Raw genomic sequence first — 144,179 nt, forward strand, 5'->3', positions numbered from 1 at the left:
AGTGTAGTCACTTGTAATGTAGGAAACATGGCAGCCAATTTGCACACAGCAAGCTCCCCCATAAAGCAACAATTTGGTAAGGATCAGATAATTTGTTTTTAGTGATCTTGATTGAACAATAGGCAAAAGCAAAATCTTGCATTTATAAAGCACCTTTCATAACCACTGGAGATTCCAAAGTGCTTTACAACCAATGAGGTGCTTTGTTTTTAGGAAGTGTAGTTCATTTTCCTGAGCAGAGAATGATGTGGAGTCAACAGTGTAACATAACAGAAAGCTCCTACTAACAGTAATGTCAGCCCAAGCCTGGATATTGTCCAGGTCTTGCTGCAATTGTACATGGGCTGCTTCAGTGTCTGAGGAGTTGTGCATGATTCTGAACATCTCCACTTCTGACCTTAAGATGGAAGGAAGGTCATTGATGCAGCTGAATATAGTTGGGCTTAGGACACTACTCTGAGGAACTCCTGCAGTGATGTCCTGGAACTGAGATGATCGATCTCCAACAACCACAACCATCTTCCTCTGTGCTAGGTGTGACTCCAGCCAGTGGAGAATTTTCCCCCTGATTCCCATTGACTCCAGTTTTGCTACAGCTCCTTGATGCCACACTCAGTCAAATGCTGCCTTGATGTCAAGGGCAGTCACTCTCACCTCACCCTGGGAGTTCAGCTCTTTTGTCCATGTTTGAACCAAGGTTATAATGAGGTCAGCAGCTGATTGGCCCTAACGGAACCCAAACTGAGCGTCAGTGAGCAGGTTATTGCTAAGCAAGCGCCGCTTGATAGCACTGATGACCCTATTTCATCACTTTACTGATGATGGAGTGTAGACTAATGGGGTGGTAGTTGGCTGGGTTGGATTTATCCTGTTTTTTGTGCACACGACATACTTGGGCAATTTTCCACATTGCCGGGTAGATGCCAGTATTGTAGCTGTACTGGAACAGCTTGGCTAGAGCCAAGCTGAGCTGCTTCTAAGTCGTGAGAGTAGCAGTAATTGGAAGGGAAGGTGGTGTCATTAATCAGGGTACGGGGAGGCAGGGGATTGGAAGGGTCAATGTCACAATCAGAAGGGGGCACAGGGGGTGCCTGACAGTGCACCACAGTTTTAATGTGGGGATAGCTCCTCCCTGTTCCATACTCAGGTAGGTATTTTTAACTAAATTACCTTTTTCAGGCAGCTGCAATGGTCCTTTTAAGCCATGGGTTTCCTGAATATCTGGGTAACTGTTATCGCAGAGGGTGCCTCAAGCAGACGTTAAGCTCATTAGTTGCTTCTGCGAAAGGTCCAATGCCCATCTTAGGAGTTCAGGGCACAAATGAGTGTGCTTCCTGTTGCCATATTGGAGGCTTGAATGTGCATTTAGTGCCCCAGAAATGATAGCAGAACAATTGAATATCTAGACCAGCAGCAGTTAAACTGGTGTCCTTCACCAACCATAAGTAGGTCAGACAGACAAAAACAGTATCTATCAGAGAAATATGTTTTGTTGGCTGTTGTTGATACTTCAATTGGTGAACTGACACTGAAGTGACAAGTAAATGAAGTATATTAAAATAGAACTGTATCAGAATGTAGCCCACTATTAGTCTCTGGACACTGATCTTAAAGCACAGAACCACTCATCAGACATTTCAAATCAGGGCTAATGCTACTAAATCATCTGGAAGAACTATTGGCTAAAAGATTTGTTTAACTATGAAGTGGGGAGGATTGTTCAGCTTCAGAGGGTCATAAATTTGTGCCTTTCAGTGTACCCCTGTGGCAGGAGTTAGTCAGAAAGACTGGGAATGCGGTCAGGACTCGGACGTAATGGGATCTGGCCTAACATCAGGCCACTGAAAGGATGGGGATTCTACCCTTGACAAGACCAGCAGTTTAAGAGGGGCTGAGATGTGAAGGTGGCAACTCCCATGTTCCCAATTCTTAGGTCCTGACATGGGTTCAGTGTAAAAGCTTGTGAGATCACGCATACTCAGCAGCCAAACAGTGGAAATGTTTCTGACCAGGAGATCTGGGCCTTGGATTGAGCACTAGACCTCCTGACCTTTAGCGGTGACACATGGGTTCTCTCAGGGTTACATGGCACATCCCAGGTCTTCGGCATGTCTGCTGGGACAGCTGCTGACAAATTCACTTGTAAAGCATTGGATCTTCCCCAATATCAGAAACCTTGGTTGGTGGTGCAATCAATAACAGAAAACAGAGGCAGGTTTGTCTCAACAATTACACCAACAATTACATCAACCTGACACACAGAGCTACAGAGCCTCGAGGCTACAGGGCACTGAAGGATTGCTGCCTCTTTGACACAGGGAGTGAGGTGATTGGTAATGAACAAACCCATGTATAAGATTGTCATCGGTTCATTCATTCAGCTTCTGTCACTTTGATAATGTTGTATTCACAAAATCTTTCACAGGCTATATACAGAGCAGAAGGGAGCTATACGGCCCATCAAGACTGCATGGCTCTCTGAAAGAGCATTCTACCTAGTCCCACTCCCCTGCCTTATCCCTGTAACCTTGCACTCTTTTCAGAACAATCCAATTTCCTTTTGAATACCTCGATCAAACTCGCCTCCACCCCCTACTCAACACGTTTGTTCCAGACTCCAACCACACTCTTGGATGGAAAAACAGTTTTCTTAAAAAAAAAATATTTACTCCTTTTGCCAATTATTTTGAATCTATGCACTCTTGAGTGGGAACAGTTTCTCACTATTTACCCTCAGGATTTTGAACAACTCTATCAAGTCTCCTCTCAGCGTTCTTTTCTCCAAGGAAAACAATCCCACCTCCCCAATCTGTCCTCATAGCTACAGCTCTTCATCCCTGGAATCATTCGTGTGAATTTCTTGTGAATTTCTTCTGCACTCTCTCATATGCCTTCACATCTTCAAGTATGGCACCCAGGACTAGACGCAGTACTCCAGATGAGGCCTAACTAGTGTCTTATACAAATTCAACATGGCCTCCTTACTCCTGTACTCAATGCCCCTATTAATAAAACCTAAGTTACTATATGCTCTATTAACTGCTCTCACAACATGCCCTGCCATCTTCAATGACTTGTGTACCAGTTACCTCCTCTCACCTCAGCCTGGATAGCATTTCCTTCTTTTGTAAAGACAGATGCAAAGTACTCATTTAATACCTCTGCTATTTCTCCTGCCTCCACGTGCAAGTCCCCTTTTTTAACCGAAATACCTGGAAAAACTCAGCAGGTCTGGCAGCATCGGTGGAGAAGAGCAAAGTTGACATTTTGAGTCCTCATGACCCTTCAACAGAACTAAGTAGAACTAAGTAGTTTTGTGCTTAGTTCTGTTGAAGGGTCATGAGGACTCAAAACATCAACTTTGCTCTTCTTTGCCGATGCTGCCAGACCTGCTGAGTTTTTCAGGTATTTCTGTTTTTGTTTTGGATTTCCAGCATCCGCAGTTTTTTGTTTTTACCCCTTTTTTAACCCTCTGTTCCTGCACCTCTTTAGAGTTTCTCCCTTTATTTTATACTGTCTCACCATATTCTTCCTGCTAAAATGAATCACCTCACACTTTTCTGCATTGAATTTCATTTGCCACTTGTCTGCCCAATCCACCAACATGTCCTTTTGAATCTCAAGACTAACCTCATCACAGTTGGCAATGTTTCCAGTCTTTGTATCATCTGCAAACTTTGAAATCATGACCTGAACACCAGTCTAGATCATTAATATAAATCAGGAAGAGCAAGCTGGGAACCTCCACTACAAACCTTCCCCCAATCTGATAAGAACCATTTATCACTATTGTTTCCTGACACTCAGTCAATTTCTTATCCAAAAGCCTACTTTCCCTTTTAATCCATGATCTAGAATTTTGCTCAAGTTTATGTGGCACTGTATCAAATGTTATTGAAAATCCATGTCACTACATCAACAGCATTGCCTTTATCAACCTTCTCTGTTACCACCTCAAAGCTCCAGCACGTTAGTTTTTTTACTTGTTCGTTTGATGTGCGTGTCACTGGCTAAGCCAGCATTTATTGCCCATCGCTAATTGTGTAACAACCACAATTCTCTAGTCCTCTGGCACTTCTCCTGTGTCTAAGGAAGATTATCACTAGTGCTTCTGCAATTTCCACTCTCTCTTCCTCAGTACCCTTGATGCATCTCATCTGCTCCTGGTACCTTCTCTATTTTAAGTAAAGATAGCCTTTTTTGACACCTCCTCCTTCTGAATTATAAATTCTTCTAGTGTAGCAGTTGCCACATCTCTCACTGCAGCCTGGGTAGCATATTTTTCCTTTGTAAAGATAAATGCAAAGTACTCATTTAATACCTCTGCTATTTCTCCTTCCTCCACGTGCAAGTACCCTTTTTTTTTATCCCTAATCGTCCCTGCTTTTTCTTTTACCATCCTTTTATAGAAGACCTTGGGATTCCCTTTTATGTTAGCTGCCAGTCTCTTTTCATGCTCTCTCCTTGCTTTTCTTATTAGTTTTTTTCACTTCCCCTCTAGTCCTTCTGTATTCAGCCTGATTCTCCATTGTATTTTCTGCATGACATCTGTCGTACACGCACTTCTTCCTTTTCATCTCCACCTCTATCTCTCTCTTCATCCAGGGCACTTGGATTTATTTGTCCTACCTTTCCCCTACAAGGGACTATACCTTGACATTGCCTGCAATACTGTTTCTTTGAAGGTGGCTCATTGTTCAGCCACCATCTTTTTTGCCAATATTTGATTCCAGCACATTCGACTCAGATGCGTTCTCATCCCATCGAAGTTGAACACGTTCCAGGAACTCTTGCCACCCTTGTCCCTTTGCACTATTCCTATCCCAGTCTATATTTAGATAATTGAAGCCCCCCCCATTATAATTGCTCCATAATTCTTGCACCTCTGTAATTTCTTTGCAAATTTGTTTCTCCACATCCCTTCCACTGGATGGTGGTCTAAATTCTACAACGATCAAAGTTATTGCACCTTTTTCATTCCTTACCTCTACCCTCTGGAACATGCTCTCCAGTACTGTTTTTTTAAAAAATTTGTTCATGGGATGTGGGCATCACTGGCTAGGCCTGCATTTATTGCCCATTTCGGAGTCAACCATATTGCTATGGGTCTGGAGTCACATGTAGGCCAGACAGGTAAGGACAGCAGATTTCCTTCCCTAAAGGACATCAATGGACTAGGTGGGTTTTTACAACAATCGACAATGGTTTCATGGTCATCATTGGACTTTTTTTTATTCAGTTCAAATTCTACCATCTACCGTGATGGGATTTGAACCCAGGGCATTACCCTGGGTCTCTGATTTAACAGTCCATGATAATACCACTACACCATTGCCATCTTTAATCAATACTGCCACTACCCCATCCCCCCACGCCTTTTCTTCCTTTCCTGTGTCTCCTCAACACCTTGTATTCAGGAATACTTAAGACCCAGTCCTGCCCTTCTTTGAGCAATAATATCATCCTTCCATTTGTCAACCCGTGCCTGTAGCTCACCAATCTTTTAAACCACGCTCTGTGCATTCACATGCACGCACAGTAACCCTGATTTAGGCCTTTTCATTTTCTCCCTTACTCTGACCCCATCTAATGACTTACTATTGCCTACTCTAATTCCATCAAACTCTCCAGGTATTCTATTTACCTTGATGCCTCTATCTGATATATCCTTCTTATCAGTTAATATTTCTCTACTTCCCCCTGCCAGTTTTTCTCCTCTCCACTCTGAATTGCTCCTCAGGTTCCCATCCCCCACAGCACTAGCAAACCTCTCCGCAAGGACTTTAGTCCCAGTCCTGTTAAGGTGTGACCCATCCTTGTATGGGTCCCATCTGCCCCAGAATCGGTCCCAATGCCTCAGAAATCTAAAGCCCTCCCTCTTACTCCATTTCTCCAGCCATGTGTTGAACTGCTCAATCTTCCTACTCTTATGCTCATTAGCAAGTGGCATTGGGATTAATCCTGAGATTACTGCTCTTGAGGTCCTGCTTTTTAATTCCCTTCCTATCTTCCTAAAACCTGCTTTCAGGGCCTCATCCCTTTTCCTACCTATGTCATTGGTCCCAATGTAGACCATGACATCTGGATGTTCACCCTCCCACAAAAGTATGTCCTGCAGCCGATCTAAGGTATCCTTGAACCTGGCACCAGGGAGGCAACATATCATCCTGGAGTCACATTTACAAAAGCAGAAATGCTCCCCCTGTTATAGAATCCCCTACCACTATAGCTCTTCCACTCTTCCTCCTCCCCTCCTGTGCAGCTGGGCCACCTGTGACTCACTTGGCTCTTGCTATAGTCCTCTGAGGAACCATCTCACTCACCAGTATCCGAAATGGAAAAGCGGTTAGAGACCGAGAGAGCTTCAGGGGATTCCTGCGCTACCTGCCTGTTTCTCTTCGATACCCTGGCGGCCACCCATTCCCTCTGCCTGTGTACTTCTTAGCTGTGGTGCAACCATTTGTCTAAATGTGCTATCCACATAATCCTCAGCCGTGCAGATGCACCATGGTGACCCCAGCTGCTGCTCAAGTTCCACATCCCAGAGCTCAAGTTCCTGCAGCTGTTGACACTTCCTGTAGATGGAGTCATTGAGGGTGCTTTGTGCCAGCATGACTTCCCGCATCCTGAAGGATGCATATTCCACATGGCTGAGTATTTAGAATGAGCTTTCTCCAGAATACCATAACTGCAACAGCTAGGCCTCTGAGAGTCTATTCTGATTCAAATATTTTGATGAATGTCTATTTTATTTCTAAAAATACTTTCTTGGGGGTGGAGTAACAATCAGTTTTGTCTGAGTTTTCTGTTTAAAGACATCCCTTTCCAAATCGATGAGCCACTGGGAAAGGAGAAGGTAATGGATTCAGAATTAGCACCATGTTCCCAAATGCTTAAATCTGACAGGGAGAAGAAGGCCACAGTCAGTTACTAGGGGGCTAAGTCGACTAACTCTTGAAAATGGGTGCAGGGATCACAATGAATTAGCTGCGCTCGTTCAATATATTGCGGGCAGCATTAAGCTGTCTGCTCAGTTGAATGATTGATGTGTGCAGCCACTGCTAACCATGCTGTTAATTGGCTGCAAGCAACAGCAGAGGGGCCAGAATTGTAACTTGCTAACACCATGTAGAGATAACCTGCACTGGAGGTTTTGGTGGTAGTGGTAGAAAGTATGAGAGTTGTCCTATATCCATGGGGCCCAGGGGGTCTTCCAGACACAAGCTCAGAAGATAGTGAGAACAGACACTATCTGAGAATTTGGGTGCAGTGCTGCAAGAAATTCAATGATCTCACATGAGTGGTCAAGGTCTGTGAATGCACCTTCAAATGTCACACCCAACCAACAGCACCATAATCCTCAAATCACCACACTCTCATCATTCACTTACCAACAATCTTTATTAAGCACAATGCACAGCAAATATTTATATTCTCTATTGCACCCTTGCACATTTAGCTCCGCTGAAAGCCTTGCAGCCACACCTCACAGCTTGCACATAACTGCCAGCTATTCAACTGACAGCCACATCCCCCAAACAGACGGCATGAAACTCACCGACACCACTCTTTCTTGCAGGACAATGTGGCACACCATTCGAAGCAACAGGAGTTAGCTGGAGAGGAAGACTCATCATTCCATATCCAGACTCCCAATAGGGGGAGTGGTGGGGGTGCTGGATAGTGCTGGCTATTAGTGGAAAGCCCGTTGCTTAGGCCATGGTCAGCGGTGGGTCTGAAACCATTTAAGATGACAGTATTTTCATACCTCACCCGCCTCTCCTCATTCCACCCTGTCTTCTGATTTACAAGTTGTAGATGATGTAAGGATGCACCTCCTACTTTCCCTCCTGTCTCCCTTCACCATCACCTTACCCTTGTGACTTTCTTAGGACATGATACCTGGCCGGGCAGTGGAGGAACTCGAAGAAGAATGATGATGAAGACACTGCACAGTCACTGGATTTCACACCAGCCCAGGTACTGACAGTGCAAGGATCTTAGAGGATAGCATAGAGGTGGAACCTGCATGTGTTCAGACAACAGGGCATGAGTTGGCTACAGCCAAGGTAGAAGGTAAGGATAGTGCAGGCCAACTTGCCAGAGGATGAGGTTGCACACAAGTTCTGAGGACTCGGGTGAGCACTTCAATGGGGCTGCCTTGGTAGAACGCTGATGGGCGTGAACGCTGATGGGTGTGCACAATGAATTGCTTGGAAAGCCTGCCAGAAAGTCTGGTCAATGTCAAAGAGCATGGAGCAGCCCAGCACTAACTGATACAGGGCTTTGTGCAGACCTTGGAGCCCATCACATTTTGTGTGGCACCATGGCTTTCATTTTACACCTGAGCATACACAAAGGTTGCGCACCAGTGACATTAGCGATATCATCAGTGTATAGCCCTTGTGGGCCAGTAGCCACCCTTTGATTTGTGGAGTGCCACAGAATGAAGCATTGTGGCTGCTTTCAGGACACCTGGTGTACGTGATTCACTGCCTCTGGTCACACAACTGATGGATGTTGAGGGGCTGATATCTCTTCCAGCTTCAGTACATGGCAGAGTTGACATGCAACATCCCACAAAGTGATGTGCATGCAGTCAATGCTATACTGTACCTTGGGGAACCCTGTGATCATGCTGAATCTGTGTGCTCTCCCCTTCCTGCTGCTGTCTGGCAAGAGAGCATTAAATGTAGCCAGCTTTCCTTGAATAGAGTCTTAGTGACCTTGCAACAGTTGACAGAAAACTTGGAAATTTCTTCAGTTTTAGAAGGATCCAAACAAGAAAAAGTTCATGGCCACAGTCACCCTTACAGTCACTGGCAATGCCTTTCTTCCCCTGCACTGTTGTCAGTTGTAACTGTAGCATGCGGCAGATTTCAGTGAGGACATCCTTACTGACACACGGACAATTTGCACATAGACAAGGGTGCGAGTGCTAATGAAACCATAGTCTCACATTGACCAGTTTCAGGTAGGAGAATTGCTTCCTGAACACCTTGGGTTGGATGAGGCCTCTTGCTGCAAGTACTACTCCTCCTTCCTCTTCCAGCAGCTTGTGCTGTTCTGTGTGACCTCTGTTCATTCTCCCAGTTATGTTGTATTCCAAGGGAAATGTCTACTTATGCAACTTTGTCTGGGAACAAATGGTTTGTGCAGAAGTTTTGAAGTCAGCAAAAACTCCTTCAGTACCTGCCACACCACACTTGCAATTTGAATGGACTATAGAAAGCACCAAACTCTTGTAGAATTGTAACAACAGTCAAAATGAAGCAACCAGCAACTAACTTGTAAGTAGTTGATGATCCCTTTAATAGTGCTGGTGCTGCTGACTGAGGAGGGTTGGTGGAGGCGCGTTCCTCCCAGCTGAAAAACACATCTTCAGCTGCTCAAGGTTAAGAGAGGGCCTTAGCTGGAATGTTTCATTCAAAGATTGCACTGTTTGTATCAAATTAGCATTGCATGCTAATTAATGCTCTGACCAGCCTGTTCTGCATACATCCAGTAGACATTCACTGCACTTTAACATCCTCACCAATATGGCATCTGGCACGATTTGTCTCGAGTCAGTGTGTGCACATGTACAATGCAGATGCCATTTTGGAGCTCTATGGTCATACATAGTGCCCAAAGAATAGGTGCTACTGAGCCCAGTTTAGATGTTTATATATATTTTAAATATAAAACTCAGTTCTTCCACCTCAATCGGTTAATTTTGCAATGAGCTGCTTTTCTGTTTAAGAGCAAAGGTGTCTGAAATTTGCCCTCAGCAAAACAAACTACTTTATTGGCTAACAATATAAACAACTTGTGCATTAATTTAAGCAGCAATTTGCTTCATTAAATGAATTTTTGTCTAAGATTTCTTATGAATTATTTGAATTATCTTTTCACATTCTATTATCCCAAGACAGATATATACCATTTTGTTCTACTTTAAAGGTTGTTTTAGTCATAACTTATTCTCCACTGGCCAGTGATAGGCTATGGTTCTATGACCACCAGCAGCCTTCCAGTAGCTTGTCTATGTGGCTATTTTTTTCATGTATGGAACTAAAAATATACAACAGTGGGTTTCCAAAGCAGGAATATAGGAAGAGAAGGTGTTCAGCCCCTCATAGCTGTTCTACATTCAATTCAATCATAGCTAATCTTTATGTTTAAAGTCTACTTGTAAAGGTTTAATGGTCATGTTATTTAGACAATGTTAATGATGATGTAAGCATGACATCAGGGTTAGATGATCAAGATACTCCAAGGGAGCAGGACACAGAATAGTCTGTGTCCAGAAAACAATGTCTTTCCCTCCTGGTCTTGGATGTAAATAGTTCTAAATAAATAGTTTTGAGAAACTAAATACTGACTATCTCTAAGTCACTCAGAGTAAGTGAAACCTTATGGAGCCAAAGGGCAATGAGCCGAAACATGGTGGCAGCACTGGAGGCCACAGTTTAAGAAAGCTGAGAATACAGGTTGGTAACCCATGGGTGAAGGCCTAGGAATAGTTTGACTTCGCAAATAAGAAGAACATAAAATAAAGCTTACCTTGGTAGGGTACAGTGAACAAACAACTCTCAAGATGTTGGTAGCCATTGAACAGCCATTACCCCTTCCACAGCCCTTCAAATACATTGAGGGCCCACAGCAAGGACAACAATGGGAGTCCTGAAGATGACGATTTGAAAGGTAATGAACAGCTTTGGGTGCCCAAGAAGAGGCACAAATTCTAGGTTAATGCCCTTTTATATGTGATTGGGGCCATTGCTGATGCTCTAGTGAGTCAAGGAGACTTTAGCTTCCTACAAGGAGGTTTTGAGGGCCTTTGATAATTATTTCAGCCTTAAAAAGAATCTGGCCATTGATGAGGTGAGATTCAACCAAAGGCTGCATCAATTCATTTACTAACGACTTATTAATTTGCATGACTGCATTGTAGTTGGCATGTTCGATCAGGCACTTATGGACTCCCTGCAAACCAAGGAGGATTAAATGTTAGAGAAGGCCAAGCAGTTTTCAAGGCAGGCAGAGCTATGACAGCAAAATTGGTGTGTACTTTGGGGCGATGTCGGGGCTTGGGAGGGGTCAATCCAGCATGTGAGCCAAAGTCAGGAGTTCCAGTCACCAAAAATCCCACAAAAGTGAAAACTCATCGAGCCAAAAGACCGAACAAGTAAAGGGTAACAAGTCAAACCTTGGTGGCAGCCCAAAACACTACTGACCCCCTTGTCTAACAAAGGTCTATTAATCTGTGTTGAAATTGTCAGTTGACCTACAGTCAACATCTTTTTGGGATAGTTCTAGATTTCCAATAGCCTTTGTGTAAAGAAGTGCTTTCTGGCAATACCCCTGAACAGCCTAGCTCTAAATTTAAGGTTATGTCCCTTTGATCTGTAGCACACCACCATCCCACTACCCACTTCAGAGGAAATAGTTTCTTCCTGAGCTTTCAACTCATTCAATCATCTTAAACAGCTCAATTAAAATGGTTTAAGCTACATAACAATCAATAGCAGAAATGCAAAAATAAAAAAAAAGATGTCCCTTTCCTTCACTGGAGGCAATGGGATACTCCATCTTTTCCCTGGTTGAGATTTGTCTACTCACCACACATGAGGGATCAGACCCGCCACCTTCCAGATATGCCGGCTCAGCTCCACATTGGGCAGAGCACTTACCAACTCTGGGAGCCAACATGTTGGCCTTTTGGAACAAGTCTTGTGCCTTCCATGTTTAGAAAACTTGTGCCTTGGCATTCATACTCAAACCTTAATGTAACCCTCTGAACGCACAGAAACGTTCTCTTGTCAGATAGTTTACACTGTAAATCATCAATTAAAATTTCATCTGCCCTTCCCGCGGACAGTTTCTATAAATATTCAGGTGCAGCAATTCGTGTGAAGAAATCCAGCATGCTATTGCATATACAAAGCAGAACTAGTAGACTCTTTGCTAGAACTGATGAAGACACCTACCTGAATATTCAATGGAACTTCTTGTTTATAAAATGGCCCCAAATTCTTGGGACCAAATATAATTAAACTGCGTGATTATAGATTGCAGGGATGCTAAAATGTTAGGAAACAAGGAGTCATAGTTAATCTGTTTGCGTTAGTGTGCAGGGTTACGAAATCCTGGAATGAAAAACTGTCAAACACTTGGAAGTGCTCTGTAACATAATTAATGACAGGCCATTTATTAGCCTCAAAAGGATTAAGGAGAAATGCACACAAATCGGAAAAAATCATCTTTGCAATGTGGAAACCCATAGCAAATTCCCAGAATTTAAGAGGAAGGATTTTGTTGCATGAATTCCAGTTTATCTTTGGTAAACCATCAAAATGCAGTATTTCAAATCATTATGCTGCTCACTGCTGGCAACAAAGGATGGCGAGTCCGTAGGCCAGAGCTTAAGAACTATTAAAGCACAAATAATTCAAGGACAATGGAAAGGAATGCGGGATTTGGGAATTTAACCTCAGTAGAGATAATGCACACCAGAGAAATAGTAACACCCATTTGCTTCCTGCCTTAATGGCACAATTCCATTTGTTGCATTTTGCCCTGATATTCCATTTAAACTAAACTTAACCCTCTCTTTCTAACATAAATAGAAAGCTAGTGGAGGTAAAAGTTAACACAAGCTTGTAAAGAGTCATTATTGTCATCAGCTGTCCCTTGATTCGAAGATGACGTCTACTCAGGGTTGCAAGTTTCTGCCATGGATCCTAGTGTGACCGAGCAGGTCCATTCTCGACACGCAGATCTTTGGCACATGGGCCAGTGTGTCCTGTGATCCTAGTGGGATCCAGAGTGCATGACTTGCTTCCTTTTCTTTCCGTCTCTGCTGCTCTGCCTCATCATTAAGACGTGGGACTCAAAGCATGATGCACCTTGATGGACAAGTTGTCGCCATTCTGAAGTTTGGTAGCACACTCCGAGGACAACGCTGTCGCCTTTCAAGGATGCCTTCAGAGTGTCTTTAAAGCATTTTCTTTGATCTCTCCTGGAATGTTGGTCCTTTGAGAGTTGAGGGGAAAGGATCTAGTGAGATGGCTTTTAGCCATCCAGACATGGTGTCCAATCCATCAAAGTTTTGCAGGAGTTTTGCCTGCATGCTTGTGGACTTGGCTTCAAGTAGCATTTGTTTGATGGTCCACCCATTGAATGCGGAGGAGGCACTGCTGATGGACTTTCTCTAGTGCTGATATACACCCAGTCTCACTGCAGGACACGAGTGTAGTGATGCCATCTGCTCTGTACATTAGGACTTCTGAGTTGCAGAGGTCTTTGTTGGCCAACACTCACTGTTATAGCTTATGGAAGACTGAACTGGCACCGCTGATCCAGTGTTGGACTGCTTTGTCAATGGTGGCATTTTGAGAGAGGTGTCTGCCAAGGAATGGAAGCACTTGGGAGGTAGAACATTTGGCTAACCAGGTGTGGGCTGAAATGAGTTTTCTTCTGACATCCAAGTACAGGCCAAGTTTCTTGTATGCAAAATTGAAGATATCGAGGGTATCTTACAACTCCCGTGCAGAGTGCAGTCATCCGCGAACTGTAGATCATGTATATCTTTGGATGTTTAGTTTTGGCACGGAGGTGACTTGAGGTAAAAGTTTTCCATCTAGTTGGCATTTAGTACTGACACCAGTGGGCAGTTATTCTTTGGAGAGGTGAATAGCCAATGTCAGATTGTAAATAATTTTGGGGCTTTTGTTCAATCTTGCTTGACTCCAGTCTGGATTTCGAAGGCATCTGTTTTGGATCTCCCACTCAAGACAGTTGCAGTCATATCATGAAGCAATTTCAGGATTTTGAAGTTTCTTGGACATCCAAATCTTTGAAACACAATCCACAGAGCCTCGCAATTTACTGAGTTAAATGCTTTGGTCAGGTTGATGAATGGTCAGGTTGATGAATGCATTGAAGAATCCCTGATCTTGTTAACATTTTCCTTGGATTTTTTCTGACAACAAGGACCATGTCAGAGGTTCCTCTGGAAGGTCTAAAGTCACACCGAGTCTCTGGAAAGATTTCCTCAGTCACAGGAAGTAGGTGATTCAGGATACATGTCAGGATTTTGCCTGCTGTGGTCGAGGGAAAACTTCTGTTAGAATACCATCTGGGCCCAGGCTTTGTTTTTCACCCAATTGATTCCTTATTGCAGGTATCCATCAACCTTCGTGCATCTGTCGGCTGTGTCAATTCTTTACTAGGGATTCCTGGCAGCCCTGTCCCCGGATCCAATTCTCTTTTGCCACGACTTGAGAAGTGGACCTTAGTAGAAGCCTGCATGTGACTTTGTTTAACATGGGGAGTATGGGGCAGTGTCATTGTCCACACAATCTTGACAGGTTGGTGGTCAGCTTTTGGTGATGCATCAAACCAGGAATACCCGGACCACCTTGCCGCTGCAGCCATCTTCCATCTTCCTCATAGCCAGTGAGGAGCATACTCTTCCTTCATCTGTCCTGTTGTTGACTGCATTTTGTCTGGCGCCTTGCCACCATGGGTGTCCTTACCAGGAGCAAGGATCTCCCGACAGTCTCACCCAAACACACAATCCTCTCCACCACATCAAGGTGGTGTTCCACAGAGCAGTTTGTAAAGAATAAAGAACCAAAGGCTGACATAATGCATTATCAGTCCAAAATTTTCTGTAACCTGTCACCTGGAAGATTAAAGAAGATTAAGAGCTCCAGAATTGTAAGGCCCAGGTAAACAGTGCAAAGAATCTTGATTTCAATAAAGTTGAATAGCATCAAACAAAAATGAAAATGCTGGAAAAACTCCATGTCTAGCAAACATTTGTGGGGAGAGGAACAGAGTTAATGTTTCAAGTCCTTGTGACCCTTCAGAGCTGAAAAGAAGTGGAAATGTGGTGAAATTTATACAGTTTAAGGGGGGATGTGGGGCAGGTGGAGCTGGAAAGAAGGCCAGCGATAGGTGGGGACAAAGGAGGGATTGACAAAGATAACATGAACTAAAGGACAAAGGGAGTGTTGATGGCTGTGGTTAGTGCTTAAAAGGTGCTAATAGTGGCATAAAGGTAAGAAAGCAGAATGTGATTATAGCAGAACAAGGGTGGCATTGTGTGAAAGAACTACATAGAACAATGGGGGGGGAAGGGATAGAAAATGGGATTAAAAAAGGGGTGAGGGGGAGATGTGTTATGTGGTGGCATCATGCTGGAGACGGCAGAGGATGATCCTTTGAATGCAGAGGCTGGTGGAGTGACAAGTGAGGACAAGGGGGTCCTATCATGGTTCTGGGAGGGAGGGGAAGGTGTGAGGGCAGAGGTGCGGGAGATGGGTCAGACATGGTTGAGGGCCCTGTCGACCACAGTGGGTGGGAAACCTCCTTTAAGGAAGAAGAAAGACATGTCAGAAGCGCCATTTTGGAAAGTGGCATCATCGGAACAGATGCGACAGAGGCGAAGGAACTGAGAATGGGATGGAGTCCTTACAGGAAGCGGGGCGTGAGGAGCTGTAGTCAAGGTAGCTGTGGAAGTCAGTGGGCTTGTAATGAATATTGGTGGAGAGTCTATCACCAGAAATTGAGACCAAGGTCAAGGAAGGGAAGGGAAGTGTCAGAGATGGACCATGTGAAAGTGATGGAGGGGTGGAGATTGGAAGCAAAATTGATAAATTTTTCCAGGTCCAGACGAGAGCATGAAGTGGCACTGAAACAGTCATCGGTGTACCGAGAAAAGAATTGTGGGAGGGGGCCTAAGTAGGACTGGAACAAGGAATGTTCCACATACCCCATAAAGAGACAGGCATAACTGGGGCCCATGCGGGTACCCATAGCCACATCTTTTATTTGAAGAAAGTGAGACAAGTTTAAGGAGAAATTATTCAGTGAGAACAAGTTCAGCCAGGCGGAGGAGAGTGGTGGTGGATGGGGATTGTTCAGGCCTCTGTTCAAGGAAGAAGTGGAGAGCCCTCAGTCCATCCTGGTTGGAGATGGAGGTGTAGGGGGATTGGACGTTCATGGTGAAAAGGCAGTTAGGGCCAGGGAACTGGAAATTGTTGATATGATGTAGGGCATCGGAGGAATTGTCGATGTAGGTGGGAAGAGACTAGACAAGGGGAGTGCGAATGGAGTCAAGATAGGAAGAAATGAGTTCCGTGGGGCAGGAACAGGCTGACACGATCGGTCTACCACGACAGCCTGTTTGTGGATTTTGGGAAGGAGGTAGAAGTGGGCTGTCCTGGGTTGGAAGCTGTGGAGGGAAGTTCTCCAGAGGAGATGAGGTCAGTGACAGTACTGGAAACAATGGCTTGATGTTTGGTGGTGGTGTCATGGTCCGGGGGAGGTAGGAGGAAGTGTTTGAGAGTTTGCGCTCAGCCTCTGCGAGGTAGAGGTCAGTACATCAGACAACAACAGCAACGAACAATGTCGGAAGGCTTGATAACAAAGTCAGGGTTGGACCTATGGGACCGGGGTGCAGCAAGTTCAGAAGGAGACAGGTTAGAATGGGTGAGAGGGGCAGAGAAATTGGGACGGCCAATGTCACGCCAATAGTTCTCAATGAAGAAATCGAGAGCAGGTAAGAGGTCAGAGGGAGGGGCCAGAGTGGAGGGACAATACTGGAGGCAGGTGAAAGGATCCATGCAACAGGGGCAGGACTCCTGCCCAAAGAAGTGAGCACAGAGACGAAGGCAGTGGAAGAAGAGTTCAGCATCATGCCGAGCCCAAAATTCACTGAAATTAGGGCATAAGGGTATGAAACTAACTCCTTTGAGTACTAAGCGTTCAGCATCAGGGGGGAAGGTCAGAGGGTGAATACATGGCAAGGGCTGGGGTTAGAATATGGGATGGGAAGGAGTGGAGGGTCCTGGATGGGCGTTGGTATTGACGTTGACGTTTGCGTTCCTTAGCACCTGAAAGAAAGAGACACAGTTTCTAGATAAGCTGTCTGGTGAGACAAAGAATAAATGAAACTGAGGACAAGGACAGCTTTGAGATAGGATGAGTTGTTGCTGCTGGGGGGAGAGAGAGTGTGTTAATATGGTGGCGCATGGCACTGAGTGCGGATCTCAGGATGCGGCGAGACCAGCAGTCCGAGGAGCATTGTATGTCCCGGAGTTACCTGTAACCCTGGGTGGATTCGAAATATGAGGGCAGGGCCTTCAGTTGGAATCCACACGGGGTAAGTCGGAGACGGAGACAGTCGCTGAGGAAGGCAATATGACTGTGAAAGTGAGTTTTGGTAAACACCTTATCAAACACCAGGAGGGAAATGGAAAGCAATGAAGGTGACCAGGGCAGAAGAGACACCGAAATCCTGTCAGAGAGAAGAGCAGTACTTCTTCAAGGTAGGCATTCCTGGAAGAGAGTGGCAGTGAATTACACACTAAGATAAAAGCGAAATACTGCGGATGCTGGAAATCTGAAGCAAAAACAGAAAATGCTGGAAAAACTCAGCAAGTCTAGCAGCGTCTGGGAGAACGAAACAATTAACGTTTTGAGTCTGTGTGACAAACATGTCATGAACAAAGCGAGTGTTGATGGTTATGGTTAGTGCTAAAGGTGCTAATAGTGGCATAAAGGTAAGGAAGCAGAATGTGATTATAGCAGAACAAGGGTAGCATTGTGTGAAAGAACAACATAGAACAAATAACAGATGACCCTGGAGGAGATGGGGGTGAGGGGGAAAGGGGATAAAACCACAGATAAATAAAAATAGGTGGATAAAAAATAAAAATGAATGTAGAACAAAGGGAATAAAAAGGGGGGTGAGGATGGAGGAGAGAGCTCATAGCGTATTTGGTGCTATATAAGTGCTAAAAAAGAGATACTTGCATTTATATAGCACCTTTCAGCACCATGAGACATCTCAAAGCATGTTACAGCCAATGATGTACTTTTGAAGTGTAGTCTCTGTTGCAATGTAAGTAGCCAATTTGCACACAGCAAGATTCCACAAACATCAATGGCTAATGACCACATGATCTGTTTTTGGGATCTCTATTGAGGGACAAACATTGGCCAGGGTATCACAGAGAACTCTCCTGCAAGATCATATACATCCTCCTGAAAGAGTAAACAGAGTCTCCGTTTAACATCTCATTTGAAAGACAGCACTTACAACAGTGCAACCCTCCCTCAGTGCAGCACGAGAGTGTCAGCCTTGATTTTTTTTTGCGCTCAAGCCCTGGAGTGGGACTTAGAACTCACAAACTTCTGGCTCAGAGGGAAGAATGCTACAACAGAGCCACAGCTGAGAGAGATGTTCAAGGGAACACTGACCATTACAGTATGGAGAAAAAATTGGGAATTATTGATGTAATTCACATAACTATAAGGAAACAGTCGCAAAGTATCTTTTGCCATGACATTGATGTGTAAAGAAAGAGTTCACATCATATAGCACCTTCCGTAACTAATCACCATCAGAGCCAATGAAGTACCTTTTAAATTATAATTACTGTTGTGATCCTGTGGAAAAATAGCACCAATTTGCACACAGCAAGGTCCTATAAACAGTAATGAGGTAAATACCAGAATCTCTTCTAGTGATGTTAGTTTGGGGAATAAATATTAGCTGGAGATGGGGGAAGATCCCATGTAGGGAGAAATCCATGCTTTAATGGTTGTTTGGTTAGACAACTTTGTAAAGGGAATGTGTTATAAGCAAAAGTACCAAGTATTTTAAGATCGTATCTGTAACAAAGTATGACATCTGGATAAGTTGGTCATGTTATTAACATTTAACTAAATAGATAGACAGGTAGGTTAGTAGATAAATAAGATCTATAGATCGACAGAAAATAAATTGTATTCTTTGCCAGAAAAATATAATAGAAGAATATTTCATTGTAAATCTCATACACTTATAGTCTATTTTCTCTCCCACTCTTTTGACTACACCTCCATTTCCCAACTGAAAGGACAAGTGGCCAACCTACTGTGCGGCAACTGCTGATGCTCTCCGTAATTGCCTGCCACAAGAGAGGCCTGATGCCTTGCCCTCCAATTTACTCCCTGCCAGACAATGCCTGTTATTTGCTCTATTTTCCCTGTGATTGCACAACCAAGGTAAAAAAAAAACTCACCAGCCTGAGAATCTCCGGTGTAAACTTAATGGAACAAAGTGCAATGTAGCCCCACCTAGAAATACTAGCACTTGACAGGTTTAATGGTGCAATGTCTTTTCAGGTTTTTCTTAAAGTCCTAGTTAAAGAAGACTTAAACTAATATAGTTTCAAAATAATTAATTTGTCGTCTTTGTAGCGGGAAAAGAGATCAGGAATTATGTGAATTGCATGTTATGACTGGGAAGAACAACAAGCATAAATTAGCTCCAAAATGGCAATGCGAGCAAGATTCGATCCGTGCCCTCCTGTAGCATGTGTACCTGTGCCGGCAGTGTGGAAGGCTGCCCTTGTTAAATTGTATGGAAGCTAGTTCACTTCCTAATAATGAAAGGGTGCTTGGTGCATGGAAAACTAATGCTTATATATTTGAATTCAATTATCAGCATTCCCATAAGCACTCGTCCTCTCAGAACAATAGTTATATTCCTCTGATTCCTGTTCCTGGAAATTATGAAGTAATTATTCATCCTGACCCAGGGCACATTCATCTTCTCACCTTTAATTACCCATCCCCTTTAGAGTATTATTTTGAGGCTGTGCCTTTTCTGTTTGTTTGGGAATATAAGCACAAGATGCCATCTGTTTTTTTTTTACAGAATCACTTGGTCTTTGTGTAACGTGCGACTGACATTTTCACATAGGACTATTCTCCGAATCTTTGAAACTTTCTCAAGCTTGTTCATCTTCGCTCAGATGCAGTAACAATCTGTTTGAAATTAAAGTTTTCCACTTGTGGGAACTGATGTATTTCCCTTGGCCACAATAAAGCTGCCCAAATATAGTCACTGAGGAGTATGATATGCTGTCAACACTGGTATCACTATTCAAAGACTACTGGCATGTAGCCAGTTGTCAGGTAGAATCATTAAATCTTACAGCACAGAAGGAGGCTATTTGACCCAGCATACCTGTGTCAGCTCTGTGATAGGCCTATCCAATTAGTTCCACTCTCCTCTTCTTTCCCCATAACCTTGCAAATGTTTCCTTTTCAAGAACACACACAATTCCTTTTTGAATATTATCAAATCCACGTTGGCCACTCCATAAGGTAGTGCACTCCAGATCATAACTACCCATTACGTAAAAGAATGTGTTCATCTATCCTTTTACTTGCCAATTTTCTTAAATCTGTATCTGCTCATTGCTGATCCTTCTGCCATTGAAACAATTTCTCCTCATTTGCTTCATCAAAGCCCACTGTAATCTAATACCTTTATTAAATCTCACCTTCACCTTCTACGATCCAAGAATAACCCCAGTTTCTCTGGCCTCTCTGCATAGCTGAAGTCCCTCTTCCCTGGTATCATTCTGGTAAATGTCCTCTGCACCTTTTCCAAGGCCTTAGCAGCCTTCCTAAAGTGTGGTGCCTGGAATTGGACACACTACTCCAGCTGAAATGATTTATAAAACTTGGAGTAACTTCCTTTCATTTGTACTTTAAGGGCTGGATTTTCGCACAGTTGAGGATGTTCCATGGACCTGTAGAAATAGCGGCTAAGACTCGATTCCAAGACACCTGGCCCCATTCTCAGAGCTCCCAAATTTCACCAGAGCAGGATAAAGTGTGGGCTGGTGCAGGTCGTGAGCCAATACCCTGCACTCCCAACCTGGCCGGCTCCTTTTTCGGGCATTGACATCTCCTAATCTTCAATTTTCGTGGAGTCAGGCCAGCTTTTCAAAGACTCGTAGTTTATAGCACCTCCAGAGGTATCGTGAGCCATAGCTTGGATGAGAGAACATTTTGAAAGATAAGTTGCCCCATGCCAACCTATGTACCCCCACTGAACCCCCCCCCCCACCAAAGGACACTCATACCCTTCATACCAACCTATGGTAATTCCATGCTTATTCACCCACTATACATTCTGTACAGAACACGGAACCCTATAGTAACAATAGCACGTTTGAAAAAGCTTTAAAAAATTAGTAATTCATGCATTAAAAAATGCTGTTACTGTAGTCCTAGAAGTGTCAACCATCCAGACCCCTTAAAGTATCAATAGCAGAAACTGCAAACACTTGAAACCTCTATCAATAAATTGTGCAATTGACAGAATAGAACAGAGAGAACTGTCAATCTAGCAATATTTTCCACATGACGCAGCTATTTGAACAGATTAATAGCTGTATGGGCTCTCGGCCAAGAGTGAATAATGAGACTTGGCCGAGAGCCCAGGTATCCACATTTTCACACATGCTATTGTTACAATAAGGTTCAGTGATTCTGGAAGAGTGTATACTGGGTTAATGGGCATGGGAGTGTCATAGGTTGGCATGAAGCATATGAGGGGCCATGAGGTGGGTGGGGTCATGAGGTGGCGTGAGTTGGCATGTGTGGGAGATGAGGAGCTGCGAGGGCTAGAGGGCTGTTTTTTGTTTTATTGATTTCATTGTAACTGGAGTGAAATCCCAGAGCACCAAGGTGGGCCTTCTAGACAGCCCAACTTGGCACCCACAGCCCTGTGGCTGCCTCCAAACTCTTTCTCTGAGTGCAGTGGGCCCGACTCTAGTTAATATCTGCCCTCCCACACCACCCCCCTGGAATGAAAATCCCACATTTGCTGGCACTTTTTCCCACGGTGGGTGCGCTGATCCAGGAAATTTCCTCCCACCCACTACCCCGCTTGAAGGTGAAAACCCAGCTGTAAACCTCTATTTATAAAACCAGTGGGTCTGCCAAGGTTGGGTTTGTTTGTTTCTTCAGCAGATTTGTGATAGTTTTCATTGTGCTTTTTGCATCTCCACCAGTATTTAAGGCCACTAGGAAGATGATTAAAACCTACATTTTTTTTCTGGAAGTTCACAAACTCTTCCTCCAATAGCTGCGATCTGCTCGCTGGCATTAACTGTTTCAATCATGAGCAATTTTGTATTTTACATGCATCCCCATTCTTGTGCTGGAGTTTTTAGTTAAATGAATTATTTAAACATAAGATGACAACTAATCTTCAGTCAGTAAACATTTTATGCCCTTTCAATTCATCAAAGGCACTTCCGACTCTCCGATATGGATGGCCTGACAGAACAGAGGGAAACTTAGGGGAGGATTTTCCCCATGTTGGGCAGGCCGGTCGGGAGCGGTCATGGGCGGGCGCGGAGCTGATTGGTGCCCACAATCGGCTCCGCGCCGCCATTTTACATGGGCGGGTCAATTAAGGCCCGCCCAGCATGACACATAGCTGGTAGCGCTCAGCGCTACCTGGGCAGGGGGGGCGGGGAGGGAGAGTTGGAACCTGCGCTTTTTTGTGCGTGCGCGCAAAAGAGCTCAGGAATCTCCCTGAGGCACGGAGCTGCCTCAGGGAGATTAAGTTCATATTGGAATCTTTAAATAAAGAAAGATAAAAATTATTTAGACATTGAGGCAGTGTCACATGAGCTGGGACATGTTTATGAATTTTTAAAAAAATATTTGATAGATGTTATTAAACCTTCAGGAAACCTCATCCTGCCCGTGGATGAGGTTTCCTGAAAAATGTGAAGGCTGCTTGGGCTCTTTGCCTGCTCATCAACCTTAAGGTTGAATAGACTGCCCTATTAATTATCGAAATTCATACCCTAATGGCCTTACCGGGCCTCTGACAGTTTTGGCACGCAGCCGCCTCCGGCAGGACACATGCCCGGGCCCAGCCCCCCCAACGCCAACGTGAAAATTCTGGCCTTAAGGTCATTGAAAAAGGGCTAGCTTTTGGTAATTGTCTTAGGCTGTTTGCTCATGGCTGGGAAATGTATACTTTGCTAAATTTGTTCTCTACATTTCCAGATCCTTTCTTGTTCTGCATGGATTCTGTTGAACATTTCAGAGCACACTGATGTAGGAGTACATTTTCAACCGATTATTTCTCTTCCCATGTCCTGGTACAGTGTCAGTCTGCTGTCTATCTTTGATTATATTTTATTTTTGGCCAAATTTTTGCATATTGTTCCAGGACCAATTTATAGATTGGTGCCCTGAAATCGCTTGGGACTTGATCCCGGTGTTTACAATGGCATAGTGCCTGCCAGTGCTGGCCCTGTGGGGATTTGATGAGTTGGGGGAATTAGTAGGAGGGCATCCCATTCATACAGGACAGGCTGGCATAAATGCAACCAAGGGCACCTCAACAACACCCACCAGTCATGACACAGCCAGAAATTCTGGCGGCTGGTCACAATGAAGAGGCAGTTGGCCAGGAATCACCATAACCCAGAGTACAGTGGTTATGTGACTGGACTAGAAACCCAGAGACCTGGTGTAGAAACCCAGTGGCCTGGCGTAATAACCCAGGGAATGTAAATTCAAATTCCACCATGGTAGTTTGAGGATTTTGAATTGAGTTTTGAAAACCTAGAAGTAAAAAGTTGGCTCAGTGAAAGTGACTGTGTAGGGGAGGCAATGGCATAGTGTTATTGTTGCTGGGCTAGTAATCCAGGGTAATGTTCTGGGGACCTGAGTTCAAATTCTACCACAGCAGGTAGTGGAATTTGAATTCAATAAAAATCTGAAGTTAAAAGTCTAATAACCAACATGGTTGTGAAAACCCATCTGGTTTGCTAATGTCCTTTTAGGGAAGGAAATCTGGTGTCCTTACCTGGTCTGACCTACATGTGACTCCAGACCCACAGCGATGTGGTTGACTCTTAAAATGTCCTCTGAACAAGGGCAATTAAGGATGAGAAATAAATGCTGGGCCTAGCCAGCCCGCATTCCATGAATATTTAAAACAAAAAGCTACCGGTGTGCCATGAAAACCCCATTGCTTTACTAATGTCTTTTAGGGAAGAAAGCCTGCCTGCCATACATACCCAGTTTGACCCGTGTGGCATTATCCCGTCAATATGATTGACGCTTCATTTTTTTTTTTAAGTATAGTCCAACAGGACACTCGGTGGTAGCAAACTGCTACAGATTATACAAAAGCAAAATACTGCAGATGCCCGCAAATCTGAAATAAAAGCTGAAAATGCTGGAAATACTCAACAGGTGAGGCAGCATCTGTAGAGGGAGAAACAGAGTTAATTTTACTATCTATTGTTTTTCTTTCATTATTTGCACCTACTGCCTGAGATGTCCTGGTAAGTCTCACATCATTGGAGAAATGAGAAGACATCTTCTTTTACAGATGGCACCATGGAGGTCCTGATGCTGGAGATGCGACAAAGAAAAGTGGCCTGGTTTGGACCATCCTGCTGAACAAGAGGTAAAAACTACTTTAGTGGAGATGACAGAGACGTTAATGACCTGACTACAAATCCCGTAAATCAGCAGGAGTACAACTCTTTGCATGAATTGTTACCATTGAAGCGAAAGCCCTGATTTCCTGAAGCTGCCTTCACAGTGCAGAACTTGGCTGCTTGCATTTGCCGATCCGAAAATCAGGCTTCTTCCCTTCCCACATCAAAGTTTCAAGGGTGATTTGGGACCAGAGGATGATGCTGCTGTACCGGAATGACTGTGCCCCAAGTGAATGCAAGAGTGTTGAAGTGTGGGGTGGTGGTGCAGTGTCATATCACTGGACTCGTACTCCAGGGACCTAGGGTGATTCTCTGGCAACCTGGGTTCAAATCCCATAGCAGCAAATGGTGAAATCTGACCTCAATAAAAGATCTGGAGTTAAAAGTCTAATGATGAAATTGTTGCAAAAACCCATCTGGTTCACTAATGTCCTTTTTTAGGGAAGGAAATCTGCTGTGCTTACCTGGCCTGGCCTGCATGTGACTCCAGACCCACAGCAATGTGATTGACTCTGAAATGGCCTAGCAAGCCACTCAGTTCACAAGGGCAATTAAGGCAATAAATTCTGGCACAGCCAGTGACACCCACATCCCATGAACGAATAAAAACAAAACTCCCGAACTCTATCTCCTGGTTTTGGGCAAGGCTCCACTGAATATCTTCCATACTAACTGTGTCTATAGGCTGTGTAGGGCTTTGCTCAGTCAAGTAGGCATCCTAAAGGCAGGTGGCAGATCTATCCAGAAGTAAAGTGTTCTGTTATTCTCACGATTTTAGTTATATTTTGCTCCAGGCTTTGCCGGGTAGCCTCGCATTCTTGGACATTGTTTTAGTGCACATGCTTTCTTTCATTACTCCGGGTTGATGCTAACGATTTAAATTGCATCAAGAAGGCAGCTCACCACCACCTGCTCAAGGGCAAGAGGGGATGGGCAGTAAATGCTGGCCTAGCCAGCGGTGCCCACGTCCTGTGAATGAATATGAATTTTTTTTAAAAAGTAACTGGTGAAGTCTAATGCCTCTTCGGAGGTTCTGAACAGGGTGCATGATTTAGCTGAGGAAAAGGAGTCCACAAGGTGCTGGCAAACTCAGACGCAATAAGCTGAGACTGAAGCCCCTAGTTCTCGAGTTTCCCAGCCAGGGCCCAGCATCTACAATTCCAAGTACCCGAGGAACTTTTGTTCCCGTCAGTGGCCTTTCATCAAAACTGGAAAATGTTCCAGTTGTGGCAGGGTTTTTAAGCAAGTACCGAGGTTGGGGCAGAAGGAGGAGAGAAAAGAACAAAAGGAAAGGCCTGCCTGGTTGAAAGATGTGGAAAGACCACGAAAGCCCAGAAGGACAAGGGCAGCAGGCTCATGGGAACACGCCTACACCCTCCAAATCACACACCATCCTGACTTGGAGGTATATAGCTGTTCCTTCAAAGTTGCTGTGTCAAAAACCACCCAAAGAGCACTGTGTAACACCTCTTACACCAGGTTTGCCCAACCTTTTCATTCGGGGGAGGAAGGGGGCTCACTTGCTTATTTTTCTCACTCAGGGGGCTGATGAACAAATTTTGGAAAGATGAGGCTTGGCACAACAAAAAAAAAAGTTGGGTTTTAAGGAAAGATGCAATTGCTGAGCAAAAGTACAGCAATGTCATAGTAATAAGTTGTTAATATAAAAAAAGAGTAATTAATAAAAATGACCAGAGTGTGTATGTCTGGCTCACTCCCAGTCTCAGGGTGCTCAATCACTCATCCTCAAATCCAACCCGGCCAATTGCCGCCCCATCAGAATACTCTCCATCATCAGTAATGGAAGGGGTTATCAACAGTGCTATCAAGTGGCACTTTCTCAGCAATAACCTGCTCACTGACACCCAGTTTGGGTTCTGCCAAGGCCACTCAGCTCCTGACCTCACTACAACCTTGGTTCAAACATGGACAAAAGAGCTGAACTCCCGAGGTGAGGTGAGAGTGACTGCCATTGACATCAAGGCAGCATTTGACTGAGTGTGGCATCAAGGAGCCCTAGCAAAACTGGAGTCAATGGGAATCAGGGGGAAATATCTCCACTGGTTGGAGTCATACCTAGCACAAAAGAAGATGGTTGTAGTTGTTGGAGGTCAGTCATCTCAGCTCCAGGACATCACTGCAGGAGGTCCTCAGGGTAGTGTCCTCACCCCAACTACCTTCAGCAGTGGTGACCTTCCTTCCATCATAAGGTCAGAAGTAGGGATTTTCGCTGATGATTGCACAATGTTCAGCACCATTCACGACTCCTCAGATACTGAAGCAGTCCATGTCCAAAAGCAGCAAGACCTGGACAATATCCAGGCTTGAGCTGGCAAGCGGCAAGTAACACTCACACCACACAAGTGCCAGTCAAAGACCATCTCCAACGAGACAGAACCTAACCAGCGGCCCTTGATATTCAATAGCATTATCATCACTGAATCCCCCACTATCAAAATCCTGGGGTTTGCCATTGACCAGAAAATGAACTGGACTAGCCATCTGAATACTCTGGCTACAAGAGCAGGTCAGAGGCTAGGAATCCTGCGACAAGTAACTCACCTCCTGACTCCCCAAAGCAGGGCCACCATCTACAAGGCACAAGTCAAGAGTGTGATGGAATACTCCCCACTTGCTTGGATGAATGCAGCTCCCACAACACTCAAGACGCTTGACACCATCCAGCACAAAGAAGCCCACTTGATTGGCACCAAATCCACAAACGTTCACACCCTTCACCACCGACGCACAGTAACAGCAGTGTGTACCATCTACAAGATGTACTGCAGGAATTCACCAAGGCTCCTCAGGCAGCACCTTCCACACCCATGACCACTACCATCTAGAAGGACAAGGGCAGCAGATAGATGGGAACACTACCACCTGGAAGTTCCCCTGCAAGTCACTCACCATCCTGACTTGAAAATATATTGCCATTCCTTCACTGTCGCTGGGTCATAATCCTGGAAATCCCTTCCTAACAGCACTGTGGGTGTACCTACACCACATGGACTGCAGTGGTTCAAGAAGGCAGCTCACCACCACCTTCTCAAGGTCAACTAGGGATGGGCAATAAATGCTGGCCCAGCCAACGATGCCCACATCCTGTAAATGAATAAAAAAAAGGATCATAACTGCTGCTCCCCTTTTTTCGGACATGTATTGATAAGGTTTCTGTTTATATCTCCGCTAGGCCCATCTTTTGTTTCTTTAATAAAAGCAAAAATGCTGGAAAATCCCCAGCAAGTCTGGAGATAGAAACAGAGTTAACCTATCAGGTTCGTGACCTTCCTTATTGTTTCTTTACTTGTCCCATAACCATCACCTAGTACCCTGCAACATCATCCCTTTTGTCACTTTTAATCATTCCTGCCTTCCATCCTATCGCAGACCTTCGCTTTGTTCTTTCCTCACCTCCCCTCACCTCTTGCTCGCTCTGTGCATTCTTATTAATCAGTTACACCTCTAACATTTTCCAGTTCTGACAGAAGGTCATCGATTCAAAAACATTTACTGTATTTTCTGCAGGGATACAGCTGAGTAATTCCATCATTTTCTTTTTTAATTCATTCATGGGATGTGGGCATCGCCTGCTAGGCCAACATTTCTGGCCAATCCCTAATTTCCCTTGAAGGGTGTAGTAAGCCATCTTCGTGAACTGCTGCCACCCATCTGTGCTGTTTGAAGGGTATTTGATTCAGCAACAGCAGAGCAACAGTGATATTTTTCCAAGTCAGAATGATGTGTGGTTTGGAGGGGAGTTGCCCTGGGAGTCCTTGCCCTCTTAAGTGGCAGAGGTCATGGGTTTGGAAAGTTCTGTTGAAGGAGACTTGGTGAGTTGTTACAGTGCATCGTGCAGATAGATGGTGCACACTGCTGCCACTGTGCGTTGGTAGTGGAGACAGTGAATTTTTAAGGTGGTGGTGGATGGGTACCGATCAAGGGATGGGCAATAAATGCTGTCCTAGCCAGCGATGCCAACATCTCATGAATGAATAAAAAGAAAAGTGAGCTGCTTTGTCGAGCTTCTTATGTGTTGTTGGAGCTGTGCTCATCCAGGCAAGTAGAGAGTAATCTATCACACTCACATCGGTGTTTGACAGACTTTGGGGAGTCAGGGGAAGAGTTATTCCACACAGAATTCCCAGCCTCTCACCTGCTCTTGTAGCCACAGTATTTATATGGCTAGTCCAGTTCAGTTTCTGGTCAATGGTAACCCCCAGGATATTGATGGTGGGGGATTCAGTGATGATAAAACTGTTGAATGCCAAGTGGAAATAGTAATAGTTGGATTCTCTCTTGTTGGAGATGGTCATTGCCTGGCACTTCTGTGGCACGAACATTACTTGCCACTTATCAGCCCAAGCCTTAATGTTGTCCAGATCTTGCTGCATACGGGTATGGACTGTTTTAGAATCTGAGGAGTCACGAATGCTACTGAACATAGCCCTATCACCAGGGAAATCAGAATCGGAATATCTCAGATTCCCAGAATCTGCAGTATTTTGCCTTTGTAGCCATCTTATGTATGCTCATTTGGGAGTGGTAAGGTCTGTCATTGCGGTTCCTACAGTATTGATAGGTGTGGTTTCAACCACTCTGGTATCCTTTCATGAACTAACCTGCCATGACTTAATCATGGAGTGCAACTGGAACCCTTAAAGGGATTGCCCATCCTGGGAATTTTGTTTCTTGAAGTTCATTTGCATCGGCACTGTTCAAAAGTGAGATTAATAAACAATGTTAACATGCACAGCAGAAGAATTTATCAGGGAATTAAATGCAGCTTCATCCACCAAGCCAAAAGTTTCACTTTAACTTTGGAAAAGGTAACCTAGATTTAAGAATTGAACCCAAACAAGCCAGTCCAGTGGATTAGTCAAGCATCCAGTTTGGGTGAATGAAGTGAATACCCAAAATGATGCTCTCTGGAAGAATGAGGTTTTCAGTGAGGGATTTCATTATCATAATGTTGACTGCCCAGAGAGCCAAGTGACATTATGCACCCTGCAATTTCTATATAAATGTGCCAGAAGTCTACTCTGTGCTTGTGCACAGCATGGTTCTCTTCCAACAGTATAGTGGTGATTTGTTTGAGGTGTTGCCACCAATATTTTCAAACTTACACAGAAACAATTTGATGTTGGGGGGTCCATTAGCTTTAAAACGTGTTTCACTTCTTTGAGTAACTATGCACGCATTATAATACTTTGTAATAGTCACACATTACAGCAGTGGAAAGGAATCTCAATGGACTGACGACGATTCCACAGTGCAGATCTAAGGGAGCTCTGGATACCATAAAATCACTGGGAAGTTTCACCTTCCACAAATAAAACTGGTAACTATTATAATGGGAGAGCTCAGTGAACTGGTACTTCAGATCATTTATATTGGGATTACCACAAGGTAAATGAGCTTTAAACAAGGATTATATGAGCCCTATCCCCACTCATCAAGGAAATCTTTTGAAACCCAGGGAACACCAGGAATAAAATTGAACCAGTGATAGTAACTGCTGATATGTCTTTCAAACAATTTATAGGTCTTGAGCTCTCTATTAACAGTAGAATGGGGTTAGATCCTGAAGGTTTAAGATAGGACTTGCAGGCAATAAAAGTGATGCAGTATGAGTGAACGTAGCTCTCAAACATCTGGCATACAGATTAAAAATACAACCATGTATAATATCTGCAGTTTGGTGTTGTTTTATATTTCTGACAGTGTACTCAGTTAGATTAGGTGGAGTTGCCAACCATCAGTAGCTTTTGATTGACTCTAATTACAGCAGGTTGTTTTCATCATTTAACTATCTTGCTTCTCTTTTTCTGAATTCATGGACCTTAGAAAACATGTTTTTAAACAATTACTACAAAGCAGAACAAAAACAAATATCAGGCGGATTAGGATGGTACTCAGACAATTCCAGGCCCTACTCGCCAACATCTGGGGATTGATGCCCAAGTTTTCCCCTCATGGGGGAATCTAGAACTAGGGGGCATGGTTTCAGAATAAGGGGTCTATCATTTTAGATGGAGATGAAGAGAAATTTCTTCTCTCAGAGGATCCTTAGCCCTTTGATTTCTCTTCCTCAGAGAGCAGCGGAGGTTGGGGTCACTGAATATATTCAAGGCTGAGTTAGACAGATTTTTGATCTACAAGGGAGTCAAGGGACATGGGCGGCAGGCAGGAAAGTGGAGTTAAGGCCTCAATCAGATCAGCCATGACCTTATTGAATGGTGGAGCAGGCTTGAGGGGTCAAATGGCCTACTCCTCCTATTTCTTAAGATGTTATGATTTTATATAGTGGTAAACAGTCAGATGGATGTAGTTCTGGGAGTCCTCAACATTGCCCTCGGACATCATAAGGTCTCATTGCTTCAGGTCAAACAAGGCCAAGAAAATTTCCTGTGGATTGCTGCCTTGGCTGACAAATCACTGATGTTTCATTTTGAGCTCCACTTGAAGCATTGAGGGAAATGAGGACTCAGATATACTTTAGCTGGAAGATTTCAGTTCCCACCCAAAAGCGGCTGGGTAGTATCATCACTGATCGAGCAAGCTGAAGAGCAGAGCCGCCAGATTGGATGCATATCAAGTGGTGAGGGAATCGACATGAAGGAAGAGGGGCTTAACATTATCATCACCAACCATTGTGCACTATCACCATGCTAAGTGGAACTGACTAAGAAGCAATCTTTCAAAGTTGGGTATGCATCTACATCAGGATTATAGGTTTTCACAATCAGTAACTTCATTGCCCTCTACATCCCTGAGTCCTCCAGCCCCATCAAGTTGAGTGATCTGTGTATTAAACAGCAGAAGAAGCATACCACAACCAGATACACCAAGTAACCTAATTGCGACAAGAACACTGTCAAAAGTGCAACACAAACAAAGCATCCCTAACCAATATTCTGAAAATGCACAGCAGCCTCCAGCAAAGATCATCAAACTAAAGCTGGGCGGTGACCAAACCACCGATAACTTTCTGAGACTTGTAAATTAATTGCTCTGATAAAAGTATATTCAGACACACTGGTATTTTTGCTGTCATGTAAATAGTTTGATTCTTTACCTTTAGTTTAGAGAAAAAGCGGGATATTGTGATATGCTGTGCATATACCTTTAAGGGAGCATATCTTAAACTACTGTCAAGAATTACTACCTCGAGAGGATGTGATCTTTTAGTCCCATGACTTGCAGGCTGTCTGTAAGCAGCAGTGGTCGAGGTCAGACATGTGCCTCACAGTCTCCCAGTGAATATTATCTTCAAATAAAGAACCCACATTACTGTTTTTCCAAGCCTTGCGTGTGATTGATATGTTTATGTTGAAGAAAAAGAAGCATCACAAACACCTTGCCATATTTCCTTTTCTCACCTTAAAACCCCCATTCCTTTTCACCTCACCAGCTTCATTAGTGACAGACCATTCTCCCTGAGCAGCCTGGTGCAATAGCTGTTCTCTGAGCATTAGGTAGAGCTGCTGCTGATTTGGTTTAACAAGTTTATGGTACGGCCCCTTTCTTGGAACTTCTGCCATTGATTTCAATATAAAATAGCTGCTCTTGTTTTGCCAATATCATTCAAATGGTTGGTTGATTGCTTGATGCCTCACAGAAGCGTTGGTGCTTAATGTAAAATCGCAATGTGTGGCCAAGTAGCACTAAACGGCATAGGTAGGCATATTGTGTGAATTAATGAAAAAGACATTTGAATGTTCAACAATTTAATGGAAATTCAACTTCTGTATGTAGCCTAAACTTTTTTCATAATGGTGGATCCTATTAACATGTTTAGGAGAAATCTCTGGAATAATTTCACAATTAACAACTTTCAATTTGTGGTAAAGGAATCCAAAGGACTGAGGAGTCAGGATCAAGTTCATGTTTTAGTCTGAAATGAAAACAGAAAGTGCTAGAAATACTCTGCAGATCAGGCCACATCTGTGGTGAGAAACAGAGTTACAAAGTTTCAGGTCGATGATCCTTCATCACCAGTTCCTGTTGGAGGCGGTGAGAGTATTTTCAAAAGGGTGCTTAGGAAGATTCAACAATGGTTGGTCATGGTGGAGAACGGCACCAAGGTTTTCAGACACTGCACCGGAGGAGACCTTGTTGGAAGATGTAGTTATTGGCATCTGTCCATCTCGGGAGATGATGGACTGCACCCAGGGTGTACGTCACTTCTGAATTCAACATCATACGTTGTGGCTGTAGAGGCCGATTCATGAGTGGCAGTCCCTTCTGCAGCTGGCACAGATGAATAGCATTGGCCCGAGGTCAATTGAAGCTTTTTTCTTCCACCGGGATCTTTTTTCTACCATCTGGTCATTTCTTTCGTCCTCTGTTTTTTCCATGCCCTTCCTGACTCCTTGTCTCCAGGCACTCCTGTCAACAGCAAGGACACCCCATGCAGCGACTCCGATCCCGGCCAACAGTTTCACATGTACCTCGTATCAACCCTGAATGTTAGAGTATAAGACAGTATTGTTAATTGTTCTACCTTTTGATGTTGCATAGTAATGTTTATTTTTTTGTCCAAAACCATGGAATTTTGTGGCTTTATTCTCTTAGCAAGTGTCATGGATCTCAAACTTTGTCTACATTAAACAAAATGATATTGGTACCTAACTGGATCTTACCAAAAACCTGGGGGCTTGGTCTAGGATCATAACATATGCAATACAAAGATGTCTGCAAGTGAGACCTCAAGTTGACCAGGATCGGAGTCGATGCAATGGGAGTCCTTGCTGCTAACAGGAGTGACTGATGACAAGGAGTCTGGAGGGGCACAACCACAGGTAAACTGTGGTTGAACCCACCACACTGTACAGTAAATAGCAAATGTGACCAAGACAGACCCCATTAATTTTTCAGCAACTCACCCAGACATCAGTAAGCACTGTGAGTCAACCAATCTCATTAAAACTCTGTCTCTCTCATGAGGGACTCTAAACTTTTCACTTTCGAAGATGGAGTCCCTGAATTCCCTCAAAGCCACTCCAACTCAGACTGCCTCAATGACCGCACGCCTCCCAATTACAGAAGTAATTCCTGGTGCTTGTGCTCTATACCAATCGAACGAGAGCTTATAACTGGCAACGGTTGCTTCCCGCGTCGTGCCAACATAAACCATGGCAAAATTTTAAACTCGACCCGCTCGAGTGTAAAATAATGCACGTTGACATCGGGCAAGGGTCCCGACATCAACGCGCAGTCGCAAGATATTTTGGTCGGCGGGAATCAGCACTGCGCCTGTTGACTATTAAAAGGCCTGCTAAGGGCATTAAAGTCTTAATTAATTTACATTTCTCACAGGTGAAAAGGCCAAGCGGCCTTTGCACTTTTTAGGAAAGCCCCACCCACAGGTGGGATGAGGTTTCCAAAAGCAAATAAAAATAAAATAAAAATTTTAAAATGTAATTAATAGCATGTCCCTGCTCATGTGACACAGTCACATGAGGGGACCTGTTTTATAACATTTTATGACCTTCATTTATTTCTCTGAGAACTCTTCATCTCCCGGAGGCAGCTCCGTGCCTCAGGGAGATTTGCAAGCTTGCACTCGCATGCATGTGTGAAGTTCGCCCTGGCACTCCATACCCCCCCACACCCCCCACCCCGCCCCACCCCCCCACTCCCACCCCCCACCCCCCTACTCCCACCCCACCCTACCACCCCCCCAACCCACCCACCCCACACACCACCACCCCCCCACCCCACCCCAACTCCCCACACCACCCCCGACACACCCCCACCACCCCCACCCCCCACACCACCCCCCCCACCCCCACCCCCCCACCCATGTGGATAATGGCATCCACATACCTAATCCTCCTTGTGTCATCCCACTTCATCCCCAGTCTCTTCTGACTGAAAAGCTGCCAATGGTTTGAGCACGTACTTCTTGCTTTCACCTCTCAGCTCATCACAAGCCCTACCCTTGTTCCTTTCTCATTTCAGATATCTAAGAAGTGGAACCTGCCTGGACAGTGGAGGAAGAGGGAGGTGAGAGTGAAGCTAAAGGGACACCATCACTCAATCTCACACTCTCAGCCAGCAGCTCACAAACTGAGACTGCGTGTAATTGTTAGGATAGATTAGAGGCTGTACCTGCGTCTGGTCAGACACTGGCACAATCACGAGAGGGAGACAGGGCTGAGAAAGGATAACACGGGTTCCACTTTGCTGGAGGACGAGGCCACAGAGTAGTTCTGCTGCAGAGAGCTGCGGATGAGGACTTGATGGGGCCAGGCTACAGAACAAGGCTGATGGGTGGTGCACTGGGAAACTTGACAAAAGGCTATTTGTGCTCAGCGGTAAGGAGCATAGAGGAATCCAGTCAACTTGGCACAGGGCTTTGTGCAGACTTTGAAGCCCATTCTTTCCCACATGGAATGGTTAGCTGCTTCCATCAGTCCATCTGTGGAAACAAACATCGTGCAGCATCCGATGATCGATGCCACAGCTTTGGTTTCAGCACATGCAGCAGCCACCCAATGTCTGAATGCTGCAGTGGAAGTTCAGACTGAGGCCGTACAAGGTCAGACTGCTGCCATCATGGCTCTGGATACTAGTGGGCCTCCAGGAAATCACAGCAGTCCACCAATCTGTTCTTTAACATATCACTGGGGTTGCAGAGGCACTGTCCCGGGAGAGTGACAGTGGCTCAATGGAATGTGAATGCTGCTGCCCTTTCTGAGGATGACAGCATCTGTGCTGCCATCCCTACCACTATGCCACTGCCCTTTGTTGCCTGTCAGACAGCTAGCCCAGACTGGCATAACCCAGCTTGAGATAGTGCAGTCTGAAGCAAGGTCCTTTAGACCCAGGGCTGCTAGAGGTCACCCTCCAAGGCCATCTGCAGTCTCCTCATCTCCAGGTCAGCAGCCTTCAAGCAACCATGGTGCAACTGCTGGGGTAGCACTGCTTAGGAGGACAGGCAAAGGCACACAGAAGGGGAACCAAGGAAATGCAGTTTAGTTTTGTATGCATTATGTCATGCTGTAATTTATAAATTTAGATTGGAATGTTTATTTTGTGTGGGCTTTTATTTTGCATTGTGAGAAAAGGGGATGATGTGATAGTCAGTGAAAGAGGAAAGGTAAGGGTGTGGAGCTGTTGGTGAAAGGGGGGTGGGGGTGTGATTGAGGCTAATGGTATCACTCATGAATTATCTGATCGTGTACAGCTTGGGCAGAGAGAGGCTGTCCAGGTTGCAACCTCCCTTCCTCTTCCTGCTCTTCCTCTTCCTGCTCTTCCTCTTCCTCCTTCTTGTTCTCCTGCTCCTCAGCTTCTGAGGTGGTGGCAAGAGCTGCTCCCTCATAGTGGAAGGATTGTGCAGCAAGCTACCACAAATCTTAGACTCACTCAGCTGAGTACTGCAGAGCTCCTCTAGAGGTGTCCAGGCAACAAAGTGTCGCTTGACGATGGAGGTGATCTGCTCCTTAAGATTCCTTGTAGCAATATGGCTCTCACTGCAAGTCTGCATGCACGTGTGCATGGGTTCCGGACCAGAGACATGAGCCATGTCTTGAGTGGATAACCCTTGTCACCCTTGAGTAGCTGTGGTTGTTCAAGTACAGGTGGCAAAGAGGAACGCTGCAGACTGAGCAAATTATGACTGCTGCCAGGATAATGGGCATTGACCTGCAAGATATACTGCCCGTGGTCACACACCAGATGCACATTGAACATAAGAACATAAGAAATAAGAGAAGGAGTAGGGTCCTCAAGCCTGCTCCACTATTCAATAAGATCATGGCTGATCTCCCTCAACTCCACTTTACTCACCCTATCCCCATACCCCTTGATTACTTTATCATCCAAAAACCTATCAATCTCAGCCTTGAATGTCCTCAATGGCTGAGAATCCACAACCCGCTGGAATACAGAATTCCAAGGACTCACAGCCCAAATTGATGATGTAAAAGAGAATCCAAAAGTCTTCCATAGGTGTTTAAATATTGAAAGGATGGTAAAAGGAGGAGTCGATTAGGGACCTAAAAGGGGATTGACGCAAGGTGGCAGAGGGCATCGTTGAGATACTAAATGAGGGCTTTGCATCTGTCTTTACCGAGGAAGAAGATATTACCCAAGTCCTGGTGAAAAAGGAAATAGTTGAGACACTTGATGGGTTAAAATTGATTAAAAAAAAAGAGGTATTAGATAGGCTGCCTGTACTTAACGTTAATAATTCACCTGGACCAGATGAGATGCATCTGAAGACACTGAGGGAAGTAAGGATGGAAATTGCAAAGGCACTGGCCCATAATTTTCCAGTCAGATACAGGGATGGTGCCAGAGGACTGGAGAATTCCTTGTTCAAAAAGGGTGTAAAAGGATAAACCCAGTAATTGCAGCCACTTTAGCCTCAATAGTGTGAAACTTTGAGAAACCATAATTTGGGACAAAATTAATAATCACTCGGACAAATGCGTATTAATTAAGGAAAGCTAGTATGGATTTATTAGGGGAAAATCATATTTAACCAACTTGCTTAAGTTTTTTGATGAGATAACAGAGAGGGTTGATGAGGGTAATGCTGTTGATGTGGTGTACATGGGCCTCCATTTGATAAAGTGCCACACAACAGACCTGTGAGCAAAGCTACAGCTTATGGAATAAAAGGGACAGTAGCAACATGGATATGAAATTGGCTGAGTAACAGGAAAAAAAGAGTAATGTTTAATTGAGGTTTTTCAGACTGGAGGAATGTTTATAGTGGGGATCCCCAGGAATCAGTGTTTTTTACCCCTGCACTTCCTGATATATATTAATGACTTTGATGTACAGGGCACAGTTTCAAAATTCAAGAATCATGCAAAGGCCATGGTGTAGCACTAGGTGCAGACTCGGGCCAAATGGTCTCTTTCTGTGCTGAAATCATTCCATGATTTTATGATTCTAACCCGCTGAGTGACCAGGCCTGAAAAGTGATCAGTTTGCTGCAATTTTAATTTTTGGTGTCAGCTGCATAGCTTTCTAAATTATTGCTTTTAAAATAATTTGCAGCACCAATAGCATCAAACCCTAAAGAGCACTAACTTTAAGCTGGCTCTGGTGCTGAGTTTGCTGATCTCTGCCATGGCAGGTATTACGATAGACCTTACTGCTCCCCAGGCCAGGAAAGGGCAACGCAAAACAGTCATAGCTCTGGCTTTTGATCAGTATCCAGTGGCACTTAACTGGAAAGTGAAAATCAGATAAGGACAAAATTGGACCTACCTTCCACATCTCAGTGGCCCAACAACCTGGGCTGATAAACAAAGAACAACCAACTGGATTCGGGGGCCCATGGCCCATGATTTCCTTCACCTCACCATTGGCAGACGCGTGGGTCCCAAGCTCTGGAACTTCCTCCCTAAACATTTCCACATCTCTACACTCACAGAAAGCACCGCTCCTGCCAACAGGTCCAGTGCAGCAGCATCATGTCTATTTTACAAAGCTGGCTACAGTTTACTTCTGAAAAAATGTTCTTAATTGGCTGTAAAACATTTAGGAACACTCTAAGGTTATGAAAAAATAAACATAACTTCTCACATAAACATAACATTATCGCCCCCATATTTGACCTTCCGTTCAGAAGAACAAAAGCATGTCTTACCTTTTGTGTTCTTTTAAAAATTATCCAGTTCTTCCAGACCAACAGTCAGGTCCTCAACCAGATTACTCAACCCGGCAGTCACTTCTTCAACATCACTGGGTCACAACCCTTGATCTTCTTTCCATACAGTCCTGTTGGTGCACCTTCACCACACAGCCTGCAAGGATTGAAGGAGACAGGAGACAGCTCCCTGCTACCTTCTCAAAGGTAATTAGGGATGGTCAGTAAATGCAGGCCTTGCTGGTCAGGACCATATCCACAGAATTAACATCTAAAGGAATAATATACGGTGACTTGGAGTTTGTTTCACATTTTTGTAATCTCACCCTATCATTAAATATTTCCTCATTTTTTTTTTGTATATTACCAGCTGGGCCAAGTTGCTAAATTTGGCTTTTCTCAAAGATCACTTTTGGCATTTTCCAGAAAAATTGCAGACTTCACACAGCTGGCTGAACAAAAATTGACACTGATCCTGCGTAAATGATTCATTAGCTATTACTTAAAGTGTCATCATCGCGTGTGAGTGCTGATTGGTTGCTACTTTATCACCGCTGCTATGGAATCACATTCTTCATAAGTTCATATTTGAAAGTCAGATGTTGCTGCGATTTTGTTGGGGAGGGTTATAAGTTACAAAGCAAAACTGACATTTCTCACATTTCCCTTTCAAAATGGACAATCTGCCCTCTCTAGAGTCATTGGCAGCTTTCACCGTATACAAAGCTGTCCTGTTTTGCGACTTTATTTTTCAACTGGAAAGGTTACACTTGTAGCCCGTTTAAAATCGGGGTAATGTTTCAAACTTCCACTAGAGGGTGAAACAAGTTTCACTTAATTGCATTTACTAAGATTGTTCATTACGCTGTAGAAAGTTTTTAACTTCAGGAACATTATATGTTTTCGGATGAATTTTCATCACTTTAGAAACTTAAGTGTTAAACATCTGTTAAAAAAAAGTCTCATGCTTCTACTTATGCAATATTTATTTTCGCAGGAGTCGTGCTGTACCCATTGTTCCCTATTTTGTCCATGAGTAACATCAGTCAGGAAATAGAACAAAACATCATTTTTAAAACATCTTTTGTCTTTCTAAGGCCATGGTAAACCTTCAGGCCTAGAAATTTGATGTTGTTGTGCCTGTTTTACAGGCTTAAAATGGACACAATGAGGATCAATTTTGGGGAACAATGTTCTGCACCCCAATGATGCCTGAAAGAAGTCAGGCTCGATATTTTGGTTAATTTTCCGGCATTTGGAGTGGCCACCTAAAACAGGCATTTTTAAAATTAATTCATGGGATGTGGGCTTCATTGGCTAAACCAGCATTCTTTCCCCATCCCTAATTGCCATTGAGAAGGTGGTGGTGAGCTGCCTTCTTGAACTGCTGCAGTCCATGTGGTGTAGATACACCCATGGTGTTGTTAGGAAGGGGGTTCCAGGATTTTGATCCAGTGACAGTGAAGGAACAGTGATATATTTCCAAGTCAGGATGGTGAGTGACTTGGAGGGGAACTTGCAGGTGGTGGTGCTTCCATCTATCTGCTGCCCTTGTCCTTCTAAATGGTAGTGGCTGTGGGTTTGGAAGGTGCTGTTGAAGGAGCCTTGGTGACTTCCTGCAGTGCATCTTGTAGATGGTACACACTGCTGTTACTGTGCGTCAGTGGTGGAGGGAGTGGATGTTGAAGATGGTGGATGGGGTGCCAATCAAGTGGGCTGCTTTGTCTTGGATGGTGTCAAGCTTCTTTAGTTGTTGAATCTTCACTCATCCAGGCAAGTGGAGCATATTCCATCACACTCCTGACTTGTGCCTTGTAGATGGTGGACAGGCTTTGGGGAATCAGGAGGTGAGTTACTCACCGCGGGATTCCTAACCTGCTCTTCTAGGCACAGAACTTATATTGGTATGATCCCAGCTGATGTTGCTATTAGACAAGCCTGATCCCAGGGTTGATAGATCCTAACTTTTATTTTTTGTTTAGACACGTGGAGAGTAACTACTGAACAGAGTCACAGGAGTCAATTGATGAACTTTTAACATAAGAATAAAACATTTATTAAACAAGAAAAGATGAGCTATATTACTATACTCCTTCACCCACAACTATACCTTTACAGGTATATACAGATTTGTATCTGTACACAAGTTACAAAAGCTATCTTATATTCTAATGTTCAAAGTAAGTACACAGTCCATGTAAACCAATAGGTAACCTGTGGTCAGGCACACCACACTAGTGACAGATGCCACCCCAGCCAGATGCTATGGATCTCTCAACTCCCCCAAGACGCTTGTCACACTGTGAGCCAACCGGTCTCACTGAAATCCGTCTTTCATACAAGGGCTTCCAATCTCCACTCTCGAAGAACTCACTCCGGAATCTTCTCCCAAACAATGCTTTCACTCAGGCACCTTCTGTAAGGGCCCACCTCCAGGGTTTCAGACTCTCCTGGATCGCCACGTGCATTCAACTTCATGCACTCTCTCTCAAACGCTCAGCCATGTCAACAGAGCTGCTTCAACTGCTCCAACTGCTTCAAAAGGCCATAGTAAAGAGCTACAAACCTACAACTGTCTCCTTGGACCTTCCAGCTTCTTGCTTTAAATCTGCTTCCTGCAGCTTTCGTCTCTTTAAGCTTGAAGCTTGGAGCCCTCCTCTCTGCTCCTTACTTTCACTTCCACAGAACAGACTCTTTCCCAGATTTCTGTCCTTGTCCTTTGACTAGACTGTCCTCTTAGATCTTCCCTGTTCCACTCCCATGGATTTGGGGGTTCTCTTCTTTAGTTACCGGAACCTGCTTCTGCTGTTCCTTCTCCTGTCCTTCTCCTCCTGGCAGCTCTCTTCCACTTTAGTTTGGGACTTGCTATCTGTCCCTCTGCTGTCCAGTCTCTCTGGAATCTTGGCTTCAGCTGAACTCAAGCTGAACTGAAACTACTTTTCTAGTTTTCTCTGTGTTTGTGTGTATGTGTGTGTGTGTGTGTGTTTGTGTGGGGGGGTGGGTTGGGGGGAGAGCCCGGGGTGGAGTGTAGGGGCGCTCCCTCTCTGGACTCCTGTTTCTAGGAAACAGCACAGTTTTTATCTACTGTTGTTCTAACATTCTTAAACCACTAACCACAACCCTCCCCCCACCCCGCCCCTTGATAACACAGCTCTCCATTTCAAGGGTCATAAAACTCATTAGAAATGCATGTATACAAACAGAGCTATAGACCTGCTGTCTCCACGCAAAAATGAAACTAGGTCCCAGGTTTCACTTTTAACCAACACATAACAAAACATATATATTGAACTGAACTTAAAGATATACCTTATTCTTAACACATCCAAGTACACATATGACTTACTTAAGCTATCTCTATTTCCTAACAATATGGCTAGTTCAGTTCAGTTTCTGGTCAATGGTAACCCCCCAGAATATTGATAGTGGGGGATTTAGTGACGGGAATGCCATTGAATGTCAAGGGATGGTGGTTAGATTCTCTCTTGTTGGAGATGCCTGGCACTTGTGTGGTGCAAATGTTACTTGCCACATGTCAGCCCAAGCCTGGATATTGTCCAGGTCTTGCTGCATTTGGACATGGACTGAGGAGTCGTGAATGGTGCTGAACATTGTGCAATCGTCAGTGAACATCCCCGCCTCTGACTTTATGATGGAAGGGAGGACATTGATGAAGTAGCTGAAGATAGTTTGGCCAAGGACACTACCCTGAGGCACTTGCATTTGCTAATAAGGGGCCTTAGACCTTTTTACAACCCATCAGAGAAATTAAGCTGTCTTGAGCATAGCAGGCCAAGCGTGGATGCAGCCTTACCAGTGGCTGCCAACTAAAAAATTATGTGACAAAAAAACAATTTTGATAGGAAGCCAGGATGAGAACTGCTCTTCCCAGCTCCACAGCCCTCCTGAGGGACCCTGCCTGCTGCAATCTGCCCTCTTCCCACTACCCTGTCCTCGAGCCCTGAAATTTAATCCTGCAGTAGGGTGAGTTGCCTATAGAGATGCAGCAAGTGCTGGCTCCATCCAGACTTTTTGGTTCAGGCCCAATGTCCAAATTCAGGCCAGGCTCGGGCCTACCAGTTTGGGCCAAGACTCAGTGCCAATAAATATTAACTCCTAGCTATCTACTATTAGAAAACTGCAATCTTTCCAAAACAGAACTATAAATTGGAATGCGTGTCAATCAACTTATCCACTTTGCTTTTTAAAATGATATAAGGAACACACCTCTATAAATGCTAGCTGCCTGTACATCACCTAAACATCCATCTCCATTTACAAGTAGACTATTGAAAGTCTGGAACATCATGACCAAGTCTGACACTATCCCCATTCACACTTTCCACCATAGGAGATTCAATGCTGATTAAGAATGAGAATGGATGTTAAATCTCCACCTCTCTAACCAAAGGACACTCGCAGGTGACAACACCTCTGCATGGTCTAAAGAGCTGAACTCAACAACTGAGGTGAGAGTGACTGCCCTTGATATCCAGGCAGCATTTGACAAAGTGTGGCATCAAGGAACCCTAGTAAAATTGAAGTCATTGGAAATCAGGGGGAAGACTCTCCACTGGTTGGAGTCATACCTAGCACAACGGAAGATGGTTGTGGTTGTTGGAGGACATCACTGCAGGAGTTCCTCAGTGTAGTATCCGAGGCCCAACAATCTTCAGCTGCTTCCCTCTGTCATAAGGTCAGATGTGGGGATTTTTCCTAATGATTGTACAGTGTTCAGTTCGATTTACGACTCCTCAGATACTGAAGCAGTCCATGTCCATTTGCAGCAAGACCTGGACAACGTTCAGGCTTGGGTTGATAAGTAGCAATTTCAGGTCAAAGCTTTCAACGTAACAGAGTTGGACACGTTGGAAAACTGTGCAATGCCAAAACATCTAAATGCATGGAAGACCCAAAGATGATTCATGAGGTCGAGACTGCACACCAAGAGGACACACAGCCATGCTTCTTGAATGATTTTCTGGATTTTCATATTGAAATGCGGAAAATTCAGTTAATGGCTGTGGTTGTTGAGGGTCAATCATCTCAGCTCCAGGACATCACTGCAGGCGTTCCTCAGGGTAGTGTCCTAGGCCCAACCATCTTCAGCTGCTTCATCAATGACCTTCCTTCCATCATAAGGTCAGAAGTGAGGACGTTCACTGATGATTGCACAATGTTCAGCACCATTCATGACTCCTCAGATACTGAAGCAGTCCATGTCCAAATGCAGCAAGACCTGGACAATATCCAGGCTTGGGCTGACAAGTAGCAAGAAGATTCGTGCCAGACAAGTGCCAGGCAATTACCATCTCCAACAAGAGAGAACCTAACCAGCTCTCCTTGACATTCAATGGCGTTACCATCACGGAATCCCCCACTATCATCATCCTGGGGGTTACCATTGACCAGAAACTGAACTGGGCCAGCCGTATAAATACTGTGGCTACAAGAACAGGTCAGAGGCTAGGAATCCAGCAACTCACCTCCTGACTCCCCAAAGCCTGTCCACCATCTATAAGACACAAGTCAGGAGTGTGATAGAACACATTTGCCTGGATGAGTGCAGCCCCAACAACACTCAAGAAACATGCACCATCCAGGAAAAAGCAACCACTTAATAGGCACTCCATCTATCAATTTAAACATTCACTCCCTCCAACACAGATGCATTGTAATAGCAGTGTGCACCATCCACAAAATGCACTGCAGCAACTTGGCAAGCCTCCTTCGACAGCATCTTCCAAACCAAAACCTCTACTACCTAGGACAAGGGCAGCAGATGCATGGGAACACCACCATTTGCAAGTTCTCCTCCAAGACACACACCATCCCGACTTGGAACTATATCACCGTTCCTTCATTTTCAAAGGGTCATTATCCTGGAACTCCCTTCCTAACAAAACTATGTATGTACCTACACCACATGGAAAGCAGCGGTTCATAATACGGCTTGCCATTATCATGTCAAGGGCAATTAGGGATGGACAGCAAATGCTAGCTTTGCCAGTGACACCCAGGTCCCATAAAAAATCCACCATTAGCTCAGACTGAAGCTTGAATCTGCGACTTTCCTGATCTCTCTAGATCTGCCTCTATTTGGAGTGCATTATTCCACTAAACTACCACAGTCACTTTGCTGCCTTTGCTTTACTCCAGGAGAACATGAAGAGAAGGATTTTAAGCTTACGCCAGACACCCAAATCCAACCGGCAGTTATGTTTACAATATGGTCTTTTTCCACAGGAGATCTTCACCAGCTGCTGATACAATGTATTGTGAGGATTAAACTCCAGAGCTTATCCCTAATTTGTTCAGTGCTGTGCAGATGCAAGCACTGTAACATGTGCATTGCTACCATAAGCTATCTTAGGCCTGGTCCCAAGGACACGGTTATAGGGGTGAACAATTGTCTTCCCTGTTACTGAATATTTGACAGAAATGATTTTGCAATAAAATTTCCCCGAGGATAAATAAATGGTTCATTATCTACTTTCAGCTACGGACAAAATTCAGACGTTCCCTTTTATTTGTCCATGATCAATATATTTGTACATGGATGTATTTATTTTCTTACCTTTAGAGTGATTGAATCAACTTAAATAACCCAGCAGCAAGCTTTTGTATTTTAAAAATGAAGGTTAGTTTATTTTTCACAGTCTTGCCCCATAGGTTAACAACAATGTGACACTCGTATGACTCACCCACACTATCAGCAACACAAAAGCTAGATACAGTTGAAGGTAAAACAGTAATTATAAATACGGAATTCAACTCAGTGTCTATTTTGGTCAGGCCCGACGTTTCATAGTCGAGTTGCTACTTTAGCTGAAATGAAGATCTCGAAAGTGCAGAGGTTTTTCAGTAGTTGTGATGGTACCTAGAGTTGATCTGCCTGGAGATTGTTTTCACAGGTAGGCTTGAAGATGGAATAGGTTAGAGGAGAGATAGAGAGGTTTAGTTTCTCTTTCAAAATATTGCTGGTACTTTGCTTCTTAACTAGCGGCAGCAGATGATGGCTTTGTCTATCAGACCCTCTCTCTATGATGGAATTCTATCTGCATCTCTGAAGATGTCTCTGAAAGGGAGCTTGAATTTTCTGCTATATATTAGCACGTTGCCAAGATGGTCACTGTATCATGTGACCTCACATCAGTGTCGATTCATGGCTCCAAATAAGGGATTGTGGTAATTTAATTAATAGTCTGAAGTCTTCTCCCGCCTGTGGCTTTTGTTGTAGGGTTTGGATACTGTTTGGTAAGTCTTAATGAAGTCCTTACAGTCTTAAATAGATTAACCATATGTATTTATTAACTACACGAACTACGTAAATATATACAGTAAAGATTTCAAGCTAGGAGCTGTCTCCATGTTTGTCTGTGCACACAGCTCTGTCCAACACTAGATTGACTCCTAATGTGGGTCAAACGCTCTCTTAAATCAATGCGTGGGTGGTACTGTATTTAGTCCCACGTTAACCCCATATGTGCCAGACCCTGATACTACACCTCCCGCAAGTCTTTATCCAATGTGTTCCAAGTCAATCCAGTTTACCCCATGTATTTACATTGTTATTACTACCTCACCTCCCCTCTTCAAGTCTCTGAGTTCATATGTTCAGGAGGTCTGTAGGACTTATAACCCTTCCATAATCACATTCACATTCCTGTGGGAGGGGTGATAGGCTCTGTCATTACAGGTAAACTCTGTTAATTTGGAGGTTGTCCTGGCATCTGGGTATCCTCCTCGATGTCTCTCCACTGTACTGTGGGAATGGGCGGTCAAGGAATGAAAAAAACCCCAGCTCCCAAGTGATGGAAGCTGGGTGTAGTGGCGAAGTGTGCAAAGCAATCATTTGAAAATTGCGAGCTATTATTGGACACAATCTCGTCATGGATGTCATGGCTCATGAACTTCTCTTTCAGTGCCTTAATTACTGCCTCTGTGGTAGTTGTATATAGTTGCTTCAGCTCAAACCATCTGGAAAAATAATCCGTCACTATGAGGAATAATTTACTGTTGAAGGTAAATTGGTCAATGCCCAACTTCTCCCATGGTCTGGTAGGGAACTGTATGGGGATGAGGAGCTCTCTTTGGCCCTGCCTGTGCAGTGCACACACCTAACAGTTTGCTATGGTGGACTCAATAGCCCTGGAAATGCCTGGCCACCAGACAGTGGATTGGGCACATGCCCTGCACTTGGTGATACCCAAGTGACCCTGGTGGAGTTTTTGAAGGATCTCCGGCTGAAGGGAAGCTGGGATGATCAGCTGCTCATTGCAGACCGGGAGACCATCTATGATCGTAAAATGGTTTTGTTGTTCGAACCAGGCTTTCATGGTACCACTGCTTGGTCTCTGTTGTGGCCACCCTTGTTGACAGTAATGGCGGATGTGGGCACTCTACTCATCACCCATTTGTTCTTGGCGCACCTGTTGGAGTTTACTTAGACACATAGGCAAAAATTTTGCCCTCGTCAGACGGGCACGGCAGGCAGGCCCAGGAGCAGTCGCAAAGCCAACTGCCACCCGTGATTGGGCCCTGACATGGATTTCACTGGCCAATTAACAGCGCTGCCAGCTTGAAACGTACGCTGCAGCACTGCTGGGTTGGGGGCAGGAGGAGTGCGGAAGTGTGCAGGGGTGCGCACAGTAAAAGCTCCCCCAGGCACAGAGCTGCCTCAGGGAGCTGAAGAATTTTGAAAATAATGTCACATGAGCAGAGACATGTTAGAAATTAGTTTGAAAATTTTTAATATATTTTTTAAGCACTGATCAAAACCTCATCTAGCCCGTGGATGAGGTTTTGCAAAAAATCCAAAAGCCGCCTGGCCTTTGCGCCTGCCCGCCAACTGTAAGGTTGGACAGGCAGCGAAAAATTTCTTTTAATTAGAACTTTAAAGGCCTTAATAGGAAAGATGGCATCAAACTCTAAAAATTATGATGAGGGCGTATAGTCAGGATTATCCACAGGATTAGAATGGGGGAATTCCATTTCTGTTATTTGCTATTAGGGGTATTCCTAATGCATCAACTGGTTTTAGTTCTTTTCAACTAGTTTATGGTCATGAGGTAAGGGGACCACTGAAATTGATTCGTGTGAAATTGGTGGGTCAACATTCAGAAACTATTCTCCTGGATCATGTATCAAACTTCAGAGAGAGATTGGACAGAGTATGTGAGTTGGCTAGGGAACATTTAAAGATATCACGGCAATTGATGAAAGCAAAGGCAGACAGTTCTGTTGCTGGGGAAAAAGTGCTTGTTCTGTTACCAGTACTGGGTGACTCGTTAAAGGCAAGGTTTACTGGGCCTTACAGGATTGTAAAGTAATTAAATGAAGTGAATTATTTAATAAATACTCCAGATAGAAGAAAGAAGCAGAGGGTGTCTAATGTAAATATGCTTAAAAAGCACTTTGACGGGGAAGAGGGCCAAAAGGAGGTATAGTGGTGATGAATGATGAGAAAGAAGTAGAAATGCAAGATTCTGAAATTGATTTTCCTCTAATCAAACTGGATACTTGAAAATTTAAGTGTAATGTTGAGTTACCTTCCAGACAAGTAGCAAAGTGATTTGGAGAAACTATTGGGGTCACACAAAGGTATTTGTAGGAGTAAGTTGGGGAGGACAAATTTCATGATGTATGCGTAGGAGTTTCATCTTCGATAAGGCAATATCCTTATAGATTGACAAAATGCGCTAGAAAAACTCAGCAGGTCTGACAGCACCTGTGGAGAGAAATACAGAGTTGATGTTTTGAGTCCTTATGACTCTTCTTCAATCATACGGACTCGAAACGTTATCGCTGTCTTTCTCTCCACAGATGCTGTCAGACCTGCTGAGCTTTTCCAGTACTTCTTGTTTCTGTTTCAGATTTCCAGCATCCGCAGTATTTTGCCTTTATCCTTATCGATTAAATCCGGCAAAGTTATCACATGCTTCAAAATGAAATCACTGAGTCTAGTTGCAGTCACTGGAGTTCGTCTATTGTGTTGATACTGAAACCAAATGGAACACAAAGACTATCTGTGGACTGTCGACAGGTGAATGCAGTGACAAAAGCAGATTCATAACCTATACCACGGTTGGAAGATTGTATTGAGAAAGTGGGACAATCACAATTCATCACAAAGATTGACTTGCTAGGAGGATATTGGCAAGTACCATTATTGGAGAGAGCAAAGGAAATAGCTTTTGTGACACCAAGGCGAGAACCTTCGGCTCGGTAAGCGGGGGCGGGGCCCGCTCGCCAAGGCGTAAAATGACGCGGGGTGACGTTGGGCCTACGTCCTGACTTCACCGTGCGTCATTTAGATTTTCAGTTCGGCTGGCGCGACGCCGCGTTGGCTGTACACCTGCCAAGCTGTCAAAGGCCTATTCAGGCCATTTAACTAACAATTAAAATAATTAACGGAGCTGCCCGTCCAACCTTAAAGTTGCCCAAGCAGCCTTCGCATTTTTCATGGAACCTCATCCACGGGCGGGATGAGGTTTCACGAATGGTTTTAAATTTTCTCAAAATTTTTTATTGAAACTAATGCACCTGTCCCAGCTTCACATGAGGGAACATGTTATAAAAAATTTTTCAACACTTTATTGAACTGGTAAAACTTAAAACTAATGTCCCTGAAGCACGTCTGTAACTCAGGGAGATTTCTGCTCTCTTTCGTGCGCGTGCGCAAAAGAGTGATTCCCAACTCAGGGAACCATCCACCCCCAGCCCCCCACCCTGCCCGCACAGGGAGCGCACAGCGCTTCCGGGTGCGTGTCACACTGCCCACACGAAATGGCAGCATGGGCCCGATCAGGGGCGCCGATCATTAACCCGGGGGCAAAGATTTAAGGTAAGGGGCAGGAGGTTTAGAGGGATTTGAGGGAAAAAAAATTCTTGGCATAAGTGGGTTTCATCAGAAATTTGTACCACTTTTAGCAGTGCGGTTGCTTCATTGGCTGAATTATTAAAAAAAGAACAAGGAGTTTCGATGAACACAGGAGTGTCAGAAGGCATTTGATAGTTTGAAAACTGTATTAAGTATGACGCCAGTTTTGACTGTACCCAATTATGCCAAACAATTTGAGTTGGCTGTTGACGCAAGCAATATAGGCATTAGGGCCGCACTGCTACAAGAAGATGACACTGGAATTGAAAAACCAATAGGGTAACTTTCAAGGAAGTTGAATGTACAACAGGGAAGATATTCAACGATTGAAAAGGAGACTTTGGGGTTAGTGTTAGCATTGCAGCATTTTGAGATTTACATTGCAAACAATTTGTCAGAAACAATTGTTTATACAGACCACAATCGTTTAAAGTTTCTGGACAAATTTTGAGACGGAAGTGCAAGGCTATTCAGGTGGAATTTATTACTGCAGCCATTTAATCTACAGATTAGACATGTGGCTGGTTGAGAAAATCTGATTGCAGATGCATTGTCAAGTGTTTGAAGCTTGAAAAGGAAAATAGGACATTTAAAACTTTGACACTGGACTGGAATCATTTCTGTTGATGCCGGGACTTGTGTATATATATATATATATATATATATATATAAAAATATATATATATATATAAATATATATATACACATATATATATATATATTATGTTAATGCATGCATCTGGTAATGTAATAGTGTAATAAGTATAGAAGGTAATGTAAGCTGGGTTCAGAAAATGAAGCCGTCTTTTTAAATTATGACAGTTCATTTTTTAATAAGGAGGAAGATGTCAGGAAGATATAATAATTCTCATATTGTTATTGGAACTTATTGTAGAGTGATAGTGGGGTCTGTGTCTATGGGTCTATGTCTGTGTATGTGTGAGACTTAATTGAATTAAAGCCAGCTGGTCTGAAGGCTTTGATGTATCAGAAGACAAGCTAGGTTTGAAATGTTAAGTAGGTAGACATAGGTGTAAAGGGAGCACTTACATTTTAAAATAAACCAGACTAGCACGAAATCAAAAAAGAGTGCAAAAAGTTTCACCTATCCAGGAGAAGTTAAGAAACAGTGTGTTTATTTTTCCCAAAGATTATTGATAAAATTGGTACTATGAGAGATTTTTATTATTAGAGAGGTAAAGTCCAAAGGCATATTAAAATAATGGGAGCTTACATTCAAAGGGGAAAATATGTATAAAGGAGTGAAGGCTGTGTGTAAGGGTAGGAATTCTAAGATCTAAAACAGGTGTGAAAAAAGCCTCCAGCATCTAAGCCTCAAGTTGCTGTCTACAAAGAACTGAAGTTAAGAGAATTCACTTTGAATTGGATTGTTCAGGGTATCATGTTTCTTTGCCCAGGTCTTTTAAAATCTATGTGTCTTACTGTTGCCTTAACAAAAGTGTAACTGTGAGTTAGGTTAACTAGGGGAATAAGAAGTTATCATAGTAGTAATTTGTAGATCCATGTATGTAGTTAAAATCATTTTCTCACACTCCTGACTTGTGCCTTGTAGATGGTGGACAGGCTTTGGCAAATCAGGAGGTGAGTTACTTGCCACAGGATTCCTAGCCTCTGACCTGCTCTTGTACCTGCAGTATTTATATGGCTAGTCCTGTTCAGTTTCTGGTCATTGGTAACCCCAGGATGTTGATAGTGGGGGATGCAGCGATGGTAATGCCACTGAATGTCAAGGGGCAATGTTAGATTCACTCTTGTTTGAGATGGTCATTGCCTGGCACTTATGTGGCGTGAACGTTACTTACCACTTGTCAGCCCAAGCCTGAATAATGTCCAGGTCTTCCTGCATTTGGACATAGATTGCTTCAGTATCTGAGGAGCCCTGAATGACGCTGAACATTGTGCAATCATCAGTGAACATCCCCACTTCTGACCTTATGATGGAAGGAAGGTCATTGATGAAGCAGCTGAAGATGGTTGGGCCTAGAACACTACCCTGAGGAACTCCTGCAGTGATGTCCTGGAGCTGAGATGATTGACCCTCAACAACCACAACTATTAACTGAATTTTCCGCAATTCAATATGAAAATCCAGAAAGTCCTCTTGGTGCTTAGTCTCAAACTCATGAATCATCTTTGGGTCTTCTATGCATTTAAATGTTTTGGCATTGCACAGTTTTCCAAAGCGTCCAATTCTGTTACATTGAAAGCTTTGGCCTGAAATTGCAGGACATTAATCTCGCCTGTGGGGGCGCTTTGCTCCACAGCACTGGCATGGTCCCTCTACAGGTCAAATTAGGGTCTTGCTTCCCTTGGCCTAGAGTGTCCCTGTTTCTGTGCTGTTTAATTAATTGGTGTTTCCTTTGTACCTCGGTTTACTTTCTGCTCTTACAATGGACCTGTTCTGCACAAGGAGTACAGACTGCTTAACAACCTGGATAGCTTTCTCTAGGGTTAGATCTCCCTTCGCTTGCAACATGTCTGAGAGTGTGTCGTCTGCAACTCCTACAACTATTCCATCCCTGATAAGTTCAGATTTTAGGTTTCTGTACTCACAGACTTCAACCATCCTGTACAGATCATTAATGAATGAGTCGACAGGTTCTACTGGCTGCTAGACATACTTATTTAATTTAGCCCTTTAGAGGATTTTGTTACTTCTTAGGTTAAAACAAATATCAACTGATTTTAGTACTTCCTCAGATTTAGCAGATGATTTGCTCATTTCTTGTCTATCAATAATTTCATCTGCTATTGGGCCTACCGAGTAAAGTAGTGTGTTAACTTGTTCAGCAATCATATATCGAAGGAGTCTTTTTCTCTAAAGGCCCCAATTATGTGATTGATCTAAGCCTTGGATAAGTCCAAATTGATCTGAAAGAATTTGGAAGAAACAACTGCCCAATTAAAAACATAGATGGGTGATGGCATCCAAGTCAAGGGTCTAGGTAGTGTAACTGATCATTATGGCAGCCAGTCAGTAAAGCTATTTGGTATTGAGAGGCAGAGGACCAAACCTCCTCAGGCGAAACTGGCTATGGGAAATCAACCTTGGGGGATCAGTGAGATTCCAAAAGGGAGCAGGAAGCATTTCTATTTTGGAAAAGGAGTGTGTAAAGTGTCAACAACCTGAGGAACTGCAGGCTGCCTTGTGCCAAAACATGGTAGAACAGCAGAAGGAGCTTGAACAGACCCTGCTTGATGACAGAGTTTGAGACGAGGTGAGCAACCTTCGAAAGGAGAAAGAAAACCTGCTGAAAGACCTTCACACAACACAAGATTCCCTCAGGTCAAAGCTTGTACCTCTGGAAAAGTATGAAGACAAACGGAAAGAATTCAGCACCTCTCTGACCAAAATGAAGGATGAGTTGGCAGAGAAGACACAACAATGCTTAATTTTCTAGGAGGCAACAAACAAATATAGAAAAGAGATGGAAGAGCTGAAGAATCAACTACGTGAAGCCAAAGAGGCCTTGGAGGAAAAAGTTGCAGAATTTTCTAAGAAGCAGGCAGGTGATGAAATTCTGGGAGACTCAACCACTGAGTTCACTCAAGTCGAGCTTACGTCTGAGAGTGGTCTGGTCAATATTGAAATCAAAAAGAAGGCCAAGATTAAAGTCAGCGTGACAAAGAAGAAAGCCCACCGAAAGAAGACACCGAAACACAGATAAGAATTTAATCCTGGCAGCATATGAGTATACTTTCATACGTAGGCCTGGTAGCCAAATTGCTTACACTGATGCACTCAGTCATTGGCCGAAGGGGCAGATAGCAAATCCCAAGCTAAAGAAAACCCTGAAAAATCCAGGGGCGTGGAACAGGGGAGTCCCAAGCAGACCTTCTGGTCAACGGAAGGACAGGGACCTGGAAAATGTCCTGTTAATGAAACTAAGATTGAGGGGCAGAGAAAAAAGCTCCAAGCTTCAGATTTAAAGAGACAAACACTGCAGAAAGCAGATTAAAAGCAAGAACAGCTTGCAAGAGGCAAGAAGGCCCAAAGAAATAGCTGAAGATCTGTAACTCTTTGCTATGGGCATGTGACACAGCGGTGTACTGTTGACAGCTGAGTTGGTGAGCGTGTGTGTGGAAGACAGCTTGAATGCATGTGGTGACTCAGGGAAGAGGAACATCAGAAGGAGAATTCGAAACACTGGAGGTGAACCCTTGCGGAAGGCGTCTGAGAGAAAGCTCAGCTTGGGAGAAGATTCCAAAGTGAGTCCTTGGAGAGTGGAGATTGGAAACCCTCTTGTGAAAGACGGAGTTCAGTGAGACCGGTTGGCTCACAGTGTGACAAGCATCTGGGGGGAGTTGAGGAGAGATCCATAGCATCAGGGTGAGGTGGCATCTGTCACTTGGTATCAGAGTGTGGTGTGTCTGACCACAGGGTGCCTATTGGTGCATGGACTGTGTATTTACTGTGGACATTAGAGAATAAGATAGCTTTTGTAACTTGTGATATCCTTACAAATCTGTATATATCTGTACATGTATAGTTGTGGGTGAAGGAGTATTATAATAAAGTTCATCTTTTCTTGTTCAATAAATGTTTTATTCTTTTGTTAAACATTCATCAGCTGACTCCTGTGACCCTGTTCAGTAGCCCCTCTCCATGTATCTAAACAAAAAAGTAAAAGTTACGATCTATCAAGCTTAGTTTCGCCCTGGGATCGGTCTTGTTGATGGGTAATCTCAGCTGGCAATCAGAACAGTTCAGCTTTAAGAAGTTGCTGAAATTCAAGATGGCGCCGCCGTTTGTTTGAAGACAAAGGGGTTTCCCGCACTTGTGAGTTTTGGTGGACTCCCGCTGTAAGAGAGTTCACGCTCAGCCTTGCAAACATTTTAAACTGTGGCTGCTTGGATCGGCTGGCTGCTTGTTCCTCTGTTTTATTGCTATGTTATAGAGTAGCGAAAGCATCGAATTCTGGCCTTTCCTGGTCTTTAAAGCTGATTCTTTAGCCATAATTCTTCTGACTTAATCAATTCATTTAAATTTTTTTTCTTCCCTTCGGAGTGAGCTCAGATGCCGTGCGCTCGGGTGTCGATTCTGGAATCTTTCTGTCGGAGTTTTTAAATGGCAATTTCTGATCACTGAACTATTTAAAAGTATCTCAGGACTTGCTTTATCCTAGAATTCAAACGTTTTAGCTTTCTGTGCTTTTAATTCCATCTCAGGCCTTTCAAGCTGCCCCTTGCCTGAAACTCTAACTCTAGCCTCCATTCATCCAGGCGAATTTTGGCTAGGGTAACCTGGTCTGTTTCAGATTCTGTTTCTTCAACCTTTTCCAACACTGAAATGCAGTCCAAAATGTTCAGCCAGCATCTTTAGTACCTCAGGTCTCTGTGCATAATTGCATATTTTAAATTCTACCTTCTTGACATTGGCTTTTAGCCATTCTATATTTAGGGATGTTAATCTGTGCCAAGCAAAGCCCTCCTAATCCAGAAATGCATTCACATCAGAAGTATGTTTGCTTTCAATTGTTAGCACTCACAAAGCTTACTGCTGCAATTTCTTGTTTTATTTCAATAAACTCTGCTTTATGTTACTTTCCTCTTTTACATCTAATTTCTTTAAAGTTCAGGTTTGGTGAGATCTGAGCTGTTACGAATGCCAGCTGAGATTACCCCTGGACAAGCCTGATCCCAGGGTGAAACCCAGCTTGATAGATCCTAACTTTTATTTTTTTTGTTTAGATATATGGAGAGTGGCTACTGAACAGAGTCACAGGAGTCAGCTGATGAACGTTTAACAAAAGAATAAAACATTTATTAACGTTTGACAAGGCCCCAATTTTGTCACAGACATAATTTAGGTGTTTCCTTTTATTTGCCCATAATCAATATATTTGTACGTGGATGCGTATATTTTCTTACCCTCAGAGTTATTGAATCAATTTAAATAACACAGCCAGAAACTTTTGTATTTTAAAAACGAAGAAGTGAGTTTATTTCTCACGCTCTTGCCACGGAGGTTAACAAAAATGTGAGATCTCACTCGCATGACTCACCCACACTATCACTCACACAATAACTAGATACAGTTGAAGATAAAATAGTAATTATAAAAATAGAATTTAACTCAGTCTCTATTTTGGAGCAGGCCTAATGTTTCGTAATCCCATTGCTACTTTTATTGACCTGAAGGTCTAGAAAATGCAGCGATTTCTCAGTAGTTATGATGGTCCCTAAGGTTGATCTGCCTCGAGGTTGTTTTCACAGGTAGGCTCGAAGATGGAATAGTTTGGAGGAGAGAGAGTGAGATTTAGTTTCTCTTTCAAGATATTTGAGGTAGTTGCCTTGTTGCTTGACTGGCTGCAGCAGTTGATGGCTTTGTCTGTCAGACCCTCCCTGTCTCTATGATGGAATTCTGTCTGCATCGCTGAAGATGTCTCTGAAAAGGAGTTTGAATTTACTGCTAAATAAATATATTGAAGGGAGCCAAGATGGCCACTGTATCATGTGACCTCACATCAGTGTCGATTCATGGTCCCAAATAAGGAATTGTGGCAATTTAATTAGAAATCTGAACTCTCATCCCATCCGTGTTTTTTTTAAGGTGGTCAAATCCTTTAGATTTGACAAGGTAAATTTGCATTTTTACTATTAAGTTATTGATGGAGCTTTGTTTTATCTCCTAGCTAAAACTACAGTGAGTCAACATCAGAAAAGGTAAGTTAGAACTCCTTGTCCTCTTCACAGATAAGGTGGATTAATCCACAAAAGCTGCCTGGTAGCTCTGAGGAACCATTTTATGCTCCAGTTTTATTTATTTTTAAAATGTAGCCTTTTAAAATATGCCTTTAAAGATTTATAATACTGCCACGCAGTTAATGTGCCATGTCATTTCTGTGTTAGGAAAATGGATTTAGCCTTTTGACTTGAATAAAAATAATTAATTCTTCAGGGTTACTTTAAATTATCAACATAAGATTTTACTGACCAACTTTATAGACGTTCTCCTTTTCATGAGGGTGCTTGCATTGTGTTCTCCAGTGACAACCGACCGAGTGGTGATTTTAATTTTGGACCCCTCTGTGCCTTGCTACTTTACTTTTCAAACACCAGTGGTCAGGCTGCTTTTATGTCTGCGACGACGAGAGAAATACTTTCCGGAAAGTGCAGCCTCAGTGTCGCTGTAAGTTGTTAGCAAGGATGCCACGTCAGCGACGAGAGCAGAAGTTTCAGCAACCTGAAAAACCCTGACCATAACCCTGAAGCTGCTCCAGCATAACTGAGCCAAGACAGTGTGCTCGTAATAGAAAGGAAACCCAGGGCCTCATTGTCAGTAGTGATGTTTCCTTTGTTAAATAGGAACTACGGTTACAATGAGATGGTATCTTCAAAGGAGACTCAGCAGCGGCAGATTCTGTTTATTTATTTTTTATTCATTCACGGGATGTCGTTGGCAAGACCGACAAGGTGTCTGTTGATTAATTCTCAACCACGATACGCTGCTGGCGAATTGCCTGGCAAACCGAGAACTGAAGAGCAAACAAGGTTACAAACCCATGAGTAACCTTAGCGCACGTCGTGTATGAGAAAGTATCAGCTGAAAAGCCGCGTTCAGATATCCCGCTGAACTTCCAAAAGTTGGAATGTTGTGGCAAGGTGTCAGGGAGCACAGCCAGAGTTTAGGACAATCATTTACAGTGATCTCTCCTCATACACAATCATTTCCTGAGTCAGCCTCCTTTGAATAACATGTGTCACCTGTAAATGCCTTGATTTGGGAGCTTGCCCTTTCAGAGGAAGGAAATAGAATGCAGCTGGAGGTATGAAATGCCAAGAGCAGCTTAAAGGGTTCGGTAATCTCACAATGTATTCAGCTGAGCAGAAGAAATATTTGCCTGTTAAGGTCTTTGAATGGTCTGCCGAACAGCACGGAGTTTCCTGCTTTACAGACTCAGTTGTGGGAGTGTTCCTGCAGATTGGATGGGGGACGATAGTTTGAGATGGACAGATGGAGGGCATAAGGTAAATGGAGGGAGTTAACCAAGCCACTCACCACCTACTTAACCACACCAAGCAGCGGCACTTCACAGGAAGAAGTTTAATGACCTTACCTGTCAGACAAGGTACAGGTGAGTCAGCCACACCTTCTGAGAATGCATTGAGCTAATGACATCTCCCTGGAAGTGCTCCCTCACTCAAATCCTTATATACATTCGCTCCACAAAAAGTCTCACATGAAATGCAATCGCTAGGTGTGTTCAGCGATTGTCGCACCCGTTATATCAGGTTTCACCCTGGGCTCAGTTGGTAACGCGCTCACCTCTCAGTCAGAAAGCCATTCATTCACAAGACTTCAGTGCATTAGTGAGGGAATGCTGCACTTTTGGGTGAAGGCATCTGCCCTCCCAATTGGACATAAGAGACCCCATTGCACTATTTGAAGATGCGCAGTGGAGCTCTCCTGGTGTCCTGGCCAACATCCATCTCTCAAATAACGTTAAAGTATTATAAATTATCTGTCGCCCTAACTACGATTAAATCCGAATGTAAAAATAAGCAGTCGAAGTGTCACCTGTGACTCAGTTGGTAGTACTCTTGGCACTGGGTTCAAGTCCCACTCCAGGACTTAAGCACAAAAATCAAGGCTGAGACTCCGGTGCTGCGTTGTCAGAGGTGCCAACTTTCAGATCAAACATTAAACCATGACCCTGTCTGCCTTCTTGGGTGGACATAAAAAATTCCATGACACTATTTTAAAGAAGAGCAAGGATTTTGTTCCTGGTGTCCGAGCTAATATCTATCTCTCAGTCAAGATCGCAAAAACAGACCATTATCACATTGTTGCTTGTGGGAGCTTGCTGTGTGTAAAATGGCTGCCACAGTTCCAACAACAGTGACTTTACTGCCAACGTACTTAATTGGCTGCAAAGTGCTCCAGTCATCATGGCTATTGCTAGTTTGTCCTTTCACTTTTCTTTCTAATTTTTATCCCCAACATAAACCTGCTTCATTTTAACACTTGTTCCTGAAAGGCAGTTTGAGAGGGGAAGAAAATTGTCAACCTTGATCTTTCTTAAACTGTTATGGGGAAGCTCACACTTACGTTTTTATTAGCAACGTGTCTTGTGACACAAAATATGATACATTTGTTTGCTGAAATGTCAGGATGGAATTTGTTGAGTGTTGGCACATAGGTAACCTTTTCCTTGGACAAGAACTGCTCACCTGAAGTTCACCACCAGAAATAGAGGGCAGAGTTTTCCCAGGATTGCACTAGGTGCGGTAGCAGGCGGGTGAAATGGAGTCCTACCCGCCGACGAAAATGGCGGGTTTTCAAGCAGTGTCTTCCTGAGCCTGCCTCACTATTTATTCACTCCTGCAAAACACGCTGCTTCCATGGCAGGCGGGGTCTCATTCGCCCGCTCGCCATCACCCCACTGTTGCATCACGCCGGCCGCCATCTTTAAAAGGCAGCCGCCAGCAAAGCACTCATTGCCACCTGCTCACCACCGCTGTCCAGGAGACATGGCCAGCAAAGGAAAAAAGACCGCAGACCTCCCGCCCTCCAACCTCGCTTCAATGACAGGTCCCTCAAGGGACTGCTGGATGCTGTGGAGGCCCGCCGGGATGTGCTCTACCCCCGCTCTGGCCGCAGATCGGTAGCAATGTCACCAACCTGGCTTGGGAGGTGGTGGCAGCGGTGGTCAGTGCGAACGCCTTGTAGAGGAGGACAGCCACCCAGTGCCGCAAAAGTCACTGCCAGGATAAGTCATTCTTCTCATCACTCCCAACTCACACACTCACAAACCCATCACACATCCACAGGGCCCTCGCTCACTGCCAGTGCAAGGGACATCACCATTCACTCTTTCACACTTACCATCACTGTCCTCATCCCGTCCATGGGACCACTCACCACCCACACAGGCCAGGCATACTTACCATCTGGCCTGGCAGGTGTCCTGATACATTCTCCCAATCTCTATCCATGCAGGACAAACTGGCTCACAACAGGAGGGAAAGGTCGCAGACAGGTGGAGGGATGCCGGGGATCAAAGCTCTCACAGAATTTGAAAACAGAGCCATCCAGCTGGCCAGCGATGACTGGGACTGTTCCTGTGCTGATGGTGAGGTTGGCGCTGCTCTACCAAGTGAGGATCCAGCAGTGCAACATCCATCAGACAACCATGCTATGAGTGATGTGTCCTCTTTCACAGGCCACTGCCATGTACTGCCATGTGCAGCCTTCAGAACACCGTGATGGTCCAGCCTTCCACTTCCTGGAAACATTACTGATGCCTGCACCTCAGCAGTGCTGGTCATTACAGCCAGAATGTAGTGGGCAGGCACCACAGAGTTCTCCCATTCTCTCTGTGTGCTCTCAGCACCTTTAAGGTGGGGCTGAACCGCATCTCTTCAGCATCTGCAATCAGTGATGCTGTGCACCAGCTCCTGAAGGGCTGAGGTGCTGAAGGCGGACACAGCATCAGATGCGTCTAAAGTTTCATGGCTGCGTCTCTGAGATGGCCCTGATCACGGAGTGCAAGTGAGCTGCCTTCGGCCAGACAGGAGTCAGACATTCTCAGAGGCTATGTGAAGATCTATGGAGTGTCCTCACTGCATGTTGTCATCATCCTCCTGCAATTGAGTTACTATTAGGGCCTCCACCGCATCTCCATGACAGGAGCGTTCTCACAGAGGGTATTGGCGCTGAGTTAAGCCAGACTGGAGCCAAATGTTCACAACTGTGATATGAGGATCTATGGGGACACCTCACTGCATGTCGTCATCATCCTCCACAAATCTGGCAGCCATGAGGGCCTCCCGAGTGTGCCTGCCTTGTCTGGCCAGTGCGAGAGACTCATCCTCATCATCGTCACCACCGAGGATCCCCTCACCCTCATCCCTGTCAGCATCTTCCTCATCGGAGCAGACCTCGAGCTCCTCCATCTCCTTCTCAGCCAGCTCCTCACTCGTCGCAGCACCAGGTTGTAAAGGGCACACTGGCATAGAAATTGAGCACCACGGTCACTTTCACAGCCACTGGCAGTGGATCCCCTCCTTGTCCCCTTGGCGCCAAGTCCTGCAGTAAGTGGCAGATGTGAGCCACCAGGTCCCTAGACATGCGCAGTCGTCAGCGACACTGGTTCTCAGTCATCTGCAGGAATGGCAGGCGGTGTCTCTAGATCCTGGTGTTGCTTGGCACTGACCAGCCACGGCTCACTGTCGCTCCTGGGCAGCGTGTGCGGGAGCCCCAGCAGCCCCTTCTTCATGAGGTTGCTGTTCCTGCCTTTGTGTGGCCAGGTGCCTCAGTCACTCTCTCCTCCGTCTTCTATGGTCTCTGAAGGCCATCAGGCATACAGCTAGGACACCAGGATCCTGACGTGGTCCTCCTGTAGCATGAAAGAGAGAGGGAGACGTGGTTATCATGGCTGCACTTTGCACCTTTCCTGGTCCTGTGTGACCGCCCCTTAATGCTCCCCGAAGAATGCTGGTCACAGATGGCCAGAGATGAGTGCGCTGCATGGCTGCCCTGTCAACCTGCGACATGGGGGACACTGGTCCAAACCAGGATGCTGAGATTGCAAGGGGCTGTGAGGGTCACTAGCAGTGACTGCTACATGGTCAGCGTTGGCGAGGAGATTGTACAACGTGTGCAGTCCAACTGCTCTGCGACCCAATAAAGTGGTGGCGGACTTGGAGCCTGTGCTAGAGGGGTGAGGGTGTGGGGGGCGGGTGGGTTAAGGTATGGAGTGCTTGGAGGCCTTTTGGTGCCTTTGCGATGCTTGCATGGGCGGGCAGGCTAGGAGCCCGACCCCAATCATATCACTGTGGCTGCGGCTGATCTGTTTCAGTTGCAGAGGCATGGTCAGTTTGTATACAGATGTCCCTAATGCGTGGCCACTTCCCTCGCTTACCCTGCCCCCCCATCTCAATTTCCTGTGCACGGGATGCAGCGCCAGGGCAGCACTTGAACCCCCCCACCGACAACAGTCGCCTCCGAGACTGGCCAGCACTTGCCTCCGGACACCGCCTCTCCTCCCACCCCTCAACTGTCGATTCGGAGGCTAGGCGTAAGTTGCCCCCCCCTCTGACGCCCCTGAGGCCTGTAAACAACAGGCGAGCTGTGGAGAACGCTGCTGCTTACTCACCTCAGTTCCCTCAGAGTGAAGGCCGCCAAGTTCACGTCGCCTGTGCACTGTTGTGAAACACAACGGCGTGCTTTCCCGCCGACATGGATGGGCGATACGGCGGGGTTCCAGGAGTCTGGCGGGATGGCCTTTTATATGCTAATGTAGTACAATTAGAGCCCCGCCATTGGCGGGCCAAGCGGACGATCACGACCTGCCTTCACACCGTCGTGAAGCAGGTCGGGACATTTTTTTCCACGCACGCCACCTATTATGCCCACTGCCAGCGGACTTGGGAAATTCTGCCCGGAATGCTAGCATGTAAGAATGCAAGTCATAACGTAATCCTGTATTTGTTAAATTCTGAAGAATATTTGGCTTTGGCTGTGCAAACTAATGGGTTTAGTAGACATGGAGTGAAGAATTGCAAACACACAGGGGAAACAATACAGCAGCCAGTAAGGCAAAGCTCCAGTGGATTGGCCTCGACCCAAGTTTTAAAGTAAAAAGTGTGTAATCCTCAGGCCTGTCCAGAACCCGTTTGACATGAAGAAGTTTCATTTTGCCCATTTGATTTCCTTCCAGAATATCAGTGCTGCTATTTGTAACAATGCCACCTTTTAACACACTTTGATAGTTGATGAAGGTGGCACTGTTGATATTGGGCATATGGGCTTTGAAAAAGCGTCTTTTGAAGTACCACATGATGGATTTGTTAGCAAAACTGAAGTCCATGGGATTAAAGGACGGTGGCAATGTGGATACCAAATTTGGCCAAGTGACAGAAACCAGGGAGAAATGTTGAAAGGTTGTTTTTTGGACTTACATCGGAGGCAACTTGGAGCAGTTTCACTAGACTGATTTCTGGGACAAAGGGGTTGCCTTATGAGGAAAGGTTGAGCAGGCTGGGTCCAAACGCACTGGAGTTTAGGAGAATGAGAGGCGACCTTATTAAAACATATCAGATTCTGAGGGGATTTGACAGGGTGGATGCTGAGAGGATGTTTCCCCTTGTGGAGGAATCTAGAACTAGGGGCCACAGTTTCAAAATAATGGGTCTCCAATTTAAGATGCAGATGAAGAGGAATTTCTTCTCTCAGAGGGTCATTAATTTTTAGAATTCCCTACCCTAGAGAGCAGCGGGGACTGAATCATTGAATATATTCAAGCCTGAGTTAGACAGATTTTTGGTTGACAAGGAAGTCAAGGGTAAGGGCAGGAAAGTGGAGTTAAGGCCACAATCAAAGCAGCCATGATCTCACTGAATGGCGGAGCAGGCTCTAAGGACCAGATGGCCTATTCCTGCTCCTATTTCCTATGTTCTTATGTTAGACTGGAGGGATGCATCCAGTGGGTCAGTATTAAGAACACTGCTCTTTTTTTATATATTAATGACTTGGCCTTGGGTATACAGGGCATAACTTCACAGTTTGAAACAAATGTAGCTAACAGTGAGGAGAATAGTAAGACTGGAGGGGGTGAAAGACTGGTGAAATGGGCAGACACAGTGCAGATTTACTGCAGAGAAAGGTGAAGTGATTAGTTTTGATAGGAAGAATGAAGAAATGCAATGTGAACTAAATTATGGTATTTTACACGGGGTGCAGGAACAAACACCTGGATGTACGAACACAAATTTTCGAAGGCTCCAGAACGAGTTGGGAAGGCTGTTTAAAAAAGCAAAGCGGATCCTTTGCTTTATTAACAGAGGAATAGAGCACAAAAGCAAAGAAGGTATGCTAAAGCTTCATAAAAATCTGGTTAGGACACAGCTGGTGTATGGGGCTGGATTTTCATGCAGTCAAGGTAACTCCACGCACCTTTAAAAATGGAGGCCAGGACCCGATTCTGGGGTTCCTAGCCCCATTCCCAGTGCCCCCAATTTTCGTCAGCGCACGGTAAGGGTATGGGCTGGTGCTGGTCGTGAGCCCTCACCCTGCAATCCTGACCTGGCCAGCTCCATTGGGAGGATAGGCATCTCCCAGCTCCCTGCAATTTTCGTGGACTTGGACCAGCTTTTCAAAGCTCGTGGTTCGCAGCCCCCCGAGCTGTAGTAAACCATAGTCTGAATGAGGGAACTTTTTGAAAGGTAATTTCAAAAGGTCTTACCCTTGCCCACATGCCAACCTATGCCCCTCCATTCACCCTCCATCCCAATCTATGCCCCTACATCCACACCCCCATGGCCCCCATACTCTCAATGTCTACCTATTTCCCTACCCACCATTAATGAACCCTCAAGCTCTATGTGCCAACATATGCCCCATCACCCACCTCCATGGCCCCTCATACCCTTCATGCCAACCTATGGCACTTCCATTCCCATTCATCGAATATGCATTCTGTACAGAACCAATGAACCCTATAGTAACCATGGCACATGTAAAAAACTTTTAAAAAGCAATTCATCCATAACTTTCCTTAAAAATTGCTTTTACTACAGCCCTATAAAAGTGCCAATCAACCAGATCTCTGAAGTATCAATAGCAGAAACTGCGAGCACATGGCACCTCTTTATCTTGTGTAAATAAAGATTGAGCAATTGGGAAATAGATCTAAGGGAAAAAGCTATTAATCAAGCAATGTTTTCACTTGGGCGCAGCTATTTCAACAGCCTAATGGATGTCTGGGCTCTCAGCCAAGAGTGTATGATGAGGCTTGGCCTTATATTTATAGGGCTGTTGCCAGAAATGGAGAACCTTAGTTATGAAGAAAGAGTTGATAGGCTGAGGTTGTTTTCTTTGAAACAGAAAAGGCTGAGAAAAGATTTAAGTGAGCTGTATAAAATTATGTAGAGTCTAGACAGAGTGAATAGAAAGGACCTATTTACTTTAGCAGCGAGGTCAATAACCAGAAGGCATAGATCTATAGATTCAAAGTAATTAACAGAAGGATTAGAAATTAATTATTTTAAATTAAACCATCATAAACAACAAACATAAGCACATTGAATAATTTCTTAGAGTTCATTGTATCCGTTTTCTCTAAGTGCAAAAATAGTCTTGATATATGAAGGTCGCTGATGATGGCACTAAGATCTAGGAACTTGAAATTGTGGTTCTGTGTGATCAACTCAATAACAGCATGGTCATTCATTAGAAAAGGAAATGTATCCTTATAATCACTGCCATCAAAATATCATGAACTGCTCACTATCAAGCGACTTGCATTTCACTTTGCGTTGTCATCCAACAGGTAAGCATTGGTACCAAGTAACCACTTAATCTGCTTTGGACCTGGTAGAGATGATGCGAGCTTGTGGTTGCGATTTGGCTGTTTGATGCAAACCCAATCTTCAACCTTAAATCATGGTTTCCTTCCATGTAGTCGCTTGTCGAGGTACGCTTGTGCTTTACATTGCCGCTTGGCAATTTCTTCTGCTTGCACTGTGGTATTCTCATTGGATAATGGTGATGGCTTAAAAATGTCAGCAGCTTGCGACCATGAGTTCGGCTGATGTCTTTCTGGTCAGAGAGTGTGGAGTGGATCAATATGTGTGATATGTAGGATATGAATGGATTGTTTTCCTCTCCAATATACTAGCTCTCAGTCTGTCCTTGATTACCCTGTTGAATAGTTCGACCCCATTTGATTGTGGCTTATCGCAAAATATCAGATGGTGGCGAATTCCATAGCTTGTGAGGAACTCTGTGAACTGACTGGAAACAAACTGCTGTCCATTGTCTGCAGTGAGTCTGCAACAAGCCCCATTTCGAAAATGATTTGTCTAGAATGTCAATGATTAAAGTGGTGGTTATGGAATTTGTTGTAGCAATTTCTGGCCATGTGCTATGTAGATTATGAACACCAAGCAAAAAAGTATTGATTACTAGCGGCAGCTTGTACTTCTGTAAAAATATCTACTTGGAGTTGTTGGCCATCGGGTTGATTGTAGAGATGTGGGACATGATTTAACAGATTTTTCATGGAGTATACAAGCTATGCAGTTCTTAATGAACTCTTCTATGCGGCCATCTATTGCTGGCCAACAGACTACTTCTCGGGATCATTGTTTCACCTTAACAACACCTGTATGTCCTTCACGGGCAAGATGTAATACACATTGCTGTGGTACTTTCGGAATAACTGCTCGAGTTCCACGTGCAATGCAGTCATCATCAAACAATGCAAGCTCATTGCATACTCTATAGTACGGGAACAGTTCTTTCTGTGTTTCACAAGGCCATTCAGTTTTTAGGTACTGGCTTACTTTCTGCAAGCCACTGAATTCTTCAATTCCTTCAATTCCTCTTGCATAATATGGATTATGGTGGCTTGTGAAATACAGCAATCATGAAGTCTGCAAAGTCGCAAGTCACTTTGCTATTGCTTATGCTGTCTGCAATGCTAGTACAGCTTAGCATGTCAGCTACTCGATTGCGTGAACCTGTGAGATACTTGGCCTCATAGTTGTATTGATGAAGATGATCTGACCATTTGTAGATGTGTAGAGGTCAATGACATGGCTAACAATGTAGTCAGTGCCAGATCAGCATGGAGAGTGAACTTGCTACCATTGAGATACAATGTTCACAAGTGTAGATGCAGGCTAGTTCTTCCTGCTCTCTGGTAGAGTATTTGTATTCAGTTTCTGACAATGAGCATAAACAACTGTTGGTTCACTCCCTTCAATGCCCTGTGAGAGTGCAGCTCCGGTTGCATTTCCTGATGCCAGCATTGTGACATACATTTTTGCATGTTGGTTGAAATGCACAAGGACTGGCGGAGATGCTATCTTTGCCTTTAACATGCCAAATGCTGTTTGCTGTGCGACTGCCAATTCCCATTGTGCATCTTTGCGCAGTAGCTTTTGAAGTGGCTTTGTGATCTCTGCATACTTAGGCACGAATTTGTGATAAAAGTTGGAAGTACCTAGGACCAATGCCAACGCTTTCACATTAGACAGAATTGGAAGTGCATGAATGGCTTTGACCCTGTTGTGTGTACGCTTTACTCCAGCTGCTGTTACTCTCAACCCTGGAAAGTCAATCCTGGATGGCAAAAAAGTGCTGGTCCTTGTTGAGCATCAAGTTGTGTTATTTGAATTGCGTGAGCACTGCTGACACCCACTGATCGCGTTCTGCTTTGTCCCTCCCATGGACAACGATGTCAACAAGTAGGTGAAGCATCCCCTCAACATCTTACAAGGCTGAAGAAATAATCTTCTGGAATGCACTAATTGCTGCACTTGGTCCATTGGGCATTCTGTGGTAGTGAAACACACATTTGTGAGTAGCAAAAGCTGTAAGATATCAGCTTTGCTCTGCTGGTGGTGTCTGAAGATAACTCTGTCACATGTCGAGCTTTGGGAAGACCGTAGATTCCTGAAATGATGCCGAAAGTTCTTGGATTGTAGGAAGTGGATATTTGTTGACCGCCTTAAGGTCAATGCAATGCTTGCCATTTTTGCCTTGTGCAATGACTTGGTTTGATATGAACATGCATACAAACATATAAATTAGGAGCCAGAGTAGGCCACTCGGCCCCTCGAGCCTGCTCCACCATTCAATCATGGCTGATCTGAATGTAAACTCAACTCTACATTCCTGCCTACCCCCAATAACCATTCACCCCCACGTTAATCAAGAACCTATCTAGCTCAGCCTTAAAAATATTCAAAGACTCTGCCTGTTTCCACCTTCTGCAATGACCTTTGATGTGGCACCTTATCAAATGCCTTCTAGAAATCTAAGTACAGTACATCCACTGTCTCCCCTTTATCCGCAGCACATGTGACTCCTTCAAAGAACTCCAATAAATTGGTTAAACCTGGGGCTGAATTTTCTGGCTGGCTGGGAGATGGAGCAGGAGCGGGCGCGGGTCCGATCACCGCCTGCGATCAGGTCCGTGCCGCCATTTTATGGGAGTGGGCCAATTAAGGCCCGCCCAGCGTGATTGGCGGCTCCCAAGGACAGCGGCAGTGGGCGGGCGATGGCAGGTCTGCAGTGACCGCTGAGCCCAACGGGGACCCGACGGCCTGTTTTAAAAAGTTACTGCAGCCTTTCTAAGGCTGCAAATCGTGGCCCAGTGGAAGGGCTCCCCAGAGCGCTGCTGGTGAGCAGGCCAGGCAGGAGGGTAGGGCAGGGGGGGCACAGTGCCCCTTGTTTTTATGATGGTTGCCTTGCTGCCCTTCTCGAGGAGGTGGCAGCATGGCAGGAGGTCCTGGTACCCCAGGACAGGAGGGGGACCAAACGTGCCTGGGAGGAGGTGGCGGAGGTGGTGAGCTCCCGTGACGTGGTGCAGCGCAGCTGAATCCAGTGTCGCAAGCACTTCAACGACCTGTTGCGCTCAGGAAGGGTGAGGACAATGTTGGCGTTGGTCACTAACCCAGCAGGTTGGTTTCCCCCCACTGGTGCCCTCCCCTCAACTCTGAGTGAATTGTCTGCATTGAATCATTGACGGCATGTGTCCTTCGCTGGGTGGGCCAGCAGATATTGCCCACGCTGAGGTCACACTGAGAGGGTGGGTGAAGAGATGGGTTCTGCCCCTGCAGCATGTGGTACACTGAGTCCCACATTACTGTTTTGGGGGCAACCTGGAGGAGCTGCATCCAGGCGCAGTGCTGGAACTCCAGGACATGTCAAAGTCAGGGTGATGACATGCTGGAAGGGGAGCTTCAAGGTGGCATTGGCACCGATCGATCTGCTGTCCTCTGCGCTCCACGTGCTTGCGCCTCCTTGCTATGGAAGGTTAGACCGTGTGGTGCCTGATGTGATGTAGGCAGCATTTGGCCAAGGGGGCGGGGTGTGGGGACAGGCCTAGCATCTTTGTGTGGGTGTTCAGTAGAGGCGGGGTGAGGAGGCACTGGAGCCCTGCAATATCCCACTCTGGTTGGGGTGGGCCGTCCGTGAAGAGAGTCCAGGTACAAGTAGCACAAATCAATGCTCTTCTCTCACTTTCAGGAGAAGAATGTACATAATGCAGCCGAGCGGGTGAGGACTGGCAGCGGCCCAGTGCAGTTAACGATTCTGAGCCGGTTTGAGCAGGAGGCCCTAGATTTGGAGAGGCGCCATGCGCTCAGGTCCACCGGTGTCGGTGAGGCTGGGGTGCCACAGGCAGGTATGTGTGCCCAGCAGTGAGGTCACCATTGTTCTCCCAACAGCCATGGCAGTGCTGAATGTTCAGTGATTGAAGTTTGCAACATGGCTTGACCATTGCTTATGGGAGGATGAGCACATAATGATCCGGGGGACAGGGATGCACATTGACATTGTCTCCACGTTAACTGATCCAATGTCATTGTTCTTCCTTTCAGCATCAGCGGAGCAGGGCCGGGAGGAGGAGCAGCAGTGGCCCCCTCTCATTCCTGAGGGCCCTGAAGTCTCACCAGCGTCACACCATCTCTGCCAGGCAGGCACCAGCGCAGATACCAGCACCTCGGTGGGAATTAGAACATCGGCTAGTGTCCCGGGGCACAGCAGTGAGGGCACTTCACAGTCACATGAGGAGCTGGCAGAGACAGAGAGTGCCCATGGTGCCAGCAGTCAGAGGACCGCAGGGGACCAGGCACATGCTCAGACGGTGCCTGATGATGTGCCTCTGGAGTTGTCTGCGACACAGCAGGGGCAGGAAATGCGACCGGGTGTGCGGGAGAATCTGGAGGTGATGCATGAGGCTATGCTTGGCTTGGTGTCTGTGGTGGAGGAGTCTACGCGGATTATCGCCGATGAAATGAGCCTCCTGTCCGAGCGCCATGAGCCCTCCATGGAGAGAGGGGCGACTCTCATGGAAAGCCCCCTCCAGGAGATCCATCAAGGCTTCCTAGGGATGCGCTCTGACCAGCAAGCCCTCACACCGGCATTGACCTCAGCTGGTCGGTGCCAGTGTGGGAGATGGTCTGGGCACCAAGTTTCCCAGCTCGGTGCCCATCCATCCACGGTGAGCAGGGAGGTCTGAAGTGACCTCACGTTGGCGCAGCAGCTGCCTGTCGTCTCTGCGGGCTCCTCTCAGGGCGCTCCGGATGAGGGCGGCAGCTCCTCCGCCCCTCTCCCAGTGACCGTTGCATCCGGTGAGGCTGCGACGACTGGGGAGATGGCAGCTGTGGAACTGGCAGCTCCCTCCCAGGCGGGGCCAGCACAGGCTCCACAGGCCAGAGGACGACCGCCAAGGTCATCCAGGCCAACAGGACAGCAGAGTCAGCAGCTGTCTCAGATGCCACTCCCAGTGATGGGGCAGCACCAAGTCATAGCACCTGTAAATGTAAACATAAGGCATCTTAGGCACACCACAGGTTTATCACTGGTGCTTTTGTGTTGGTCTGCAATGAAGTTTTTAATGAGTTGGTGTGATTTTTAACACATTTCTCATTTTGTTTCATTAAGTTTCTTTGGTTGCAATATTAAATTCAGACATGTCACCATGGCTGAGGGTGCCTCTTTTCTTCTGCAGGTGAATGGTTTCCAATAATGTAATGAGTGCTTTGTGGGACATTCAGCTTTATTAACAAGAACCTTAGTTAATGTTCCTAACCAGGCAGATTTTGCACTTAGGTCTCGAATATGGAGCCTGAAGCCCAGGCTTGCCCTAGAGGTCCATATGTGGTGGGCTAGCTGAAGGTTCATTGGATTAAAGCCTCCCGGGTGTCCCTGCCTCCCTGGAGTATGCCCGGGTCAGCATCTACCCCCTCAGCATTTTCCTGTGCCTGCTCATCCTCGGACTCACTGCTGGACTCATTGTGTGCAGCTGCAGACACTGCGTCAGCGTCTTCATTGTCCACAGCATCCCCCCCTTTCCAGCGCCAGATTGTGGAGAGTGCAGCATGCAACCACTATCAGCGACACACCATCTGGGGGGTACTGGAGTGCGCCCCCTGAGCGGTCCAGGCATCGGAAGCGCATCTTGAGAAGACCGATGGCTCTGTCTACCACAGGCCTTGTGGTGTCGTGGCTCCTATTGTACCGCTGCTCAGCCTCTGTTCTTGGATGGCGGAGAGGCGTTATGAGCCACCTTCTGAGAGGATAGACCTTGTCACCCAGCAGCCATCCATCCAGCCGAGCCGGAACACTGAAGAGCCCCGGTACCGGGGAGTGTCTGAGGATGTGGGCATCGTGGGAGCTGCCTGGGTACCTTGCACAGACTTGTAGAATCTGCATCCTGTGATCACACACTATCTGCACGTTCATGGAGTGGAAGCCCTTCCTGTTGACGAAGGCACCGGGCTCACCTGCTGGCGCCTTGATAGCCACATGTGTACAGTCTATTGCACCCTGGACGCGGGGGAAGCCAGCAATGGCTGCGCAGCCTCTGGCTCGCTGTGTCTGGCTTGCCTGGTTCTAACGATAGAGGATGACAGTCAATGCACGTCTGAACAGAGCGTCTGTAACCTGTTTGACACAAGTGTGGACAGCTGATTGGGAGACACCGCAAAGATCACCCACCGAGCCCTGGAAGGAGCCAGAGGCGGAGAAGTTGAGGGCAGCTGTGGCCTTCAGAGCCGCTGGCATGGGGTGTCCACCCACACAGTTAGAGGAGATCTCAGGCCCAATCATCTGGCAGATATAGTTAACTGTCTCCCTTGAGAGACAGAGCCTCCTTCGGCACTGCACCTCAGACATATTGAGGTAGCTGCTTCGCTGCCTGTATACCCTGGCAGCAGGATATTGGCATCTTCTGTGGCCCCTTCCGCCTTGGACTACCTCTTGGCCCTGCGCCCCTTGTGCCTGCGCCTGACCTCCCAAAGGTGGCTCCCCTGGAGGCTGAATGTCCACTCCTGGCCTCCACCCGCTAGTATTGCAGATCACACAGGCAAGTTTCAGTAACTTTGAAACATTAATATTTGACAGAGCACACTCGCGACCCCACTGAGCCCTCTTACCCTGCCCGTGGATGAGGTTTGTAGAAATATGTCCTACCTGCCTGCCTATTGCGCCCGTGCGCTGACCCAAAGCTTGCATGGGGACCGAAAAATCGCGGTTGATTGGCGCCTCAAGGGCCTTAAGTGTCCCGTTAATTAATGGCGGGCGGGCATCGGAGATCAAGGCGCGCCTGCCCAACCAAATATCGCAATGTTGCGTGGTAAGGTTGGGACACTCACCTGACGTCACCACACGTCATTTTAGGCACATGCATGCCAGGCCTGTCCCCACACACCAACGGGAAAATTCTGCCCGTGACTTCCCTTTTACAAAACCAGGTTGAGTCTGCCTGGTTGTCTTGAATTTTTCTAAGTGCCCTGTTATAACATCTTTAATAATAGCTTCTAGCATTTTCCCTGTGACAGATGTTAGGCTAACTGGCCTGTAGTTTCCTGCTTTCTGTCTTCCACACTTTTTGAATAAAGGAGTTATATTTGCTATTTTCCAATCGAATGGAACCTTCCCTGAATCTAGGGGATTTTGGAAAATTAAAACCAATGCATCAGCTACCTCACTAGCCACTTCTTTTCAGACCTTAGGGTGAAGTCCATCTGGACCTGGGGATTTATCAGCCTGCAGCTCTAACAATTTGCTCAATACCACTTCACTGGTGATTGTAATTTTCCTGAGTTCCTCCCTGCCTTCCATTTCCTGATTGACAGCTATTCGTGGGATGTTACTTGTGTATTCTATAGTGAAGACCAAAGCAAAATACCTGTTTGATTCATCGGTCATCTCCCTATTTTCCATCATCAATTCCCCAGATGCACTCTCTAAAGGACCGACACTCAATTTGTTAACTCTTTTCATGTTTAAATATCTATAGAAGCTCTTACTACCTGTCTTCATAGTACTAGCTAGCTTGATATCAATGGCGATGAGCCGATTTACTCAGTAATACCAGCTGCTTCCAGTCGTTTCAGCTCCTGTGATACTTCGGCATGGATTGCAAATGGAACCATTTCAAATTTTGTGAAACTGGCAGAATTGAATTGTCGATGTGAGGAGCATGACAGTGACCCTTAATCTCCCCAAAATCTAGTAAGTAAGGAAGGATACCATGTAAAGCCTGAGTCATCAATCGCATTAATGTGTGCTCTGGTGGGGACTGCAAGTTTAAAGCCAAGCTTATTGAACAGGTTTACACCCATAAGGCCTTTGGCTACATAGAAGGTGAGCTTGTCTAGGATGATGTTTCTCCAGCATACTGGAACTGCGATTGTTCCAAAAATTAAAATAAATGAGTTATAATCCTGAACAGTGTCTGTCGGAGAAGCGAGAGAAAATTGCGAAAAACAGCAATGGTAGAGTTTGCCGCTCAATACAGATACTTTTATGCCAACATCAATGAGGGGTGACAATGAGATGACTGTGATCTCAAGTGAGCATTCTTGAGAATGCTTTACCATTGGTAATGGCAAACATATGCCTTATCTCACTCTCAGGAAGAGAGTCATGTCAGCCCATGAAGTCTTCATCTTCAATGAGCTGCACACCTTTGCAAAGTGGCTCCACTTTAACCATGAGTTACACTTTTTCTCTCGAGCTGGAACTATTGCTGGGAACTGTCACACTTCGGGCTGATTTTTGACGGTACCTGAATAGGGTGGGCTCTCTGGCATCAAGTGATATAAAGTTGCTGAAAGAAGTAGCAAGCCTGAGGATTGGGCAATTCAGCAAAGGAGGTCCAAGAGATTGATTAAGAGGGGAAAAATAGATTATGAGAGTAAACTTGCAAGGAATGTAAAAGAGGACTGTGAAAGCTTCTACAAGTATGTAAGAAGAAAAAGATTGGTGAAAACCAGTGTAGGTCCCCTATAGGCCGAAATGGGAGAAATTATAACAGAGAACAAGGAAATGGCAGGGCAATTAAACAACTACTTTAGTTCTGTCTTCACGGAGGAAGATGTAAATAACTTCCAAGAAATACAAGGGAATTGAGGGTTTAATGAGAAGGAGGAATTGAAATAAATTACTAAAACTAAAAAAACAGTGTTTGAGAAATTAATGGGACTGAAAGCCAATAATCCCAATGGCTTGATAATCTACATCCCAGGGTACGAAAGGAGGTGGCCATGGAAATAGAGGATGCATTGGTTGTCATCAGTAGATTCTGGAATAGTCCCGGCAGATTGGAGGGTGGCAAATGTAACCCCATTATTTAAAAAAGGAGGGAAGGCAAAAACGGGGAATTACAGACAGGTTAGCCTATCAGTGGTTGGGAAAATGCTAGTGTCTATTATAAAGGCTGTGATAACAGGACACTTAGAAAATACCAATGGGATTAGACAAAATTGACATAATGAGCAGAATCTATTAGGAAGAACCAATGGATGTGAGTAATTTGGATTTTCAGAAAGCTTTTGATAAAGCCCCACATAAGAGGTTAGTGTGCAAAATTAAAGCACATGGGATTGGGAGTAATATATTGGCATGGTTTGAGAATTAGTTAGCAGGCAGGAAACAGAGAGTAGGAATAAATGGGTCTTTTTCGGAATGGCAGGCAATAACTAGTGGGATACCGCAGGGATCAGTGCTTAGGCACTGGCTATTCACAATATATATCAATGATTTGGATAAGGGTACCAAATGTAATATTTCCAAGTTTGTTGACGACACAAAACTGGGTGGGAATGTGAATAGTGAGGAGGATGTTGTTATGAAACAGCAGTTTGTAAAGGCTGAGTTATTTAAAATTCCAGAGGGAAACTTTAAACAACTGTCATAACCTGTATTTTCAATTAGCATGTTTTGAGTTGCAGCTCTAAATTCAGGAAATAAGACCACCAGTTCTCAAGGGGTTTTTATATCAAGCTAAATGAGACATTTATTAATTTACAACAAATTAAACATACACACATGGCTACAAATTACTACTATCATAACTTTTAACAAATTCCTAAATTAATTAAGGCAATAATCCCAATGCCAGATTACACAGTGAAGAGAATGAATAAAATGTCCTGGCATTGCTACATCGCTTTAATAAAGGATTAAAGTACAAAAAAACCCAATAGACTTAACCAGACACCAGGCAAAGCATTTTCACCTTACGAATTCAAAATGAGGTTCCTTTCAATTTGGTTCCTTTGCAGACATTTGTAGGCTTACAGCTGCTTTGATGTTACAGGCCTTGCTCTGCACACACAAACTCCCCTCAGGTTATAACCAGCACTTCTCTTTGAATGTAAATTTTCATTGTATCACCAGGCCCTTTGAACTCCACCTCGTCTAACAATAAAACCTCTTTCATAGTGCCTTTCATATTTTATTAGCAATATAAACATATTGTTTGGTGGATCCTAGCTAGGTGCAAGATTTCACTCCTACTCTTGAACGCTGTATTCAACAAAATGCAAATGTACTCTTTACCTCTCAGTTTACATCTCAAAACTACTATACATCAAAGCATCCAGACTAGCTGGCTTTAATACAATTAACACACACACAGACTAAACCTCTATTTAAAAAAAAAATTCAGAATAACATTATATACATTAATAGCTTCTTGACAGATGTTAAGAGGCTTCAAGGCGATTTAGGCAAATTGAGTGAGTGGGCAAATACATGGTAGATGCAGCATGAAATGGATAAGTGTGAAGTTATCCACTTTGGTAGGAATAACAGAATGTCAGAGTGTTATTTGAATGGTGATAGATTGGGAAATGTTGATTAACAGAGGGACCTGGGTGTCCTTGCACACCAATCACTGAAAGCCAGCATGCAGGTGCAGCAAGCAGTTAAGAAGGCAAATGGTATGTTGGCCTTCATTACAAGAGGACTTGAGTACAGGAGACCACACCTGGAGTACTGTGTGCAGTTTCGGTCTCCATGCCATAGAGGGAGTGCAGCGAAGGTTCACCGGACTGATTCCTGGAAATGCAGGATTGCCATGTGAGGAGAAATTGGGTTGACTAGGCCTCTATTCACTGGAGTTTAGAAGAATGAGAGGGGATCTCATTGAAACGTATAAAATTCTGACAGGGCTGGACAGACTGGATGAAGGGATGATATTTCCTCTGGCTGGGAGCTCTAGAACAAGAGATCACAATCTCAGGATATGGGGTAGGCCACTTAGGACTGAGATGAGGAGAAACTTCTTCACTCAGAGGATGGTGAACCTGTGGAATTCTCTACCACAGAGGGCTGTGGAGGCCAAGTCACTGAATATATTTAAGAAGGAAATAGACAGATTTCTAGACTCTAAAGGCGTCAAGGGGTATGGGGTGAGAGGGTATGACGTTGAGATAGAGGATCAGTCATGATTATATTGAATGGCAGAGCAGGCTCAAAAGGCCAATTGACCTACTCCTGCTTCTATTTTCTATGTTTCTATCTCTGGTGGAATGTATATTGTCTGATCACCTGACTTATCTTTGCCCCAAAGTATTTTTCGCCTTCCTGCCATATCAAACATAGGTGTGTCTTCTGCAAGCTGTTTGAACACTCGCTGGCTTTCTGCTCAAAGGCAATGTACAAGAGTCACCTGCTTGTGGGTTGCTGCTACATCCAGACTGTCCATCTCCGTAGTAAGCAAGTAGGTCTTGAACCCTTAAGTCCATCAACTGCACGGCATGGCTGGATCTCTCTTAAGGAAAGGTGCTGGAGCTGATAAATTTAAACTATTCTTGTAGTTAGTTGTGTTTTATGCTTCAGAGATATGCAGAGATGACACACACACATTCTATATGTTTTAGGAGTTTTATTTACAATGCTTTTAACATGTCTGCTCTCATGCTTAAAGCTTCTCGCTTTCAGTTTAGTTTCGGTTTCTCTGTTACCACGCCTAGGCTTGACTAACAGCACACAGAACAGAGCAAAGTCAACAGGCACTTTAAATCAAACACCGACCAATTGAACAATTGAATACTACACATTGCTTTAAGTTACACTTGAAACAGGCACCTACAATCAGAACAGAATCGAAAATTATTGTCACTGCTTCAGCAAGCATTCTGTCATAGGAGAAATAGAAAAATAGGAAGTGTTGACATAAAAGAAGGAAAGCTTGCCAAATATAGAAAAGCTGTGTTGACCATGTTTATTTTATCTGGGCGTATTAGAGGAGCAGTCTTCTGACCATATGTTGTTGACTTTTGTATAGTAAAAGCTCTTCTGTTTGCTTAGAACCATGGAATTTTATGGTTTTATTATCCTAGTGAGCAAATGGGACTTCTAATTTAGACTACTTTAAAATAGAAGTTACTTGTCCTTAACTGGATCATAACAAAATTGGGGATTGCGTCCAAGACCGTAACAAAATTTGAGGGTCTGGTCTGGGATAGGAACAAAATTGGGGTCTGGTCTAGGATTTTAACAAATTGGGGCCTTTTGTGGGATTTTGAATCGACAGATGGATATGGACGTCAGGACTTGCTAAAGTTAAGGCTAACAGGATTTCATAGGGCAGAATTTTGCCCTTGGTGGGGGTGCTCGGTGGGGGCGGGCGGGGGCGGGTGGGGGCACTCGGGAATCTGACTGCCACCTACGATTGGCACCGCACCGCGATTTCAATCTGGCAGGCCAATTAGGGCCTGCCCAGCATGAAACGCAAACGGCAGCGTTAAGCACGGCCTGTGTGGACTGGGGGTAGGGTGGGAGGAGGGCGAGCGGGCCAAGAGCGAACTTCGCACATGCGCGCAAGTGAGCGCTGCATAATCTACCTGAGGCACTTATCTCCTTATGTGACTCTGTCACCTGAGCAGGGACAAGTTATTAGTTAAATATCAAAACTTTTATTTTATTGTTATTTGCCTTTGGAAACCTCATCCCGCCTGTGGAAGAGGTTTCCAAAAAAATGCTAAGGCTGCTTGGCTTTTCACCTGCCTTGCAGCCATTAGGTTGGACAGGCGGTGAAAAAAATAATCTAATTGATCATTTAATGGCTGTAACAGGCCTTTTCATTGTCGGTGGGCGTGCTGCCAACTAAGGCGCTCACCTGCCAACTGAACTATCACGCGACTGGCATTAACGTCTGCATGCTCGGCCGACGTCAACGTGCGTCATTTCACGCTCGAGCGGGTCAGGCGTGCACTGCCTGCCGAGCGAAAATTTCTGCCCGTGGTGAATTTTACTATCCATATTGAAAAGCATGATGACTTTGTCAATTACTACGACTTTTCTGGAGAGGGAGAGTTTATCCCTGAGTGATTTGCAACAATGAACCAAGGCTAGGTTAATCATATGAGTTGAAGTTAGAGTTAAAAACAGGAGCTAAAAAAAGCAGAGATAATTGCGGTAATAGCAGAGCATCTAGGATTGGGAGAAGAAAAGCCTGACCCAGCTAGGACACAGCTTGTGTTGGCAAGGATTCAGTTGCAGATGAAGCAGCTGGAAAGAGAAAAAAGAAATGAAAAAGTTTGAATTTGAAAAAGAAGAAAAAGAAACAGAAAGAGCAAAAACTGGAAAAAGAGGAGAAAATGTAGCTGAACAATGGGCTACCTTCAAAAAAGAATTGTTTCGTGCACAGTCAAGGTGTATTCCATCAAAAGGAAAAGGCTAAAGGCAAACAAATCCAGATAAAAGCAAAATACTGAGGATGCTGGAAATCTGAAACAAAAACAGAAAATGCTGAAAAAGCTCAGCAGGTCTTACAGCATCTGCGGTGAAAAAAAAAGAGTGAACGTTTCAAGTCCGTATGATCGTGCTCTGAAGAACTCTGTTACACTTTTTTTTTCTCCACAGGTGCTGTTCGACCTGCTGAGTTTCTCCAGCATTTTCTGTTTTTGTTTCAAACAAATCCAGAGTTCCCTGGATGAAAAAGGAGATTGGAATTAAGATGAAGAAGAAAATGTGCGCTTATGACACGTGTCAGTAAGAAAATACAGCTGAGAACCAAAAAGGTTCAAAGGGGAAGCGAAAAAGCATATTAGAGAAGCGAAGAGGGATTATGAGAAAAGACTGGCATCCAACATAAAGGGGAATCCCAAAGTCTTCTCTAGGCATATAAATAGTAAAAGGGTGGTAAAAGGCAGGGCATGGCTGAGGTATTAAATGAATACTTTCAATCCGTCTTTACCAAGGAGGCACGTGTTACCCAGGCCATGGTGACAGACAAACTCTGTCACTAGAAGGATTCAAAATTGATAAGAAGGAAGTGTTGAACTGACTGTCAGTGCTTAAAGTTGACAAGGCATGGGGACCGGATGAGATGCATTGAAGGATATTGAAAGAAGTGAGAGTAGAAATTGGAGTGGCACTGGCCATAGTCTTTCAGTCTTCCCTAGACTCAGGGGCGGTGTCAGAGGACTGGAGAATTGCAAAGATTAAGCCCTTGTTCAAAAAAGGTTGTAAGGATAAGCTCAGCAATTACAGACCAGTCAGTTTAGCTTCAGTGGTGGGCAAGATTCTAGAAATAATTATTCAGGATAGAATTAGTAGGATTGGGGGAGAGCAGATTTTAGTAAAATAAGGCAGGATCTGGCCAAGATAGACTGGAAACAGCTACTTGTGGGGAAATCTACGGAAGAGCAGTGGGGTGGCATTCAAAAAGGAAATGGGGAGGGTACAGACTCAACATGTTCCCTCTAGGGTGATAGGACGGAGTAACAAGCCCAGAGAACCATGGATGACCAGAGATATTCAGGATATGATGAGAAGGAAAAGAAAGGCTTTTAGCAGGTACAAGGGGAGCAAATTAGCGGAGGCATTAGCGGAGCACAGAAAGTGCAGGGTGGAGCTTAAGAAAGCAATTTGGAGAGCAAAGAGGGGATATGAGAAAGCTCTGGCTGGTAAAAGTAGGGAAAATCCCAAGATATTCTATAAGTATATCAATGGGAAGAGGATAACCAGGGAAAGAGTAGGGCCCATTAGTGACCAAGGGGGGAGTCTATGGGTGGAGCCAGAGGACATTGCTAGAGTGTTGAATGAATACTTCACATCCGTCTTCACCCAAGAGAATGAGGATGAAGGTATCGAACTCGGGGAGAGAGACTGCGAGGTTGAGAAAATTGATATAGGGAGTGACAAGGTATTGAGGATTTGTGCCCCAGACTGCTGAGGGAGGCAAGGGAGGAGGTCGCAGGGGCTCTGACCCAAATTTTTAATTCCTCTCTGGCCATGAGGGAGATGCCAGAGGACTGGGGAATGCTAATGTGGTTCCGCTATTTAAGAAGGGTTGTAGAGATAAGCCAGGGAACTACCGACCAGTGAGTCTCATGTCAGTGGTAGGGAAACTATTGGAGAAAATTCTGAAGGAGAGAATCTATCTCCACTTGGAGAGGCAAGGTTTGATCAGGGATAGTCAGCATGGCTTTGTCAGAGGGAGGTCATGCCTAACAAATTTGGTTGAATTTTTTGAGGAGATGACCAGGTGTGTAGATGAGGGTAGTCCAGTTGATGTAGTTTATATGGATTTCAGCAAAGCCTTTGACAAGGTCCCACATGGGAGACTTATAAAGAAGGCAAATGCACATGGGATACAGGGTAATTTGTTAAGGAGGATTCAAAATTGGCTTAGTTGTAGGAGACAGAGGGTGATGACAGAAGGCTGCTTTAGTGACTGGAAGCCAGTGTCCAGTGGCATATCACAGGGATCTGTGCTCGGTCCCCTATTATTCGTCATTTATATAAACGACATAGATGACTATGTAGGGGGGGTAGGATTAGTAAGTTTGCGGATGACACAAAGATTGGCCGGGTGGTTAACAGTGAGGTTGAGTGTCTTTGGCTACAGGAAGATATAGATGGGATGGTCAAATGGGCAGATAAGTGGCAGATGGAATTTAACCCTGAAAAGTGTGAGGTGATACACTTTGGAAGCGTAATTTGACAAGGAAGTATTCAATGAATGGCATGACACTAGGAAGTTCTGAGGAACAAAGGGACCTTGGCATGTGTGTCCATAGATCTCTGAAGGTGGAGGGGAATGTTAGTGGGGTGGTGAAAAAGGCATATGGGACACTTGCCTTTATCAATCGAGGCATAGATTACAAAAGTAGGGAGGTCATGTATAGAACCTTGGGTTGAAACATTTAAGTTATGAAGAGAGGTTGGATAGACTTGGGTTGTTTTCGTTGGAGCAGAAAAGACTGAGGGGCGACCTGATCGCGATGTACAAGATTATGAGGGACATGGACAGGGTGGATAGGGAGCAGCTGTTCCCCTTAGTTGAAGGGTCAGTCATGAGGGGACACAAGTTCAAGGTGAGGGGCAGGAGGCTTAGGGGGGATGTGAGGAAAAACCTTTTTACCCAGAGGGTGGTGACGGTCTGGAATGTGCTGCCTGGGATGGTGGTGAAGGCAGGTTGCTTCACATCCTTTAAACAGTACCTGGATGAGCACTTGGCACGTCATAACATTCAAGGCTATGGGCCAAGTGCTGGCAAATGGGATTAGGTAGGTAGGTCATGTGTTTCTTACATGTCGGTGCAGACTCAATGGGCCGAAGGGCCTCTTCTGCACTGTGTGATTCTGTGATTCTGTGATCCTGTGATGTGTGGAACTTCAAAAAGACATTGACAAGTTGGTGGAGTGGGCAGATAGGTGGCAGATGAAGTTCAATGCAGTGAAGTGTGAGGTGATGCATTTTGGTAGGAAGAACATGGACAGACAATATAGAATAAAGGGTGAAATTTTGAAGGGGGTGCAGGAGCAGAAAGACTTGGGTGTATATGTGCATAAATCATTGAAGGTGGCAGGACAGGTGGAGAGCGCAGTTAATAAAGCATATAGTATCCTGGACTTTATTAATAGGGGCATAGAGTACAAGAGCAGGGAGGTTATGCTGAATTTATATAAGACACTTGTTAGACCTCAGCTGGAATATTGTGTACAGTTCTGGGCATCATATTATAGGATAGATGTGAACACATTGGAGAGAGTGCAGAAGAGCTTTACAAAAATGTTCCCAGGGATGAGAAACTTCAGCTATGAGGATAGATTGGAGAAGTTGGGACTGTTTTCCTTGGAGAGGAGAAGACTGAGAGGAGTTTTCAAAATCATGAGGGGGCTGGACAGAGTATATAGGGAGAAGCTGTTCCCACTCGTAAAAGGATCAAGAACGAGAGGGCACAGATTTAAAGTGATTTGCAAAAGAAGCAAATGTGACGTGAGAAAAAGCTTTTTCACACAACGAGTGGTTCAGGTCTGGAATGCACTGCCTGGAAGTGAGGTGGAGACAGGTTCAATCGAGGCATTCAAGAGGGGATTAGATGACTATTTGAATAGAAACAAGGCGCACTGGTACAGGGAAATGGCAGGGCAATTGCACTTTTGCTCATTTGGAGAGCCAGTACAGACACAATGGGCCGAATGGCCTCCTTCTGTGCTGTTAAGATTCTGTGATTCTGTGAAAGGGGAGTACGAAGGCTTGAACTTGAACTCCAGAGAGTGATATCAGTAAGGGAGGAAAGAGATAAAGGAAAGAGTGCTTTATTCTCTTAGTGGGTAACTGGGATTTCTAATTCTGTCTACTTTTAAACAGAAGTTATTGTTTCCTAACCGGACTTCAGCAAAATTTGGGGCTCTGGCCTGGTTTCTTAACAAAATTGGGATCTGGTCTAGGATCATAACAAAATGCTGCAAATGCTTAGCACATCAAGCAGCAGCTGCGGAGAGAAACAGAAATAATGGCTGGGATTTTCCAGTTCTGCCCATGGTGGGAATCGGTGTGGGCGGGACTGGATTTTGGGCGGGAATTTACATTCCTGCCGTAACATTTCAGGCTGTGATAACCCTTCTCCAGAACTCTGGCGTTTACGACGTGAAATGTTAACTCACTTTCTCTCAACAGAAGCTGCCTGACCTGCTGAGTATTTCCACCATCTTCTGTTTTTATTTCAGATTTCCAGCATCTGTGGTATTTTGCTTTTGTAATATCCTTTCAAATCTCCTCTGTAGCCTCTCCAGTGCAATCACACCCTTCCTGTAATGGAGTGACCAGAACTGTGCACAGTACTCCAGCTATGGTCTATTTAGTATTTTATACATTGATACCTTCTTGCAGACCACAGCTTTCTTCCTCACCATCAGCCGCATGGCTAATTTTTGTATCCCTGGTGCTTTGTGTAATTGAGGATCTTTTGCAATCAATGGTTATCCACAGCAAGCGGAGAGCCTAGCTGTGATTTTACAGATTCCAGATAATCTATGTAAAAATTACAAATGCTCTGATTATTGGTCTAGTACTACCTGACTGCCGGTTACATAACAACATTTGGTTTTTCATCACTATAACCGGAACCGGCTCAAGCTGAAAATAACATGAATTATGGCTTACTATCCGTAACATTTGCCTTGCACCATGAACTTTGCCCTTTTTTTTATAGTCTGTGAACTTGTAATTTGTCCTCCCATCACTTGACAGTGCCAATTTTCTGCCTCTTTGAAAAAAGAGCACAGCCAAGGCTGTTTTGGCAGGAGAAAAAGGCACAACGCTGAGGAAGAAACACTAGATGTAAGAAAAACCCACCCAGAGGAAAAACTGTCAGGAAAGTGCAGAGAGTCTGCCAATAACACTCAATGACAAGGCCAAATTAAGAAATGTTTTAACTGGTCGTAAGGCATGGTCTTCCCTGAGTCCAGAGAGGTCAGAGCTTAGCGTAAATAAATCTTCCTACATAAACATGTCTTTCCTTGGGCATGGTGCATTAGCAAAAAAAAAAAAATCAGAAAGCCATAAAAGATAATTTCAGTTATGAACAAAGTCTTATTATAAAATTCAAATTGATGCTAATAGGAATCATCTGCCTTACAATTTGGTTGACGCATGACACAAGCTGCAGTTGGTGCTTTTCAGCCTGTAGGAGCTGCCAGAGAACAACGTACTTATTGTTCATTAGGGTAGCTGGCAGCAATCCCCTCGAAAAGCCATCCATATTTCAAATGCTAACATTGAGAAACAAATTTCAGTCAGCTGTCTGGCTTCATGAACATACAAAAAAATGACAGAGGGAAAAGGCCCACTGGTCCCATCCAGCCTGCTCCGCACAGTCGTGATGGCTGGCCTGAAGAAATGTAGCGAATCACTATTCACCGCAGAAACGGCAGCCAGGTTCTATGGGTCCCCTACTCTTTGAGACATCTAACCTATTTCTGTCTTGAAATGATGACTTCAAGTACTTCCAAACCAATTTAGTGCAATCAAACTATCTCCACCCAAACGAGAGAGTCCCAGCTCTTTGAGACATTTTGGTAATTTAGACACTTTGAAGCTGGGAATTAATCTTCCCTGTGACCTTTCGAAAAGCCACCATTGGCTACCAACCACCACGTGAAGACACCAAAATTAGCCATTACATTCTAACTGAGGACTGATCAAAGTCCTATGCAAGGATAAAATGTTATTAGTTGTGATGAAGAGTCATTGACCTGAACTGTTAATTCATTTTTTCTCTCCGTAGGTTTCACCCGATCTGCTGAGTGTTCCCAGTATTTTCTGTTTTTATTTTTGATTTTAAGCATCTACAATGTTTCACTTTTGATAAAAAGGCATGGTATCTTTTGCAGGCCATAGTTTACTTTAAAGATATTCCTGGTGCCTGTCCTTAATTTATAAAAGAACTTTTGTTAATATCTTATTTGACTTTATAGATGAACAATCCACCACTTTGGGATTTTTCTTGCCACAGTCCCTGTTTTTTGACTTTGGACACTTCTGGTCTTCCACATGTTTTATTTTGTTCTTTAAAACTTTCCATTCATGTTCTGCATCAGCTCCACCGCCACCCTGTAGGATTAATGAAATCTTCTGCCGTGTTAATAAAGGTAGCCTTTCTGGAATCTATAAACAACTATAGACTTTCAGAAACAAAAACAGAAAATGCAGGAAAAGCTCAGCAGGTCTAAAGAGAAAAACAGGGTTAACGTTTGGAGTCTGTATGACAGACAAAATAAAACATACGTGTGTAACACAAAACACATTGATTTTCAGAACCTTTGGCTCTGCCTACCTATTGCAACCTTCTAATATTGTGGTCAGTGTTGCTTAATTGTCTCCCACATGGAGGCCTGGTACCACACTCGCACCGCGACTGAGCACCACATCCAGTCTATGATTACCCCTGGTTTCCTTTTTGACTTGCTGAGTCAAAAAACTGTCACACGTACAGCACAGAAATCGGCCATTTGGCCCGACTGGCCTTTGCCTGTGTGATTTGTGTAATTCCAAAAGAATCAGCTCAGCCTTCAGTAACTTTTCCAACAGCTCGTTAGTTTTCAGCATCAGCCATAGATCTGTTGGGAGCACAGGATGATAATCTATATAAACGCGATTAATTCTTCATTACCTGGTCCAGTGACATCTATTTGACAGAACTGCTGCTTGAAACATACACAAATCATTCATGTACACTTTTGGAACTTCACTGGTTTTCTTTTCCTATATTGTAACAATTGGATGGTTTACTCACAAAGGTTAAGGGACTAGTTAATGACAACCATCCCTTGCTATCACCTCTCCTTCCGTGTAGCACAGCTGCTGATGGATTTAGATAGTTTCTGCTGGTAGAACTTTGACCTGAGGACATTCTTGGACAGAAGTATATCTAGTCGTTTGGTAGTACAGGGCTTGAGTATCACACAAACTCACGAACGAGGCTTAAGGCTGTTACTTTCGGCCCTGAAAAGTGTGCAGTCTACTTCGGATTTCCCTGGAAGGGAAAGATATCTCAAAAATAGCAACAGTTGAAGATAGCTTTTTCACACTGCTACTATGCAGTAGCAACAGGAGTGGTATTTGCCACTAACAGGTTGCTGCCGTCAAGACAAAAAGACTTTCTGCCTATCACTTAAATGAGTAATGTTTTATGAATTTCAGTGCCAGTGTGCTATGTATGTAGGCTGTACATTCCAAAGACTGGCGGATCATATCAAACAGCATGTCCCTTCCTTTGTTTGCAACGGGCAAGGTATAGATTACCCCTAACCAGCCCATGCTTGTAAAACTCAGAACACAGTGTCCAACATTAGATGTGATTCTGTGATTGGACAACATTTGCTAAATAATCCTCTGTCTGCTAAGAATAACACTGACAACCAACTTAAGGTTGTCGGTCAGGCTCTCAATGTGGCGCATTTGCATGTACTGGAAGCTACATATATTCTCAAGGGCAATTAGTGATGGGCAATAAATACTGGCGTATCCAGGGATGCCCACATCCTGTGAATGATTTTTTAAAAAACGCACAGGGCCCTGTTCTTTGCAGACAGAAAGAACATGTACACACATTGCGTCTGTTTAGCTGAACAACATAAGTGACAGCCATTCGTTGGTTCATTCCTCAGGGCAATGCCTTGACCAATCAGAGTCAAGCTGCCTGGTTTACTTGGCAGTTAACTGTCAGTCCCCACCAACTGGTGCATTCTCCATGGCAACACCTCTACCAATCAGAGCCCACTTGCCAAACAATCAACATTCTATTCTCGAACAGTATTAATCTGTTGTTTTCCTCTATGTTATATTGTTGTGAATTGCCCTGATGAGTACAAGAGGAAAAGCTTCAACAACGTCTCTTTTATTGGCAATGCAGAAACATATCTCCTGGAGAGAAAAGTGTTCATAGGAAAGACTTGCTCCAGATCATTGATCAAATATTCAATTTTATCTCATCTGTCAGCTCCCATACTTTTTGATGGAACTCTTGTTGGTTCACTGACCACTTGCTGCAGACCCAGTCTAGCAGCTATGTCCTTTAGGACTCAGCCAGCTTGGTCTGTAGTGATGCTACCAAGCCACTCTTGGTAATGGGCATTGAAGTCCCCAGAATACATTCTCTTGCCACCCTCAGTGCTTCCTCCAAGTGGTGTTCCACATGAAGGAGTACTGACTCCACAGGTGAAGGGGCACAGTATATGGTAATCAGCAGGAGGTTTCCTTGCCTATGTTTGATTTCATGGGACCCTGGGTCAATGTTCAGAACTTGCAGGGCAACTCCTACTGTTTACCACTGTGCCATCATGGTGATGGTGGTGTCAGGGACATTATCTGTAAGGTATGATTCTGTCATAACTAGTCTGTGAGACAGCCCAATTTTGGCACTGTTAGTGAGGAGGACTCTGCAGGTCAACAGGATTTGGTTTGCCATTGTCAATGCCAGGTAGTTGTTTGGTTTTGTTCCTTCCTGAGTGGAAGAAACACTGGTCTGGTCTGGAGTCACATGTAGGCCTGGCCAGGTAGAAACCCATCTGGTTCATGAATGTCCTTCCCTAAAGGGGGGTTCCAGATTTTTTTATTGTCTTCAAATTCCACCATCTGCCACGGTGGGATTTGAACCCAGTTCACTGGATATTACCCTGGGTCTCTGGATTACTAGTCTGGTGACAATATCACTACACCACCACATCCCCCTATTCTTCTTGAAGGTCATATGCCCCTCAATATTCAGGACTCAATCCTCGTCATTCTACAGCCACATCTCCATGATGATATCGGATCATATTTATTTACTTCATTGTGTGCTATCAATTAGTTTACTTTGTTAAGAACCTTTAGTTTTGTCTTTTTGTTTCTCTGTGACACCTAGTCTTTATTGTTGGTGCATTATTAGGTTTTTTTCTCTCTGTCCCTTCCTGCCACTCTCCGACCCTCATTTCCCATATTGCTATTTTCCTCTCTTACCTCATCTCTACTCTTTGATATACCACATCTTTCCACATTTGATCCCTTGCGCCCATCATTTAGTTTAAAACACTCTCTACTTCCCTGCTTTTGCAGTTCACAAGAACACTGGTCCCAGCATGGTTCAGGTGTAGACTGTCCCAATGGCACAGCCCCCACTTTCCCAAGTACTGGTGTCAGATCCCACAAACTGGAACCCCCTTCTCCCACACCAATCTTTTAGCCATGCATTCATGCTTCTAATTTTATGTACCCTGTGCCAATTTGCACATGGGTCAGGTAATAATCCAGAGATTATAATCTTTGAGGCTCTGCTTTTTAATTTAGTGCCCAAGTCCTCATACTCTCTATGCGGAACCACTTTCCTAGTTCGACCTATGTCATTGGTACCTACATGGGCCATGACAACTGGATCCTCCCAGTCTCACTGCAAGCTCCACTCCAGCCCTGAGCAGATGTCCCAGACCCTAGCAACGGGCAGGCAATGCAGCCAACTGGACTATCGCTCCTTGCTGCAGAGAACAGTGTCGATCCCCCTCACTATACTGTCCCCTACTACCACTACATTCCCTTTTTCTCCCCCCCACACCCAAGTTAATGGCTTCCTGTACCACGGTGCCATGGCCAGCTTGCTCATCCATCCTGCAGCCCATACTCTCATCCAAACAAGCTGAGAGAACCCCAACTCTATTGAACAATTGCAGAGGCTGATACTCCTGCCCTTCTGCCCTTGGGCCCACTTTTCCTTCCTCACTCACAGTCACACCCTCCTGTCCCTGACCACTGACCAAATCAATAGGCCCTATCCTAAGTGGTGTGACTGCCTCCTAGTACAGAGCAGGAGGTAGCTTTTGCCTTGCCTTGATGAGTCTGCAGCTCAGCCTCTAGCTCAATGACTCTGAGCCAAAGTTCCTCGAGCCAAAAACACTTACCGCTGACATGTTTGCCCTGGATCACTTATTTATGTTGCTTTTTAATGTATTTTGTTAGCTTTACCAAGAATTGTATACTATTTTAAAATTAGGATAGAACAGACCCTAACCACTTAGCAGATACTCACCAAACAGTTAGCTCCTTTCCCTATAGTAGAGTAAGAACCAATTTCTACAGGGTGTGAAAGGTAGAAAAGCTAAAGGAATTGAACCCCTCCTCCCCCCACCCTTCACCAAGCTCCCTCACTCACTAAACTCTCAGGTTTGCACTCAGTTTCTACAGCTGCACTCTGTTTGCCAAGGCTGCACTAAAGGACCCTGTATTTATAGCCAACTGAACTGGAGCTAGAAAAAAACAGGTAAAAATTCAAGCAACTGTGCAGTGAGAGGTGAGAACTCATTAAACAGCATGGAGTGAGGCGAGAGTTCATTGTTTGTGTTTTGAAATGCAACAGTATTACTTGTCCTATCTGGCTTGTTGTATTCATGTGACCTCTGCTATGAGGCACTCTCTCTGAAAGCACATTTTACATCAGTTCAATAGAGACACACTTTGGGAAAGACACTAAAAAGCATTTCTGCCTCTGAGCACAAAGCATGGTGTCAGACATGGAGCTAAAATAGAGTTTTGAAAGCCTGGAAATCCAGCAGAGAACTCACAGCTCAAAAAGGCACACAGAAATGTTCAAATCTGCTAAAAGCTGCTCAAACACGACAAGGAAAGTCAAACATGACTGTAAACTTTCCCCTCCCTGCTCCAGTAGAAATGAAAGGTGACATGTGACAGATCTGGCAGTTTTTCCACTTGCAATGGCAAAATTACATGCTTGCAACAAATTTAATTAACAAGCTGGAGCTGATAAGAGTGTAAGAGTATGAATGTGAGAATGATGACCACAAAAGGAGAGTATCAAGCAAATAATAAGCGTCAGATAACTGGTGCATCATGCAACATCGTGACCTTCAGGGACCTGTGCGAAGTAGCTCAACATGGTGCACCAAAGATGAAGCCCTCAAAAGTAAGGCTAAGGCTATATGATGGCATGCTACTCAAACCAAGAGGACAAATTAATCTGAGAGGTCAATGCAATGGCAAGAATGAAGATCTAGGTAAAATGTTTAGCTCAAATAAAAACAAAAAACTACTGCGGATGCTGGAAATCCAAAACAAAAACAGAATTACCTGGAAAAACTCAGCAGGTCTGGCAGCATCGGCGGAGAAGAAAAGAGTCGACGTTTCGAGTCCACATGACCCTTCAACAGAACTGAGTGAAGTTAGGAGAGGGGTGAAATATAAGCTGGTTTAAGGTGGGGGGCGGGGGGAGAGAGGTTGAGGGTGGGGTGGTTGTAGGGACAAGCAAGCAGTGATAGGAGCAGATAATCAAAAGATGTCACAGACAAAAGGATCAAAGAGGTGTTGAAGGTGGTGATATTATCTAAGAAAAGTGCTAATTAAGAATGGATGGCAGGACACTCAAGGTACAGCTCTAGTGGGGGTGGGGTGGAAAGACTGACAAGTTTTTAGTTGTAGATTTAAAAATAATGGAAATAGGTGGTAAAAGAAAAATCTATATAAATTATTGAAAAAAACAAAAGGGAGGGGGAAGAAACGGGGTGGGGATGGGGGGAGGGAGTTTAAGATCTAAAGTTGTTGAATTCAATATTCAGCCCAGAAGGCTGTAAAGTGCCTAGTCGGAAGATGAGGTTTAGATGTTTAAAATGTTTAGCTCGGTGGGCGGGCGCTCCGAACCTGACTGAGCGTAAGATGACGCGCGATGATGTTGGGCAAGTGTCCCGACGTCATCGCAAACTTGCACGATATTTCAGTTGGCCGGTGCGTGCCGGATTCGGCAGCACGCCCACCGACAATTAAAGGGCCTTTTAAGGCAATTAAAAAGTGAATTGAAAGAAATTTTGGACTGGCATGGAAAAAGGCCAAGCGGCCTTTGCACTTTTTTTGAAAACCTCGTCCGCGGGGGGAAGAGGATTCCAAAAGCAAATAAAAATAAAATAAAACTTTACCTTTTCACTAATAACATGTCGCTGCTCGTGTGACAGCGTCACATGAGGGGACATGTTTTCTGACATTTATAAAATCTTTAAAGATTTTTTAAAAATCTGTTCATCTCCCCGAGGCAGCTCTGTGCCTCAGGGAGATTTGTAAATGGCACTCGCACGCATGTGCGAAGGTCAAGCTCACCCGGCTCACACTCCACCTCGCCCGCACAGGCAGCGCTGAGCGTTGCCACTCGTGTTTCATGCTGGGCGAGCCTTCATTGGCACGCCAATGTGAAATCGCCTTCCGGCCTCCATCGCAGGCGGTGGTCAGCTTCCTGACCGCCTCTGCCCGCCCCCGCCGAGCCCGCCCAACATGGGTGAAATTCTGCCCCTAGAGTTTTCAACTCAAATTTCCAGCATCCGCAGTATTTTGCTTTTATGAAGACCTAGAGTTCCAGGTCATAGATGGGATGCATTAGCCACTCAGCTCAGCTGAAGCAAGTCTAAAGCTTGGGCTGATAACCTTAAACCTGCCAACAGAGATTTACAACGTGTCACAGCACACGAAACCATTGATGGCCTAACAGACCCTAGAGGAGTATAAAGACACGTTTACAGGCTTGGGATGTCTACCTGGAGAATATCCCCTTGATGTAGATGAGAGGGTAAGACAAATTCAGCATCTTCTGAGAAGAATTCCAGCTGCCCTCAAGTGAAGCCTAAAAGTCAAGATAGAAGAGCTAGAAAAGAAGGGAGTAATCAAGGAAGTGACATCTCCTACAGACTGGATCAGCAGCAAGGCAGCAGTGAGACAACCTGGAAAGCTACCTGTATGCTTAGGCCCAAAGGAATCAAATAAAGCACTGAAGAGATCTCACCACCCCATGACAACCATCAAAGAAATTTTCCCACAACTTGCCAAGGTAAAGATCTTTACTGCCCTAGATGTGAAGGATGGTTCCTGGCGAGTGAAGCTGGATGAATGCAACAGGTTTCTAACTATATCCTGGACACCATTCGGGAGATACAGTTAGTTGCGCAAGCTGTTTGGCATTTCCACAGCTCCAGCAGTATATCAACGCAGACAGCATGAGATAGTCAGTGATCTTCCCAGGGTGGAAGCCATTGTGGATGATCTGCTAGCCTATGAATGTGGAGACACAATGGAAGAAGCCACAGCTGGACATGGTCAGAAATTAGTTTGACTGCTAGAGAGAGCTCACCAGGTGAACCTGAAGCTGAACAAGAAAAAATTGCAATTGAAGATGCCTGAAGTCAAGTACGTAGGTCATGTCCTGACAGCAAAAAGTCTTCACCCAGATCCTGACAAGGTGAGAAGTGTAGCAGCGATGCAGCGGCCTATAGATGTGAAAGCAGTGCAACGATTTGTTGGATTCGGGAACTATTTAGCAAAATCTTTGCCCAATTTGTCTTTGGAGTGTGAACCATGTGCACAAGCACATTGCCAAAGAGGTACAGTGGTATTGGGGCACAGAACAAGAAGCAGTATTCATTAAAATCAAACAACTAGTGATGACAATGCCAGTGCTGAAGTACTCTGATGTCAATGATGAAGGCACCTTGCAGTGTGATGCCAGCAAGACAATTCTCAGAGCAAACCTAATGCAGCGAAGAAGCCAGTTGCATTTGTATCCAGGCCTTAACGCAAACTGAACAACACTACACTCAGATCGAGAAAGAGTGCCTGGCTTGCTTGTGACCATTTTCTTCAATACCTGCTTGGGAATAACAGTGGAGTCTGACCACAAGCTACTTCAGAATACTTTTCTCAAACCACTGCTATCTGCTCCAAAGCGTCTGCAAAGAATGTTACTTCGTTTACAGGGATATCATTGGGATGTGACATACAAACAAGGGAAACAGATGTACATCGCTCACATGCTGTGCTCCCCATGAAGAAAGTTGAGGATGCTACAACTGAAAGTGAAATCTTCCAGATTCTACATGAAGCAGTAGTTCGACATGCTCTGGAAGTCATCAATCCAGCAGAAACATTGGCCAGAATCGCCCGGGCCTGTTGGCAGCAGGCGTCATGCCAGGCATGGGGGGGGGGGGGGTGGGGGGGGGGGTGGGGGGGGGATGTGGGGGTTGGAACAATATAGCGAGAAGGCCAAAAATTGGTTTCACACCAGCATGAAAGCACAGCACAATCATCCGATGGTGTCTGCCATGGCAGAATGTGAATGCTGCTGGAGGCCAGCATGAACCCGATTTGCAACCCAGTGATGGGATGCAAAGTAAGGCCCAACCTCAATCATCGCCCCCTCCGTGCCCGATTTACCATTACGCCGGCGGAAAAACACGCCGGCCCAGAACGTCCGGACAAGTGTGACATGCAGAAGTCGGGACTTCCCATTAGGGCATTGTTCAGGTCACAGACATCGTGGAGAAGAAGATGATAGGGCCCCAGATCTACCGGACCCTGGAGAAACACGGGCATCACATGCTGGGTGGATTCTCATGGACATGGCTCCACTGTGAAGCAGCCCACGGAAGGTTGGAGGCCTCTGTTGATGTCTCAGGTCTGCTTCGGGACATCATGGTCTTGGCCATTGTCTGCTATGGAAGATCAGCGAGGTGGGAGGCGGTGGGGAGAGGAAGGTTTAGCTGTGTGTGGGAGAGGAAGGTATATCAAGGGGATGAAGTTGGGATCAGTGGACAAAAGTGTTGGGGGGTGAGGTTGGAAGGAGCCGAAGGTGTTGCAGGGTTGAGGGTATAATGGGGGAGAATGTAGTAAGTGGGGAGGCAGGTATAAGGCTGGAGGAAAGAGTAAGGGAGGGATTTTGGAGGGGGAAAGTAGTTCGGAAGGGGAAGGAGTCTGGGGGGAGGAGGGAGGAAGGTACCTCAGGGGGAGGAGTGAGTTCGGAGTGGGAAGGTGTCCGGGGGGGAGGAGCAAGTTCAGAGGGGAAAAGGTGTCCCGGGTGGACGAGGGCGTATGGGTGGAGGAGGGAGTAAGGAGAGGACACCAGCCTGATTCTTTGAGACGAAGGAGCACCTGGAGGGACATTGAGGTGCCCTGGTACCCTCATGCGTTACCACTGTAGGAACTCACCCATGGCTACCGCGATGGAGTGCATGTCTACATGCATCTCCGCATTGTGCTGGACCAGGGTCTCCATGACATCTGCCATCCATCCCATCGTTTTATGACACAGCTGATGGTAAAGCCTGAGTTGCTCAAATCCCAAGGGAATCTTGAAACAACTATCATAACCCATTTTTGCAATTTGTATGTTGCGAGATGCAGGCTTTGAATTCAGTAGTAATAAGACCACTGAATCTCAAGAGGTTTTTTATAAAACTAAATTAAACATTTATTAATGGAAGAAAAATTGTAAGCACATGCATATGTCTACAAAATTATTACTATTATAACTACAAAAATCCCCTAAATAATCTGTCTCTCAGTTACACCCCCATTAAGGCAACAGTAAAACTCATAGGGCAGAATTTTGCCCTTGGTGGGCAGGTTCGGCGGGGGTAGGCTAACTTTCCCCCATCGCTGTCAAATCCCCAGCATCACCTTCCACCTCCCCACCTATCAACCCGAACCCTTGTCTTTCCAGGATGTCCAAGTGAACATACACATTCCTTAACTTCCTGAGAGTCACAACTTCATATACATTAACCTCCCTGACCTCCTCCTTCCCAACCCCAGCATCCGCATCTACCTCAGAGCCCCCAACAACCGTTAGGTTGGACACAGAGCGAAAAAATGTAGCTTAATTGATTACTTAATGGCCTTTTAATTGCCGGCCAGTATGCTGCAGGAGCCGGCAGCACACCCACCCACCAAACTATCCTGCGGCTGCGTGTTGATGTCGGCACACTTGGCCGATGTCAACACGCATCATTTCACGCTCAAGTGCGTTGGGTGCGTGCCCACCCACCCGCCGAGCGAAAATTTCCGCCCATAGAGTTAAAGATACACCTGGCAGAGCACATCCTAGACAGTCACATTCAAAATGAGTTTCCTTCAGCCCTGGGTTCTTGCAGACTTTAGGTTTACCGGCTAGAGAGTTCTCACACTTGTTGGACCTTAAAATGCCTCTGCTACACACAATCTCCTTTCTCCTTTCTACATATCTTTCTCTTTGAATGTAAATTTTCTATTGTATCACTAGGTTTTAAATGTTACATCTTCTAACAATAATATCCTTTCATTCCACCTTATTAGTAAGCTCAAAAAAATAAACACTTTGCTTGGCATCTTCTAGCTAGGTGCAAGATTTCACCCATTCTTTTGATTGGTTTATTCAACAAATGCAAATGTATTCTTTATCCTTTAACTTCCTTACTGTTTCCCCAATTAACATCTCAAAACTACTATACATCAAAGCACCCAGACTAGCTGCCTTTAATCCAATTAAGACACACAAATATTGGCACAGGCATCACTAAACTCTATTTTTAAAAAATAATTTCCATTAACATTATAAACATTAATCGCTTCATGACAATGGAGATATCCATGTGCACACTTATGGGCACCACTTCATCAGAGAGCAGATGGATGCACCCCTCCAACTTGAGTGCCGCTCTGTTGAGGGCTTCCAACAGATCTGCGAGGTGTTCCCCCAACTTCTGCTGACTCTCCATGATGAGTTGGAAGGCCGAATCCAGAGGCTCGTCATCTCACTCAGACCTCGCAGATGCATCCTCCCCAGCAGTCCTCCGAGTGCCGGGGAGGTCGGCTGAACCTGCCTCCTCCTGCTGTGGACACGTGTTTGTGCGGTGACCACCAGATTATGAATCCAAGCCTGCTCTAGATCTAGGTCCCACTGAGGTGTGTGTCTCTGCGTTGGTGGAGGGTGTGGGTAAGGGCTGTGACTGATCATCCAGGCTGCTTAATTCCAGCTCTTCAATGGAGGAGGTGTCCTCTTGGCTGGAGCTGAGGGACAGACTGGCTGGCTGAGCAGAGCTCCCTGTGAACCAAAATAAAGATGATTAGTGCATGGCAGCAGAGTCAAAAACAGGAGGGAGAGCCCTCACAATTACATTGAGAGAGGGGTGACCTGGTGCAGGATCCTCATGTGGGCATTCGTCACTGACCTTACCATCGCCGCAGGCATGGTCCACATACTCAGCAGTCAGCACAATGGCACTCTCCTCAAAGTGAGTGAGGGGCCTAATGTGGGCCACTCCAGTCCCGATCTGGGACCTCCCCCTGCTGTTGTGAGCCAGCTTCTCCTGCATGAAAACAGGTGGAGAGAGTGTGAGCAGGACACATGGCACAGCTTGGAATGTTCATGTGGTTAGCGGAGCCATGGATAGGATGAGGACACGAGCTCCAGACAATATGAGCCTGATGGAGATGTGAGGGTGTGTGTGAGTTAGTGGTGTTGTCCCTTGAGGTGTGAGATCCCTGTGGATGTGTGATGGATTTGTGAGTGTGTGAGTTGAGAGTGATGAGGTGGTTTATTTACCCTGGTGAAATGGGTGAGATTATTCATCCTCTTCCTGCACTGGATGGCTCACCTCCTCTGTGACCACCACTGCCACCACCTCCCAGGCTGGATTGGTGACTCTGGTGGACCTCCTGTGGCCAGAGCAGGGGTAGAGGACATTGTGGTAAGCTTCCACTGTGATCAGCAGGTGCCCCAGAGAGGCATTACTAAATTTGGGGGCTGCCGACTTCTTTGCTTCCGGGGCCATCTGTCGCCTGGAGCAGCCCTGGTCTGTAGACATGAAGCAGGCTGTGCTCTGGTGCGCTTTAAGTTTGGCGGCCGGAGCGAGGAAACACTGAGGTCACAGCGTGGTGGGAAAACCCGAGCCTGCCGACCAGTGACTCGGAGTGTTTCCTGTGAATGTATTATTAATGAGGCAGGACGCGCCAGGAAGGGGACGATACAGTGCGAAACCCACCACTGCTGCCGGCGGGTAACATGGCTTTTTCACACCCGCTACCGCACTTAGTGGGACAATTCCGCCCATTGAACCTGACAGACAAGCGCCTTGCTCAACGCAAACAAACTACCCAACAAGATGCAACTCTCCAAGAGCTACAAGTAGTGATGAAAGGACAGCCTGAGAGCATCAAGGACACACCTGTGGTCACAAGAGCGTATCGGGCACACAGAGATGAATTAGCAGCCCAAAATGGTATCTTGCACAAAGGAAATAGAGTCATCATCCCTGAGGAGATGTGAGGAGAGATGCTGAAGCACATACATGCAAGCCATCAAGGAATTAAATCGAGTCTGAGGAAGGCAAGAGAAATGCTCCGCTAGCCAAATAAGAGTAATGAAATTAAAGATCACATTGGCCAATGCGGTGCTTGTAACTAGTATCAAGCCCTTGAGTCATATGGACTCGAAAGGTTAACTCTGTTATTTTTTCTCTCCACAGATGCTGTTAGACCTGCTGAGTTTTTCCAGCATTTTCTGTTTTTGTTTCAGATTTCCTGCATCCGCAGTAGTTTGCTTTAACCACGCTGATCGAGCTAGCGAGCCGTTGATGATGCGTGACATTCCAGACATACCATGGATGAAGCTGGGAGTAGATCTCTTCACTATAGCAGGAACTGCTATTCTGACTACTGGGAGGTAGACCAGCTGACTTCAATGATGACGGGAGAGATAGTAGAACGCTTGAAAGCACACTTTAGTCGTTACAGCATTCCAGACATTTTGGCGAGTGAAAATGGCCCTCAGTTCACGAGTGAAGAATTCAGCCGCTTCACAACGGTTTGGGAATTCCACACTACACATCATCTCCGCACTATCCCCAGTCGAATGGAAAGGCTGAGGTTACAGTGAAAATTGCCAAAGGAATCAGCAAGAAATCGAGCAAATCTAGCACAGATGTATACGAGGCAATCCTCGAGTGGAGAAACACACCGACTGAAGACGTGGAAAGTAGTCCAGTCCAAAGACTAATGTCACATCGTACCCAAACTATTCATCCAATAGCAAAAAAGCTACTGAAGCCAGAGGTAGTAACAGTGAAAAAAGCAAGGTGAAACGGCAGAAAGACAAATTTCATTTAGACAAAAGTGCCAAACCATTGCCAGAATTGAACATTAGAGAGCCCATCAAGGTACAAACCTTCAATGCTCCCAACAGGCAACTTGGGACATGCATACAGCAGTTGTCACCTTGATCATATGCAGTGGAATTAAACGACCAAATATACCAGCACAGCCACAGGCATATACGCACAATGAGAGAAGCTGTTCCTTCACTGCAGGTGGCCCAACAGGAAGATGCTGCACAGTACAGAGCAACCATCACTCCCAGCAGTCCACCGGTAACCAACAACAGAAATAGAACAACAGCAACAGTTACCACAGCAACAGCAAGTGCCATAGGACCGACACTCCCTGGAGAAGGGGCATTATCCAGATGAACAGCCAATGACAATATGCACGCATACCATTAAGAGACCGACACCATTTAACGACTATGTGCACAATGCATGTCCAGAGACTAATATGAATAATGAACGATGTGTAAATGCATGAGAACAGTTGTGGTGGAGTGGGCAACTCACAGTGACACATGATAGTGCATGCAAAGTTGTCTGTTGTTCGTTATGGAAATGAGGTTGTTTGGGTTTTGAAATGAAATCATTGCAAACCTATCTGGTTTGCCATAGTCATGTGACCTTGCCACGAGGGAATGTCTGGGGGCAACCTTGATACATTCAGTTTAATAAAGACATTAGACGAGAAAGACCGTAGGCTTTGAGATCATAACAGAGTCCATTAACCAGCATGGAGAAAGGTGAGCATCCATTAAACAGCATGGAGAGAGGTGAGCATTCATTAACTAGCATGGTGAGAGAGATGAGAATTCATTAAACAGTGCAGAGAGACAGGCGAGAGTTCATTAAATAGCGTGGAGAGAGGAAAGAGCACGAAGAGATGGTGAGAGTTCATTAAACATAAGAACATAAGAAATAGGAGCAGGAGTAGGCCATTCGGCTCCTTAAGCCTGCCCTGCCACTCAATAAGATCATGGCTGATCTGCCCCAGGCGTCAATTCCTCTTTCGTGCCAGCTCCTCATAGCCCTCAACCCCCAATATTTCAAAAATCTATCTACCTTCTCTTTAAATACTTTCAGTGTTCTAGCCTCCACAACTCTCTGGGGTAGAGAATTCCAGGCATTCGCTACCCTCTGAGAGAAGAAATTCCTTCACATCTCAGTTTTAAAGGAGTGTCCCCTTATTCTGTAACTATGTCTCCTAGTTTGAGATTCCCCCACTTGTGGAAACATCTTCTCAGCATCTACCCTGTCAAGCCCCCTCAGAATCTTATACGTTTCAATAAGATCACCCCTCATTCTTCTAAACTCTAATGAATAAAGGCCTAACCTGTTCAGTCGTTCTCGATAAGTCAACCCCTTCATCCCAGGAATCAACCTAATGATTCTCTTTTGAACTGCCTCCAATGCCAGTCTATCCTTTCTTAAATATGGGGACCAAAACTGTGCACAGTACTCCAAATGCGGCCTCACCAACACCCTGTACAGTTGTAACAAAACTTCCCTATTTATAAACTCCAACCCCCCAGCAATAGAGGCCAACATTCCATTTGCCTTCTTAGTTACTTGCTGCACCTGCATACTAACTTTTTGTTTCAAGCACAAGAAAACCCAGATCCCTCTGTGCTGCACTTTTTTTGGAGTCTCTCCATTTAAATAATAGTCTGCCTTTTGACCCTTCTTACCAAAGTGCATGACCTCACACTTTCCTACATTAAACTTCATCTGCCAAGTTTTTGCCCACACACTCAACCTATCTACGTCCCCTTGCAGATTCCTTATGTCTTCATCATAACGTGCCATCCCACCTATTTTTGTATCGTCAGCAAATTTGGATCCATTACACTCTGCTCCCTCCTCCAAGTCATTAATATAGATAGTAAATAATTGAGGCCCTAGTACTGATCCTTGTGGCTCTCCACTAGTTACATCTTTCCAACCTGAAAAAGACCCATTAATCCTGACTCTTTGTCTCCTGTGTGTTAACCAATGCTCAATGCATGCTAATACATTACCCCCAATACTGTGAGCTCCTATCTTGTGCAATAACCTTTTATGTGGTACTTTATTGAATACCTTCTGGAAATCTAAATACACTACTTCTACTGGTTCCCCTTTATCAACTCTGCTTGTTATATCCTCAAAGAACCCTAGCAAATTTGTCAAACATGATTCCCCTTCCATAAAACCAAGTTGATTCTGTTTGATTATGTTAAGTTACGTTAAGTTTCTAAATGTCCTGCTATTTCTTCCTTAATAATGAACTCTAACATTTTACCAATGACAGATGTCAGGCTGACTGGCCTATAGTTTCCTGCTTTTTGTCTCCCTCCCTTCTTGAACAGGATGTCACATTAGCATTTTCCAATCCTCTGGGACCCTCCCAGGATCCAGTGAGTTCTGGAATATTTTGATCAATGCCTCCCGCTATCCCTGCAGCCACCTCCTTTAAAATTCTTGGATGCAGGCCATCAGGTCATTGTGACTTGTCTGCCTTTAGTCCCATTAGTTTGTCAAATACTTTGTCCCTCATGATAGAGACTGTTACAAGATCTTTCCTCCCATTAGCTCCTTGCCTATCTGATACCTTTGGGATATTTATTGTGCTCTCCACCATGAAGACCGATGCAAAATACTGGTTTAAATTATCTGCCATTTCCCTGTTCTCTGTTATCTATTCTCAGTCACGTTCTCCAAGGGTCCCACACTCACTTTAGCTACTCTCTTTTTATATACCCATAGAAGCTCTTGCTGTTTGTTTTTATATTTCTTGCCAATTTACTTTCATATTCAATTTTCTCCCTCTTTATTAGCTTTTTAGTCATCCGCTGCTGGTTCCTAAAAATTCTGAATCCATTGACCTACCACTAGTTTTCACTGCTTTGCATGCTTTAGTTTTTGATTGGATACTCTCCTTGACAACCTTTGTTAACCCTGGATGGTTCATCCTTCTCATCGAGTCCTTCTATTTGACTGGGATAAATTTTTGCTGAGCGTTATGAAATATCTGCTTAAATGTCTGCCACTACTCATCCACTGACCCTCCCCTTAGTCTATTTTCCCAGCCTGTTTTAGACAATTCTTTCTTTATACCTCTGTAATTGCCCTTATTTAAGTTGAGGACACTGGTTTGAGACCCAAGTTGCTCGCCCTCAAACTGAATTTGAAATGTTACCATGTTGTGATCGCTACCCCACTTAACTAAGATATCTCTTATTTATCCCACCTCATTATACATTAGTAGATCTAAAATAACCTGTTCCAGGTAGGTTCTGCAACATATTGCTCTAAGAAACAATCCCTGATGCACTCTACAAATTCGTCTTCCATGTTACCCTGCCAATCTGATTTGCCCAGCCAATGTGCAGATCAAAATCACCCATGTCAATTATAGCGCCCTTCTTACATGCCTCCATTATTTCCCGATTTATACTTTGTCCTACGGTCAGGCAACTCTTCGGGGGTCTATAGACGACTCCCACCTGTGACTTCTTCCCCTTGTTATTCCTCATTTCCACACAAACTGATTCCATATCATGATCTATTGCACCTATATCACTACTCACCACTACACTGATACCTTTATTAACAAAGCTACCCCATCTCCTTTTCCTTTTTGCCTATTTTTCTGGAACATTGAATACTCTTGAATATTGAGTTCCCAGTATTGATCACCTTGCAACCGTGTCTCTGTACTAGCTATCAAGTCATATTCATTTACTTCTATTCGTGCCATCAACTCATCTACCCTGTTACAAATGCTGCGTGTATTCAGATAAAGAGCCTTAAGCTTCAACTTTTTACCATTATTACTCATTCTGGTTCTAATTCCTGCTGCACTCTTCTGCTTATATTTTCTGCCCCTTCCTGTCACACTTTGATTATTATTTGCCTCTTCACTATCCTGCACCTCTGCTCTCTCATTTCTTTTTTATTTTTTAAACTTCCCTTCAATTGAACCCTGCCCCCCAATTAATTAGTTTAAAGTCCTATCTACAACCCTAGTTATATGATTCACCAGGACGCTGGTCCCGACATGGTTCAAATTAAGCCCGTCCCAACAGAACAGCTCTCTCCTTCTCCAGTGTGAGTGCCAGTGCCCCATGAATCAGAACCCATCTCTCCTATGCCAATCTCTGAGCCACGCATTTACCTCTCTAATCTTATTTACCCTACGCCAATTTGCAAGTGGCTCAGGTAGTAATCCAGAGATTATTACCTTTGTCGTTCTGCTTTTTAGCTTAGCCCCGAGCTGTTCATAGTCCCTCAGCAGGACCTCTTTCCTAGTCCTACCTATGTCATTGGTTACTACGTGGACCACAAGAATAGGACCCTTCCCTTCCCGGTCCAAGCTCCTCTCCAGCCCAGAAGAGATGTCCTTAACCTTTGGCACTAGGGGGGCAACAAAGCCTTCAGGAGAAGAGTATCTATTCCCCGAACTATACTATCCCCTATTACTACTAAGTTTCCCTTTTCTCCCCCCACTTGAATGGCGCTCTGCACCAAGGTGCTGAGGTCAGTTCGCTCATCCTTCCTGCATTCTGTGCCCTCATCCACACCAGGAGCAAGAACCTCGTGCCTATTGGACAAGGGCACTGGCTGAGGCCCCTCCAGAGCTAAATTTTGTATCCCCATACCTGCCTCCCTCGCAGTCACACGCTCCTGTCCCTGACCACGGTCCAAACTTGATGTAATTAATCTAAGGGGTGTGACTGTCTCCTGAAACAGTGTCCAAGTAATTCTCCTGCTCCCTGATGTGTCACAGTGTCCGCAGCTTGGACTCCAGCTCATCAACTCTGAGCCGAAGTTCCTCGAGCAGCCAACACTTGCTGCAGATGTGGTCACCATGGATCGCACTGGTGTCCACCAGCACCCACATACCACAGCTGCAACACTTCACCTGCCTAGCCATCACTATTCGATTTAATTAATCAATTTGGATGTTAATTATTTTAGAAGTTAATTTCTTAAATGTACTCTTCAGCTCTAATAACGTCCCCTGATTTAAACCACTTGGCCAGTCAAAAGAGACACGGAAGGGATACCCACCAATCACCTACCTGATTTCCTATGACATCACAATTCAGCTCTGACAGGTAGAAACCAGTCCCCCTCCTGCATTCTCCTCTAAGTGCTGCTGACTGCCTGGCTCAGGGACGTCTTCTCGCACTCTCCTCTACAGAATGAAGAGAAGCGAGAGTTCATTAAACAGAATGGAGACAGTGAGGGTTCATTAAGCAACATGAAGAGAAACACGAGAGTTCATTAAACAGCGTGGAGAGAGGCGAGAGTTCATTAAATCACACAAAGAGAGGTGAGAGTTAGTTAAACAGAACAGAGAGATACGAGAGTTAAACAGTGCGGAGAGAGGTGAGCGGACATTAAGTCCCATGAGGAGAGGTGAGTGTTCATTAAACAGCGTGGAGATGGCGAGAGTTAAACTGTGTAGAGAGTGGAAAGAGTTCATTAAAGCGCATGAAGAAAGGTGAGAGGACATTAAACAGAGTGGAGAGAGAGGTGGGCCATTATTAAACAGAGCAGAGAGATGCGAGAGTTCATTCAACAGCATGGAGAGAGGTGAGAGTTCATTAAACAGCCTGGAGAGAAAGGTGAGAGTTCATTAAGCAATGCGGAGAGAAGTGAAAGTTCATTAAACAGCATGGAGAGAGGTGAGCGTTCTCTGCTTTAAACAGAGCAGAGAGAGGTGAAAGTTCATTCAATAGAGCGGAGAGAGGCAAGAGAGCATTAAAGAGTGTGGAGAGAGGTGAGAGTTCTTAAACAAGGGGGAAAGAGGCGTGAGATTATTGAACAGCGCGGAGAGGTGCGAGAGTTCATTCAACAGAGCGGAGAGAGGTGAGGGTTGATTAAATAGCACAGAGAGAGGTGAAAGTTCATTAAATAGCGCAGAAAGAGGAAAGAGTTCATTAAATCACATGGTGAGATGTGAGAATTCTTTAAACAGTGCAGAGAGAGTTGAGCGTTCATAAAACAGCACGGAAAGAGGTGAGAGTTCATTGAACAGAGCAGAGAGGCGAGAGTTCATGAAACAGCGCGGAAAGAGGGCAGAGTTCACTAAATCACACGGAGAGAGGTGAGAGTTCATTAAACAGCATGGAGAGCAGAAAGAGTTCATTAAACAGCGTGGAGATGGCGAGAGTTAAACAGTGCAGAGAGTGGAAAGAGTTCATTAAAGTGCATGAAGAGAGGTGAGAGGACATTAAACAGAGCAGAGAGAGGAGAGAGTTCATTAACTAGAGCGGGGAGAGGCAATAGGTCATTAATCAGAGCAGAGAGAGGCATGAGTTCATTAAACAGCTTGAACAAAGAGGAGAGAGTTCAATAAACAGAGCGGAGAATGAGGCGAGAGTTCATTAAAGAGCACGGCGAGAGTTAAACAGTGCAGAGAGTGGAGAGAGTACATTAAAGCACATGAAGAGAGGTGAGAGTTCATTAAACAGTGTGGAGAGAGGTGAGAGTTCATTAAATGGCTTGGAGAGACAGGCGAGAGTTATTTAAACAGCGCAGAGAAAGAGGTGAGAATTCATTAAGCAGTGTGGTTAGAGAGGTGAGATTCATTAAACAGAGCGGAGAGAGCTGAGAGTTCATTAAACAGCGCAGAGAGACAGGCGAGAGTTCATTAAACAGCATAGAGAGAGCTGAGAGTTCATTAAACAGCGCAGAGAGACAGACGAGAGTTCATTAAACAGCATAGAGAGAGCTGAGAGTTCATTAAACAGCGCAGAGAGACAGGCGAGAGTTCATTAAACAGCATAGAGAGAGGTGAGAATTCAGTAAACAGCGTGGAGAGAGGCGAGAGTCGATCAAACAAGGGGGAAAGGGGTGTGAGATCATTAAGTGGCATTGAGAGAGGTGAGAGTTCATTAAACAGTGAGGAGAAAGAGGAGAGGGCTTATTAAACAGCAGGCAGTAAGAGGTGAGACCTCATGAAACAGCGTGGAGAAGGAGTCGAGTGTTCATTAAACAGGACAGGGGTCATTAAGTAATGTAGAAAGAGAAGTTTGAATTCATTAAACAGAACGGAGGGAGGCGAGAGATCATTAAACTGCGTGAAGAGCGAGGTGAAAGTTCACTAAACAGCGTGAAGACAGAGGTGAAAGTTCATTAAACAGCACGGACAGATGTGAGAGTTCATTAAACAGTGTGCAGAGAGAGGTGACAGTTCATGAAACAGCGCAGAGTGAGGTGGGAATTCATTTGACAGCGTAGAGAGAGACGAAGGTTAATTAAACTGCATGGAGAAAGGTGAGAATTCATTAAACATTGTGGAGAGAGGAAGAAGTCCATTAAACAAGGGGGAAGGAATTGTAAGATTATTGAACAGCATGGAGAGGGTGAGATAAAAACAAAAAACTACTGCGGATGCTGGAAATCCAAAACAAAAACAGAATTACCTGGAAAAACTCAGCAGGTCTGGCAGCATCGGTGGAGAAGAAAACAGATGACGTTTCGAGTCCTCACGACCCTTCAACAGAACTGAGTATAGTTAGGAGAGGGGTGAAATATAAGCTGGTTTAAGGTGGGTGGGGGAAGAGAGAAGTTGAGGGGGGGGTGGTTGTAGGGACAAGCAAGCAGTGATAGGAGCAGATAATCAAAAGATGTCACAGACAAAAGGATCAAAGAGGTGTTGAAGGTGGTGATATTATCTAAGAAAATGTGCTAATTAAGAATGGATGGCAGGACACTCAAGGTACAGCTCTAGTGGGGGTGGGGTGGAAAGATTGACAAGTTTTTAGTTGTAGATTTTAAAATAATGGAAATAGGTGGGAAAAGAAAAATCTATATAAATTATTGAAAAAACAAAAGGGAGGGGGAAGAAATGGGGTGGGGATGGGGGGAGGGAGTTTAAGATCTAAAGTTGTTGAATTCAATATTCAGCCCGGAAGGCTGTAAAATGCCTAGTCGGAAGATGAGGTGCTGTTCCTCCAGTTTGCGTTGGGCTTCACTGGAACAATGCAGCAAGCCAAGGACAGACATGTGGGCAAGAGAGCAGGGTGGAGTGTTAAAATGGCAAGCGACAGGGAGGTTTGGGTCTTTCTTACGGACAGACCGCAGGTGTTCTGCAAAGCGGTCGCCCAGTTTGCGTTTGGTCTCTCCAATGTAGAGGAGACCGCATTGGGAGCAACGAATGCAGTAGACTAAGTTAGGGGAAATGCAAGTGAAATGCTGCTTCACTTGAAAGGATTGTTTGGGCCCTTGGACGGTGAGGAGAGAGGAAGTGAAGGGGCAGGTGTTGCATCTTCTGCATGGGCATGGGGAGGTGCCATAGGTGGGGGTTGAGGAGTAGGGGGTGTTGGAGGAATGGACCAGGGTGTCCCGGAGGGAACGATCCTTACGGAATGCAGCCAGGTGGGGTGAAGGGAAGATGTGTTTGGTGGTGGCATCATGCTGGAGTTGGCAGAAATGGCGGAGGATGATCCTTTGAATGTGGAGGCTGGTGGGGTGATAAGTGAGGACAAGGGGGACCCTATCATGTTTCTGGGAGGGAGGAGAAGGCGTGAGGGCGGATGTGCGGGAGATGGGCCGGACACGGTTGAGGGCCCTGTCAATGACCGTGGGTGGAAAACCTCGGTTAAGGAAGAAGGAGGACATGTCAGAGGAACTGTTTTTGAAGGTAGCATCATCATAACAGATGCGACGAAGGCGAAGGAACTGAGAGAATGGGATGGAGTCCTTACAGGAAGCGGGGTGTGAGGAGCTGTAGTCGAGGTAGCTGTGGGAATTGGTAGGCTTGTAATGGATATTGGTGGACAGTCTATCATCAGAAATTGAGACAGAGAGGTCAAGGAAGGGAAGGGAAGTGTCAGAGATGGACCATGTGAAAATGATGGAGGGGTGGAGATTGGAAGCAAAATTAATAAATTTTTCCAGGTCCCGACGAGAGCATGAAGCAGCACCGAAGTAATCATCGATGTACCGGAGAAAGAGTTGTGGGAGGGGGCCGGAGTGGGACTGGAACAAGGAATGTTCCACATACCCCATAAAGAGACAGGCATAGCTAGTTATTGGTCATTAAAGAACTTGAAGCCATTAAGGCTTTCTCAAGGGGGTCACCTGGACTCTGTAAACCAGAAGTGAAAGCCACCTGTAAACTGGGGAGCAAGGTCTCACTTGTGATGCACACTGCGTAGGCAATCTCAACACTACACCAGTACTGCTACACAGGACACCTTGAAATCGCCACTTGTTCTATGGTGCACTGAAGGTTCCTAACCCACACAATATGCCAACAAAGATATTTGAGCAGCGCCAAGTCCTCAGAAATTCCTTGCAGGAAACCCTGAGCCTTCTCAAAGGATTTTATGAAGAGCATCTGCTGAAGCAGAAGTAGGCCTTTCGGCCCATCGAGTGTGCTCTGCCATTTAATGAGATCACAGCTGATCTAATCACCCTCAACTCCACTTTCCTGCCTTTTCCCCATTACCCTTCATTCCCTTACTGATTAAAAATTTGTCTGTTTCAGCCTTGAATATACGTAACAGCCCAGCCTCTACAGCCCTCTGAGGTAAAGAATTCCACATATTGACTACCCTCTGACAGAAGAAATTCCTCCTCATCTCTGTCTTAATTAGGCAACCCCTTACTCTGAGATTATGCCCTCAAGGACTGCCCAAGTCAGGGTAAGCCGCCCCGAACCGCCTTGCCGAATGACCTTGCCAGCGCTGAGGTGTGAAGCGCCCCCACAAGAACGACCGATGCCCTGCAAGTACTGCCCAGTGCTTCCACTGCCACAGACAGGGACAGTTCGGTAAGCTGTGCAAGTCGAGGCCACAGCACCACTCAACCCGAACCCGATATCCCGAAAACCATCCATGAGGTCAGTGACCCACAAAACACATGGGGCAGAATTTTGCCCTTGGTGGGTGGACAGGCCCCACCGGCTTGGCGGCGGGCGGGCAGTCGATTCCCACCGCCGAAACGGGGCCTGCCGCCATTTTGAGTGGGCGGGCCAATTAAGACCCGCCCAGTGGCCTGCCCGACAGGAAGCGCTATGCACGCGAAAGAGTGCACTGCTCCCTGAGGCAAAGTGCTGTCTCAGGGAGAATACTGACAGGTAAGAAAAGTCAAAAAGTAGAGAAATATTAAAATTATTAACATGTCCCCCTCCTGTGACAATGTTACACAAGATGGGACATGTTAATAAGAAACACATAAAGCTCATTACATTTTTTAAAAACAGACATGAAACTTCTTCCCGCCAGCGGACAAAGTTTAATGAATAATCAGGAGCCCGCTGGGGCTCCTGGCCTGCCCGCCAGCCTTAAGCTTAGATGGGCAGGTCTTTAACAAGGTTAATTAGCCTGTCAATGGCCTTAATTGGCCATTGACAGGTCGGCGGGTGGACAGCTGATTTCGCTGAACGCCCGCCTTCCTGAAGATTTAAATGGCCCAGGATGACGTCAGGGGTTCCTCCCAACGTCATCCCGTGTCATTTTCTCCTTGGCAAGCGGGCCCCGCCCCCGAATTGCCGAGGGGAAAATCCTCCTGATAGGCTCTCTTCTTGGGCGATATCAGACGATGGGGTTCTTCATTCTGGAATGCAGACATGATGGTGATCGGCCATCTAACCAATTTTAAGTCAGATTCAGGTCTGGGAGTGACAGCCCTATCCGACGAGGAACCATGACTCCAAGGCCTCTAAGTCTGAACGATGGTCACCCCACTTTACGGAAGATGGGGAGTCCAATTCCTGATCATTGGCATGATAGAGGAACCATGAGGTACAGCAATAAACAGGTCACGGAGCTGATGCATGTCGTGCGAAATCAGCCCTTTGCTCTCCTCAGCAGGAATGTCTGCAAAGCTCTCAATCTTCTTCAGCCAGCAGGAGAGGTGAAGAAAACTAAGCTCCCCACCCAGCCGGAACAGTATCCTCCTCAAGGTTTAACCATAAAAAGCATTCAAATGTTGACTTCACTTGTAACCTCTCTTTTCGCGGAGCAAGTCTGTTCTCCATTCTAGGTCCCCGAACCTTCCCAAGGGCCAGGCTGCACATGAGGCTACCACAGCACCCCTGATAGAAGTGATGCTAGAGCCAGAATGGCCTTCAGAAATGCCCCTACCTCCACCAGCCAAGCCAACGACTGCACAAACCCGATAACCTCCAGCCAGAGTGCCGAACCCGTAGCATCTGCTGCAACTAGCCTCACACAACCTGCACAACTAAACAAAGGTGAGCTACCTATCCAGTCTTCTTCTATCCACAGACAGGCTCTCTCTCAACCGCAAAGAGCTTCCAAATGCCCAAAAAGGCGAAGGAAGAAGAAAAATCACCTGACGAATACCAGTTTGTCCACCCAGAAAGAAACGATCATGACCAAACCACCCAGACCGACCAGGCATGGGGCACATCCATCAATGGAAGAAAAAAATGAAGTCATATCCCAGTACGACCTCCAAACCACCACCAAGAGCAAGATCCTCTAGAGTCTACCACTCTTGGATGAGACGGCAAACAGGACGAAGCAGAGCTACAAGACCCTCAGACTGTCTAAATCTATGATGTCAAGATCTTGAAGGGGGGTGATGGGGTAGTAGGAACATTGTTAATGCATGCCATTAGTGTTAATGTTGCTAATGTTTATAATGAAGCAGCATAGGGTTAAAATAATTTATAGGTGTGACACTAAAGTTGATACACAAGACTTATTGCAATGTAAGACTTGAAGCAAATTGGAGATAAACTAATGTCAGTCTCTATCCAGGGGATTGAGACTTGGGGGGAGTTGTATTGGAAGGATCTGGTGCCTAAAGGGTTAACATGAGACTGAGTACAGTTCCTTCCACATGGTGATGTAAGGAGGCACATGGGCCTGCCTAGAGGTGAGTAGCAATGTATAAGGACCTAGGATGGAGCCCTTTCCATCGCTACGGTAAATATGTACATAGTTAAGCACCGTTAATAAAGACTTCGTTGTAAATGCTACAGGGCGTCCAAACATAGCAACAACAGAATATATTATGGTGACAACAGTAGGATTCATCAGGCTCCATGGTGAATGATGCTATTCAAATGGTGGGAGCAAAGAGGAATGTGACAGCAGACAGTATCGTCGGGGGGTAAATACTGTTCTCGCCAGCCACGATCAGAAGCTCCAAAGATTGAGTTGCCTGCCTGGTGCCAGGGTTAAGAACATCACTGTGCGCTGTAGAGGAACATGGAGTAGGAGGGGGAGGATTCAACTGTCGTGGTCCATGTGAGAATCAACAACATTTGGTAGAACCAGGAATGATATTCTGCTAAGAGAATTTGAGGAGTTAGGGGCCAAATTAAAAAGCAGGACATCAAAGGTAATCAGCATAGGGTTAAACAGGTTAAAGAAATAAATACGTGGCTCAAATAGTGCTGTTGGAAGAAGGGGTTTCAATTCATGGGACCCTGGCATCAGTACTCAAGGAAGAATGAACTATTCCGTTGGGATGGGCTACACTTAAATTGGGTTGGGACCAGTGTCCTGGCCAATCGCACAACTAGAGCTGTGGACAAGGCTTTGAACTAATGAGTGGGTGTGCAAGAGTTTGGGTGAAGGGAAATTCAGAAACTCAAAGAGAAAGGGAGAGGCATCTGAACAGTATAACAATGTGGGTAAAGACAGGCAGAATGGGACAGGAAGAGACAAAGAGTTTGTCAAAAATGTACATCAATCAATAAGGTCCTTGCAGGGAATAGAAGTAAAAAAATGAAATTAAATGTTCTTTATACAAACACACAAAGCATCTGCATTAATAGAGATGAACTAGTGGCACAAATAAAGGTAAATGATTTCAATCTAATCACCATTACAGAGACATGGTTACAAGGTGACAAAGGTTGGGAAATAAATGTTCTAGGGCATACAATATTTTGGAAAGACAGAGAGAATGGCAAAGGAAGAAGAATAGCCCTGATAGTAAAGAATGACATGAGCACATTAGTGAGAAAGGGTCTGGCCTCAGAAGATTATGAAGTTTAATCAGTATGGGTAGAAATTAGGGAAAGCAAGAGTCAGAAAACATTGGTGGGAGTAGTTTATAGCTGTTAAATAGTAACAGTAGTTAAACCATTGGGCAGAGCATTAAACAAGAAATTATTCGAGCTTGTAACAAAGGAATTGTAATAATTGTGGGGGACTTTAATCTTCATATAGACTGGGACAATTGATTTGGCAAGAATGATCCAGAAGGTGAGTTTGTAGAATGTTTTTGTGATAGTTTCTTGGACCAGTACATGGTGGAACCGATTAGGGATAAACCTATCTTAAATCTAGTATTGTGTAAGTAAGCAGGGTTAATTAGTGACGTTGTAGTGAAGGATCCACTGGGCAATAGTGATCATTATACCATTTAATTCCATGTTAAGTTTGAAAGTGAATATTCCAATTATAAACAAGAATCTTAAACTTAAAGTGAATTATGTAGATGGGAGAGGAGAACTGGCTAAGGTTAATTGGGTAAACGGAATAAAAAGTATGGAGGTAAATGAACAGTGGGAAACATTCAAAGCAACAAATCAAAATGTTCGACAAAAATACATTCCATTGAAGGACAAAAACTCAGCAAAAAGGACCCATCCGTGACTAACTCAGGAGGTTAAGGATAGTTTTAGATTAAAAGAAGAGGCTTACAATGTCGCAAAAGAAAAGTACCAAGTCAGAATTGGGAGTGTTTTAAAAACCAGCAAAGGTCCACAAAAAAGTTCATAAAATGGGAAAAAATAGAATAGAATGTCCCTTAGAAGCAGAGACAGGAGAAATTATCATGGGGAATGAGGAAATGGCAGAACAAATATTTTGTGTCTGTCTTCACAGTGGAAGATATAAAGGAAATTAATATCCGCAGAGATTAAGTGTTGGAGAAATTTAAGGGACTAAAACCCGACAAATCCCCAGGACCTGGTGGCCTACACCCTAGGGTTCTAAAAGAGATAGCTGCAGAGGCAGTGGATATGCCAACTATGATTTTCCAAAATTCCTTAGATTCAAGCACAGTCCCACTAGGTTGCATGTCGGCAAATGTTACACCGCCTTTCAGGGAAGGAGGGAGAGAGAAGACAGTGAACACCAGGCCAGTTGTCCTAACATCAGTTTTTGGGAAAATACTGAAATCTATTATTAAGGAAGTCTTAATGCACTTAGAAAAGCATAGCCTGATTAGAACAAGTCAGCATGCTTTTACTTGTTTGACAATTTGTTAGCGTTTTTTGAGGGTGCAACTAGTAGGGTAGGTAACAGGAATCCAGAGATGTAGCATACCTGGATTTCCAAAAAGCGTTCGATCAAGTGCCACACAAAAGGTTACTAAGTAAGATAAGAACTTATGAGGTTGGGGTAATATATTAGTATGGACAGAGGATTGGTTAACAGATATAAAACAGAGGGCAGAATTTTCCGTGCCCGTTGGCAGTAGGCGTGTTTGGTGGCGTGAGCAGACAATAAGGCGAGAAGGACAAAGATTGATTTCACAATGTCACGAAACCAGTTCGCAATCATCCGCTCCACCCGTCAATGGCGGGCATCGGGAATTTCATTGTCATACATCTGCATATCATTATAAGCCCAGCTCGACGGAATTATCCCCCAATGCTGGCTCATCCGAGCACAGCATATATAAGGCATGCGTCTGTCAAGCTGCACTTCAAAGGGAACTCGGGGGTGAGTGGACAGTAAAGTTGCACAGTGCTCACGAGGGTCACCTATTGGAACTTCAAGGTTGAGGCGCCACACATTCAGGCGAGGGCACAGGCAAGTCGGTTTTTCATGGCTGGCTGATAGTGCGGTGCCAGGGCAAGGACTGCACAGCCATTGGGCGAGTTGAGAGAGTGGCAAGTGCTGCACTGTAGTTGAGGTGACTTTGCGGGGGGTGCACAAGGGCTACCCTATGGTTGAGGCAAGTTGGTAGAGGGGCAAGGGCTGCACTGTGGTTGAGGCAAGTTGGTAGAGGGGCAAGGGCTGCACTGTGGTTGAGGCAAGTTGGTAGAGGGGCAAGGGCTGCACTGTGGTTGAGGCAAGTTGGTAGAGGGGCAAGGGCTGCACTGTGGTTTAAACGACTTGCGGGGGGCAGGGGGGCAAGAGCTGCACTATGGTTGATGGTAGTGCACAAGCACGTGCAAGGTGGGGGTGGAGGGAAGCAGCCACGCATTAGGGAAACCTTGTATAAAGTGACCATTCCTCTGAAGCTGAGACAGGTTAGGCACAGCCACATTGCCATGCTATAGGTCAGGCTTCTAACTTATCTGCCCACTCAAGCAATGCAGAGGCATCAAAGTCACACCAAGCACTCCAGAGCTTTTCACTCCTTGGGCATAGACTTCAAACTAATGAGCAACTTAGAGGACTACAGAATAATTGGATGACTGGCCATGTTGTACAATCTCCGTGGATGGAACAGCCACTGGTGGAAGCGCTCACAGCCCCTTGCAATGTCATCATCCCGGCTAGGACCAGTCTCCCCCATGGTTCAAGCTAACAGTACAGCCTTGCAGTGCAGGTTAGGAGAATGTCTGTGCCTGAGCTGAGAGCACAGCATCCAGCCCAACGGGCAAAGCTGCTGCCAATCAGTCAGGTGGAGTGGGGCGGAGGAGGGTGGGATTTTGGGCAGCCATGCAGCGCACTAAACTCTGGCCATCTAAGCGGTGGCCAGCACTCTCCAGGTTGCTTTAAGGGACCTTCAGATTTAACCAAGAGAGGTTCTTAGTATACCCAAACGAACCCACACGTCTTCCTCTTTTATCCTCCAGTAGGAGTACATCAGGAGCATGAAGCCTGGTGAACTAGCTGTACGCCTTGTGGTGTACAGAGAACGGAGACAAAGCAAAAGAGATTGACAGAGACGTCTGGCTGTGCAGAGGAAGGAGCAGCACCCTAAGAAAGAAGGGACGACTAGGGCTCCTGCACACACCGCTGAAGAGCCACAGCGAGATTTCACTGGTCAGCGCCTAGCTAGACCCTGCGTCTATAGGCGCCGCTTTTCATTCCTGCAGATGACTGAGAACCAGTGTCACCGAAGACTGCGCATGTCTAGCGAACTAGTCAGTCACGCCTGCAGCTGCTGCAGGATTTGGTGAGGACATGGAGGGCACCCAATGCCTGTGGCAGTGAAAGTGACCGCGGTGCTCAATTTTTACGCCAGTGGCTCCTTTCAGGGCTCCACAGGTGACTTCAGTGAGATATCACAAGCCTCCACCCACAAATACATCCATGAGGCCATGGATGCCATCTTCACAAAGGCACACAACTTTGTGCCTGAATTTTCAGCTGCTGTGCGACCATCTCAAGCGCATCCTGCAGGTCTGCGCACGGTTTCCAGCGAGTGTCCATGGCTCCTACATTCTGAGTCAGTCACAGATCCCTGACGTCTTGCAGGGGTCACAGAGGCTGCAGGGCTGGCTCCTCGGGGACAAGGGCTACCTACAGAGGACGTGGCTGATGACTCCTATGCAGTGGCCTCAGGCTGCAGCAGAGCAGCGCTATAATGAGGCTCATGCTGCAACTTGCAACTTGGTGGAGCAGACCATCGGGATGCTGAAATTGAGGTTCCAGTGCCTGGACCGGTCTGGTGGAGCCCTGCAATATAGTCCACAGAGGGTGTCATTCATCGCTGTTACTTGCTGCATCTTTTACAACCTGGCGCTGCAACGGCGCAGGGAGCTGGCTGAGGAGGAGATGGACATCTCCTCTGATGAGGAGGACATCAACAGCGATGAGGGTGAGGAGGTCCTCGAAGGCGAGGATGACAGGGATGAGGCCCTCGCACTGGCCAGGTGAGGCAGGTGTGCTCGGGAGGCCCTCATAGCTGTTAGATTTGTGGAGGATGATGACGCCATGCACTGAGGAGACACCATAGATCCTCACATTGCATTTCTGAATGTTTGACTCCTGCCTGGGTGGTGGCAGCACACATACCCGCTGTGATAGGGCTGCAGTCCTGGGGACGCAATGGAGGCCCTAACAATCACTCAATTCCAGGAGGATGATGGTGACATGCAGTGAGGACACTCCATAGATCTTCACCTAACCTCTGTGAATGTCTAACTCCTGTCTGGCTGAGGGCAGCTCACTTGCGCTCTGTGGTCAGGGTCATATCGTGGAGACGCAGCCATGAAACTTTAAATGCAGCTGATACGTTGTCAACCTTCAGCACCTGACCCACTCAGGGTCACTGGTCACAGATGCTGATGAGATGGTGGGCCAGACACAGCTCAAAGGTGCTGAGACACACAGAGAGAATGATGGAACTCTGTGATCCCTGCCCACGACATTCTGGCAGCAATGACCAGCACCATCGAGGTGCAGAAATCAGTAATGTGCCCAGTGAGTGTGAGGCTGGACCATCATTTTGGTCTGAAGGCTGCACAAAGCACAGGGAAGAGGCCCTGGACTGAGACACCTGCCTTTATCTTGTGCAGAAAGGTTTCACATCTGAGTGACAAGAACACTGCTCATCAGAACAAGGAGCCATAGGCAGGGAGACATTCTTGGGAGTTTATTTACTATAGTGAACATTATGTATAAGTGATTAACATCCATGCCCATGCAGTGCAACTACATCTTCTTAACCTTCATAACCCTGCTGGCACGCCTTGGTGCTCCCCGGACATCCACAGTGGAGGTGGAGGCAGCCTGCTGACTGACAAGTCCTGTCTCTGATGACTTTGATAGGCATCCTCTGGAGGGCTGAGACCTGGAGGGCCTCGGCCTGCTTTCGGGGTCCTGCTGTATGGCAGTGGTACCCTCCTCGGCCTGTGGAGCTGGAGCTGCTGGGATCACAGGAAGCGGGGATTCGGATGGGCTGGACACCCCTGAAGTCACCTGGGTGGATGGCCCCGGGGTGTGCACCTGCTGATCCTCCTCCCTATGGGTGCCCAAGGGCGCCTGGCTGACTCCTTGAGGAGAAGCAGAAGCTGGAGTGAGATCTAGCTGCCCTGCGCCCCTCTTGCGTCAACACTGTTGGAGGCCAACTATGGTGTCAGCAATGGAGCTTAGCCCAAGCAGCAATGCAGGACCAATGTCCTGGACCAAGGTCTCCATGGTGGTTGACATCATACCAATGTTGACTCCAGTGCATTGGCATTCCAGCGCTATCATCTCAGCCTGAAGGACTCCTCCATCGTGCCTTGCAGTCTGAGGAGTGCAGTGGACCTCCCTGTTGTTCCCGAGCTTGCCTTTGCAGCTTCAGCAACTGTGACATGACCGAGTCCAGAGGCTCATCATCTGACTCGAACACAGCAGATTTCTGGCCTCCAGCAGCCCTCCGAGTGCCGGACACCAGGGAAGTCCCTGCTGCCACCTGCTGTGGATCAGACAGTGCGATGTGCTCACCAGATTGTGATCCCGAGGCTGTTCTAAAGCTAGCTCCCACCAAGTTGTGTGTCTCTGTGCTGGTGGAGGGTGTGGGTGAGCGCTGTGACAGGACTTCAAGGAGGGTGCCTCCAGATTCCTCTTCAGAGGTTTCTTCAGGGCTTGATTGGAGGCCCTGGGTCATGGACTCAATGGGTTGTTTCCAGATGTGCCTGCAGAAGCAAGGGGTGATAATTAGCAAATGATTGGCCTGTGAAACAGGACATATCACTCACGGCATGGTTGTTTGACGGATGTTGCGCTGCTGGATCCTCACTTGGGAGAGCAGCGCCGACCTCACCGTCAGCACAGGAAAGAACCAGATCTTCACCTGTCAGCTGTATGACTCTGTTTTCAAAGTCCATGAGGATCTTGATTTCAAGCATTCCTCCACCAGCCTGCGACCTCTCCCTCTTGTTGTGTGCCAGCTTGTGTCCTGCATGAATACAGATGGAGAGAGTGTAAGCAGGACGTCTGCCAGACCAGATGGTAAGATACCAACCGCTTCCTCTTCACCATGGATGTCCAATCCCTCTACACCTCCATCCCCCACCAGGATGGTCTGAGGGCCCTTAGCTTCTTACTTGAACAGAGACCCAAACAATCCCCATCCACCACTACTCTCCTCCGTCTGGCTGAACTTGTTCTCACACTGAACAATTTCTCCTTTAACTCCTCTCACTTCCTCCAAATAAAAGGTGTGGCTATGGGTACCCGCATGGGCCCCAGCTATGCCTGTCTCTTTATGGGGTATGTGGAACATTCCTTGTTCCAGTCCTACTCCGGCCCCCTCCCACAACTCTTTCTCTGGTACATCGATGATTACTTCGGTGCTGCTTCATGCTCTCGTCGGGACCTGGAAAAATTTATTAATTTTGCTTCCAATCTCCATCCCTCCATCATTTTCACATGGTCCATCTCTGACACTTCTCTTCCCTTCCTTGACCTCTCTGTCTCAATTTCTGATGATAGACTGTCCACTAATATCCATTACAAGCCTACCGACTCCCACAGCTACCTCGACTACAGCTCCTCACACCCCGCTTCCTGTAAGGACTCCATCCCATTCTCTCAGTTCCTTCACCTCCGTCGCATCTGTTCTGATGACGCTACCTTCAAAAACAGCTCCTCTGACATGTCCTCCTTCTTCCTTAACCGAGGTTTTCCATCCACGGTCGTTGACAGGGCCCTCAACCGTGTCCGGCCCATATCCCGCGCATCCTCCCTCATGCCTTCTCCTCCTTCCCAGAAACATGATAGGGTCCCCCTTATCCTCACTTATCACCCCACCAGCCTCCGCATTCAAAGGATCATCCTCCGCCATTTCTGCCAACTCCAGCATGATGCCACCACCAAATACATCTTCCCTTCACCCACCCCTGACGGCATTCCGTAGGGATCGTTCCCTCCTGGACACCCTGGTCCACTCCTCCATCACCCCCTACTCCTCAACCCCCACCTATGGCACCTCCCCATGCCCACGCAGAAGATGCAACACCTGCCCCTTCACTTCCTCTCTCCTCACCGTCCAAGGGCCCAAACACTCCTTTCAAGTGAAGCAGCATTTCACTTGCATTTCCCCTAACTTAGTCTACTGCATTCGTTGCTCCCAATGCGGTCTCCTCTACATTGGAGAGACCAAACGCAAACTGGGCGACCGCTTTGCGGAACACCTGCGGTCTGTCCGCAAGAAAGACCCAAACCTCCCTGTCGCTTGCCATTTTAACACTCCACCCTGTTCCCTTGCCCACATGTCTGTCCTTGGCTTGCTGCAATGTTCCAGTGAAGCCCAACGCAAACTGGAGGAACAGCACCTCATCTTCCGACTAGGCACTTTACAGCCTTCCGGGCTGAATATTGAATTCAACAACTTTAGATCTTAAACTCCCCCTCCCCCCATCCCCACCCCGTTTCTCCCCCCTCCCTTTTTTTTCAATAATTTATATAGATTCTTCTTTTCCCACCTATTTCCATTATTTTTAAATCTAAAACTAAAACCTTGTTAGTCTTTCCACCCCACCCGCACTAGAGCTGTACTTTGAGTGTCCTGTCTTCCATTCTTAATTAGCACTTTTCTTAGACAAATATCACCACCTTCAACACCTCTTTGATCCTTTTGTCTGTGACATCTTTTGATTATCTGCTCCTATCACTGCTTGCTTATCTCTACAATCACCACACCCTCAACTTCTCACTCCCCCCTCCCCCCCACCTTAAACCAGCTTATATTTCACCCCTCTCCTAACTGTGCTTCAGTTCTGTTGAAGGGTCGTGAAGACTCGAAACGTTAACTGATTTCTTCTCCACCGATGCTGCCAGACCTGCTGAATTTTTCCAGGTAATTCTGTTTTTGTTTTGGATTTCCAGCATCCGCAGTAGCTTTTAGCTTTTTGTTTTTATCAGATGGTAACTATGTCTGGCCTGTGTGGATGGTGAGTGGAGCCATGGGTGGGATGAGGACAATGAAGGTGTGTGTGTGAGAGTGAATGGGGATGTCCCTTGAACTCACAGTGGGTGAGGGCCCTGTGGACGTGTGATGGGTTTGTGAGTGTGTGAGTTGCGAGTGATGAGAGGAGTGACTTACCCTGGTGAAATGGAGGAGATCATTCATCCTTTTTCAGCACTGGGTGGCTGTCCTCTTTTGCAGGCTGCTGGCACTGACCACCACTGCTGTCGCCTCCCATGCTGGGTTGGTGATATTGCTGCTCCTCCTGCGGCTAGAGCAAGGGTAGAGGGCTTCATGATTGGCCTTCACGGCATCCAAAAGGCGTGTGAGGAACGGGTCACTTAATCGAGGGGCTGCAGTCTTCTTGCCTTTCGGGGCCATTTCTTCTTCTTAGCAGAGTTGGGGTGGAAGCACTGAGAGGCGTGCGCATGTCTGCACATCAAATATGGTGCCTGGCGTGATGAAGCAGCGAGGTGATGGCGTGGCGGACAAATCGGTGGCCGCCCCGCCATCGAAACGGCGTGTTTCCCGGGAATGTATGATCAATCAGGCGGGATTGGGACGATACGGCGTGAAAAGCCGCCATTGCGGCCAGTGGATAAAGCGTTCTTTTCCCCACCCGCTACCGCACTTCTGGGACGATTCCGCCCAGAAAGTGGGCATAAACGGGCCTTTTTCAAGTTGGCAGGCAGCGAATAGTGGAGTGTCTGAGCAAAGTGAAGAGACAGGGAGTACTGTATCTAAGTTTGCTGATGATACCAAACTTGGTGGAAAGGTAAGCTGTGGGGAGGACACAGAGAGACTGCAAAGAGATATAGACAGGTTAGGTGAGTGGGCAACAAGATGGCAGATGAAGCATAAAATAGGGAAATGTGAAGTTATTCACTTTGTTCATAAGAATAAAAGAGCACACTATTTTTAAAAAGGCGAGAAACTTGTAAGTGTTGATGTTCATAGAGACTTGGGTGTGCTCGAACAAGGAACGCAGAAAATTAGCAGGCAGGTGCAGCAAGCGATTAGGAAGGCAAATGGCATGTTGGTCTTTATTGCAAGGGGAATTGGAGTACAAGAATAAAGAATTCATGCTACAGTTGTTCAGGGATTTGTTGAGACCATATCTAGAATACCGTGTGCAGTTTTGGTCTCCACATCTAAAAAAAATATACTTGCATTGGAGGCAGTATAGTGAAGGTTCTCTAAATTGGTCCCTGGGATGTGAGGGTTTTCCTAAAGTGAGAGGCTGAGTAAATTGGGATTATATTCTCTGGAGTTTAGAAGCATGAGAGGCGATGTCGTTGAAACCTACAAAATTCTGAAGGGGCCTGATAGGCTGAGAGATTGTTTCCGCTGGTCAGGAATCTAAAACATGGGAGCACAGTCTCAGGATAGGGACTAATCATTTAGGACTGAGATTGGGAGAAATTACTTCACTCAAAGGGTTGTGAATCCTTGAAATTCTCTGCCTCGGAGGGTTGTGGATGCTCCACCGTTGAATACATTTAAGGCTGGGATTAACAGGTTTGTGGTCTCTCAGGGAATTGAAGGATATGGGGAGCAGGTGGGAAAATAGAGTTGAAGCCCATGTTCAGCTACACTCATACTGAATGGTGGAGCAGGCTGGATGGGCCATGTGGTCTGTTCCCGCTCCTATTCCTTGGGTTCTTGTCGAATTTTTGAGACCTGCCCTCTAACCTTCAGCCTATCCCCCAACTTTGTACATATCTCGCTCCTTAAATGTGGAAGGAGTTAATCAACTAAATATGAGCTGCATCCAATGCAATATATTGGAAAATAGTTTCTGCCAAATTCTCTATCCAAAACACTGTTTCTCATCGTTGCTACACCAGGTTTTTTATGTTTTAAGTTGGCAAATTGAATGTGACAAAAACATGGACAAGAAATGCCAGGACAGCATAAGCTAACCAGGGAAAATATAATGGGAAATAATATTTAGAGGTTCGGATCCTTTTATAGTCTCAGTAATTTAATCTTTCACCTTGGTTAGAGACAATGGAAAGGTTCAGTTTTTTGGCTTAATCATAGTTCAAGCATTGGTCATTCTTTCAGTGTTGCTGATTAGCTCTGTATGTCTTCATGAAATAAAAGCTTAACAAATATTTACAAACCTTATCTGGGTTTATATCATATCAAATATCCACTTCTGTTGCATTATTGTTTGAAGAAAGACTTGAGGTTGCGCCTTACATATGGTTTCCTCTTCAACATTAAAAACGCATCTGTGTACTCTGCTTTATAACCATCCATTAAGAATATAGACCCTACCGGGAACACACATACGTGATAAGGATTTGACTGATTTATTTGCTAACCATTAACCCCTCAGATTATTTTAAGAAACACTTGAATATCTGAGAGGGAATCTGTAGTTTCTTTTTCTTATGGATGACTGAGCTAAGGTGAAACAAATGACCTTTTATTTACAATCTATCTTATAATCCTATGATTAAAGTACGCCCTATTAAACATGAGCCCACATTCATGATAAGGGTTTCATCATGAGGCTTTTAAAACAAGAAACATAATATAAGTAAACACCAACTGCACATGTCTAGACAGAATAAACAATTTCAATAGGAGGCAATATTTTAAACCACCCTATAAAACATTTTCCGGCAGGCTCCTTTTTCAGATAAATAGCTTAGAAGCATATACTTCAAATAAAAATAAAGTGTTTGGTAAAAATAGAAATGCTCTGTATTACCAATGGTGTGAATCATCTTCATAAGTAAATTGAATGGGGGTTTTAATGGAACCATTCACAACCTTGCAGAAACATGCACTTAGAATCTATTCCCTGCAATGAAACCTCTTCGCCTCTTCCTCCTTAAAGTTTGCTTACTAGATGTTTATCTTCTCTGTACTTGTAAAGGCAGCATTTGTTGTGTGGCCCATTCTCCGTAATGCTGATACTTGTTAGTAAAGCGAAGAGGATAATCCAAGGAGGAAGTGGCATTTTATAAAGCAAAATAAGTTTAAAGAAGTTAGGGGTGAGCCAGAGGCTGCATGATCTTGCAACATAGACGGTGCTTGGTTTGAAAAAATGAAATCACAAGATTCTCCCATGATGAAAACATACAGGGGTGAGCTGGATAAACAGGGCATTTTAATATATGTTTTCACATGAAAGAAATATATTGGCTATTTACCTTGAGCAAAGTATTTGTTCCTTCCTTTACGAAACAAGTCTTCTTCAGTTCACCGCCAAAGGCAGGTCCTTGGTGATTATTCACCAAACTACGGCAAAGTGCTGTGGTTTTTTTACTTCGGGTAGGGCAAGGGGGCAGGTCCCGAGTTTACCTCAGCCAGAACAGGGATCGAACCCCATGCTTTTGGCATCAACCTGAACCACCTGCTAGGCAACTGAGTTAACCACCAACAATCCTCACTCCCATCCTCCAGCCCAACCCCCATGAAACAAGTATCAATAGTTAAAAACATTTGCCTGTGACAGATTACAGCAGCAAGCCATAATGATGCATGGTGAAGCACTGTGGGAACTCTGCCCTGATACCAAGTTTCCCCTATTGTGTAAATTGTTTAGAATATTTTACTGCATCTTCAATTACAGTGCCGCAAAAAATATAAACTGCTCATTCCGCAGCAGATTTCATTTATCACTTTAATTATAAATATGATGGAAGAAGCTGTGTAAAGGGAGCATTACTGGAAAGGGTTGGGACTTGGAAGGCAAATGTTTCAATTGTTTTTAATAACTTGCCACAAAACGTTCTATTAAATTCATACTTGGTGTTAAAACAGGGAGTAGTGTCTAAACCCACTCCAGCTAATGGACCAAACACAACCTGCACTGTTGTTGATTCTTCCAAACTCGTTTCATCTTCTGGGCAATTTTATTTACTGGAGGTCAACCTTACAGTTAAAGGACTTCATGTGACATGCTTCCCTGATCCCTGTGCTAACTGAAAAACAAGAAAGTGATATACGCAGGGTCCTAAGCCAATGTCTGCTGCAAGAGGATCCAAATTCCTTTAGCAAGAGAATGGAGACTGGGATGCACATTATCATGTTGCCTGGGCGTTATGTCTTAAGGAAGGTAGAACAGTAGCAATTTTTTACAAAAGAAAATTCCAGAGTGCAGTTATGGAGGGGGACCTCGAGCTATTAACTTGCAGACCCTGATAAAAGTGAGAGGGGACAGAGCAGCAGCAGCAGCAGCAGACAAGAACAGAACACAAAGCAGAGACCTGGAGAAACAGATCAACAAGCCCACAGTCAACATAGACAACCCTAGCAGCCCACAGCTCGCATTGGCACCACCAGAAAATAGCCAGCAGCCAGATTTTTAAAGTCTTCTTACAGCTGTATAATTTCATACTTACTTTGGGGGTGAGTATTTGACCAAAGGTTGCTGACTCCATAACATTTACCACCAAGAGCAGCCTTTGATATTATATTTTTATTTATTCATTCATAGAATGTGGGCATCACTGGCAGGACCGGAATTTATTGCCCATCACTAATTGCCCTTGAGAAGGTGGGCGTGAGCCGCCTTCTTGAACCGCTGCAGTCCATGTGGTGTAGGTACACCCACAGTGCTGTTAGGAAGGGGTTACCATCGACCAGAAACAGAACTCGCCCAACCACACAAATACTGTGTCTACAAGAGCAGGACAGAGGCTGGGAATCCTGCGGAGAGTAACTCACCTCCTGACTCCCCAAAGCCTGTCCACCATTTACAAGGCACAAGTCAGGAATGTGATGGAATACTCCCCACTTGCCTGGATGAGTGCAGCTCCAACAACACTCCAGAAGCTCAACACCATCCAGGACAAAGCAGTCTGCTTCATTGGCACCCCATCCACCACCTTCAACATCCACTCCTTCCACCACCGATGCTCATGGGCAGCAGCTTGTACCATCTACAAGATGCACTGCAGCAACTCAACCCTTCTGCTCAACGGGAGGTTTCTGTCCTCCCTGAGCTCGCCTTAGGACACCTGCATTACGGTGTGACAGGTGTACCGCCCCAGTCAAACTTGCAAGCCCGCAACCTCTACAACCTAGAAGGACAAGGGCAGCAGGTACATGGGAACACCGCCACCTGGAAATTCCCCTCCAAACCACTCACCATCCTGATTTGGAAATATATCATCATTCCTTCACTGTCACTGGGTCAAAATCCTGGAACTGCCTCCCTAACAGCACTGTGGGTGTACCTACACCATGTGGACTGCAGCAGTTCAAGAAGGCAGCTCACCATCACCTTCTCAAAGGCAATTAAGGATGGGCAATAAATGCTGGCCTAGCCAGTGACACCCACATCCCATGAAAGAATAAAAAATATATAGTTCCAAGTAGAGGTGGTTAGATTCTCTTTTGTTGGGGATGGCCATTGTCTGACACTTGTGTGGCATGAATGTTACATGCCTTCAAGTCTGAATATTGTCCAGGTCTTGCTGTATATGGACATGGACTGCTTCAGTATCTGAGGAGTCGCAAATGGTGCTGAACATTGTGCAATCATCAGCAAACATCCCCACTTCTGACCTTATAATGGAGGGAAGGTAAAGCAGCTGAAGATGGTTGGACCTAGGACTCTACCCTGAGGATCTCCGGGACTAAGTTAATTGACCTCCAACAACCACAACCATCTTCCTTTGTGCTAGGCATGGCTCCGACCAGTGGAGAGCTTTCCCACTGATTCCCATTGACTCCAGTTTTGCTAGGACTCCTTGATGTCACACTCAGTCAAATGTGGCATTGATGTCAAGGGCAGTCACTTTCACCTCACCTCTTGAGTTTAGCTCTTTTGTTCATGTTTGAATCAATACTGTAATGAGGTCAGGAGCTGAGTGGCCCTGGCAGAACCCAAACTAAGCGTCAACTAGAAGGTTATTCTCATGCTAGTGCCACTTGATAGCACCTTGAACTAATCTGGTTGAGGTTGCAACTCCACTTTCCTGTCAGCCCCTTCACTCCCTTGTCTATCAAAAATCTATCCAACACAGTCTTGAATAAATTTACTGACCCAGCCTCCACTGCTTTCTGGGAACGAGGATTCTACAGACAAACGACCCTCTGAGAGAAAAGATTTCTCCTCATCTCTGTCTTAAAAGGGTAACATCTTATTCTTAAACTAAACTTATTCTAAACTGTCCCTTAATTCTAGCCTCCTCCATAAGATGAAATATCCTCCCTGCATCCACCTCATCAAATCCATTCAGGATCTTAAATATTGCAATAAGATCACCTTTCATTCTGTAAAGGTGCCATAAAACTTCCCTATAATTATATTCCATTCCTCCTGCAATAAATACCACCATTGCATTTGTCTTCATAATTATATGCTGTAACTATACTAACTTTTTGTGATTCATGTACTAAGACACCCAGATCCCTCTGTGCCTTGGAGTTCAGCAATCTCTTTCTATTTAAATCATATACTGCTTTTCCATTCTTCCTGCCAAAGGGGACAAGTTCACATTTTCCCACATTATACTCCATTGGAACCAGTTATGCGAATTAAACAATCATTGCAGTTATCCAACATTGGCTGCACATCAACATATTTTTTCTTATCATAACACTTATTCAATCCGTGGTTTCCTGCTCACTTTCTATGATCATTATCGAATCCTCTTTCAACTTGTGTTGATTGATCTCCATCCTAGGTTGGCCATGTTGCTTTTTTCAATCCCTATATTGGAATCACAGTCGGTGGAAGGTTCTATCTAATGTCTGCACCGTTGCTGTGCCTTGCATCCAATGTTCATGTCCAGGAGAGACTTAGCCATTTAAAATGCCACCATGACATCAGCTAGAATTCAGTGTGTTAAGTTTCAGGTGTGATATGTTTGATGTTTACTGATCAGCCCAATTTCAGCATGAAAAGACCTGTTGCGTGTTGGACATACATTTGGGCGGAATTTTCCAAAGTTTGCACTAAGTGCGGTAGCGGGCGGGAAAAACGATGTTTTACCCGCCGGCTGCAATAGCAGGTTTTCACACCGCATCGTCCCAAACCCGCCGCATTATTTATGCACTCCCTGGAAACGTGCCATTTCCATGGCAAGCGGGCTCTCATTCATCCACCCACCATCAGCCCATCGCTGCATCATGCTGGGTGCCATATTTAAGGTTCAGCCACAATCGCACATCTTAGTGCTTCCAGACCACCACTGCATGGAAGACATAGCCCTGAAACTGAAGAAGACTGCAGCCCCCAGGTTCAGCGACACGACCCTCGAGTGCCTTTTGGATGCTGTGGAGACACGCCGGGATGTCCTCTAACCTCCCTTTGGCCACAGGATGGGCAGCAACAGCACTAACCCAGCTTGGGAGGTGGTGGCAGCTGTGGTCAGCGCCAACGCCCTTCAAAGGAGGACAGCCACCCAGTGCCGCAAAAGGATGAATGATCTCCTCCGTTCTGCCAGGGTAAGTCACTCTTCTCATCACTTTCAACTCACACACTCACAAACCCAGTACACATCCACAGGGCCCTCACTCACTGCTGGTTCAAGGGACACCAACATTCACTCTCTCACACTTACCTTCATTGTCCTCAACCCGTCCATGGGACCACTCATCACCCACACAGGCCAGGCATACTTACCATCTGGCCTGGCAGGCGTCCTGCTTACGCTCTCTCTATTTCAATTCATGCAGGAGAAGCTGGCACACAACAAGAGGGAGAGGTCGCTGACAGAATGCCTGATATCGAGGTATTCATGGACTTTGAAAACAGGGCCATCCAGCTGGCTGGCGATGATCTGGACCGTTCCTGTGCTGATGGTGAGGCCGGTGGTGCTGTACAAAGTGAGGGCCCAGCAGTGCAACATTCATCAGACAACCATGCTTTGAGTGATGTGTCCTGTTTCGGAGGCCAGTCATTTGCTAATTATCTCCCCTTGCTTCTGCAGGCACATCTGGGAAACAGCTGATTGACCCAGGGCCTCCAATCATGCCCTGAAGAAACTTCTGAAGAGGAATCTGGAGGCACGCTCCTTGAAGTCCTGTTACAGCGCTCACCCGCACCCTCCACCGGTGCAGAGACACACACCTCGGTGGGACCTAGCTTTAGAATAGCCTCGGGATCACAACTTGGTGAGCACATCGCACTGTCTGATCCACAGCAGGCGGCAGCAGGGACCTCCCTGGCATCCAGCACTCGGAGGACTGCTGGAGGCCAGAAATGTGCTGAGTCCAAGTCAGATGATGATCCTCTGGACTTGGTCATGTCACAGTTGCTGGAGCTGAAAGGCAAGGTAATAAAGAAGGCAAATGGAATTTTGGCATTTATTGCTAAAGGAATAGAGTACCAAAATAGGGAAGTGTTGTTGCAACTGTACGAGGCATTGGTGAGGCCACACCTGGAGTACTGTGCACAGTTTTGGCCCCCTTACTTGAGGAAGGATGTAATTGCATTGGAGGCGGTTCAGAGGAGGTTCACTAGATTGATTCCAGAGATGCAGGGCTTGTCTTATGAGGAGAGATTGAGCAGGTTAGGCCTATACTCGCTAGAGTTTAGAAGGATGAGAGGGGATCTAACTGAGGTATATAAGATGCCAAAGAGGATAGACAAAGTAGGCGTGGAGCAGATGTTTCCCCTTGTGGGGCATTCTAGAATGAGAGGCCATAGTTTTAGGCTAAGGGGTGGTAGATTTAAATCAGAGATGAGGAGGAATTGCTTTTCACAAAGGGTCATGAATCTGTGGAACTCACTACCTCAGAGCGCAGTGGATGCCAGAACGCTGAATAAATTTAAGGAGGGGATAGACAGATTTTTTATTAGTAATGGGTTGAAAGGTTGTGGGGAGAGGGCGGGAAATTGGAGTTGAGAAATGAGATCAGCCATGATTGTAACAAATGGCGGAGCAGGCTCGGGGGGCTGAATTGCCTACTCCTGCTCCTAGTTCTTATGTTCTTATGTTGTAACGTCAGGAAGGGATGTCCGCTGTACACCTCAGATTGCAAGTCATGAGGGAGGAGTCCATTCGCCTTCAGTCTGAGGTGATAGCGCCAACATGCCGATGCACTGAGATCAACACTAGTAGGATGGCGGCCACTATGGAGACATTGGCCCAGGACTTTGCTCCTGCACTGCTGCACAGCTCCATTGCTGATGCCATAGTTGGCCTCCAACAGTGTGTACGTGAGAGGAGTGCCGGGCAGTTTGATCTCAACGAGTCAGCCTGGGGCCCCCAGGCACCCATAGGGAGGAGGATCAGCAGCTGCACACTCCAGGCCTATCCATCCAGGTGACTGCAAGAGCATCCGGACCACCCAACTCCCCTCTTCCTTTGACATCAACAGCTCCAGCTCCGCAGGCCAAGGAGGATGCCACTGCCACACAGCAGCCCCCCGAAAGCAGGCCGTGGCCCTCCAAGTCTTGGCCCTCCAGGGGACGCCCGCCAAAGTCATCACAGGCAGGGCATCGCAGTCAGCAGGCTGCCTCCACCTCTGCTATGGATGTCCAGGGAGCACAAAGACATAGTTGCAGGGTTAGGAAAGTTAAGGAGAATTGGTTGCACATCCTTGGCTAGTGTACATACTGTTCACTATTGCCAATAAACCCCCGAGAAAATCTCCCTGCTAATGGCTCCTTGTCCTGATGAGCAGTGTTCTTGTCACTCAGATGTGAAACCTTTCTGCACAAGCTATAGTCAGGTGTCTCAGTCCAGGGCCTCGTCCCTGTGCAGCCTTCAGGCCAAAGTGATGATTCGGCCTCGCACTTCCTGGGCACCATACTGATGCCTGCACCTCAGCAGTGCTTATCATTGCTGCAGAATGTGGTGGGCATTATAGCGTCGCTCTGCTGCAGACTGAGGCCACCGCAAACAGGGGAGATTATTCCATCACAATCCTGACCTGTGCCTTGTAGATGGTGGACAAGCTTTGGGGAGTCAGGAGGTGAGTTACTCGCCACAAGATTCCTAGCCCCTGACAAGCCCTTGTAGCCACAGTATTTACATGGCTAGTCCAACTCAGTTTCTGGTCAATGGTAACCCCCAGGATATTAATAGGCAAGGTCTTGCTGCATTTAGACATGAACTGCTTCAGTATCTGAGGAGTTGTGAATGGTGCTGAACATTGTGCAATCATCAGCGAACATCCCCACTTCTAACCTTATGATAGAAGGAAGGTCATTGATGAATCACAGAATCACAGAATCACACAGTGCAGAAGAGGCCCTTCGGCCCATCGAGTCTGCACCGACACGTGAGAAACACCTGGCCTATCTATCTAATCCCATTTACCAGCACTTGGCCCATAGCCTTGAATGTTATGATGTGCCAAGTGCTCATCCAGGTACTTTTTAAAGGATGTGAGACAACCCACCTCCACCACCCTCTCGGTAAAAAAGTTTTTCCTCACATCTCCCCTAAACTTCCTGCCCCTCACCTTGAACTTGTGTCCCCTCATGACTGACCCTTCAACTAAGGGGAACAGCTGCTCCCTATCCACCCTGTCCATGACCCTCATAATCTTGTACACCTCGATCAGGTCGTCCCTCAGTCTTCTCTGCTCCAACGAAAACAACCCAAGTCTATCCAACCTCTCTTCATAATTTAAATGTTTCATCCCAGGCAACATCCTGGTGAATCTTCTCTGCACCCACTCCAGTGCAAGTGAAGCAGCTGAAGGTGGACACTACCTTGAGAAACTCCTGCACTGATGTCCTGGAGCTGAGATGACTGACCTCCAACAACCACAGCCATCTTCCTTTGTGCTAGGTATGACTCCAACCAGCCGACACTTTTCCCCCGATTCCCATTGATTCCAATTTTGCTAGGCTCCCTGATGCTAAATTCAGTCAAATGCTGCCTTGATGTCAAGAGCAGTCACTCTCCCCTCATCTCTTCACCTGTGAAGTTATTCACTTTGGTCATGAGAATAGAAAGGCAGAATATTTTTTAAAGGTAACAAACTTTTTAGTGCTGATGTTCAAAGAGACTTTGGTGTGCTTGTACAAGGAATGCAGAAAGTTGCTTTGCCAGTAGATCAAGCAATTAGGTGGCAATGCCATTGAATGTCAAGGGGCAATGGTTAGATTCTATCCTGTTGGTGATGGTTATTGCCTGGCACTTGTATGGTGCAAATGTTACTTGCCTCTTGCTGGGTCAAAATCCTGGAACTCCCTTCCTAACAGCACTATGGGTGTACCTACACCACATGGGCTGCAGCGGTTCAAGAAGGCAGCTCACCACTACCTTCTCAAAGACAACTAGGGATGGGCAATAAATGTTAGCCCAGCCAGTGAAGCCCACATCCCGTGAATGACTATAAAAAGAAATGGCATGTTGGCCTTTATTGCAAATGAATTGGAGCACAGGAATTAAGAAGTCTTGCTACAAGGTTTTGGAAAGACCAAATCTCGAGCCGTTGTGCAGTTTTGTTTTCCACATTTAAGAAATGATATACTTGCATTGGAGGCGAAGGCTCACTGAATTGGTCCCTAGAATGAGGGGTTTGCCCTATGATGAGAGGTTGAGTAAATTGGGCTTCTACTCTCTGGAGTTCAGAAGAATGAGAGGTGATCTCACTGAAACATGCAATATTCTGAAGGGGCTTGATAAGGTAGATGGTGAGAAGCTCAGGGACGATGTTGAAACTCTTCAAACTTTCCTTGAAGTGCTTTTTTTGGCATCCATATGAACATAACCCTTCAGTTAGCTCGCTGTAGAAGAGCTTTTTGGCAAGCGTTCATCAGACATTGGGCAACTTGTCCTGCCCGTCTTAATTGAGCTCTCTTCAGCAGAGTGTGGATGCTAGGCATGTCCATCAGTGAGAGAAGTTTAGTATTAGGAACCGTGTCTTTCCATCTGACCTTCAGTAGCCTCTGCAAGCAGATCATGTGAAAGTGGTGAGGCGTGTTTGTGTGCCGGGTGTAAATCGTTCACTTCTCACAAGCATACAGGAGAGTGGGAAGGACAACTCTTCTGTAAATCTTCACTTTTATTGAGAGTCTAATTCCTCTTCATTCCCAGACAGTTTGTTGTAGCTTGCCAAAGGCAACCCTGGCCTTAACTATTCTGGTGTTAACTTTGTTGTCAATGTGAACTACTCTGGACAGAGCGCTGCTGAGGTCAGTAAATAAGTTAATGACTTCAAGGCTTTGACCATTGACTGTAATAGTTAACTTCACATCCTGATTTTGTGGACAGTTTGATACATGACTTTAATCCTTTTGGTGAGACAGGCAGGTGAGAAGCGGTCCATGGTACGTTGTATTTCTTAATCTGAAAAGGCATTTAGGGCACAGTGATCAGTGAAAAGAAATTCACGAACCACAACTCCATGCACTTTGGTATAAGCTTGTAGCCTCTTCCAAATTGAAGACTTTGTCTTCTGAGGAGGGTAGGTGACATAGCTCTGCTTCACTCCATTTCTGACTGAGAACGAATCAGAAGGCTCTCCGCCATCCAGGAAATGAACAGATATGCCATTGTGGAATTGCCATACCAGAGTGATGAACTTTTCTGGACAGCCAAATTTTGCCATGATCTTCCATAGGCCCTCACGACCACTGTGTCGAAGATTTTAGTCAGATCAACAAATGTTGAGGACGAATTGCGGTTCTGCTGTTGGCATTTCTGCTGGTGTTGATGGGCAGCAAACACCGTGTTAACTGTACTATGACCACAGTCCTTAGGGAAAAGTCACCATTTTAAATTTGATGGGCTACGATCTACAAAAAACAACATTCCTAGAACCTAGAAAATGAGGAAAAATGTATCAGATGGAGGCAATTGTTACACTGAGAGCTGAGTAACTAGAATTTACCCACTTCCTTTTTCCCCATTTCCTCCTGCTTGTTCTATTATTTTGGTAACATTATTGTACTTAGGTCACTTTAACAGGATCCTTACACTTCTCCATTTTGAATTATCTTTTCGCCTCATTCAACTCTGCTGAGTTAAATTGGACATCATTGAACTTATGACAACAAGCAGAATATTACTAATCATTTGTGCAGACAACACAATGATAATGTTGTCATTTAAATACATTAAAGGCGTTAATTTCTTTTTGCCTTTTACAATATGGGTTTCGGGACAAAGGAGAAAATGGCTGTCAGAAACTTTCTGGAATCGGCCCTATTGTGTTGCAGTGTGTTTTTATTTTAAATTCAAACCTGTAACATTAAGTAGCCTCTGAACTTCATTGCACTATGATATGAATTTTAATAAACCTTTAAGGAAACAAACATTGACATAGGGCAGAATTTTCCCCCCGGTTGGGGGTGAAGTTTAAGTGCGGGCGCGCGGAGATGTACCTCCGACTGGCATCCCGAATCGGGGGTGTGCCGACATTTTACATGGATGGGCCAATTAAGGCCCACCCAGCGTGACGTCTGCACAGAAGCACTATGCGCTCCCTGTGCGGGCGGTGGGGGAGTGGGGGGGGTGGATTCCTTGAGCCTAGAGTGCGCTCTTTCGCGCATGCACACGAAAGAACGCACTCATCTCCCTGAGGCTAAGTGCTGCCTCAGGGTGATCGGCTCCACAGTAAAAAACGTGAAAAATAGTGAAAATAATTTCCCTGACATGTCCCCTCATGTGACACTGTCACGAGTTGGGACATGTCCATCACTTTTAAATACAGTTTAATTACATTTTTAAAAAACTACATGAAACCTCATTCCTCCCATGGATGAGGTTTCATGCTTTTTCTAACGCCTGCCAGGGCTCCCGGCCTGCCTGCCAACCTTACGGTTGGACGGGCAGGTCCGTTAATTACTTTAATGATCCTGTCAATGGCCTCAATTGGCCATTGACAGGTCGGCGGGCGCACAGCTGATTTTGCTGCTCCCCCACCTACCTGAAAATTTAAATGGGGCGCGGTGACATTGGGAGTTCTGCCCGACGTCACCGCGCGTCATTTTACGTGTTGGCGAGAAGGCCTGGGAAATCCTGGCCATAGCGTAGTCACTGGTCAACCACCTAGATGGTTTTATGATCGGAACTGGTTCTATCCGAGCTGTGCAATGCAGATATCTATGTGCTGCCATGTTGCTACTAATGGATGTCTTAATTGTGCTGTCCATAATGCAGCCCAAGTAATAAAGAGAGAAACACCAGCGCCAATGATTTCTGCAGGGATTCTCCTGATTATCTACCGTAACTTTGCAGGAATGTCATGCTGGTGTTGGGCCTTGCATTTAGGAGTCCCCCCGATTAATGGGTCTAAGGGGCAAGCTGGCAATGCAGGGAATCCCAGAAAAGATAAGTCAACGCCAGGGTCGAAATTGCCAGGGACACAATCCCAGTAGCTTCAGCAGCTGATCCTACCAGAGCCTGTGGGGTCATTAGGAGGGCATTTAAGTGTCATGGGGCAAGCAGGCACAAACTCAAGTGCAGGTGCATTTCTACACCTTCCTGTAAACCACATGGCCTGAATCTTGCGCTCGCTGGGATGCACACATTCAGTGGGCCTGGAAACGGAGATAAAATGCGCTTCCGGCCGGGATCGGCCCCCAGTTAACGGGCAGCCGGCATGAAATGCGCACTGAGAAAGGCTCGGCGCCGCTGGGGGTGAGGAGGGGGTGGCGCAGCAGGAAGAGGGCGGGCACCGAGGAAAGTGAGGGTAAAAGTGGGCGCTTCTAACGAGCTCCCTGAAGGCAGACAGCTGTGGCAGTGCTTCCTCTGGGAGCTGCCGACCTGGACAAATTACATGAGAAATGAGAATGCAGCAAACTGTGTCTATGCAGCACATTCAAGCGCCTGACAGCAGAACTCAAAAAAACACCAGTCCCCAGATATCTTTTTTTATTATATTTCACCCCGGACATTTCATCACCATCTGGATTGAAGTTGTAGGAAAAGCATGAAGCCCGCCAAGCTGATTGGCCCATCCACCAGCTGTAAAAGTGGGCGGGCCATGTAAAACTGCTTTCAACAGACTCCTTCATGGGCTTAATTGCCCGCTTAATTGTGGGCAAGTGCGCACGGCAGTCGGAAGTGTGCCCGCCAAGCAAAATATCGTGCAAGTGCCCAATGACGTCGGCTCACATACCCGATGTCTTCTTGCGTGACTTCCTGCTCTGTCGGGTTGGGCGCGCACCTGCTCATACAACTTAAAATTCTGGCCCATGCACTTTAGAAACTGCCTGTCATTGGGAGTGCTGTCTGCTGCTGACCCTGATTCTCGTCATGTTGCCTTTAGACTTCAGTGTAAGATCTAAATTCCACTGATATGGCCCATAGTCACCAAGGACGAGGCCAGTGTACATCAACTCAGTCAGTGAAGCAACCTCCACAGTTACGTCAAGTCTGAACTACAGGAGCAAGAACTCCCAGCATAGCCAGTTTCCATCCCTGGTGACACCTCCCCCCCAGTTCCCTGATGACATACGCTTTGTGAGGGGTGAGCAGAGATTCCGCACCTTCCAAGGCAAGTTAGAAACTCCAGACCGCAGTCCAACCAAGCTACCATTGTGTTTCAGGGAAGATTGTACCAGTCTCTTGTCAGTGCTGGATGAGGTTTAGAGATGCCTGAAGACTCAAAGAGTGACAGTCTTCCAATACCTGCAGGTCTCCCAGATACAATTAAATCTCTCTTTTCTAAGCACAAGGACCTGCTAAGGAATAGCCCTGTCCCAGTTGCAACTGGGCTATGTAAAAAGAAAAATATGACTCATACTTATACGGCGCCTGTCATGACCTCAGGACATCCTGAAACACTTTACAGTCAATGTACTTAAGAATTTTACTCCCTGTTGTATTGTAGGAAATGCAGCAGCCAATTTTGTACATAGCAAATTCCAGTAAACCACAATGTGACCAAATAATCTTCTTTTAGTGCTGTTGATTGAGGGACGAATAATGACCAGGGCACTGTTGATAACTCCCCTGTGCTTCTTCAAAATAGTGCCATGGGATCTCTTATGTCAACCTGAGAGGTAGAGAGGGCCTCAGTTTGTTTGAAAGATGGCACTTCCAACAGTGCAGCACTCCCTCTGTACTGTACTAAAGCAACAGCCTAGACTTTGTGTTCAAATGCCCAGAGTGCAACTTAAACCCACAAACTATGGCTCCGAGACTAGAGTGCTACCAACTGAGCCGCAGCTGACAATGCTTCATCAGCCTGCCAAATTCAGGCACTCTGATACATGGACAGCACACCTTGGCAAAGCTTTTCCTGAAAGTTAACTGGAGCAGCTGGCCAAGGCTTCTTTAGCAGTACCACCCAAACCTGCGACCTCTACCACCTTGAAAGACAAGGGCAGCAGGCACATGACAGCGCCAGCATCTGCAAGCTCCCCTCCAAGTCATACACCATCTTGACATGGACATTTATCATCATTTCTTCATCGTCATTTGGTCAAAATCCTGAAGCTCTCTTGCGAACAGCACCGAGAGTTTACCAAACTGCAGTGGTTCAGGAAGGCTACTCAAGGACAATTCGTTGTCGGTTTCCCATCCTTATTGATGATGGCCATTTCTTGTGTGTGTAGAATCACCTATTTTGCGTTCTAATGTGGCTGTGGAGCCGGACTGCAGATTGCATGGCTTTCTACTGTGTAGGCAAAGATGAATTGTCTGAATTTGTTGGGACTGCTCAGCCTTTCTCGCTTGCCTTTTGTCCTTTGCTGCCTGAATTCTTTGCTGTTCAAAAGGATACGCCACTACTTGAGATTATTCCCCAGGTAGTTCTTTCTTGTGCATTTTTCCCCCAGTCTGTAGTGGACATGCCACATTTCCTGAGTTCGCCACAAGGGAGTCCTTGAACCTTAATCTTAGCCTACCTCACAGATGGTGTCCAAGTTTAATTTGTGAAGACGTAACCACCTTGGGGATCTTATTGTCAGTCATACATACTACATGTCCACTCCATCTGAGCTGGACAGGCTCTACCATGAGTGCTTCAATTCCAGATGTTTCTACTTGTTGAGCTTTGGCCACTTTGCCCTCCCATTTGATGCCCATGACATTCTGAAAGCATCTCACGTGGAACCTGTGCAACTGCTTAATATGTCTGGTGAACGTAATCTATGGGTGGAATTTCCCGTGCCCGCTGGCATGAACAGGCAATATGGCGGGAAGGCCAAAAATTGGCTTCGCGGCAGCATGAAACCAGTTTGCGATCATCCACTCTGCTCGTCAATGGTGGGCTGCGTTCCCACCGCCACTACATCTGCATATCATTATGCAGATCACAAGAATCACCCCCCAGGCTGGATCACACCGACGTGTTTCACAAGAGTGTTTGTAAAGTGTGCACCTGGTGAACTGCATTTCGAGGGGAACTCAGAGGTGAGTGCACAGTAACGTTGTGCAGCGCTTGTGAAGGTTGCCTGTTGGGCCTTAACGTTGAGGCACTGCGCATTCAGGCGAGGGCACAGGCAAGTTGCATTTTCCCAGCTGGCTGACAGTGCGGTGCCAGGGCAAGGTCTGCCCTGCGGTTGAGGCGAATTGTGGGCAGGGTGGCAAGGGCTGCACTGCAGTTGAGGCAAGTTGCGGGGTGTAAGGGCTGCACAGCGGTTCATGGTGGTGCACAAGCACATGCCGTGGATGGTGGAGAGGGAAGCGGCCATGCATTAGGGAAACCTTGTATAAAGTGACCAATCCTCCACAGCTGAGACAGTTCAAATGCAGCCACATTGGCATGCTTGGAGTCGGGCCTCTAGCTTATCTGCCAGTCAAGCGATGCAGAGGCATGAAATTGACACCAAGCGCTCCAGAGCTTTTCACCCCTTGGGCATAGACTGCAAACTAATGAGCATTTTAGTGGATTGAAGAACAATTGGACGACTGCGCACATTGTACAATCTCATTGCAAAGGTTGGCCATGGAGTCACAGGTGGAGGCGCTCACAGCCCATTGCGATGTCATCATTCCAGTTTGGACCAGCCTCCCCATGGTTCCAGCTAACAGTGCCACCTTGCTGCATCTCGCAACTTGGTGGAGCAAACCATCAGAATGTTGAAGATGAGGTTCTGGTGCCTGGACCGGCCTGGTGGAGCCCTGCGATACAGTCCACAGAGGGTGTCATGCATCATCATCCCCTGCTGCACCCTTCACAACCTGGCACTGCAATGGGCAGAGGAGCTGGCTGAGGAGGAGGTGGGAGAGTTGGACATCTCCCCCAATAAGGAAGACGATGGGGTGAGGGTGAAGAGGCCCTTGAAGGCGAGGATGATGGCCATGAGGCCCACAAGGGAGGACCTTATAGCTGCTAATTTTGTGGTGGATGGTGATGGCAAGCTGTGAGGAGACACTTTAGATCCCTACATTGTATCTGTGAATGTTTGACTTCTGTCTGGCTGATGACAGCGATCATGCTCTCTGTGATAAGGCTGCTGTCATGGAGATGCAGTGGATGCCCATAGTCCCTACATTCAGGAGGATGATGGTGACATGCAGCGGGGACACCCCATTGATTCTCACTTATCTTATGTGAATGTCTGACTCCAGATTGGCTAACAACACCTCACTTGCACTCTATGAATGAGTTCATGTCGTGGAGATGCAGCGGGGAATCTTTAACTTGTCCGATCTTATGGCATCCTTTGTGAGCTGAACCTTTCAGGACCACGCTGTCACTGGACACAGACACTGATGAGATGGGGGAGCCAGCCACACCTCAAAGGTGCTGGGAGCACATAGAGAGAATGGTCGAACTCTGTGCCACTGGCCCAGGACATCCTGACAGCAATGATAAGCCCCATCGAGGTGCAGGCATGACTGATATGACGAGTGACTGTGAAGGCGCATCATCAGTGTGCTGGGAAGGTTGCACAAAGCATTGGGGGGAGGCCCTGGACTGAGACACCTGCCTTTATTTTGTGCAGGGACCAAGGTTTCACATCTGAACCCAGAGTGGGGGTAGATGACATCATGGTAGGCCTGCACAGCGCCCAAAAGGCATTCCACAGGCACATCAGGGGGATGCAGTCTTCTTGCCTTTCGGGGCCACGACTTCTGTGCAGCAGCCCTGAGCTGAAAGCACTGAGAGGTGTGCACATGGCTGCACTTTAAATATAGCGCTCTGCGTAAGGGAGTGGCGAGGTGATGGCGTGATGGGCGAATTGAAGGCCACCCACCAGTGAATCGGCAAGTTTCTCGGGAAACCATGATTAATGAGGTGGGATTGGGACAATATGGCGTGAAAAGCAGCCGCTGTGGCCAGCAGGTAAAATGTTGTTTCTCCCACTCGCTACCACACAGTGCAAACTGGGACAATTCCCCCCTGTGTCTCACTGGCATATAAGATGGTGGGTATTACCACAGCTTTGTACATAGCAAGTTTTGTAGTTAGTCTGATGCCTCATTTCCATCAAAGTCTCTTGCATAAATGAAAAATGCTGAGCTTGTGCTGGCAATTCTATTTGCCACTTCGCTGTCAATGCAATCATTTCTGGAGATTGTGCTTCCAAAGTTATCTACAGCCTTTGAGGGTTGTGTTGTTGATTGTAATAATAGGTGGTGTATAGTAAGAATTTGGTGGTACTTGTTTGGAGTATCTCTTGAGCTGATTGCAGAGTCATCAGCTGCTTTTGAAAAACAGTCCAGGATCCATTGAAGGCCATGCTCACAGTGTGACATGAGGGTACAGTCATCAGCAAACAGCAATTCTTGTATCATCATCTCTGATACCTTAGTTGAGGAATTCAGTCATCTCAGGTTGAAGAGATTGCCATCTGTTCTGAATTGGATGTATATTCCATCAACACTTCTGTCAAATGCTTCAGAATGCACAGCAGCAAGGAACATACTGAAGAGCACAGGGACCTTGACACACCCCTGCTTCACACCACTTGTTGCATCAAAGAGGTCAGTGTATTCACCACAGTCAGTGACTCTGGCCGTCATTCCCTCATGAAGCTGCTGTATCAGATTTACAGCTCTATCAGGACATCCCAGTTTGGCTAAGACTTTCCACAAGGCCTCTCTATTTACAGTGTCAAAGGCCTTTGTCAGGTCAACAAGGGCACAGTCGAGTCCCATTTATTGTTCGTAGCATTTCTGCAATTGCCGAAGAGTGAAGATCATGTCCCAAGTGCCTTTCCTGAATCGTCTTTGACTTTCTGGCAGTTCTGCTATGTGGCCAGTCTGTTGAGGGGTTTTGCTAGGATCTTTCCAGCCATCACAAGCAGTGAGATTCCTCTGTGTCACATAGAAAATAAAGTGAACAATTGTGGTATCCTTGAACTCCTGAGGAATAGTTTATTGATCCCACATTCTTTGATATAATTGCGTGATATTGATGGCTAGCTGGAGTCCTTCTGATTTGTAAATTCCTCCTGGGATTGTGTATGAACCTGGAGCTGTCCTTGAGGCTAGGGATCTGATGCCTTTATCAACCTCCTCAACAGTAGGTTTGCTGCCCAGGTTTTCACATTTAGGCCAATCTGGAAACTTGTCTATAGCTACCCCATTTATGGTGGATGGGTGGTTAAGCACACCCCTAGATTGCTCAGCACCAGCACTCTTTGACAAATCTCCTATCCATCAGGAGAGATTCCCCGTCGCTACTGGGAACAGGTGAGTAGCCACATGAGGGAGGACCATACACAGTCTTCGGGGCTTTACAGAAATCCCTCATGTTGTGCTGACCAGCATAGACTTGAAGCTCTCTGGCTTGTTTGCCTCACCATGCAACTTGCACCCTACACAGCTTCTGTTGCAGGTTCGCTTTGCTCTCCTGGAGTGATTTCTTAGCAGCAGATGTGTCTTTGTTTCCAGCTATGCTGCATATGCTGCATCTTCTCCTGTAGCAGTTCCTAAAGTGGATCAGCATTTTCATCAAACCAGTCTCATTGGTTTCTTTCCTGTGTTCCCAAGACATCATTGGCAGCTTCCAGAACTGTTGATTTGAAGGCCATGACACTTCAACATCGTCACTTGGGTTTTCTTTGGAGGACAGCTGTTCCTCAAGTCTGATCTTGAATTGTTCGCAGCACTCTGCAGATACAGAAAATTTCAACCTGAAGCGTGGCATCCTGTGGTCTGTAGATCAGTATGTCTCCTCTCATAACCCTGGTGATCATAACATTTTTTATGTTGTTCTGCCAGGGGATGATAAAGTTAACTGATGCCAGTGTTTAGCTCTTGGGGGCAAACAATTATTTTAAGAATTTGCCTTCTGTCTAAAGATGGTGTCGGTAATTTACATATTGCAGCGGGTGCAAAGACTCAGGAGAAACATGCCATTGCTATTGCATTTCCCCACACCTTGATTTCCCAGGACATCATCTCCTACACAGTCCCCATCACAATGAGCTTGTCCTCCTATGGAGTATTTACAATGGCTCTGTCCAGGGCTTGATAGAATTTGTCCTTGATATCCTCAGGACCAGTCATTGTTGTAGATTATTCACTGATTGTCACATACTTAGTGGTCATAAGAGGTGGGTGTAGAGCAATGAGGCGATCATTTACACCACAGGGAGAGAACCCAGACTTATTGCAATGTCAGACTTGGTAGCAAAGCTGACAGCTGCCTGTCGCCTCTCACTCTTTGGTTTGCCCTCCCAGAAGAAGGTGTAACCAGCTGATAGCTCTATTAGTTGGCCCTCCTCAGCCAGGCGGCTTTCGCTTAAAGCAGCAATGTTAATATTATATCATGATAGCTCCCTGCCAACAGAGCAGTTCTGTGCTGGGGTCAGGAGCTGTTGTCTTTATCAAGTAGAGTTCGTACATGCCAAGAAGCAAAGTAGAATTGTCATTTCTTCTTCTTTTTGTCTCATCTGTAACACGCTGTAGTGTGTGGATCAATACTAAAGAAGTGCATTTCAGGATATAACAGCATGTGTGTGAAGGAGTTGGTAAGGTGTGCATTCGGGGAACACCTGCACGTGAATTGATTACAGCGGAGGTGGATTGCACTTGGCCGACTGCACTCTCTCAGTCGTGCACACCTCTTCCCGACGGCTTGACAAGTCAAGATGACTGGAGATGTGGACTCTAGTGGATGATCTGTAGCACCTTCTGCGCCTGTGCCAGTGAACTGCTCAGCTGTCCTTACAGCCGTGCTGCAGTGCATTCAGTACCAGGACGGAAATGCCATCCCCTCTGCTACATCCATCACGACAGCTTTTCTTTCTGTGCACTTGAGAAAGGGTGGTTGGAGATGGGCATTCTCCCTCGCATGCAGACACCAACTCGCACGTTACCCTCGCCTGGTTTGGCCTGTGAATGTACGCAGTTACTGGGCCATGGCTGTGCACAAGCAGCTACGCAGAGCCGCAGGTGAGAGCTGGGGTGAGTGTCGAGGACCAGGCGCAGTTATCCATCCAGTTGTGAAGTAGGATTTCGGTTGACTGCTGCCAAAGGAACTGCCTCTGGCACACCCCACACCCCTCAAGGGCAATTAGGACGAGCAATAAATGTTGGCCATGCCAACAACGCCCAACTCCCAAGAATGATTCTTTTGATTAAATAGATGACCAAAAACAGGAACATTTTGTTTCCATTCAGGTTCAGCCTTGAGACTGAGATGTATGTCAGAATCAAAAGCTTCCAATGGGGTATTATTCGGTAGTCAGGCCACATTAATTCAACAGCTTAAAGTGACAGACAGGAAATGAAGTCAGTAATTGAAACTCAGTTCTGCTAATTTAATTAACGGATCTTAAGTAATGCCATAGAAACTGTTCCAGGCTACGGATTTTTTTTGTGTATCACCCCTAAGGCTTAATGTCAAATGACAAACACCACCCGAAAAGCTGTTTGATTGTTTCTTGGAAGTAAAATCCTCCTTCTGGAACTGATAAGCTCACAGACATTGCACATTTGTTTATATTTCCATGATTCAGCAAATAATTTGCTTTTCAATTGTTCCAGAATTTCTAACCAGCCTGCAATATTTCCAGTTAGTGTGCTGTCCAGATGTTTGAGCTAAAACAAATGATTCAAGAACGACATTTAACAAGGGACTGAAATCATTCTGAAAGTTAAGGTTCGTGTCCACGCTTCAGACCAGCATGTCATTTCTATCTGGTAGTTTGTGCCTTGTTTTGAGCTGAAAAAGTGCATTGGCTTAGGGAACAAAGACCTTTCTAGAGGGTGGAGTGCTTGTAAAAATTTCTAAACAAGTTTTGATTAATGGATAGATAGAATAAGACTGCAAGCCAATGCAACAATTAGCAGGTTTAGCTGAGCAAAAAAATAATATTTACAGTCATCTAAACTCTAGAATTTCATGTTCAAATGTTATAAACTTTTGTTTCCAGTAACCTTGCATATTTGTTCAAACTGGTCACTGGAATAAGACTGCTGATTAGAAGTCGTTAGCCTTTTTCTTAATTTGTCCATGAGATGTGGACATTGCTGGCTAGGCCAGCATTTATTGCCCATCCCTAATTGCCCTTGAGAAGGTGATGGCGAGCTGTCTTCTTGAACCTCCATATGTTGTTAATTTTCACACAACGCTGTTAGGGAGTTCAAGGATTTTGACCTCAAGTCAGGATGGTTTGTGACTTGGAGAGGAAGTTGCAGGTGGTGGTGTCTTTCCAGGTGGTAGAGGTCATATGTTGGGAAGGTGCAGTTGAAGAAGCCTTAGTGAGTTGCTGCAGTGCACCTTGTAGATGGTAAACATGACAGTCCCGCTTATGCACAGAGCAAATGTTTAAGGAGGTAGATGCAGTGCCGATCAAATGGGCTGCTTCAAGTGGCGACTTCTTGAGTGTTGCTGGAGCTGCACTCATCCAGGCAAGTGAAGGGTATTCCACCACACTCCTGCCTTGTGCCTTGTAGATGGTTGGGAAGGCTTTAGGGAGTCAAAGAGTGAGCTACTCGCCACAAACCTGCTCTTGTACCCTCAGCATATACGTGGTTGGTCCATTTTTAAATTTATTCTTGGGTTGCAAGCATCACTGGTAAATTATTGTCCATCCCTAAGTGCTCTTCAGAAAGCGGTGGTGAGTCACTTTCGCAACCACTGCAGCCCATTTGCTGTAGGTGACCCACAATGTTGTTAGTGAGTGAGTTCCAGGATTTTGACGCAAGGACACTGAAGGAACCACAACATAAGACTGAGTCAGATGGGGTGTGACTTGGAGGGAAACTTTAAAAATTTTTTTGACAGGATATGGGTGTCGCTGGCTAGGCCAGCATTTGGTTGCCCATTCCTAATTGATCCTGAGAAGATGCTGCCTTCTTTGACCTCAGCAGTCCATGTAGTGTAGGTACACCCACAGAGCTGTTAGGAAGGAAGTTCCAAGATTTTGACCCAGCAACAGTGAAGGGACGGTGATATAGTTCCAGGTCAGGATGGTGTGTGGCTTGGAGGGGAACTTGCAGATGGCGGTGTTCTCATGCATCTGCCGACATTGTCCTTCTAGGTGGTAGAGGTTGTGGGTTTGGATGATGCTGTTGAAGGAACCTAGTTCTGGCAATGCACCTTGCATACATGGTACATACAGTGCGTCAGTGGTGGGGGAGTGAATGTTTAAGGTGGTGGATTGGGGTGCCAATCAAGTGGGCTGCTTTGTCCTGGATGGTACAGTGCTTTTTGAATGTTGTGGGAGCTGCACTCATCCAGGCAAATGGTTAGTATTCCATCACACCCCTGACTTGTGCCTTCTGGATGGTGGACAGGCATTGGGGAGTCAGGAGGTGAGTTACTTACTGCAGAATTCCCAGCTTCTGACCTGCTCTTGTAGCCACAGTACCTGAGACCCCAGTTCAGTTTCTGGTCAATGGTAACCCTCCAGATGTTGATAGTGGGGCACATCCCAGACCCACGACCTGTACCATCTAGAAGGATTAGGGCAGCAGACACATGGGAACACCACCACATGGAAGTTCCCCTCCCAGCCACTCACCATCCTGACTTGGAAATATATCGTCGTTCCTTCATTCACAGTCACTGGGTAAAAACCCTGGAACTCCCTCCCAAACAGCACTGAGGGTGTCCCTACAACACATGGACTGCAGCGGTTCAAGAAGGTGGCTTGCCACCACCTTCTCAAAAATGCTGGTCTAGCCAGCGACAGCTGTATCTCATGAAAGAATTTTTAAAAAAGATTCAGTGATGGTAATGCCATTGAATATTCGATGGTTAGATTCTCTCTTGTTGGAGATGGTCATTGCCTGACACTTGATTGGCACAAATGTTATTTGCCATTTATCAGCCCAAGTCTGGATATTGTCCAGGTCATTCCGCATATGGACACAGACTGCTCCAGTGTCTGAGGAAAGGTGAATGTCACTGAATATTGTGCAATCATCACGAACATCTCCACTTCTGACCTTATGATGGAAGGAAAGTCATTGATGAAGCAGCTGGAGATGGTTGGGCCGAGGACGCTATCCTGAGGAACCCCTACAGTGATGTCCTGGATCTGAGATAATTGACCTCCAATAAGCACAACCATCTTTCTTTCTGCTCGGTCTGACTCCAAGTAGTGGAGATTTTACCCCCTGATTCCCATTGATTTCAATTTTACCAGGGCTCCTTTGCCAGGGCACACTCAGTCAAATGCTGCCCTGATGTCAAGGGTAGGCCACTCTCACCTCACCTTTGGAGTTCAGCTCTTTTGTCCATGTTTGGACAAAGGCTGTAATGTCAGGAGCTGAGTGGCCCTGGTGGAGCCCAGTGAGCAGTATATTATTGTTTAAGTGTTACTTGAAAGCACTGTCGATGACAACATCTATCACTTCGCTGATGATCGAGCGGTGGTTGATGGAATGGTAATTGACCAGCTTTGGATTTGCCTTGCTTTTTGTGAACAGGACATAGCTGGGTAACTTTCCACATTGTCAGGTAGATGCCAGTGTTTTAGCTGGCACAGCTTGGCTAGAGGCACAGCTAGTTCTGGATCACTGGTCTTCAGTGCTATTGCCAGAATGTTGTCAGGGCCCATAACCTTTGTAGTATCAAGTGCCTTCAGCCATTTCTTGACATCACGTGGAGTGAATAAAATTGGTGGAAGACCGGCATCTGTGATTCTTGGGACCTCAGGAGGAGGAGGCCGAGATGAATCATCCACTTGGCACTTCTGGCTGAAGGTGGTTGAAAATGCTTCAGCCTTTTCTTCTACACTGATGTGTTGGGCTCCCCCAAGATTGCGAATGGGGATATTTGTGGAGCCTCCCTCTCCAGTGAGTTGTATAAGTGTCACGGCTGGATGTGGCAGAATTACAGAGTTTAGATCTGATCCATTGGTTGTGGAATCACTCAGCTCTGTCTATCACTTCCTGCTTTCACTGTTTGGCACACAAATAGTCCTGTGTTGTAACTTCGTCAGGTTGACACCTCATTTTTAGGTGTGCCTGGTGCTGCTCCTTGCATGCCCTCCTGCATTCTTCATTGAACCAGGGTTGATTCCCTGGCTTGGTGGTAATGGTAGAGTGGGGGATATGCCGGGCTATGAGGTTACAGATTGTAGCTGAGCACAATTCTGCTGCTGCTGATGGCCCACAACGTGTCATTGATGACTGGTTTTGAGTTGCTAGGTATGTTTGAAATCTATCCCATTTAGCATGGTGGTAGTGCCACACAACATGATGGGGGATGTGTTCAGTGTGAAGATGGGACATCACTTTCACAATTTTATTGACCTGAAATGTTAACTCCATTTCTTTCAAACTTCCTGCATCATTCCGGGATTTTCTAATTTTATCAATGTGTGGAGTCTGCTTCCGAGTCCTGTTTAATTTCCCTGTTCACTTTGATTTTTCTCTTCTGGATAAGTACCTGCTAATGATTTTACCACTTCATAAAATGTCTCTGAACTATCCCAGACAGTACTCGTTGAACATCTTACTAATGAATGTATCTGTGGGCCAGAGCTTCCGTGGAGTTTCAATCACATTTAGATTGCCACTCCGCTCTTTACACTGAAATGAAGCCCCACCCCCTTGTGCCCAACCTTCCGGCTCAGGCCAGGTGAGAATAGTGCACTGCAGCGGGCTCCTGAGGCCTTCAGTCAGGTGCAGCAGAGTTGGACAAAAGGAAGCCATGTCCCCTTTATGCAGCAGTAGCTGCTGTAAAACAGGTAAGTTTAAAGGTCCCAGCCACTTTGAGAAGCCAGAGAGAAGTAAGTGTGCAAGGTAAGTGGGTAGCATGAAAGGTGGAGGGGGTGGGTTGGGTGGGGGTCAGGAGGGCAGTCAGGGGGCTGGGGGTTATAGCCAGGTGGTCGGGGGGGGTAGTCGTTGGTTCAGGGGACAGTCGTGTGATCAGTTGAGGGTCTTTGTCTGGGGGCATAGCTGGGAGGGGT

General features: G+C 45.6%; 1 long non-coding RNA gene across 2 annotated transcripts; it reads right to left on the minus strand.

Moving 5' to 3' along the window:
• Positions 1-32,029: 32,029 nt before the first annotated feature.
• Positions 32,030-55,915, minus strand: LOC144672711 (uncharacterized). 2 transcript variants are annotated; one of them, XR_013574150.1, is made up of 3 exons: positions 40,489-40,907; positions 37,927-38,119; positions 32,030-32,779 (listed from the first exon to the last, which is right to left on the minus strand). It is a non-coding gene; the product is annotated as an uncharacterized LOC144672711 (long non-coding RNA). The 2 variants fall into 2 exon arrangements; XR_013574151.1 differs by lacking the exon at positions 40,489-40,907 and adding an exon at positions 55,763-55,915 and having other exon boundaries at positions 32,031-32,779.
• Between the last annotated feature and the right edge of the window lie 88,264 nt (positions 55,916-144,179).

Source organism: Cetorhinus maximus, chromosome 3 (genome assembly GCF_964194155.1).
Source record: "Cetorhinus maximus chromosome 3, sCetMax3.hap1.1, whole genome shotgun sequence".
In the NCBI taxonomy this organism is placed as follows: Eukaryota; Metazoa; Chordata; class Chondrichthyes; order Lamniformes; family Cetorhinidae; genus Cetorhinus; species Cetorhinus maximus.